This window comes from Dendropsophus ebraccatus, chromosome 3, assembly GCF_027789765.1.
Source record: "Dendropsophus ebraccatus isolate aDenEbr1 chromosome 3, aDenEbr1.pat, whole genome shotgun sequence".
Taxonomy (NCBI): domain Eukaryota; kingdom Metazoa; phylum Chordata; class Amphibia; order Anura; family Hylidae; genus Dendropsophus; species Dendropsophus ebraccatus.
In genome coordinates, this window is record NC_091456.1 from 79982018 (window position 1) to 80126196 (window position 144179).

A 144179-nucleotide genomic window follows, 5' to 3' on the forward strand; every position below is an offset into this window, starting at 1 on the left:
TAGCTCTAGTTCACTACCCCCCCATCCCCAGTGGTGTCCCGGTAGCTGTGGTGACCTGGTAGCTCTAGTTCAGGGAAAAGCTTTTTCATTCAAATCAACTGGTGTCACAAAGTTATATAGATTTGTAATTTACTTCTATTAAAAAATCTCAAGTCTTCCCATGCTTATCAGCTGCTGTATGTCATGCAGGAAATGTTTTATTTTCAGTGTGACACACTGCTCTCTACTGACATCTCTGCCAGAGACAGGAACTTTCCAGAGCAGTAGAGGTCTTCTATGGGGATTCATATAAAACTGAGAGTTCCTGTCTTGGCCAGAGATGTCAGCAGAGAGCAATGTCAGACAGAAAATAAAACAACATTTCCTGCATGACATACAGCAGCTAATAAGTATGGGAAGACTTGAGATCTTTTAATAGAAGTAAATTACAAATTTATACAACAGTTGATTTGAAAGAAAAAGATTTTCCCTGTATAACACAGGTGCGTGAAGCACATTGGTTTCGTTGAGCTAATATTGAATAAAATTTGCTATATTTTAAGAACTTTTGGGGTGCTGGGACCATCACTTACACATTTTACCTATGGACTAAGGACTGGCCATCACAGGACTCATGCAACCTCCCTTATGACCATAAAAATGAAATTAGAAGTGAGCTGATATATATATATATATATATATATATTTTATTTTAATTTTTTTTTTTTAGAAATTATCTCCCTTATGAAGGATGTTAAGGACCTCATCAAAGAAGAGATACAATAATCTTTACTCTCTGAGATGTTGAAGACCCTGAGTACTTCTAGAGCAGATACTAGGAGCAGAACTGAGGCCACATCGGAGAATAAGGGTCCATTTACACAGAAAGATTATCTGACAGAGTATCTGCAAAATATTTAAAAAGAGGAGAAATCTCAGGCTTTCCTTTCTGACCTGATCTCTGCTCCTGGCTTTGGCTTCAAATCTTTGGCAGACAATCTGTCAGATAATCTTTCTTTGTAAATGGACCCTAAGGAAGAGTTAACAGGGTTTGAGGAACTAGGAAAGTTAAGCCCCTATTACACGGGGCTGACAGTGCTCATTTGCTCCTCTTTCCCCGCTCACTGCTGAAGCTATTACACGCATCGGCAGCGAGCAGGTGAGTACAGTAGGGACCGCAGAGAGCTGCAGCGAGGGGCCCCTGCTATCATAGTCGTTTATCTTTCAACATATTGGAAGACAAACAACAGCAACGATCAGCCGACATTGTTCATGTCGGTTGATTGTTGCCTTCTATTACACAAGACGATTTATCGGCCGTAACGGCCAATATCGGCCGAATATGGCCGATAAGCGCTTCGTGTAATAGGGCCATTAGACAATTGTGACTCGTCATATACCGAATAATTGTCAGGTAAACCACTCCTCCCTAAGGAGGACATTGCTTTGGACTATTGTTTAAGCATGTGTGGTCCACTATGAACATTGATTTGTCATTAATAGAGGGGGGAATGAGGTAGGCTGCACAGAACATTTTACATCCCAAGAAGACATACACATTTGAGCAAAAATATACAGCCACCTTGGTTAGAGGCAGAGGGGTTCTATAGAGAAGATGTGTATACACTTCAGATTCCAGTTGTCTCCCTCAGAAAACCTAGTATTTGGTAGAAAGGTCCTACATAATTCCTTTATTTATATAGCGCCAACTTATTCCACAGGGCTGCACAGAGATTGTCATCACTTACATTGATGCCTGTTCCCAGTGGCTCTCACAATCTTAGCTTACTATGTTTTAAAGTATGAAATAAAAATCTATGCACAAGGTAATTATCAACCCCCTGGTCTCTTCCATTCATGTCATGCTGTCCTTACTGCTGCAGTTTCCACAGTTCTCCTATGTTAGCTCTTCCTTCCACGTGGAATTCCACCCAGCCGTAAGATGGATGCATGTGCCCACCCACCAGGGAGAGCAATCGCATGACCCAGCCTGAGAACAATATAAGTACTGGAAATAAAAAAAAAAATTAGACTGAATAAACAACACCAACAAAAGTCAATGCAATGCTAGTTTATTAAAATCCAGGACAGAACCTTTAAAACTAGGGCTCCTGCATAAAACTCAGCCGCTGTGTGATGTATCCACAGCAACCAGATCTTGCAGCCAATGTTCCCTTTAAGATGCACGGTGTGTGGCCGCTCAGCTTAAAGGGAAGCCCCACTCATTGCACCTAGCCGCCCGCTCAGTGGTACAAAATTTTGCCCCTCTAAATGTAAAGTAAATTGCAATGCGCACTGTGTACCCATCACCACTAACTACTGTACAGGAGCAGGAAATCCAGAGGTAAATCTCTGCTCCTGTACGTCCATTTTGTGTACTATGCAATATAGATATAGAAGCAGGGACTGCCTGCTCCTGTACACAAGAGCGGCTTATGTCTTCTCCTTCGTGGCCAGGAGAAGACTTCAACACAGCCCAGCCTGGTTGGAAAGAAAAAATGAACGACTGATCAGAAAAGATGCCCGACGTGAGTAACTGGATGTAACTGCACTGATCTGATGCTGTGTAAATCAATATAACTACATTTCTAACTATTGCATCAAATCTGTTACCAATATACATGTGAATGTACACTAACTGTTCCACTAGAGTTAATTTGCTTTCTTACATTAGACTAAGGTACTGACGTTCCTGTGTTAAATTTTTGGTTTGCCCAACTCTGCTTGAACATTGCTCAGCTCACTTGCCATTCCGCTCAGCAGTGGCTGAAGCTTAGAGGGAACATTGCTTTCAGCAGCAGCTGCATCATCCTGCCATTCGGGAGACATCAGATTTGTAACAGGTACATTATGTGAACCATGTTGAGGCTGCCATTCCACTTCAGTCAGGAAATGTACTTTCACATTCTTGAATAACTGCACTTGAAATGATTAACATGATCAGCGATACTAGATAGAAGGCTTTTGATTATCTCCCATTCCAAATATTATGTCTATAGAGCTCAGTTTCTCTGATACTGAGATCCAATAACCTTAAAGGGGCACTCTGGCAAAAATGTTTTTCTTTTAAATAGACTCGTGTCAGAAAGTTATATAGATTTGTAATTTACTTCTATTTAAAAATCTTAAGTCTTCCAGTACTTATCAGCTAATGTATGTCCTGCAGGAGTTGGTGTATTCTTTCCAGTTTGACACAAAGCTCTCTAGCAGGTCACAACTCTTTGCTATGAGGTGTTGCCCTCTTAGTAAATACGGCGGGTTTAATGGGGGCGTGGCCTAATTTAAAACAGCTGTATGCCCTTGTTTGGACTAGAATACCTAGTGACCCTTGAATATCATTTCATTTTTATTTTAATATGGTCACAAATATATTAATAAAAGTATATGGTTTTTATCAAACATGCATAGAAACAAAAAATTTAAAAGGATAAGATCCTGGCTGTTCCAGCCACCAAGGGAATGGTATATCCAATTTTTTTCTTTTACTCTGGATTAGCCGAGAACGACTCCACTATTTCTTCTGAATTAAAGTCCTTCATTCTAAAGTCTACTTTCACCCACTTCCTGAAGTATTTCTGAGATTTGTCAGCATTCTCTACCACAAACTTTTCAATTTTGATGAGTGGAATGTCTTGAAAACTGAGGTAGTTACCAGAGATCCCCCAGTCCTCTTCACATTTCTTGCAGTATATTTTGTGCGTTTTCTTGTAGTTATCAAATGCCCTTGGACTTGAATGTGGTCTTGTAGTATACTGATTCTTAAATTCTTTATCGATCACTGTGTGGTGTGAAATCTGTTGTGGCAAACACAGTAAATTGTTAGTAAATGGCTATTCATAACCCAGGTCTATAGCATTCTTAGACAGAAATGGGCATAAAATAGAAAAGCTTGACGTGAAAGCATAAAAAAAAAAAAAAAAAAAAAAAAAAAAAGAGTCCAGCAAACACTTACATGCCTCAGTTCTAGCTTTATTGAATATAATGTCTATACAATGTCAAAGTAAAAGTGCAGCATAATAACATTTAAATATATAAGTCGTGAATAAAGTCCTGCTCCCTTTTTCCCAGCCGTATTTACTAAGTGTAAGGCTGGGTTCACACAAAGTATATTTCAGGCAGTATTTGGTCCTCATAGAAACCAAAACCAGGAGTGGATTGAAAACACAGAAAGGATCTGTTCACACAATGGTGAAATTGAGTGGATGGCCGTGATATAACGGTAAATAACTGCCATTATTTCAATATAACAGCCGTTGTTTTAAGATAACAGCAAATATTTGCCATTACATGGCGGCTATCCACTCAATTACAACATTATGTGGACATAGCTTTTCTGTGCTTTCAAGCCACTCCTGGTTTTGGTTGCTATGAGGACCTGACATGAGGACCAAATACTGCCTGAAATATACTGTGTGTGAACCCAGCCTAAAACAAGAGCCCGTGGAGCCTCATTGAAGAGTCTCAAAACACAGGACTAGCCAAATATCCCTCCGGGAAGGACCCAGCCAAGGGGTGGCTCCTGTAGGAAAACCACCATATTAAGTGAGTCAATGTAATGACAAGGGAAAAACCAAGGCCAGGTATCCATCCACAGGCAGCTGTTACATTACATTGACTTATAGCCATAGCGCTTGCATTTTTTCACCTACAGACCCTCATGAGCCCTTATTTTTGCAACACTAATTCTACTTTGCAACAATAGACTTAATTTTCCCCTAAAATATGCAGAAAAAAGGGGGAAAAATATTTGCACAGTGAAATTGAAAAACAAAACAAAACACGGGGGTTTGATCGCCCTGTGGTAAAACTGACATGTTAATTTTTTTTTTTTTTTTAAACTATATGTGGTTAAAATTGCTCTATTACCAGCCTTATAATGCATTTATTTTTTAGTCTATTGAGCTGTATAAGGTGCCATTTTTTGCACCATTATACGTTCTTTTTTTATCTGTACCTTGCTTGTGTATATGTGACTTTTTGATCACTTTTTATTACAATTTTTAAGGATTTTATGTGACCAAAAATGGTAAATTTTGCACCTGACAATCATCAGAATTCTTCTTTTAACTTTTTCATGTGATTCTGAGATTTTTTTTTTATTCATAACACATTATAATTTGTTAGACCTTATTCACATGATCCACGCCGCGATGACTGGAGGAGAAACGCGGCATGGATCCCCTAGCAGTGCAGCCCCCTAGCCGCCTGGCAGCAGAGATGCCAGAATCGTAAAATGTGCTCTCCGCTAATTGCATTTGACTACTCACCTACTCTCACACAAGCATCAGGCCATAGTGGAGTTTCAGCTGCAGAACGTGTGGATGAGTAGCATTGGAGACCAACAGCACTTCACCAACGAGTGGCCTCCATGCAGGATGTGTGTGCGGTAAGGCACTGTGTTAAATACACCACTAGTATGGTCAGCACTGAAGACCTCTTCAATAGCACTTACATCCCCACTTATGCCTGCTCAAGAAAACCTTTTAGACCATAATAAATGATGTGATGGTGGCACAGGAGGAAACAGAATAGGAGGAAGAACGTTCATTCACAGTTCTCCGGCCAGTTGTTCACACATGGCTCGGAGGGGTGGGCTGCTGTACCGACACACCGTATACCACAGTTCAGCCAGGGAACAGTTTTGCAGGATTTTGAGGAATTATAATCACAACAGAGTGGCACCTAAAGCAGGTCACAGGCGTCACTGGGTGGGGGATTCAGGACGCACGCTGGTAGACGCACTAATAGCAGAGTTCCCATCTGTGAGAGCTCAGTGGAAGCAAAAGGCCAAGGAGACGCAAGTTGCCAACGCAGCTAGGGCACTGGCACCAAGTTGGAGTTTGACCCAAATGGTTAATTAGTATGTGTGCACACAAAGGGAGTGTCATCAAATCACTGCAGATCCATCGGCTGGGGCTTGCATCAGGGGACAGGATTGTGGAGGTAATCTCTAGGGATGAGCGAACCTGCCGAGGTTCGGATTCGTATAAACCTGAACTCTCAGCTTCTGACTGCCGCTGTCTGCCCGCTCCGTAGAGAGGGTGGATACAGCCTGAGGACCACCTAAAAAACTTGGATACAGTCTATGGCTATGGCTGTATCCCAGTTTTCCAGGTGGTCCTTAAGGTTGTATCCACCCTCTCCACGGAGCGGGCAGACAGCGGGAATCAGAAGCCGATAGTTCAGGTTCATACGAACCCGAACCTCGGCAGGTTTGCTCATCCCTAGTAATCTCTTCATAGCTATAACCCCTCTCTCCCCGAACAGAGTGTGCTCGGATATAAACCCTGCTCATTCCTTTATGCTCCCTGCAGTCTGTATCAGCCCTTGTATTTCCCATCCTCTCCATTCCTGCTATAATGTGCCTGCACTTACACTCAGCTATACACACTGCTGCTATAATGTGCCTGCACTTACATTCAGCTATAAGCACTGCTGCTATAATGTGCCTGCACTTACACTCAGCTATAAACACTGCTGCTATAATGTGCCTGCACTCACACTCAGCTATTCACACTGTTGTATTGTAAAGTTTCTGTCACTGTCCTCCTGCACAGCTCTGTAATCCCACAGACCTCGGACAGCTGCCCTGCTTCTCTATTCCAGCCGGTTGTACTACAATACTGCATTATGGGGACTGCAGCTCCTTCCTGTATCTACAAACTGCTGCTGTTTTTTAAAGTATTATACAGTTACTATACATTATACTCCACATGCTGATTGCTATACTGTACTGTAACTTATAATATGACATATTCAGCTGTTTCTTAATGTTTGTTTCATTTGTATTAGATGTTATTCGGGATAAAAAAAACACATTATTTTGGGGGGTGGGGTTGAACCAATTGTCTACATTTCAATGGTTGCCAATGGGGAAATTTGCTTTGGTTTAAGAGTGATTTGGATTACAAGCATGGTCCCAAAACGAAAAATGCTCCTAATCCAAGGCACCACTGTATTTCCTTTTTATCGTGTAAACAAAGTGGCAGGCTAGAATAAGAAAAGTGAGTTTAACCTTGCAGTAGCTATCACCACATGCCAAATGTTCAGAATGGGATATGATAGTCATGGATTCTCTTTAAGATTGTTTAAATAGAACTGCAACAAGATCTTGGAATTACACTTGTCTGAAACACGCCTTAGTCTAAGCAAGATACACCAATGAAATGCCATTTACCATCGGCTATCAATCCTCCCCTATCTGATCACTCTGGCTTACCTGTATAATCCTAATGTCATCTGTGTTACATGCAAACATTTTGCATTTTAAACAGAGCAGACGTTTATTTTCCATGCTAAGTTCTCTCGGCTTGACGTTCTTTATTAAATCACGCTGTATCTTTTCATCTCTTTGGGATCGAAGGCTCTTTGACGAACAAACAATATTTAGTATCAAACATCAAGTTTATTAAATTGCATCAGATTGCTTTATACATAGCAGAATGGCCGATACACGTCCGGAAAAGAAACAATATTTAAACAGAGAACCGTGTATTAATATATGCCTGATCTCTCCCATTAATATGTTCTCTATCCTAAAGAACATCTAGGTACAAACACACACACTGTATACGCAGAGTATTAACTGCTGCGATACGCAGCAAATACGCAGCGAATACGCAACAAATACGCAGCAGATTAGATCTGAACTGAACACAGCATCAAATCTTCACCATCAAATCTGCTGCAGATCTGCTGCGTATTTGCTGCTTATCTGCTGCGTATACGGTGTGTGTTTGTGTGTGTGTATGTACCCTTAAAGGGGTATTCTCATCCTATCTAAGGGCGCATTTACATATTCTTGTAAATCACAGAAGCTACTAAGCATGAAGTTACACAGTGGAATAACAGACCTCCTGGAATCATGTATCATCATGATGCTGGGAGCACCAAAAGTGTTTAAATCTTTGTGGGACTGTACTGATATGGCTGCGCCGCTGTGTCAGTACAGTCCTGCAAAGATTTAAACACTTTTGACGATGTATACAGATTATGGGGCCAATTTACTAATGTTCTAAAGTTTGTTAAAGTGTTTACTGCACCAAACTAGTTTATATAAAATCTTTTGCTGACAATACATTTTACTACTACTTTTTTTTTGCCTTCCAAACTACACACAAATTTCAGATTTTTCATGTGACTATTCTGAAAGCAATTATTTGTTTTATCTCTACAAGCTACAGGTGCTACAGTGCTTGAGAGAGTAATGGTGCGTTTACACAGGCAGATTTATCTGACAGATTTTGGAAGCCAAAACCAGGAATGGATTTGAAAAGAGAAGAAATCTCAGGCTTTCCTTTATGACCCGTTCACTGTTTATGGTCTGTGCCTGGCTTTGGCTTAAAAAATCTGTCAGATAAATCTGCCTGTGTAAACGCACCATAACCTGCCAAGATCAGAGTTTTCTTTGATCCAGGCAAGAGGAGTGTGGCTGTGTAATACAACCATCCATCAGTCAGAGATCTCATGGGAAGAGTGACAGTGCACAATCACTCTGAAACAATAGTACATCAAGGTGCGCACACTACTTTAGGTTCTTGATGTATTAAAAAGATTTTCCCAGGAATGCTTCATTGATGGCTCCTTAGTAATTTGAAGTGTGTTCTAAAAACAACTAAATCAGTCTACCCACCACATGGAATCTACATTTCTTTGTATGTAATATATTTTGTTATATAGGACTTGTTACCTTTTTCAGAAATTCCTCCTTGTCTTGTTTCTGCACCTGGGCCACAGCTTCATTCATCATAATCTCACATAACTTGTTTCTATTTTCCCTATCGACTTGTTCTCTCTTACTTGTGATAAGATAGCACTTGCTGTCCTTTGCTCTGCCTCGACCTATATGGCACATAAGAATTAAAATAAACATATGAATGTGTATGCTATATGTGACCACTTCAGCCGTACATTTCCAAGACAGTCCTTTTACAGTTATACAGCACGATCTGCATATTAAAAGGTGATACGTGTATATTCTGTCAATGTGCTACTATTTGTAAGCTGTAGACTGCCCTGCTATACTCCATGTTCTGTAGATTTTTGGCGTTTTTAGGGAAAGAACTATCAACGAAGACAAGCTGGGTAGAGAGAAGGGTGAGAAGAGCCGCCTGGCAGACATTTCCCCCTGTGCCCCGCTGTTCTTATAATAGAGGAACTGCTTCATGCTGCAAGTGGTTAGGGTACCATGAAACTTACAAAGGATTCCCTTTAAAGAGGATGTACCACCACGTACATCCTCTTTAATCTGAACCCACGGATCGAGCAGCGCCATGCAGTGGCGGTCTTTGGCACCAAGCACCCCAAGCAATCGCTTGGGGCCCCCAACATCCAGGGGGACCCCCACGCCCCGCTCTTGTGCTCAAGACTGCTGGACAGGGCCGCTGCCCCGCTCGCTGCTGCCATCTGAACTGTAACTATGAGCACTCGTAATGAGCGCTCATAGGTACAAGCAGCAGCAGCACTGACAGGGCGGGAGACATTGGCTCCCTTCCTGTCAGTCACTCTTGTGGCCGCAGCAAGGGTTTTCCCTGCAGTCACAAGTGGCAGCTTTGTCCTTGTGGTGCCGGCGCTCCAGTGACATCACTGGAGCATCTGCGCCAGGACAAGGGGAGTGCGGCCTCTTGTGATCGTGAAGAGATTGTGAGTGAAGAGAAGAGGAGACGCCTGGACCCAGGTCAGTATAAGTGTTTGTTTTATTGTGTTATACTATATGGGAGGGGGAGCACACAGGGGTCTGTTTAACTGGGGGAGCGCACATAGGGGGTCTATATAAATGGGGGAGCACACAGGGGGGCTATATAACAGGGGGAACACACAGGGGGGCTATAGACTACTGGGGCTTCATAGAGGGGTCTATATACTACTGGGGGCAGCACACAGGGGGTCTATATACTACTTGGGGCAGCAGAATGGGGTCTATATACAACTTGGAGAGCACAAAGGAGGTCTATATCCAAGTGGGGGAGCACACAGGGGGGCTATATACTACTGGGGGAGCACACAGGGGGTCTATATACTACTGGGGGAACATACAGGGGGTCTATATACCACTTGTGAGGCACACAGGTGGTCTATATATAACTGGGGGAGCACACAGGGGTCTGTATACTAATGGGGCAGCACACAAGGGGTCTATATAATACTGATGGGGCACACAGGGGGCCTATATACTACTGGGGAAACCACACAGGGGGTTTATATACTACTGGAGGAGCACACAGGGGTCTATATCCAAGTGGGAGAGCACACAAGAGGTCTATATCCAAGTGGGGGAGCACACAGGGGGGCTTAATACCCCTGAGGGAGCACACAGGGGGCCTATATACTAGTGGGGGAGCACACAGGGGGTATATACAACTGGGGGCAGCACACAGGGGGTCTATATACAACAGGGGCAGCACACAGGAGGTCTATACACTTCTGGGGGAGCACATGGGGGGGCTATATATATATATGGGGGAACACACAGGGGTCAATGTACTACTGGGGGAAGCAAACAAGGAGTATATATTACTGGCGGTAGTGCACAAGGGGTATATACTACTAGGGGCAACACACAGCAGTCTATTGTTTTGGAACGCGTGTCGAGGGGGGGGGGGGCAAGACATAACTTCGCTTGGGGCCCCAGAAATGGCAAGACCGCCCCTGGCGCCATGACGGGGAAGCCAGTGCCGCAGTCTGTTTTTCGATCCGCGGCCTGGTTCCCGTGTACGGCGCCGTTCTATGCACTGGTCCCGGGCCTGTGTGAAGCACTGGAGGCTGGCTGGCCCGCCTCCAGTGTAAGGAAATTCCCTTCCCTGTATGACGCGGCTCCCTTAGAATGAATGGAGCCGCGTCATACAGGGGAGGGAGTTCCCTCCCACTTGGGGCGGGCCGGCCGGCCTCCAGTGCTTGAGCACCCACCGGTTCCGGTGCATAGAACGTCGCCGTGCACAGACCGCGGCACCGCCTTCCCCGTGACGGTGCCGTTCGATCCGTGGGTTCAGATTAAAGAGGATGTACCTGGTGGTACATCCTCTTTAACTACAGAATCTATGTATAGAAATCAATAATGTTCAATCTTTTATTTTCTAAGGCAGACTGGGAAAGAAAAGCTTGAAAAATATGTTGCAGTAACTCCTTTTTATCAATGAAGGAGCATTGTGCTCCAGCACATTAGTTCATACACTTATGTAATGATGCAGTAAAGGGGTATGCCAATCTGAAGCCTTTTAAGATATACTATAAATGCCCGATTGAGTGCTTCCCACTTTTTGGACCCTTACCTAATGAGAAAACATTTGAACTTAAAAGGGATATCCAGGATTAGAAAAAGCACATCCAGGATTAGAAAAAGCACAGGTACTTGTAAAAACTGCGCCACCCCTGTTCTCAGGTTGTGTGTGGTATTACAGTTCAGCTCCATTCACTTCAAGAGGAATAAATGTAAAACCACTTCCTAACTGAGGGCAAGAGTGGTGCTGTTTCTGGAAATAAAAAACAGACATGTTTTTTCTAAGCCAGAATAATCCCTTTCATAGAGCAAGAGGATGTTGTATTTGTGAATGGGGTACACTAGGCAGAAATAAGGGAATGCACCTGTCAGGCATTTATGACATATCCTGTAGATATGGCATAAATATTTACAATGTGAATTCCCCTTTAATAGTTTACCTGATTACATTCTCAATAAAACTAAATTATAGGGCTTTTCCAGGCAAATTTGATTGATGGCCTATCCTCAGGATAAGGGTACGTTATTTAAGGGTATTTTTAATCCACCTGTATGTTTTTGAAAAATATATACACTCATATACACACACTATGGGGGAGATTTATCAAACTTTGTGTAAAGTGAAACTGGCTGAGTTGCCCTTAGCAACCAATCAAATTCCACCTTTCATTTCCCAGAGTCTGTGAGGAATGAAAAGTGTAATCTGATTGGTTGCTAGGGGCAACTGAGACAGTTTCACTTTACACCATGGTTTGATAAATCTCCCCCATTATGTATATTCACTCAATGAAAATAAAAATATTAAATCACCAAGAAGTCACTGGAGTTGAATTAAACTTTATATGTAAGTGATTACATTATTAAAGCAAAATGACAATTTTTTGAGGAAACTGCAGAATCTAGTACCCTTTTGGGCCACATCAAACCTGGATACGGTTGGCCATGGACGCACCCTGTGGCATTTGCCTACAGATGTTGTATCTGGACCTAAGGATCCTGTACAATTGTAGGCTGTCTAAGCTGCTGTCCCACCTGGTCCCATGAATGCTTGATTGGCGATAAATCTGGGCACACCAAACAAGTGTTGCAATCTGGCAGAGACATTACTTGGAAACCCTTGCTGTGTGGGGAGCCATTATCTTAACTAGGGATGGTCCGAACCGAGTTCGGATCGGGTTCGTACGAACCCAAACCCTCGGTAATGATTCCCGCTGTCTGCCCGCCCCGTGCAGCGGGCGGATCCAGCGGGAGGACCGCCTGGAAAAATGGGATACCGCCATAGCCATAGGCTGTATCCCATTTTTCCAGGCGGTCCTCCCGCTGGATCCGCCCGCTGCACGGAGCGGGCAGACAGCAGGAATCCGATGCCGAGCGGTCGGGTTCATCCGAACCCGAACCTCGGCGGGTTCGGACCATCCCTAATCTTAACCATTACCATAATCATTTACATATCTGAGGCATAACTGCATGCCGAGTTTAGCAGCAATGTGACATTTGTAGTTTGGTGCATTTTTGTTGTTGTTGTCAATGATTGTAATAATAACCTGATATATGTAACATAATTTCTACAGGGTAAGGCCTTGACCCACCTGTGTCCAAAGAAACTGGAAAGACAAGATTGACCTATTCCAATTCTATCTTTAAAAAATAATTATTGCAGTATTTCATTTTTTGTACCTCTGACTTGGATCATCTTGGTGACGTTGCCAACATACTCATATAGAAGAACGAGATTACATGCAGGTATATCTATGCCTTCATCAGCCACAGATGTAGCAATCAGTAATTTGCTTTCCGCAGAGCTTCTGAATGTTTCTAGAGCTCCTTTCTGACTGGGAAGGGACATCCCTAGAACAAGAAGACATGACATTCACCAGTGAGCAGCAGCTGTGTCATTGGATGACATTGCATGTTAAACAGTGCAAAATAAAGAATCTGCTAATATTATTGGCCCAAAAAAAAAAAAGTGGCTGATGTGAGAGAATGGGAAATTATTTTCCACTCCTATGCAGTGTTTCTTTAAGGAAGTTCCACACAGAGCTTTCTGTGACCCTTACAAGCTGTGGCCAAAGCTACCATGGAGGCAGACCACGCAACTTCTATATAACCAGTGCTTCAGGAGGGCCCAGCCGATATGTGGTATACCTCCATGGTAGCTACTTCTCACCGCACCAACTCTCTTGTGGCTGGAGGCGCATTGCACCTCCATCCACAAGAGCATCATCCAACCCCCCATGCACATACTTACATCAGTGTTCTGTTCTCCCAGCTCCACGGCATGCCAGTGACCTCACTCATGTGCCAGGGTTCGGGGAGAACGGAACACTGCAGGACTGTGTCAGGTCATGTGAGTATGGTGTGGGGAGGACAGGATTCATGGGGTCCAGCACAGTCTCTTGCTATGGGGCCTCATAAATTCTAGTTTTCCCCTGCTTACATGATAGACTTTAATCACATGTTGCAATTATTCAGACTATGCCTTTTTTTTGTTAGATCACAGTTGTTAGATCACATAATCTAGTTGTGGTGATGTTATAAGGAAGGTTTGTTTTTGTAACAACAATTTTGTTGTATCACTTACATTGTTCTGTGCAGCTGATCCAGAGATATCCCTCTGAATAACATGGACAATAAGTAGTCCTCCCCATTATGGGCATGAGCCAAGTAGTCCTGGATATTTATGAGAAGCAGAAAACTCTGCCCACCAGCTGCTGATTGACAGCTATCCATCCATGCTGTGTATAGGCAGTGAACTGTCAATCAGCAGCTGGAGGGCAGGGAAGGGGTGTCGCAAGAATCCCATTCTCTTATATATTAGGAGAACGACTGAAGTGAATGATGTAAATAATACACCGATCAGTTCAGCATTTATATCACTAGTTTACGCTGCCCTCATTTAAAGAACAACTCCCATGAAAAACTTTTTCCCAGTAATTGAAGCACATTACAAAGTTATATAACACTGTAATATACTTCAATCCCCTGTCTGTCCTCCTTCCCTGTCTTTTCCCCCCTCCACCCCCCACCAGGAAGTGTAAGAAACTCCTTCATACCTAATTACTGTCGTCACCAGGCTGCTCTCTCAGCTCCTTCAGTGACGATGAGTCATCAGCAGGAGGGCTGCTCTAGGTCCTGTTACACCAGCCTCCCCCTCCCCTGCCTGGTCAGGTGACTAGGCTTGCTCAGCTCCCATTGGTTGAGCAACTGTAAGCCATCTGTCATTCTGCAACTCAATAGTGACTGGTGACTGACTCCCGACACATAACCAGCTACAGGACCCCCTCCCCCATACTCCTTCCTGCTGCCGAGTGGACTCAGTGAGTGAGTGATGTCACTTGCTTATCTTTCTCCTCACTCCCGGCATGTCAGCTACACAGACCCCGTCTTATCTCTCCCCTGCTGCCCTGACCTAATCCTGCAGAATGTACACTACAGTGAGGTGACAGTATATGTGTGTGTATATAGCAGCCTGACTGAAGAGAGCCAGAGAGGGGGTCATGTGTAGTGTATGATGGGAGTTGTAGTGAATGGAGGGGCAGGCACTTGCTGTGTCACAGCAGGGGGCTGGCTTGTCACAGCAGCCAAAGTGCATCATGGGAAGCTGAAACCAGGAAGCAAGGAAGAAATGAAGAACAAGACTAGAAATCAGAAGGTACACAGATGGTGGGAAATTCAAACAGTGACAGCTCAGGAGGGATGATATAAAAGATGAAGTATAAAAGCTAGGTTTCTGATTGGTTTTTGTTTTTTTTCCTTAGCGCGGGAGTTGTCCTTTAAGGCAGCATAAACCTAGTGACAGATTCCCTTTAAGTTAAAAAGGCCAAGCAATGTTGTATTCTTAGTAGCTGAGCAGCCTGTACAGTAGCATTCACATATCATACTGCAGTACAAGTGATTGTGAATGACAGATAAACACAAATAAGGTTTGCTTTATGCACCTAATTTATCATTTCTTCTGTTCCTTCCAATCAAGATTTCTGGCTTCAGGAAGCTGAGCTCTGGAGTTTCATTAATCCATTTTTGTAAAGCCTAGAAATGATAAGCGTCAGATAAGCGTTGCAGCAAACCTTTGGTGTTCACATACATAAAAGAAAAGGCTAAAAATCCCCTAGTATATTATCAACAATCTAATTCCCCTTAGTGGGACTGGTCTAATATTGGAGTTGGCTAGCTGAAGAAGTTTTACATTCCCTTTATTTCCTCTTCTTTTGGCCCTTATCTATTGACAAGCCATCAGCATGACAAGGACTATAATTTGTTACACTACAGCTTGCTAACAACGAATATTTAGTCTTCAGCTGAGCTCTGAGTGGATTACACTGCACACTATTGTCCCCCTCTACAATATTTGTACATGTCGAAGAATCTGCAGTGAATGAGAACTTAAAAAGTTAGGGGCAAATCTTTTAAAGGCCCTATTCCACGGAACGATTATCGGCCGTATTTGGCCAATACTCGTCCCGTGGAATAGAAGGCATTGATCAGCCGACATCGTTTATGTCGGCTGATCGTTGCGTCATTTGTCTTTCAAACATGTTGAAAGACAAACAGCTCATACAGTAACGATCTGCGGCCATCGCTCCGTTGAATAGGAGTGGCGGCAGCAGACCGCTGCTGTATGCTATGGGCTGCCCGGATGATCTAGCGATCAACCGGCCAGCCCCCGCTCCCCGCTAGATCGTCCGGGCAGCCCATCGCATACAGCAGCGGTTTGCTGCCGCCACTCCTATTCCACGGAGCGATGGCCGCAGATCGTTACTGTATGAGTCGTTTGTCTTTCAACATGTTTGAAAGACAAATGACGCAACGATCAGCCAACATGAACGTTGTCGGCTGAATGTTGCCTTCTATTCCACGGGACGATTATTGGCCGAATACGGCAGATAATAATTCCGTGGAATAGGGCCTTTAGTCTTGTTTTGTACTTATTATGGGACAATAAAACAATCTTTAGAAAACTTTTGTTTACATTGTGTTCTACAGCCTCCTGCGATGTGCTGTTACCAGTGAAGTCTTTTAGAAAACCTAGTTTAAACAGTCATAATAAAGACCTATGAAGGAAATGAGATTTTGTATCATGGCTGCTGAACTTGGATGAAGCTCTAAGGTTGTCTGGAAAACATGGATACAGCCAATGACTATATCCATGTTTTCCACATAGCCTTAGGGCTTTATCCAAGTTCAGCAGCCACCGCTAATTAAATGCCGAAAGTTCGGGTTCGGATCGACTTGAGCATGCTCCAGGTTCGCTCATCTCTACATAATAGGAAATATAAAGGAAATCAAAGAAAATGGCACTAAAAGGCTTCCATAGCCTTTAAAGAGGTTATCCAGGGTTAGAAAATTATAAAAAGCACAGCAACGTTCTTAAAAAACAGCACCACCCCTGTCCTAGGTTGTTTGTGGTATTACAGTTCAGCTGCATTCACCTCAATGGAACTGAGCTGTAAAACATACACCCAAACTGTGGACAGCAGAAGTGATATTTTTGGGGAAAAAAACAGCCATGTTTTTCCAAGCCTGGAAAACCCCTTTAAAGGACAACTCCGGACAAAATGTATTTTTTAATATGTTATTACTAGAGATGGGCGAACCGGGTTCGGGTTCGAGTCCAGCCGAACCCGAACGATCGGCATTTGATTAGCGGTGGCTGCTGAACTTGGATAAAGCCCTAAGGCTATGTGGAAAACATGGATATAGTCATTGGCTGTATCCATGTTTTCCAGACAACCTTAGAGCTTGATCCAAGTTCAGCAGCCACCGCTAATCAAATGCCGATCGTTTGGACTCGAACCCGAACCCGGTTCGCTCATCTCTAGTTATTACATAAGAAAAGTTAGACAAATTCCTAATATACACGAATTATGGGAAATGCACATAAAGTGCTATTTTCCTCAATTTAGTAGTTAAAGCAGAGTTCAATTTATCTAAAAAAAGTGACGTCACGAATTAGGTGTAATTCATATGGAGTGTCCAGCAGGGAGCGCACTATATGTAGAAGTCAATGTGTAATGTCACCTGGAGGGGGAGGGGGGAACTCTCTGCATGCCCTCCAGCCCGCACAGCGTCTGGGGTAGGAGAGGGGCATCCTATGTCTGGGGTCTGAATGGGGCAGCATGGGGAGATTGCCGCTTGGCCCCTACGGCATCTGGGGTATGTAGGGGGTATGAGGGGGGCATCATATGTCTGGGGTCTGTATGGGGCAGTGTGGGGGCATCTGATGCCACTCTCCCTCTCTTGTAGAACTACAACTCTCAACAGGCGCTCCTGGCTGCTCCTCAGCCTGCACAGGGCAGCACAGGGAGGGAGGGGGGAAGATAGTTAGATGCATCTCTCTCCCCTGCTGCCCATTGCCGTGTGGGCTGAGCAGCAGCCAGGAGTGCCTGCTGAGGGTTGTAGTTCTACAAGAGTGGGAGAGCTCCATTTCCAAGAGATCTGTCGGAGCCTGTGTACATCTTACACTCCTCTCCCTATCTTTAATACATGCAGGCTCAGCTACATAGACTACACTACATAGACACTACATAACACATTGACTTCTACATATAGTGCGCTCCCTGCTGGAAACTTCATTTGAATTACACCTGATTCATGACATCACAGTTATTTAGAGACATTGAACTGCTTTATCTACTAAATTGAGGAAAATAGCACTTTATGTGCATTTCCCATAATTAGTGTATATTAGGAATTTGTCTAACTTTTCTTATGTAATAACATTAAAAAATACATTTTGGCCGGACTTCTCCTTTGAATCTCAATAACTAACATGAATTTGATATACATATTCTCACCACCACTAATGCCCTGGTGTTCACAAACAGGAGGGTGAGTGTCTCTGGATTCTCTTGGTAGGATTCCATTAAGATAAATTGCAGTTGTTCCAGCTTTGGGTTTTCATTGTCGTTTGAAACTTCTATCAACAATGGCAAAACACCTGCAAGAATATATGAGTCTAATGAGTATTGTTATATTAGAATTCCAATCACAGCAAGTCATAGTCAGAGAAACCCAGACAAAAAAATCCCTTAACAACTGTATATCTTGTTTTAACATTAGCTGTAAGGTTTGGTTCACATGTAGTTTTTAGTCAGTATTTCTAGCCAAAACCAGGAGTGAAACCAACAAGGAGAAAAACTACAGTGCACCTTTTTCCGTAATGCTGATAAAAATATTACATGTGAACCCAGCCTTAGGGGGCTTTATTGTGAAAATATGGCACCTCAGAACAGTGGCTGATAGAGAACTGAGAAGGTGCCTGACAGTCAAAGACAAAAGGGTGTCCCAGCAGAGAAGTTTCTGTGTAATTCTAAAAGAAACAAATAGAGTGTGGTGTAAAAACTGTACAATAAAAAAACAAAAGCCTATGTGTCACAAAAAAAAAAAAAAAAAACAGAATAAAATTACTTTACTACCCTAAAAAATAGTGTTTAGCCAGCAGGAGCACATCAGTGTCAGGCTAGGTTCACACTGCGTTTTCAGCATCCGTTTAACGCATCCGTTTTTTGCAAAAAAACGCATGAAAAACGGATTGCAAAAAACGGATTCATTTGTGTGCATCCGTTTTTCCATTGACTTCCATTATAAAAAAAAACCGGATCCGTTTTTTTTTGACGGACCAAAACGGACAAAAAAACGTTGCTGACCCTATTTTTCTGGTCGGTAAAAAAACCGGATCCGTTAAACGGATGCTGAAAACGCAGTGTGAACCTAGCCTCATGAAGTAAATAAATACGTGTTGTATCAAAAAGGGATGCAGCCTGAAATATCTTGAGGGAAAAGGTGTCTGAGAGCAGGGTGTCCGATCTCTGGAACCCCAACTCTCCCTGGTTTATGGAGGCATGTGTCAGCACACATTCAATGGACTATCTGTAGGAGTACTAGAGATACCTAGGTAAAGCAATCGGGTATCCCTGGTGCTCCCTTAGACAATGCACTGACTGCATTCTGACCCACTGCTAAATGCACCAGGGAGAGTTGGGGCATCATACGAGAGATAGAAGGGGGTCCCGAAATCAGACCACCAACATTTGGAAACTTATGCCCTATTTTGTGGATACGTTTATGGGGCTGGAATAACCCTGTTAAGGGGTTAAAGTGACAATGTCACCTCCTTTTTGCATTCTGACATCTTTACACAGGTGTAAAGGGTAAATTTAGCGGTTTTCATACCTTATTTTAGATCATACGTCATGGTGCTTGTTCAAGTAAAAAGTCATCTTTTATCAACTGCAGATTGTGTTAAGTGGGCGGGGCCTTGCGGCATTAGCGCCCCCTTGGTCCCGCCCACAATGTCACAGTTGGCTCCGCCCCCTCACCGCCCATTGGAACAGGCTGGCCGAAAGGTCTAGACCCCAACAGTACAGTCGTGGGTGGGGCTAAGTGGCGCTAATGCAGCGAGGCCACGCCCACTTAATACAATCTGCAGTTGATAAAAGGACACTTTTTACTTGAACAAACACCATGACGTATGATATGAAATAAGGTATGAAAAACGCTAACACCTGTGTAGAGATGTCAAAATGCACAAAGGGGGTGACAGTGTCACTTTAAATGTGATGACAAGTGGTAGATGTGTTGTACTAATGCCAAGCCAATCATAGGGCACCTGAAGCTGTTCCTGAACAACAGGAGCAGCTTCTGGTGTTCTATGGTTGCCTTCGCAGAGGTACCAGCCCATTGTAGGCATTGTAGGTACATTTGAAAGGTGCCTACATCTCAACCATTCTTACTGAGGTGCTGGATAGTAGAGTGTTTTGTGCAGAGCTAGAGCTTAGCAAATAAGATTAAATTAGTTATCTGGCATTAGAAAATGTTTCATATATAGCTGCAATTATAGAAAAAATAATAAAAAGCCAATGTTTATCTCTAGGCTCTCCCCTGGTGTACTCCTGCGGCATCTCCCATATCCCCCACTGACCACAGCCACCACCACCTCTGAGACAAGCTCGTGTGGGGAGTGACAGCCCTATCAGCCAATCACTGACTGAGATGGGACAGCATGGCAGCTAGTGATTGGCTGAGCAGGCTGTCCCCAGACAAATTTGTCTCGAAGCTGGTGGAGGCTGTAGTCAGGGACATGAGAGACGCTGGAGGAGGACGCCAGGGGAATATGCTTTGTTTAATTGGATTTAAAGAGACTCTGTGCCCACAGTCTGACCCCCCAAACCGCTTGTACCTTCGGATAGCTGCTTTTAATCCAAAATCTGTCCTGAGGTCCGTTCGGCAGGTGATGCAGTTATTGCCCTAAAATACTACTTTTAAACTGGCAGCCCTGTGCACAACGGCCATGGCCTAGATTGTGTATGCATTAGGCTGGCACAACCTCTCTGTCCCTCATCATCATTAGGAATGCTCCAGGCAGATTGTCTCCTATTACTCAGCTGTGTAAGCACCGCACATGGGCTGGATCGTTAAGGACCTGTGCAATGTTCAGACAGGAGTAAATGTTCCAGTGGCATTCCTAATGATGAAGAGGGTGGGGAGGAGGGATGGTGCAAAGCTAGGGCACAGACACTCCCGTTGGGCACGGGGCTGCAAGTTTAAAAGTTGTTTTTTAGGACAATAACTGCATCACCTGCCAAACGGACCCCAGGACAGATCTTGGAATAAAAGCAGCTATCCGAAGGTACAAGTGGTTTGGGGGGGGGGGGGGGGGGTCAGATTGTGGGTACAGAGTCGCTTTAACCTTAAAGTGACTATACCACCAGGCCCAGGCTGAAGCACTGGAGGCGGGCCGACCCACCCCCAGTGGGAAGAAACCGCAGCCCGTGACGTGACTCCATTAGAATCAATGGAACCCTATCATAGAGGGGCTAGGGTTTCCTCCCACTAAGGGTGGGTCGGCCCGCCTCCAGTGCTTCAGCCTGGGCCTGGTGGTACAGTCACTTTAAGTGCTGACTTAGAATTGATATTGGATTTTTGTAGACTAAGGATCAGGCCAGTGAGGTGCGCACTATATAATTTTTATAAAACCTGCGCTGCTATAGATTAGCTTTTTTGGAGTCCAGGTCTTGAGGTGTTTTTGCCTTCATATTACGCTAGTATGAAACCAGCCATTTACAGATGATATCGATAGAAAAGTGTGTACAGTTGGGGTGTATTTGCACACTGCAGTTTTCTTGCAGAACATTTTGTGACTGAAAATCTGTTCTGTATATCTATATGAAACATGTGCATAGCTTACTGAAAGCCCCTGTCAGATGGCTGGGAGGTTGCAGAAACATATAAAACAAATCTGTTGTGTGTGAACATAAGTTCATGCCCATTTCTACCAAGGAGGAGGCAAGTCATGGCAGCAAATTTGAAAACAGTTTATAACACAGTCTTCAAACTGTGATATGTTTATTCTTTTTCCTGTACCACATAATGTCATTTAAGTATGTCTGGATTTTGGAGTCTGAAAATAAACCAGACAGAGTTAAGGCTGTATCACATGGCCCAATGTTCTGGGGAGGCGAGTGCCAACCTGCCAGCTCAGTGCTCGCTTCCCCCATGTACCCCGCTCGCTGCACTGTGCTATTACACACAAAGACAGCGAGCAGGGAGCGGCAGAAGTCAGCGATTGCCTGCTGGTGCCTCTCCTGTTACACGGAGTGACGCACAGCACACCAATTGTGATTTTTCAAAATACAATGATTTGCCGACATCTTGCATGTCAGCTGACCATAGCCTTTTAACATGTGCTATTACACTAAACAATTTTCGGCCTGAACCGTCAATAGTCGTCCAAGTAAATTCGATAATCGTTCAGTGTAATAGGGCCTTTACAGTCCAGGTTATCCAAACAATAGTAAAGTATATATCTTTTATGGCAAAAATACTAGGAACCGATGGGTGTCAAATTATGGGACATTCTGAATTATTAGGCAGTCATATGAAGTCCACTGGTAAAGACACAGAAATAATCTTGTAATATTGAAGGCAGTGATTATTACACAAAACAAATTTATTAGTAAATGAAAGTTTAACCTCTTGGTAAATACCTTCGAATTTTTTTGTCAGATCCTGCTCAATTTTAGTAAAAGTCCCATTCTTGATATTAGTAAAGAAGTTTTCTAGGTACTCCAGGGCATCTTTTGTGCGAGCATCATTGTTTATTATAAGAGCGTCATTAAATTTCTGTTAGGATGGAAAAACAATGAATTAAGGCTTCCCTCAAACACAAAACTTCTCTCCTCTAAAAGCAGGAATCTGGCTGGTATATAATGTTCACAGCCAGCAGGCACAGGGGTAAATTGTAGGTATGTGCCACTGACACGGCTACTCTCAGTGCTGTGGTGCTCAAAACAAGTATTACTGAGGGGTAACTCTCATCGTGGTGTTATACAAGTGTGAATGATGGGAGTTTTTTGGGCAGAGCCTAAATACACTACAAGTTTTCCTCCCTATCTGATTTGGAGTACAGGTGGGGATCTTAGCCAGCTGCTGGACTCTCCAGAAGGAATGAAGAAGTCCTGCCAGACAAGTGATGTATCAAGCTCATGCCGGGAGCGGTGAGAGTGTTTGAGTCTTCGCAGCACTGTATTGAATAAGGAACAAAGGTTTAAAGAGTCACTGTCGTATTTTTTTTTATTGCAGAAATCAATAGTCCAGGCAATTTTAAGAAACTTTGTAATTGGGTTTATTAGGCAAATGTGCCATTATCTTCATTCAAAAACTAGATTTTGTGAGTACTCACCGTAAAATCTTTTTCTCGTCGATGTTCATTGGGGGACACAGACACAGTGGGTATAGGCTGGTGTCACTAGGAGGCGACACTAAGCTCTCAAAAGAAAAGAGTGCTAGCTCCTCCTACCAGCCTATACCACCCTACAGGCAGTAAGCTAAGCCAGTTTGTACGAAAGCAGTAGGAGAAGCATGGAACAAAGAAAAAAACAACTGTGAAGAAAAGGAGCTCACATAAAAACAAGAACACGGCTCCATAACAGGAAAAAACCAAGGACAGAGTCCAGAGGTTAACTCCACCGAACACAACAAAAAAACACCAAGTAAAGCAAAAGTAAACACCAAGAAAGCAAAAATCAGGGCGGGTGCTGTGTCCCCCAATGAACATCGATGAGAAAAAGATTTTACGGTGAGTACTCACAAAATCTAGTTTTCTCAGTCGTGTCATTGGGGGACACAGACACAGTGGGACGTCCCAAAGCAGTCCCCAAGGGTGGGAAGCGCAAAGGAACCCCAAGTGTTAAAGAAAAAAGGACAGTCAGAACACCGCGGTCTGTAAGACCCGGCGACCCACTGAGGCATCCTCAGACGCAAACACATGCATCTTGTAAAACCTGGTAAAGGTGTGCAAGGAGGACCAGGTGGCCGCCTTACACACTTGAAGAGCCGAAGCCCTATGTCGGACCGCCCACGAGGCACCCACCGCTCGAGAGGAATGAGCAGTGACTCGGAAGGGGGGCGTCTTACCCTTGGCACGGTAGGCCTCGCCAATCGCCAACCGAATCCAGCGAGCCAGAGTGGTTTTAGAGGCCGCCAGTCCCTTGCGTGGGCCCTGTGGAACGACGAAAAGGGAATCTGAACGTCGGAAAGAGGATGTGATAGAAAGATAAATGCGAAGAGCTCGAACTACATCAAGTCTGTGAAGGGAGCGTTCCCTAGGATGAGAAGGGGACGGGCAAAAGGAAGGCAACACTATGTCTTCATTGAGATGGAACTGAGACACGACTTTGGGGAGAAAAGAAGGAACAGGTCGAAGAACGGCCTTATCTTGATGAAGAATCAAGTACGGAGACCGGCAGGAAAGAGCTGCTAACTCAGATACTCTACGAAGAGAGGTAATGGCCACCAGAAGGACCACCTTCCAAGTCAGAAAATGTAACGGAATCTCTCGCAGAGGCTCAAAAGGAGCCAACTGAAGGGCATCCAGAACGAGATTCAAATCCCAAGGGGGCACAGGGGGCCGATATGGGGGTGCAGCATGCGTCACCCCTTGCAAGAAAGTACGGGCACGATGGAAAAGAACCGACAGTGCCGAAACCTGCCGTTTCAAAGAACTGAGGCTTAGCCGGCGCTCCAAACCCTCTTGAAGGAAGGCCAGAATCCTGCAAAAGAAAAAACGGAGTGGATGGAAATGGCGAGCTTCACACCAAGCAAAATAAGTCATCCACGTATGATGATACAGACGTGAAGTAGATGGCTTCCGGGCCTTCAACATGGTCCGAACCACACACTCCGAAAAACCGTGTTTCCTCAAGACGGCGGCCTCAACAGCCACGCCGCCAAATTTAGCGGCCGTAAATTCGGGTGGCAGACTGGCCCCTGTTGTAACAGGTCGTCTCTCAGAGGAAGGCGCCAAGGAGCGTCGGCCAGCAGAGGTATCAGGTCGGAATACCACGTGCGGCGTGGCCAGTCTGGAGCTATCAGGATGGTTGGAATCCCCTCCGCTCTGAGTCGTTTGAGAAGACGAGGCAGAAGGGGAAGCGGAGGGAACACGTAGAGGAACCTGAAGTCGCCCCAAGTTGCCACAAGAGCGTCCACTGCGTAGGCCGTGGGATCTCGAGACCGGGAGAGGAAGCACTGAACCTTCCTGTTGTACCGTGATGCCATGAGGTCCACGTCCGGGTGCCCCCACCAGGCACACACTTGGTCGAAAACCTCCGGATGGAGGGACCATTCCCCCGGGTCCAGTTGCTCCCGACTGAGGAAGTCTGCAACCCAGTTGTCCACTCCGGGGATGTGGACGGCGAACAGACTCGGCACGTGAGACTCCGCCCAGGAGAGGATCCGGGCCGCTTCTGCCATCACCGCACGGCTGCGGGTCCCGCCCTGGCGATTCAGATACGCCACCGCCGTGGCGTTGTCCGACTGAACTCTGACCGGGTGCCCCGTCAGACGAGGTGTCCAATGCAGGAGACACATGAGAAAAGCCCTCAACTCCAGAATGTTGATGTGGAGGACTTTGCCTGAGACCACTTCCCCTGCGCTGTCAGGTTGAGCAGTGTACCCCCCCCCCCCAACCTCGTAGGCTTGCATCCGTTGTCAGGACCAGCCATCGGAGTGGCAGGAATGAGCGCCCAGAGAGGAGGGTTGGGGGGGACAGCCACCAGTCCAGTGAGCGCCTGACTGAGGAAGGGAGACGGATGCTCCTGTCTAAGGAGTCTGGTGCACGATCCCAACGGGCAAGTATCGCTGCCTGAAGCGGGCGCATGTGGAACTGCGCATAGGGGACCGCCTCGAAGGAAGCCACCATCCGGCCTACAATTCTCATGCAGAACCGCAGGGAACTGGTGGATCTGGTCTGTAAAAGACGGACTCCTGAGAGCAGGGAGGTCTGCTTGTCCTGTGGAAGGAAAACCTTCGCTGCATGAGTGTCTAGGGACATCCCGAGAAAACACAGCCTTTGAGAAGGAACTAGAGAAGACTTTGGGCGATTGATGAGCCACCCAAACCTGGAGAGCGTGTCCAGGAGAATGTCCAAGCTGGCCAGGTTGTCCTTCTGGGAGGGGGCTCGTACCAGAATATCGTCCAGGTACGGGATCACCGAAATGCCCCTGAAGCAAAGTAGGGCCAACACCGCAGCGAGAACCTTGGTGAAGACCCTGGGTGCGGTGGCGAGGCCAAAGTACAGGGCCACGAACTGATAGTGCTTGTCGCGGATGGCAAAACGCAGAAAGCGTTGGTGAGAGGGGTTGATCGGGACGTGCAAATAAGCATCCCCAATGTCCACGGACGAGAGGAACTCTCCCTGTTCCAGTGAGGAAATCACGGACCGTAGAGATTCCATGCGTCGCAGCCGCACGAAACGGTTGAGACGCTTCAGGTCCAAAATTGGGCGGACTGAATCGTTGTTTTTGGGGACAACAAAGAGATTGGAGTAAAAACCCCAAAAACGTTGGTCCTGAGGCACGGGAACAATAACTCCCTGCTGGAGCAGGGAGGCGACCGCCAGAAGAAGGGAGGACTCCTTGGTGGGGTTGCGGGGAAGGGAGGAGGGGAAGAAGCTGTCGGGAGGGAAAGAGAGAGAAACTCGATGGAGTAATCGGTGGTGACCACTTCCCTTACCCAGGAGTCGGACACTTGGGAAAGCCACACGTCCCGGAAAAAGAGAAGTCTGCCCCCCACCCGCGAAGGATTGAGTGGGGGCAGCCCTTCATGCCAAGGAAGTCCGGGAGGGACCCTGCTTGTTTGGATGCTGCTTTGGACGCCATGCTGGACGGGGCTTAAAGGAGGGCTTGTTGCCCAACTGGTTTCGTGAGGAGCGGCGAGAGGCCTGCGGTGGGTTGGACGCGCAAAAAGGCCGAAAGCTGGCTGAGGAACGCCGGGAAGGGCCCGAACGGCGAGGCTTGCTCTGGGGAAGATGGGAGCTTTTGCCTCCCGTAGCATCCTTAATGATCTCGTCTAATTTTGCTCCAAAGAGACGAGACCCGAGAAAAGGCAAGGCAGAGAGAGAACGTTTGGACACAGAGTCCGCTGACCAAGATTTAAGCCAAACAGACCTGCGCACAGCGACAGAGGAGGCAGAGGCACGTGAGACAAGACGTGCAGCGTCCATGGAGGCCTCACAGAGATATTTACCAGCAGAGGAGAGCTGAGAAGCGAGAGAGACCAATTCCTCCGGAGGGGCATCTGACAGGACTAAGGGCGGAGCCAGCTGCCTCAAAAGAGTACCTTGAAAAGTTTTCAATGCTGCGATCCAAGGGATCGCGGAATGAAGCAGCACTGGATGTGGGCAAAATAGTTGTCCGTGATAAACGAGAAATGGGAGGATCCACTAAAGGGGCCTTGGCCCACGTCTCAACAGAATCGGCTGGGAAGGGATACAGGACATCAAGACGCTTATCGACAGAAAGCGTTTTTCGGGGTGTCTCCATTCCTTGAGAATGGCTTTGTCAAACTCCTCATGAGAGGGAAAAACTCTAGGGGCCCGCCTGTGACAGCGAAAAGAGAATGTATCCTGTGAAGGCGCCGGATTGGTGTCAAAGACCTGAAGAGAGGCACAAACTGCTCCAATTAGGTCGTCTACCATAACTGACAGTGGAAGTGGTAGGTCCGAGTCAGGATCAGATTCAGGGTCAGGGGGGTCATCTCCGGAAAGGGATGGTCTGTGAGGGGAGAGAGACTGGGAACGGTTATCCCCATGGGAGGATGCAGGAGATCCAGAGGAAGGAAACCTGTGGGTGGGCAGGCTAGATCATGCCCGTTTCCTGGTCCTGCTGCAGGAACGCAGGGAGCGTTCGGATATCTGGGGGGAAGGCTGGCAAGGAAAGGGTCAGAGAGAGAGAGAGAGAGAGAGCTGAGCCTACCAATAACTGTGTCAGTGTCCCCCTGGGGCCTGCAGCTGAAGAGCCTGGATCCTGATCAAAGCTGACAGGAAACACAGCGACTGTGCAGTTAGTCAGGACCTTGCTGCACCAGAGTAAGCAGAGGGGCCAGGGGAGGGACACAGAGCACAGGAACCAATAAAGGGACAGCAAAAAGCGTGCCCTACTCCTGTTCGGGCAGAAACAGGCGGGAATGATAATGGGAGAAACCACATCGGGCGGCAAGGAAAGAGAGTGAATGATTACATATACACCGGCGGGGGAAAAGCCCGCCCTGTCACTGTATCGGAGCGCACTGTGCTTCAAACCTGGAAGCACATTGCTGTGACGCGGCTGGGAGTGAAAGGGTTAGAGCTGCAGCAGAGAGCCGGTAACTGTGTCCGGCGCGCGCTGCTGCTCATCTGCTCTGAGCAGTGTAAAATGAGCCGGCCGAGACACGCTGCAGAGAGACTGAGGGGAGAGCGGGGAACGGCGCGTGCACGCAGGCTGGAGGCCGCTCAGGTCACTGGGAAGTGTTTGAAATACGATTCCTCCCTTGTCAGCATAAGAGCAGGGAGGGAGGGGGAGCAGCGATGACAGTAAATCACCGGCGTGCAGACAGAGCTGCGGTGTACGGAGAGGAAGGGGGAGCGAAGCATCTGGTGGGAGACAAGGAAAGATAAATAAAAATATACTCATCTGTCGATGTCTCCTGCTCCCCAGGACCAGCAGGGTCACCCCTTCAGCTTGCCACTCGCTCTGAGTGGGCTGCTGGAAAAGGGGGGGAGCACCCAACAGGCTCCGTCCATGAGCCTGGGTGACCCTTAGGCTAGTGGGCATCAGAGGAGTCCGCACCAGACCCATGTAGCCACTTTTCTTCTAAGGTTAGGTTATAGAATCATTGTACCTAGAGGGAAAAAAGTTAAGAAAAGTAAACCTGCAGAGTCCTGCAGGAGTGTCTACCTCCTACAGACACTAAGCTAAAACTGGCTTAGCTTACTGCCTGTAGGGTGGTATAGGCTGGTAGGAGGAGCTAGCACTCTTTTCTTTTGAGAGCTTAGTGTCGCCTCCTAGTGGCATCAGCCTATACCCACTGTGTCTGTGTCCCCCAATGACACGACTGAGAAATGCATTTTTAACATGAAAAAGCAGTATGAAGCTCTCCCCCCTGTCTTCATGGCTTGCTCATGGGGAGGGGTGGAGAGAGATGAGGCACCAAAACAGGACAACAAAGAGTCAATCTACAGTAACATCACCCTCTATCTCCTCTGACAGTCAGTACAGACCTCTCTGACCTGTGAATACAGCTTTCATCCAGCTCCGTGTTCTCTAATCCTTTGTTCTCTGCTCTCTTCTGCCGACTAACTCCCCCTCCCCTCTCTATAGAACAGACAGGGTTGTGTCTGATACAACAAGTCACAATTTCCTGATATTTAGCAGTGAATGGAAAAGAGGAGGGAGGGGGGGGGGGGACCTGGGAAAAGTCTTTTTTTCGGCTAATAAACCCAATTACAAAGTTTCTTAAAATTGCGTGTACTATTGATTTCTGGAAAAAAATTAAACAACAGTGACACTTTAAACACTCTCCCTGCTCCTGGCATCATGTTGATACATCATGCCGGGTGGGGAAAGAGTCCACTGCATGCCTTAACCCTCGGTAGGTTCTGTGTTTTATGGAACATGGGGAAAAGCCCTTGATCTAATGGTTCAAAAGCGCAAAAATAACAGTATAAGGGTAGCTTCACACATACCGACTCGCAGCATTAGTCGGCTGGGTCCTACCAGATCACTTTCACTACATACACACAGCGGTCTGAACGACCGCTGCGTGTATGTAATTCTGTCGGCCGTTAACCCCTTCAGCTGCCGCCCGGCTCCCGCTCTGTATACATTACCTGTCCTTGCTGCACAGGGTCCCGGCGTACTGCTCTCCCGCCCGGCCAATCAGTGGCTGCGGGAGGGCAACACACTGATTGGCCAGGCAGGAGAGCAGTACGCTGGGACCCATGCAGCGAGGACAGGTAATGTATACAGAGAGGGAGCCGGGCGGCAGCTGAAGGGGTTAAGCGGCCGGCAGAATTACATACACGCAGCGGTTGTTCAGACCGCTGTGTGTATGTAGTGAAAGTGATCTGCCAGGACCTAGCCGACTCGCAGCGTTATTAACGCTGCGAGTCAGTACGTGTGAAGCTACCCTAAAAGGGGTTATCTAGCGCTACAAAAACATGGTCACTTTTCCCCCTCTCTTGTCTCCAGTTCAGGTGTGGTTTGCAATGAGTTACATTGAAGTAAATGGAGCTTGAGTTTGAAACCCCACCCAATCTGGAGACAAGAGAGGGGGAAAAGTGGCCATATTTTTGTAGCACTGGATAACCCCTTTTAAAATGTAAAAAGTTACACAACAATGGCATACCCTTAAATGTTCAGTGTATGTAAATAACGCACTACAAATGTGACTCTCCTCCATTTTATCTTCCATTTGCAAGGTGTGGCATCTCTTCTGGGTAGCAACAATCCATTGCTCATACTGCTTAGTTCCATAAGGTCGATTCTGGATATTTGTCATTGCGTCTAAGAGACAAAGATGCAACGATTAGATTAGTGTCTTTAATAGGGTACTGAGCAACAGTGGAACGTGTGTAGGTGAACTTTACAAAATCCCACTCCTTATTACATTGGAACATAAATGGCCCAAAAGAAATCCCTGCCACTTCATTTTATGTCCATAACATTTCCGGGCATAATATCAAACTGAGTGGAAACTAAGGGGTCTTTCCCCATTGAATGCAACAGAAAAAAAATGACTTTTTTTCTGGTAGTTTTTTGAGACATAAAACAGGATCAACAATTACGAACAAACTGCAGTTCTACCGATTCCTATAGGGTCCGTTCACACGTCCGTAATTTTACGGATTTGTGATTTGGCTGCGATTCGTACTGCAAAAAAATACATCCACCAATAGAAGTCAAAGGGAGCATCCATAATTGGCAGGTGTTGCGGAGGTAACATCCGAAACATCTTAAAAAAACGGGTCCACTCCCCGGCTTTTTTCGACTCATCTTTATTTTTCGCAAATCCAAAAAATACAGGTATATTGCAGATAAAAGTTTGTCGATTGTGGACAGCCTGATTATTTGTTCCAAAAAAAGAATTGCGGTGGTGTGAATGAGGCCTATGACTGGGTTTACAACCAGTATCATGGAAAGAGTTGCACCTTTTTTTCTGATTTGTACCCAATCCTGGTTGTGGCTACAAATACTGCCCAAAATACTATGGGTGAACCAAGCCTTAGGGATTGTTATATAGCACTAGCTATATGCACTTCCATATTCACTGGTTATTACCAATTTTTATACACAGATGTATAGAGGTGTTTTTGGATACAAAGTGTCAATAATCATTTACATTATAAGGCTATGTTCACACTACGTAAAAGTACGGCCGTTGTTGCCATAGGCAACAACAGTCGTACTTTGTGCGGAGTGTAACAGTGCCTATTTTGCTATGGGATCCCGGCCGGAGCGTATACACATCGTATACACTCCGGCCGGGATCCCATGCGGACCCGCAAATAACTGACATGTCAGTTTTCTGCGGCCGCAATTCACTGAATTGCGGCCATAGGAAACCCTGTCAGTTCACACAATTAAGCAAGCGGTTCCGGCGGCTTGCTTTATTGTGTGCAGTGGCAAGTTGTGATGCGGGCGCACGCTGATGCGCCCACATCAGAACCCTGCGGCCAGAAAGATCATCCCGGCCAGTACTGCAGATGATCTGTACAGAGACGGGCCGTTCTGTGACCTGGCCAGGGTCACGGAACAGCTGGTCTCTCACGTTGTGTGAACATAGCCTAAGGGTGTGTTCACACGTACAGGATCTGCAGCTGATTTCATGGTCCAGATTGGATTTGCCTTAAATCTGCAACTTCAAATTTGCACCATGAAATCTGCTGCAGATCCTGTACGTGTGAACGCACCCTAAATCTTCGCACAGTCTAAGACTTTTATTGATGCATATTATTACCAAGATGAGGAAAAATCCTTTTTGCCATCAGTTCTATTTCTGCCATGATTTTTCTTATAATTTGAGCAAATGGATCATTCTCACGTTGCCTTGTCTCGTAGATTACTAAAATCAAGAAAGGAAAAAAAAAAGATAACTTGCGAAACGCCTTTAATACAGGTAAGGTTCTGTTAGAAATGAATGTGAATTATCAGTTGTAAAACCATGGGCCCATTCTTACGTTTCTCTGGTTTGTATACAACTCTCTGCAGCTCGTCCACATGTTGTTTGACAGTAGATATTTCTTCAATGTCCAAACTAGCACAAAGCTTACTAATATAGTTCACAGCATCCCCTGTACAGCGGGACTTTCCAGTGCCCACCGAGGCTGTTAATCCGACTATCTACATAAAGAGCAGAAAACAACTGTAAAGTATAAACTGAAGTGTGACCAATACTGTGTATCTATACATAGGAAATCTCGAAAAAGGTGGCACTAAAATCTAAAGAAATTGTGAATACTGAATACTTAGGCAAAAATAACATAATAAAGGGGCACTCCATTTAATATAGTGCTGAGGCTGCATAGAAAATAATACACAGTCTTGGCAGTGACAGCCGCTCAACCTCATCTGTAAATACTATATTTACTCTTACATCATTGCAGGGAAAATGTATGTCTGACTGCAGCTTTCTGGCATAAGCTGTTTGCTAAGGTTCTCTGAGGCTGGACCTGCATCATATAGCTGATCACCAAGGTGGATTTCAGTAATGAGAAAACTGCACTCAGATTCTAAGACTGGTGTTATCACTGTTTGCCATTGATGTTGGTAAATAATTTCTATAAATACCAATAAAATCATACCCCCTCACCAGTATCACCATTCAAAAGGCGTATTTACATGCTTTAATGTGATAGCATATCACTAGGATTTGGCATCACTTAATGATTATGAGGTCCAATCTCTAGGATCCACACCCATCCAAGAAAATGAAGGGTCTTCAGTGCTGATGTAGGATGTAATTTAAGTAAAGGCAACAGGAAACAGCATTACAACAGTACTGTAGCCTCTTAAATGTCAGTATTGGGCTTTGTTCCCACTGAGGAAAACTAGCGGAATGCCGTTAGACTCCCATTATGAGGGGGAGACTATGTGCATAAGTCTTATGCACATGTCATTGTTCTGAATCTGTGTTGTGCAGTTCCATAGCACTGCACCAATAGCCTGGTATGGTCCCAAGCCTGGCAATATTGTCCTGCAGAGCCACAGTATATGGCCCAGATTTATCACGCCTGAAGCTCACACTGTCTAGTTTCCCAACTGCAGCCAATCACAGCTCAGGTTTCATTTTGCCAGAGAGATCATTGAGATATAAAGCCTGACTAGTGATTGGTTGAGGTGGGAAAAAACAAGGTATGTTTTAGGCAGCCGCATAAATCTGGGCCAAAGTCCTAAGCCTTTAGCATGAACTCTGATTTTGAAAATAGAAATCATTTTGTAATGAAACCTCCCATAGACATGGCAAATCACCATTTTCCTAGCAGGAGTTATGTCTGTTCTCAAATAAAATGTAATGCCTTCATATTGAACACTATAAGGAGTCTCTTCGGTTAAAGGATCAGTGTAAAATACACTTTACCTGTGGAAGTTTTGGATCTGGGCAGCCTAGCTTTAGGTCCAAATAGTGAAACATTAATACATTGTAGGGGTGGTGACCTATTGTATTGTGACATTCATCAAAAATCATCAAGGTAAAAATGGAAAGTGAGGGCACATATCCATTAGTGAGACAGTTGACCAGAATCTGAGGAGTCAGAATGATGATGTCACTAGTCTCTATAATCATTCCCACAGGGAGATTTTCAACTTCTTCTCCAGAGATGCCCACCACAGTGTATCTGTTGAGAGAAAGAAATAACTATGACAAACACTCCTCGTTGGTCTTGGCATGACTTGCTAAAGCGCCTTTTACACGAGCCGATTATCGGCCAGGAGCATTGCTAAAAACGTTCCTGTGGCCGATGATCGGCCTGAGCAACAGTGACATTGATCAAATGAGGACGGGAAAAATCTAGTCTTTTTAGAACAAGCTTCCAGATTTATCATTTTTGGAGGCAAAACTCCCTGTGTATATACGATTATAAGGCTGATAACGATAAAGGGAAACTGACAGCACAGATATATACCTATTTGTGCTGTCCGTTTCCAGATCACAAGCAGTCTGTACTTAGTATGCTGTTTATGATACGGCATCTGGCTTCTCCAGTCCTCCGGACGCAGGCTGTAACCTTAGGCAGCCATCTCCTCTGGAATGATTGACAGTCGGAGAGGTCTAAAGATACAGCCAGCGGCCAGGGGACTGGAAAAGCCAGATGCCAGATCACAAGCAGCGTGGTAAGTATGAACTGCTAGTGATCTGGAAACTGACAGTCCAGATATATACAAATCCTATATACATCTGTGCTGTCAGTTTTCCAGGCTTTAGAGATGAGCAAACCGGGTTCGGGACGATCCGAACCCGATCATTCGGCATTTGATTAGCGGTGGCTGCTGAACTTGGATAAAGCTCTAAGGTTGTCTGGAAAACATGGATACAGCCAATGACTATATCCATGATTTCCACATAGCCTTAGGGCTTTATCCAAGTTCAGCAGCCCCTGCTAATCAAATGCCGAAAGTTCGGGTTCAGATCGACTCGAGCATGCTTGAGGTTCGCTCATCTCTACCAGGCTTCATAAATTGATACAAGGATAGTTTGTGCAATCTGGGCACTTGATTTCTCATGCCGTGTAAAGGCACTGCCAACAAGCACTGATCTTGCTGATTGGCACTAGTTTGCAGCCCCTGTGGACGAGAAAATGACATTGAGAAGTTATTTTAGGCTTCTATAACCCTAAATGCTTTCGTTCCTGACACATTGGTACATACCCAGTGTTATCAAAGTATTGGCAGAAAACAGCTTTCTGTTGCTCATACACAGGAACTTTTGTAGCCATAAACACAATCTTCCCTTTCTGTCCTTGCGGCAAAGATTTTAGATGATGGTCACTAATTGATAAGGCAACAAATGTCTTTCCTGACCCTGTGAAAAGACAGAGTGATGAGTTTCATCAAATCTTCACTTGGATGACATCACTATTTTCTCTTATTAGCGTACAACCCTCAAGCTAATTGCAACAACTACATGACTATCAGTTTTACATAAGGGAAGTGGAAAATCAACCTGGCAAAGGGTATTTCCAAGGCTGTAAGAAGTGGTACATTACCACAATATTACCACCCAGACCTTGCAATAATGAGCCTGACATAATTCTCTACATATAAAACTGGTCAGGGTGGGGGAAAAGAAACACGTTACTTACTTGCTATTGATTACCCTCCAATGCCATTTGATAATACTGGCCTCGGCTGTCAGTGCATCAAGTTCTCTGACCCAACATGTAGGAAATGCCCATTCAGCCAATCACTGGATTTGGAGGGTCACTGTTGCAGCCAGTGGTTGACTGAACGGGCACTTCTTATATGTTGGGACAGAAAACAGCAAGAGCTCACAGAGAGACCACCCCCATCAGAATGGCACCAGCAGGTGAGTAAAGGTACCCTCTCACCATCATTAGTTTTAAACCTAAGAAAAAAGTCTTCCCATGGACCAAGTTGTAACATTTAATTTAAATAAGTTTATATTTATTATATGTTATTTATTTTATGTCAAGATTTTCTTCTGGTCCTCTAATGTCTTCAGTGTGGACCGCTGACCAAACTACATTGGGCTCCACTATGGGGATACCTTACAATTTCTCTTAGTCAACAGAAACTGACCTGTTGGAGCACATACGATTGTATTCTTTCCACTGTATGCAGGCTGGGCCAGCTCCTTCTGATAATTTCTCAGCTTTATATCCTTAATAGATTTATAGGTGGAACCTGGTGTAAAATGGTGCACAAAATATCAAGCCGTCACTGAACAAGTATTGCTATACAGAAAACTGGAGAGAAAAAGAAAGTCTTGCCCTTGTATGTATATCATTTAAAGCCTGATACTGCAGATCATTACATACAAGTTCTAGAATTCATTAACTTTACATAATACCTACTTATCAGTTGGGGAGCTGCAGCTTCAGTGCCATTGGCCAGTACTGTATAAGCTAAAAGAAAATAATGAAGATGTTACAAATAACACATTTCAGCAACAGCTTTCGGCTCACCTGCAGTAGTAGGGAGAAATCTTTCAATCAGAAACGGGAGGGCAGGGAAAGCCCAAATCTCATATTGACTATAACACTGCAGAGTCTACAGTAAGTAAAGAAAGGGCATGAAGCAGGGACACAGCCTTAGCACAGGCCTGGCATGACATGGGAGACAGGCATTAAAGTGACACTGTGACCCCCTTTGTGCATTTTGACATCTCTACACCTGTGTAAAGGGTAAATTTAGCGTTTTTCATACCTTATTTCATATCATACGTCATGGTGTTTGTTCAAGTAAAAAGTGTCCTTTTATCAACTGCAGATTGTATTAAGTGGGCGTGGCCTGGCAGCATTAGCGCAACTTAGCCCCGTCCACGGTATCGTTGATCCCGCCCCCTTGACGCCCATTGGTTGGCCGACGTAAATGGGGTGGGGTCTAGACCTCTCGGCCAGCTTGTTCCAATGGCCGACGAGGGGGCGGGGCCAACGGTGCCCACTTAATACAATCTGCAGTTGATAAAAGGACACTTTTTACTTGAACAAACACCATGACATATGATATGAAATAAGGTATGAAAAAACGCTAAATTTACCCTTTACACAGGTGTAGAGATGTCAGAATGCAAAAAGGAGGTGACAGTGTCACTTTAAGGGTTAAAGATGGGTCAGCAAGTCTAGAGCCAGGTTGGTAATGAAGGCAGATGTTATTAGGAGATGGAGCTAATGAACCCATATAAAGAGGTGAACACAACGTGGAGTATTAGTTTCCTGCCGAACCAGCTTCAGCCCGCTCCGTCCTTGTCACAGCATTCTGAATGTGTCCGGGTGTAGGCTTTTGTTTTGTTTTTATTTCCTATCATGACAGCCTGCGGATGGGAGGTCTTATAGGGCATGTCAAAGTGGAATCGGTTAAAGGAGGACCTGATTAAAGTGATGGTACTTCTTATGGTGGTGTAAGACTAGGGAATATGGGCAGGGTCGTATTAACAGTTGCTGCTGCCCTAGACTCTAAACCTGAAGACGCCCCATCTTGGGGAGTGTGGGAGTGTGGGGGGAAAGTGGTTTCGGGATCGCGTTTTTCATGGTTTTTATTACAGAAGCCTGCATATTGTCAGGAATTCTCACCACAGAATTGGTAGATTGGTAGGTAATTTAACACTGCCGAACCAGTACTGCCATACTGTGACTGGATATCACTGCCATACCAGCCCCCCCCCCCCGGGTGCCTAGTGGTAAATATGGCCCTGCATATGGGGGGACATTTATGAAACATACGCCCGAGGCGGACGCAAGAGAGAAGGTGCTTGCAGGCGTAAATCACGATCAAAATCTACCCCTGCTGGAAGCGGATGTAGATTTCATACGCCGAGCGCAGGTTCGGGCGCGCAGTCGGCCTGATTCACTAAGAGGCGTGCTTCGGCACTGATGCTGCTAGATGGCGCCCTGCAAGACCTCCCTTGTTTTTGGATCTGGATATGGTTTTTTATACTGTATTTATATGCCTGTTATGTTACACACTTTATAATAAAGAGGCGGTTATGGCCATTTACTCCAATGTTAACTTAAGTGGCCGTTGTTTCTGTGGGAGCTCTTTGAAATGGGAATAGTTGGGTAAAAAGGGAGAATTTATTGTAAGTGGGGATTAAATGTAGCTGGAAGTAACCCAGCAATACCCATGAATGTGACCATTGCAGTGAATATCACTGCTTACACAGGTTTATATTTCTCTCTTTACTCTTACTGAAATTAAACCCTTAATCATTTACCAGAGAGCAAATTGTCGTCAGATGTGGACTCTTCTGTGAACTGGACTGTGAAAACGCTGCTTTCTTCTCCTGACTCTTCCACTGGTTCATCTGTTTTTATGGAACAGCCTAATAGTAGGAAAAGAAATACAAAGAAATAACAACTTTATTCAGCATTTCAGACAACATTTTCTTTTTGGTCTTTAAAAAATTGTCCTTGTGTAAGTTTAACACCCCTGACAGTTTTGCCTGAGCTATCCTCTGGGCAGGGGGGCATGTATTTCTTTGCTTTTACTCTTTTTCATTAATACATATCCTAAAAAAAACTTATGGTAGTAAAAACCTCTAAAGGGCAACATTCTGTTGCAATAATAAAGGGCAATAATGGCATCATCTGAGGACTCATAATCTGAGGTGACCCAGATTAGTGCCGCATAAAAGCTATCCTGAGTGATCACTAGGACCAACAGAAACAACCAGTTTGCTGCCTATATGTATATATGTTTTCCATGAAAAGTCACACTTATTCACCACCATACGTTGTGAAATGAATAGAAAATAGAGTCAAGACATTGACAAGGTTAGAAATAATGATTTGTATTTGAAATAACATTGTTTTTACATCAAACTTTGCTTTCGTCAAAGAATCCACCTTTTGCAGCAATTACAGCATTGCACACCTTTGGCATTCTAGCTATTAATCTGTTGAGGTAAGCAGGAGAAATTGCACTCCACGCTTCTAGAAGCAGCTCCCACAAGTTGGATTGGTTGGATGGGCACTTCTGGCGTACCATACGGTCAAGCTGCTCCCACAACAGCTCCATGGGGTTCAGATCTGGTGACTGCGCTGGCCACTCCATTACCGATAGAATACCAGCTGCCTGCTTCTGCTGTAAATAGTTCTTGCACAATTTGGAGGTGTGTTTAGGGTCATTGTCCTGTTGTAGGATGAAATTGGCTCCAATCAAGCGCTGTCCACTGGGTATGGCATGGCGTTGCAAAATTGAGTGATAGCCTTCCTTATTCAGAATCCCTTTTACCCTGTACAAATCTCCCACCTTACCAGCACCAAAGCAACCCCAGACCATCACATTACCTCCACCATGCTTAACAGATGGCGTCAGGCATTCTTCCAGCATCTTTTCATTTCTTCTGCGTCTCACAAACGTTCTTCTTTGTGATCCAAACACCTCAAACTTGGATTCATCCGTCCAAAACACTTTTTTCCAGTCTTCCTCTGTCCAATGTCTGTGTTCTTTTGCCCATCTTAATCTTTTTCTTTTATTGGCCAGTCTCAGATATGGCTTTTTCTTTGCCAATCTGCCCTGAAGGCCAAAATCCCGCAGCCGCCTCTTAACTATAGATGTTGACACTGGTGTTTTGCAGGTACTATTTAATGAAGATGCCAGTTGGGGACCTGTGAGGCGTCTGTTTCTCAAACTGGAGACTCTAATGTGCTTATCTTCTTGCTTAGTTGTGCAACGCGGCCTCCCACTTCTTTTTCTACTCTGGTTAGAGCCTGTTTGTGCTGTCCTCTGAAGGGAGTAGTACACACCGTTGTAGGAAATCTTCAATTTCTTAGCAATTTCTTGCATGGAATAGCCTTCATTTCTAAGAACAAGAATAGACTGTCGAGTTTCAGATGAAAGTTCTCTTTTTCTGGCCATTTTTAGCGTTTAATTGACCCCACAAATGTGATGCTCCAGAAACACAATCTGCTCAAAGGAAGGTCAGTTTTGTAGCTTCTGTAACGAGCTAGACTGTTTTTAGATGTGTGAACATGATTGCACAAGGGTTTTCTAATCATCAATTAGCCTTCTGAGCCAATGAGCAAACACATTGTACCATTAGAACACTGGCGTGATAGTTGCTGGAAATGGGCCTCTATACACCTATGTAGATATTGCACTAAAAACCAGACATTTGCAGCTAGAATAGTCATTTACCACATTAGCAATGTATAGAGTGTATTTGTTTAAAGTTAGGACTAGTTTAAAGTTATCTTCATTGAAAAGTACAGTGCTTTTCCTTCAAAAATAAGGACATTTCAATGTGACCCCAAACTTTTGAACGGTAGTGTATATATAGTGATTGAGACAGTAGAAATATAATAATAATACCTTTATTTATATAGCATTAACTTATTCTGCAGCGCTGTATATAACCCTGCCAGGAAGCAGTGCTAATCACCGAGCCACCACGCTGGCCACCATCTCCCCATACTCTTCTAGCGTCATAATAAAACCCTGTTATCTAATGTAATAGAATTTTATTAGCAAATTGAATTTGTCAAAGTGAATTTGTGTAGAGTAATTATAAACAGTTGCATCAACTCAGAATGTTCGTAATGGGCGGATTCATACCAAAAATTTGAGCAACTTATGAATCCACTCCATGCATGCAAACAGAGTTGTTAGGCAGTACATGCATAGATTACTGTAAGCTCCTTTCGTGTGAATTTTTCACGTATGTTGTGGAAATGCTTCTTAATGCTATTGATTCACCTGTTTGACTTGACCAAACATCAAGGACCTCGTTGTGATCTTCTCTTTCCAAAGCTGAAGTGAAAACTTTCGGCCACTGTTTTTTATCAGATCGTAAAAGGCAATCGATGAGCTTTTCGGCACCAGCCATAGAGCCTTTCATCCTAGTTTCCTGAGCAGAAGAAATGACTATGTATGTAAATGTGGATATAAATAATTTCAGGCCTACTTATAGGAAGAAATGGTCACCTAGGATTGTTTGTTCTAGGGCAATTGCAAAGATTATTGTCTTATCTAAGGTATACTCAAAGGATGTGGTCATACCTTGTTTCTTAGTGTGAATTTTACAAAAACACATCAAAATCCATGCGCTAAAGGAAGCTAAATGCCCAATCGGTTTACCCTCAAATTGGGCTTGTGGGTACATTGGTTGCCTAGAAAGGTTTACGTAAAGGTCCTGACCTTGCCAGATGGACACTGAACTCACTGGCTGTGGTCTCTGTTATCACCTCATGTGGTCTATGTTAGGGGCTCATAGTATAGGGGAAATATATCGGGTCAGTAATGTCAGAAATAAAAGCTGAGCTCTGGTTGCTATGGGCAAATAAGAGAATTTTACTATAAGACAGCTTAAAGGGGTTATCCGAGTAACAAAAACAATATTCTAAATAATTCCCCTTCCCAATACCACCCAATGTCTAATACACATGTATAACCTATCTTACACCATTTCCCTGTTTTTTTTTCTCATTCTTATCGGCTCTTGATATATAAAATCCTTTACTTTCAATCCACTCAGACTACTCAGCTCCCTTTTACCCCCTCCCTTTGTAGTTACAGGACATGTGATCTCCTCTCAGGGGGGCTGGTTAGCGGTCTATTGACTTGGTAACCCAACCCCTAGGAGACATCATCTGCATCATCTCCATGCACCTGTGCTGCTTCCATAAACTTACATGTGTCCTTGAGCCTAGGTTTCAGTAATATGAAACATTATAATACTATCTCTGCTTGCTGTCAGTGAATGCAGGCATATAGTGCTATCTCTACTTGCTGTCAGTGAATGCAGGCATATGTAACTGTATTTGTGTCACAGCTCTGTATATTGTAAGTGTTATGGATGTTCTATGGAGTATGGATGGAACTATTTAGTAAATGTGAATTATCATCTCTGCGTCTTCTTCCCCCTGCAGCTTCCTCCACCTGCATCAATTTCCCTCCTGCCCTTGAGCACAGCAGAGCTTCTCCTGATATTAATGTAATATACATTGGTGCTTTACATGCATTCAAGCACTACCAATGTTTATTATGGTGGGCTTGGTCAATTACAAGTCCACTGTGTAAACTATCAAATAATAATAATAATAATAATAATAATTAAATCTAAGGGGGTGGGTACGCAAACTGACCAATCAGGGAAAAGCACTGAATGATAAAAATGTGGTTTTTCTGGCCGGCGCCATCTTGGTTATAGGCCAGCTTTTAGAAAAACTCAAGAACGGCAGCAGCTAGAAAGAAGGGAGACAACTCAAAATACTAAGGGGGGCTTGGTGAGCAAGACCAGCTAAGTTTTTAGGAGCATTACATTTTTAGCTATTGGGCAGAAACCCCCTTTAAGTATCACAAAGTTATTACAACATAAAGTGAGACCAGTCAGATGTGAAAAATATGGCCTGGTCCTTAATGCCAAAAGTGGGGCTAGGGAGGCAAGGGGTTAATAGTGTATGTATTAATTTCTAAAACTGGGTGATAACTGTCCCCAGAATGAATGGTACGCACTGCATGTGCGGCCACAGCTCCTTATTTTCTAAGGGATTTCTGAACTGACAAACTCTGTGCTCGTCAATGTTCAGAGGCCCAATGGAGAATAAAGTGCTGACTGAACATTGGTGGGGCTCTCCATTCATTCGAGGGACCATTTCACCTCCATTCTTGTGATCAGTGATCTACATATAATATAATTTTTTCAGGATTTTCCCTTTTAACCTTTATCAAACAGCTTTTATTGGAGACTAAAGAGAATAGCAAGGCAGTATTTTCCATAGGTAATACACACAATAGGCTGGAAACATTACCTAAAAATCCTATCCTTTTCTGCAGATTATTTAAACAATCACAGTTACTTTTCAACAAGCTCCGTTACCTCTTTAATCTCTTCAACCTCTCGTCGTAGGAGGCAGCCATCGAAGTGAATTATAATCTCATCAGTCCGGATATTACTTTTAACAATGCTGTTGATGATGGATAGACGTTTCCTCGGCTCCTCTAAGCTTTGAATACCAGTAAAGTCTAATTTCTGTAGGGCTTCTGAAAGACCACTATAGCCTTTAATAAAAAAAAACCAAGATGTTTGTTAAGTTCCCTCTTTTACACTGCGACAGCTGAAGTCAGCACATCTAAAGTGTTGTCTTATTAGATTCTACATTGCACAGTATGTTGAATGTGATCCAACGCTGAATTGAGACAGGCTGAGTGAGATGAGCTAAACTGTCAAAGAGATCATGAGTCTTAGCCCAATTACATGGCCTGATCACAAGCGTAAGCATGTGCCCATTTAATAGACTGGCCTTTGATTAACGTGCAGCCCATGCCTTAGTATAAAGTAATAAACTTTAGACTCTAGCACCCCGTGTCCTCTAGCTTCCCGCAGCCGCACTTCTAAGCCAGTCTCTGAAGTGACACGCTGCTCAGCCAATCACTAGCCGAGACAGGAGAGTGCCGCAGTCAGCCCAGAAGTGACGGCGGAAGGTGGGCAGAAGCTTTAATCACACCAAGGGAGTCTGAAAAGGTAAGAATAAAGTTTATGATTTTCTTTTTGCATCCCTCAGCCGTCGCCTGCGCAACTTTTAAACTTGCAGCCCTGTGCCAAATGGCCGTGGCCTAGAGTGTGTATGCATTAGGCTGGCAAAACCTCTCCATCCCTCCTCCCCCCCCTCTTCATCATTAGGAATGCTCCAGGCAGATTGTCTCCTATTGATCAGCTGTGCACTGTTCACTGCAGAGGAATAGGAAAAATCCTGCCAGTGGCATTCCTTATGATGAAAAGGGTGGGGAGGAGGGACGGAGGGGTGGTGCAAAGTAAGTTCCTCAAGTCGTTACGATTACAACGATATGTAACTTTTATTTTATTTGATGGCTTTTAAAAAAATTCAAACCATTTTTAAAAAATATATGTTCCTTAAAATTGCTCTATTCCTATGCTTTTAGCGCTTTTATCCTTTGGTCTATGGGGCTGTGTGAGGTGTCATTTTTTGCGCCATGATGTGTTCTTTCTATCGGTACTTTGATTGCGCATATGCAACTTTTTGATCACTTTTTATTACAATTTTTCTGGATTTGATGCGACCAAAAATGCACAATTTTGCACTTTGGAATTGTTTTGCGCTTACGCCGTTTACCGCGCGAGATCAGGAATTAAATAAATTAATAGTTTGGGCGATTATGCACGCGGCGATACAAAACATGTTTATTTATTTATTTATAAAATGGGAAAAGGGGGGTGCTTCAGACTTTTATTATGGAAGGTTTTTTTTTAATTAATAATACAATATGTATTTTTTTTTTACACATATACTAGAAGCCCCCCTGAGGGACTTCTAGTATAAGTACACTGATCTCTCATTGAGATCTATGCTGTATAGTAATACTGCAGCCAAAAAAATAGAATGCCGAGCCGGGATCAGCGCCATTACGGCGCAGACCCCAGCCGGCTCCAGAAGCGGGGATCGCTCCTCTGCGACCACGTCGCGGGGGACGATCCCCCCCACTAGACACCAGGGAAGGGGAAAGATGCTTTTTAAATGCAGCTGTCAACTATGATAGCTGCATTTAGAAAGCTAATTAGCAGGCACGGCGATTGGACTGTGCCCGCTAATAGCCGCAGCCCCGGGCTGCATAAAGCACCAGGGATTGCAGCAGCCCCTCTCTGAACTCCCCTAGCGACGCCAGGACATACAGGTTAAAAGTTGTTTTTTAGGACAATAACTGCATCACCTGCCGAATGGACCCCAGGACAGATCTTGGATTAAAAATAGCTATCTGAAGGTACAAGTGGTTTGGGGGGGTCAGATTGTGGGTACAGAGTCACTTTAAACTACAAAGATCAGCCAATGGTAGTTTCTTCGGCTGATCGTTGTCTTTACTACACAGGGCGATAATCTGCAGAATCGGTCTGATTACTTCTCCATGTAATAGGGCCCTTAGTATCTGATAAAAGCTTGCACCTAGGGCATGTAGATTCCTAGATTCGCTTTACTAAAACCAGATGCTAAAACATGTTCTTTCAGAAAAAAATCTATTTTTTTCAAACAGAACAGGAAGCCTCAGCTTAGTTTTAAGCCTAATGACCAAAATGGAAACTGCAACATTTGAGGATTATTTATAAAATTGTCAGTAAAATGGGAAATTAGATAATGCCTAGATTATGCAATGCCCGGCCAGCAGTGCAGTCCATCATAAATCCCCATAGACTATGGTAAATTTTGACTCTGAGCTGCCAGCCGGGGAGAGGATCGCACTGCCGCAATTTTTCCTCGGCTGTAACTCTTGATCAGAGTGGGTGTCAGCACTGACACTTGCTGCGATCAATAACTTTTCACACGTTAGTTTTCGTGACAGAGCCCATTTAGGGTAAAAACTTAATTTAAACAATGGGTAATTTTCTGCGTGGGAACTTTACTGCTAAATTGTGAGGGACTGCTAGGCTTGGGGTGTGAATATGAGGCTTAGTGGGCATGAATCATGATGAGGGGCTGTGATTTTAAAGCTCCTAATCCCAGTCCCTTAGCATAGCATTCGCACATTCAATTCAGTGAAACGTAACACCCCTTCATGAGAGCTAGTGGGGGCAGCAAGAAAGTAAAAACACAGTTGTAAAAGCTATAAAATTATATAAAAATTTATTTTATGTACCACAATCAAAATGGCAAAGCAAAAGCAGTTCTAGCATCCACCAACAGGCATTGTGTGTTCCTGCTTGTCAATCTCCCCAACACAGAAAGAGAAAAGTTTTATATTGTTATATGGTGCTGTTTCTTTGGATAAAAACAAGATCTGCATTTATAGGGAGATACCTAATATTATTTTCCATACACCCTGTGTCAAATGAAGGCGTGTTGATTTGTATTAACTGTATAATGTATATCTGTTTAACTGTACAAAACATGGCACATTGAGGCTTCTGCAAACATCACCACTCACAATGTAGGTTAGTCACAATAACACACTGTAGCATTTCCTTCTGTGCCTTTCCATATTAAATTTCAAAACTTTTCCCTTCTATAGGAACCAATCACCTAAAATACTTCTATAACGCTATTGAAATGTGCGGCAGCAGCGCCCAGCACACTTCCCAGACATGCTTTTTTTAACTTTCCTCCCTGTAATGTATATTCCCCAAACTTACTTTATATTCTAGGCGCCCTGTATGCAAATCCACCGCAAATAGTCATCTGGGCGGTGAGCCGTCGGCATCTAGTCACGGATTCAAACGGAATAATTAGCCTGAGGTCATTCAGGGGCATGCCGTACATCACGTTGGTGCGCCCACGTTCTTACTACGCGCAGTACAGCGGTCCCGATCCACGCTGTACTGCGCAGGTGCAAAATAGCCTCTAACTCATTGCCGGAGATCCAGCAATGAGTTCAAGGCTATTCTGCACCTGCGCAGTACAGCGTTGATTGGGACCGCTGTACTGCGTAGTAAGAACGTCGGCGCACCAACGTGATGTACGGCACGCCCCTGAATGACCTCAGGCTAATTATTCCGTTTGAATCACGCCCCACGCCCAGGGGACTGTGACTAGATGCCGACGGCTCACCGCCCAGATGACTACTTGCGCCAGATTTGCATACAGGGCGCCTAGAATATAAAGTAAGTTTGGGGAATATACATTGCAGGGAGGAAAATTGAAGAAGCAAGTCTGGGAAGTGTGCTAGGTGCTGCTGCAGCACATTTAATTAGCGTTATAGCAGTGTTTTAGGTGATTTGTTCCCTTTAACAACAACGGCCATTGTTCGCGATCTTTAGTAAGTAGTGGGAACATAGCCTGTTAATTAAAACCTACCTTCAGAATTCAGCACATCTATAAACCCCTGGTACCAGCCTTCTGTTTCCAGCTGAAGCAATTTCTCCATGAACATCTTGGCAGCAGCAATAGGTCCCTTTGCCTCCTCTGCCTTTATCTCCTCTATGGCACCTTTCAAAAGATAGAAAAAAATATTTGTTATACCATTTCCATTTTTCTATACTGGTGCAATAAATGATAATATGCTTCAGGGAGATACATCACAATACATAGCAAATTAGTTCAATGGATAATCATTTCTTCGGGTACATTGGGTATGTTATGGACAAGCAGTGTGTATGCAAATCCTGTATACACATATACAAACTGTGAAACACTTAGGGAGGCATTTATTAAGTCCGGCGTTTTTTACGCCGGACGTAAAAATGCCCCCGCAGCTCCGGCGCTACGGAGATTTATGTAGAGGCGGACTGCCTCTACATAAATCCCGTGCGCGCCGTTGCGCACCGCCGAAAACCTACGCCAGCTGAGGACTGGAGTAGGTTTTCGGCGTACATTTTGGCGGAACGGATGATAAATCGCGCGGACTCTGAGTCCGCGCCCTCCGTTCCGCCCACTCTCCGCCCCCTGGCGTACTCGGCGGAAAGTGCCGATTTGCGAATATTTTATTCGCAAATCCGCCATTTTTGCTTAAAAAAAGACGCAAATCGGCACTTTCCGCCGAAAATCATCCATTCGCCGGATGATACATGTGGCCCTTACTTTTTAACTCTGCTGCCGCTATTTTTCAGTAAGTGGATGGGGCTTAGCATGCTAGGGCATGTAACCATAGAATTTAACCCATTGCCTCCGCAGCCTGTTTAGGCCTTAATGCCCGGGGCCTATTTTTCAAATCTAACCTTTCTTTCTTTATGTAGTGATAACTCTGCGGTGTATTTAACTATCGCGGTTATTCTGAGATTGTTTTTTTCGTGGCATATTCCTCTTTGTGTTTGTTTATACTTTTGTTTGATAGTTTTTTATAAAAAAACATAACATTTGCGCAAAAATTAGAAAAATTTACAATCCTTTGTATTCAAAATTCTCTTTTTCTGAGAAAAATAGTTATGTCACATAAACTAATTATTACTGCAACATCTAGAACATGTCTACTTTACGGTGACGTCATTTGGTGAAAGTCCTTTGTATTTTTAGGATGTTAGAGGGCTTCGAAATTTTGCAGCAATTTTTCAAATTTTCAGGAAAATTTCAAATTCCGATTTTTTTTAGGGACCAGTTCAGTTCTGAAGTGGATTTGTGAGGCCTGTATGTTAGTTACCCCCATAAATCCCTCCATTGTAAAAACTGCACCCCTCAAAGTATTCAAAGTAACATTTCATAAGTTTATTGACCCTTTAGGTGTTTACAGAAATTTAAGAAAGTTGAGGGGAAATTTAAAATTTTCATTTTTTTTGGCAGATATTCTATTTTAATCCATTTTTTCCTCTAACAAAGCAAATACTAACTGAGAAATGCTACTCAATATTTATTACCTGTGTTTCAATATTTCTAGAAATCCTCCATGTGGCCGCAGTGTGTCACCTGACTCAACCAGAGGCCTCAGACATGACAGAAGCCTTGTGTATTTTTTTTTTAATTTCAGTTTTTTATAGACATTATACCATGTCACAGAGGCCTTGGGGTGCCAAAATATTTTAGCAAGACAAGTTTATGTTTCCATCTGTACCATTCTGGGGGACATGTAACACCCTGATCAATATGTATTTAATTTTTTTTTAACCCTTTAAGGATGGGGCCCATTTTCGTTTTTGCGTTTTCGGTTTTTCCTCCTTGTGGTAAAAGGCCATAGAAACCCATATGAGCCCTTATTTTTTGCGTCACTAATTGTACTTTGCAACTGCAGACTGAATTTTTGCATTAAGTATACTACGAAACCAGAAAAAAATTCAAAGTGTGGTGAAATTGAAAAAAAAAAACGCATTTCTTTTATTTGGGGGAACTGTGTTTTTACGCCATTCGCCCTGGGGTAAAACTGACTTGTTATGCATGTTCCTCAAGTCGTTACGATTAAAACGATATATAACATGTATAACTTATATTGTATCTGATGGCCTATAAAAAATTCAAACCATTGTTAACAAATATACGTTCCTTAAAATCGCTCCATTCCCATGCTTATAACGCTTTTATCCTTCGGTCTATGTAGCTGTGTCAGGTGTCATTTTTTGCGCCATGATGTGTTCTTTCTACCGGTACCTTGATTGCGCATATAAGACTTTTTGATCGCTTTTTATTAAATTTTTTCTGGATTTGATGCGACCAAAAATGCGCAATTTTGCACTTTGGGATTTTTTTGCGCTGACGCCGTTTACCGTACGAGATCAGGAATGTGATTAATTAATAGTTCGGGCGATTACGCACGCGGCGATAGCAAACATGTTTATTTATTTATTTGTTTACTTTTATTTAAAACCTGGGAAAAGGCGGGATTAACAAAAAACATTGTCATTTTGGTTAGTATTTTATTTTTTATGGCATTATTCAAGTGGTATAATTAATGCAAGAGGTTAATAGACAGGGTCATTACAGATGCTGCGATACCAAACATATGTATCTTATTTATATGGGGATTATTTATAAAGGGGGGTGGCAATGTGTATAATTATTTATTTATTTTAGTTATTTATTTTTGTATTTATTTATTTAATTTATTTGTTTTATTAATTATTTATTTGTGTGTGTGTGTGTGTGTTTTTTTTTTTTACTTCAAACTTTTTCAGGTATATATAAAATGCATTACAACACATGATCTGTGCTGTAATGCATTATATAGTGAATGAGCTCTCAGCATTACAGTTGACAGCTCATTGAAACGATCAGGTCCCTGCCTCAGTGCAGGGGCCTGATCGTTATATACCATTGTAACCCACACGCACCGGGAGGTCGGGCCGTGGGGGGAGAAGGAAGGGGAAAGGGGGGCCTGGGGGAGGATCAGGCAGCGGAGGGAGGGATGTGCCGCAGCCTCCTCCTGCTGCCCAATCGGCAGGAAGCAGCGTATCTCCCCATAGATGCTGCAGTAACATCAACCACGGCGTCCAGGGATGTCATGAGGCACTGCTTTTAAAGACGTCTCTGGACGTCATTTTGGGGGAAGGGGTTAATGGGGAAAAAAGGTACAATTTCTACCTCAAAATACTCCCCTAATTTCATGTGTACATAGTCTGGCAATAAAATAATTACATACGTTTATTTATTACAACTGAGAACCCTCCTAAAGTCTTAGACTGGGTTATCACACAGTGGGGGACATAATCAAAATTGTCTGTGCCAAAAATCTGGTGAGTGGATTTGATATCAGGGCTTAAAGGGGTTATCCAGGATTAGAAAAAGCACAACTACTTTCTTGCAAAAACAGCACCACACCTGTGGCTAGGTTGTGTGTGGTATAACAATTCAGCTCCATTCACTTCAATGGAACTGACATGTGAAACCACACCCAAACTGGGAACAGATGTGGTTCTATTTCTAGAAGAAAGTGCCCATGGTTTTCTAAGCCTGGACAACCCCTTTAAATGCTATACAAATGTGGCAATTTGTAGCACACATTTTTGTTGTAAAACTAAGCCAACTAGCAGATGTGCCAGATTTTCGAGAGGCCCGAGTCACTTAAAATTCTGGTGCATTTCTAAGAATGTCTATTCTAAGTTTACACTGTTTAAAGAATTTGAGAGTTTGTCTCTCTCTATACTTTGGTTAGTGTTTTTAGCCAAACCCGGAAGTGGGTCCAAAACAAAGAAAATGTACAAATCTTTTCTTTATGATAGGTTAAAGATGTTGTCCAGCGATCAAGACAGCTTAAACCTTCTGCTTGCTGGCGCTCACTTTCTTAGATCCCACATCTTCGAAGTAAGCCTTTGGAGACATGGAGTGCATGTGGCTAAGTCGTAATCATCATCGTAGTTTTGCCCACACTTAGCTGCACAGTATCTCCGAATATTGAGGAGACACTATGCAGCTATGGGACATTGTGTTTTGCTCACATGTAATGATCATGAATAAGACCCACCCTCTCCCCATGTCTTAGAAGGGAGGGGTGAGAAAAAAAATTCAGCGCTGGCGAGCAGAAGGCTTAAAGCGACTCTGTACCCACAATCTAACCCCCCCAAAACCACTTGTACCTTCGGATAGCTGCATTTAATCCAAGATCTGTCCTGGGGTCCGTTCGGCAGGTGATGCAGTTATTGTCATAAAAAATTAATTTTAAAATTGCAGCCCGTGCCCTACGGGCGTATCTGTGCCCTAACTTTGCACCACCCCCTCCTTCTCTCCTCCCCCCACCCTCTTCATCATTAGGAATGCCACTGGAACATTTACTTCTGTTTGAACATTGCAGAGGTGTCTTAATGATCCAGCTCATATGCTGTGGTAACACAGGTGGGGAATAGGAGACAATCTGCCTGGAGCATTCCTGGTGCAAAGTTAGGGCACAGATACGCCCGTAGGGCACGGAGCTGCAATTTTAAAAGTAATGTTTTATGACAATAACTGCATCACCTGCCAAACGGACCCCAGGACAGATCTTGGATTAAAAGCAGCTATCCGATAGTACAAGCAGTTTGAGGGGTCAGATTGTGGGTACAGGGTCGCTTTAAGCCATCTTCTGCTTGCAGAATGGGGGTGTAATCTGCACCAAAATTGTGTGCAGAATTGGGTTGAATTGTAGTTGTACAACATTGTCTCTGCCACATCCCGTTTGTAGGCGGCAACATTTTGGGGCAGCAGCCCTAGTAAATCTGTGCACAAAATGTAAAGTGTACAAATTCTAAGGCCATGTTCACCCTACGTATATTTCCGGCCGTAGTGCGAACCGCGAATATACGCCCGTAGTTATGAGGTTGATGCGTACGCTGGAAAGTATACGATATACGGCCGCACAATGCACATTACGTATGAGCCTACGGCCGGATCATATACGGCGCCGTGAAAAATGAACAAGACCATTGTTTGAGGACGGAAATGTTCCAACTCATGGCCGTACGGAGTACTTATTTCAGCCAAATTGAACTTGATTTTTCGATCCAAAAGGTTCTTTGTGTTTTATTTGGCTGGGCTAAGATTTCCAAGTAAATGACCTGTTTCAGATCGCTTCGAAACAAGCTAGGGAAGCATAACTGTACTACGGGCGTATGTTCGCGGTTCGCCCGCATGTTCGCAATCCGGCCGCATGTCTATTTTTCCCACGGCCGTAGTTTCAGCCGCACATGTCCGGCCGCGTACGAACTACGGCCGGACATATACGTAGTGTGAACATAGCCTAAAGGTGCTGAATTTCTGAAGTACAACTACCTGCCTGTTTTTCAGGTCCAGCAACACTGCATCCTGTACAAGGTGAGCTGTCACTCAGCTTTAGAGATCATATTGGGACAGGTTCACCCTTGGGTTTGTGCAGGAGGCCTCTCTGTATTTACAGTACAGGGCTATCACATGAGCAGCAAGCTTACACAAGGTTTCTTTATGTTTTACTGTTTTCAGTGTCATACTTTTGAATGGATTAGATGACAGCTTAAGAAAGAAGGAAAACCTTCCAAAAATGGTTGGAAACATAGACTATGGGCTGTATAAAATACAATGTCTTGTTTCATCATGTAACAAAAACTTACACACAGTTGTCACAGGGAAGCTGCAGTTAATGTTTTAGAGAGTAGAGTTTGTGTAAAGGGGGTCTCCCAGCGAGGAGCCATAAGGCACCCACCACCTTCCCCGGTGACCTGTGACCACAACAGGATGGGTTAGAGGCCATTTACTGGGAGGTCAGCTAAGATGGAGCTGGTGAAGGAAAAAGGGGGATAATTTGCAAAATGAATTAGTATGTTGCGGAAATACCTAAAGGAAGGTGGAAGGAGTTTAGACTCTCAGGTGAAGGGTTGCCATTTGCATCATGCCTCCCCATTATACTGTATATTAAATTGTTAATAAAGTGCCGCACTTTGCAAATATGAATTATGGCTGTTTGTTTCTTTTCTTGTGGTTTTTTTTTTGTTTTTTTTTTGGGGGGGGGGGGGGGGGGGGGGGGGGGGTATGTACAATTAGCAGGTTCACCTCTTATGTACAAGATCATATGACCCATCATAAGGCAGCCATGAATAGTGAGCCCACATAGTCATATTCCAACTGATTCACAGCCCTCCACTTTCTTTATCGGTCACAGTAGCCCCCACTTCACAAAAGGACTCCCAAGCCCCTTTTAGTTGCCACAGCAAAAATCCAACTAGCCCTCTTCCTCCAACAGTCACAGCAAGACTTCACCTAACCAGCCCATTCCCTATTCTCCGGCCATCTGCCTGCGTGAAGCTGGTGTTGTCACTTCTGCTAGGAAAGATGAAGCTCATCCAGCTCTAGTTACACGTTTTTGTAGAATAAAGGATTATTGCCACAGTCCTTTTCATTACGATCCTCCTCCAGCTCTGTGCACTCTGGTGACAGGGGCTTTCCAGCTCTGCTCTACAATAGTGATGATGTAATGCACAAATAAAGATCTTTTGCATTTTTTCATCACCCATGCTGATCTCATAAGGAGGAAAAGATAACCGGAAAAGGACATGACCTCTACTGTGGATAAAACTAATACAATATTAAAGGTGTGTATTGCTAAGTCTAAAATTAAAAGGATTTTTTTTTTATAAATTTAATAAATTCTCACTTTCCGACAGCCAGGGGCTCATGTTTCGTAGCACATATGAGGGACGCAGGATATTCACAATGTGTTTGCTGAAGATTTTCAGACTTTCCTTTATCTCGGCACCCATTTTTCCTTACGCCTTTAGATACCTGTGACAGAAAAAGATTTATATCTGAAAATATGCATGACGCAAGCCATCATAACATTGTCCTTGAACATTCTCATAAACCTTAAAGGGGTAGTGCGGCGTTTAAAAATTATTCACTAAATAACACACATTACAAAGTTATACAACTTTGTAATGTGTGTTATGTAAGTGAATGGCCCCCTTCCCTGTGTTCCCCCCACCCCCGGAAGTGTGGTGCAGTATACTCACCAGATGACTGTCGACCCCAGGCCGCCATCTTGGGTCGAATGATGTCACCTTCAGGAGGCTGGCCGGATCGCTCCAGCCGTCCCTCATGCCGGCCCCCCTCTGCCGCGTCATCAGCTGCTCAGCCGGGATTGGCTGAGCATAACTGCCAATCGCGGCTGAGCAGCTGATGACACGGCAGATACATATACTTGAAAACATGTTAATATACCCCCCGCGCCAATTGTTGACAACTCATTATCTATGTCACTGACCACCACTTTGCCCTAAAAGCAGTGGTATGGCTGGTGTACCTGCTATAGTATACGCATTTTTATTGTATATATATATATATATATATATATATATATATATATATATATATATATATATATATAAAATCACTAGGGTCCAAACATATCAACTGCAATCACAGCTAAGCTTTAATATTTAAAGCGACTCCGTACCCACAATCTGTCCCCCCCAAACCACTTGTACCTTCAAATAGCTGCTTTTAATCCAAGATCTGTCCTGGGGTCTGTTTGGCAGGGGATGCAGTTATTCCCCTAAAAACAACTTTTAATCCTGCAGCGCTGTGTCTAACAGCCGGGGATTACATTTGTATATGCATTAGGCTGGCACACCCTCTCTGTCCTTCCTCCCCACCCTCCTCATCATTAGGAATGATCCAGGCAGATTGCTTCCTATTCCCCACCTGTGTGTATAATGAACATGGCCTGGATAGTTAAGACACCTGTGCAAAGCACAAACAGCAGTAAATGTTCCTGGATCATTCCTAATAATGAGGAGGGTGGGGAGGAAGGACATAGAGGGTGTGCCAGCCTAATGCATATACAAATGTAAGCCCCGGCCGTTAGACACAGCGCTGCAGGATTAAAAGTGTTTTTTAGGGGAATAACTGCATCCCCTGCCGAACGGACCCCAGGACAGATTTTGGATTAAAAGCAGCTATCTGAAGGTACAAGTGGTTTGGGGGGGGGTCAGATTGTGGGTACGGAGTCGCTTTAACAAGTTCTGGTTAAGGCAGCTTTTTAGTCTTGTTCTGGTTGAAAAAGAGACTAAACACATGAAGTCCCGGCCAGTACAGAGAGTCACAGTTCAATGTGTCCATCAATCACATGACTGCCTTCTCTCTGTGAGCGCTCAGATGAGCGAAACTTCCTTTGTTTAGTCTCTTTTTTTCAACCAGACTAAAAAACTGCCTTCAGGAGACTGGACCTGGATACAAGTGAGCATAGCTTTGTTTGAGCACCATGTCAAATAACACAATATCTAAACTAGCCTTTACCCTTTTGTGCTGGAACCCCACTCAAAAATGGCTAAAGGACTAAGGTAAGTCATTACGGCCACTAGTGATGGGCTAAGTGGGAAGTTCCTGCATGAATGAGATGTCACAGAAAGCAAGAAGGCGCAGAAAACACTTGTGATCAGGCATTCTGTCAGCAGTATAGGATCAGGGCAGGGGAGTACAGAGTAGTTATTCTTTTGGCAGCACACAGACCCTTGCAAAGGAGTCATCTACTACAACTACTACTACTACTACTAACATGTACCAGTAAAAATATTTCTGATCCTGGCCACTCAGGTGGCACAGTCAATAGCACGTGTGGCATCTTAAAGTATTATTGTCACTTTTAGCATGTCATGGAGACACAAGAAAACGTTAGTCGGTCGGGGTCTTACTTCTGAGACCCCCCACCTATTGCTATACTGTATAGCCAGGAAAGATGAGTTCCATTTAATGAGTCAGGGATGGAGAGGAGCACAGTCACACAATTCCTCCCTCTATATATAAACATCATGGGGGTCCCAGCACTGGCACCTCAGCTGATGATAACCTCTGACCTCTCTGGGTGACATATCAAAGGTTTTGTCATGTGATTACATTTGTTTCCCCAACACCTTCCTTTTGCAGGACACTGGTACACTACACAGAAATATGAGTATGATGACAGAGTATGATGGCTACAGTGCTCACCTACTGTATTGCCTACCATATTTACAGCGCCACAGACCATCTACTACAATCCTATGGCAGCTCCAAGCCTATAGTCTGTGCAACTACAACTCCCACTGGAGGTTGTGGAGGGCCCAGTCATGTAAGAAGCTCACCTCAGTGTACTGGAGATGATGGCGCTCCCGGCAGGACTCCTCCAGCTTCAGACTGACAGCAGAGAAGCCGTCCTGCACCCACACATATACAGTATATATATATATACTGCACAGACACACTGCCGGAGATTCCAGGATGTTCTGCACAGAGAAACGAAACTTATCTCCCGTGGATGCAGCTGGCGCATGCGCAGAGAACTGGTGTCCTGGACGAGCCTGTACCGCCTGCAGCTGAAGTGACCAACTCCGGGAAACCGCAACTACCCGGACAGCTGTGAAACGCAACTACCCGGAGAGGTGTGCGGGGAAACCGCAACTACCCGGAGAGGTGTGCGGGAAAACGCAACTGCTGCGGCATGTCTGCTCACACCCCAAATACACGGCAAACCGGGGGCTTTGCTGAATACAGGCGCCACAAGGAAAGCCTCAAGAGCCTTTAAGGGTAGCTTCACACGGGCGGGCTCGCAGCGAGATTCTCGCTGCGAGCCCGGCAGGTCCTGTCAGTTCCCATAAACTACATACTTGCTGCGGACCGCAGCGAGTATGTAATTGTACCGCGCTTAACCCCTTCTACTCCCGCCGACTCCCCCGCTGTAAGCAGCATACATTACCTGTCCTTGCTGCACGGGTCCGGCGTCCTGCTCTCCCGTCCGGCCAATTATTGTGTTGCCCAGCCGCAGCCACTAATTGGCCGGACGGGAGAGCAGGACGCCGGACCCGTGCAGCAAGGACAGGTAATGTATGCTGCTTACAGCGGGGGAGTCGGCGGGAGTAGAAGGGGTTAAGCGCGGTACAATTACATACTCGCTGCGGTCCGCAGCAAGTATGTAGTTTATGGGAACTGACAGGACCTGCCGGGCTCGCAGCGAGAATCTCGCTGCGAGCCCGCCCGTGTGAAGCTACCCTAAAATGTCTGCTATTCATAGCTAATTTGTTTTAGTTTTAATAGTTTATAGTTGTAGCATGGGATGTCTACAAGTAACATGTGACATGGGGGCCCATTGACGCCTATGGCCTAAATGTAGTCAGCAAGTGAATATACATGTGTTTTGACCCATGTAAGGTCTTGGGCCATTTAACCCCTTGCCGCCGGGAACATACTTTACCTGATCCACGCTCTGGCTGCATCTGAGGCTCCCAGAGGCCCCGCTCAGCCAGTCAGTGACCTGGATGATCAGTAGAGATGATACTGTGGCTTAAAGAGGATGTACCATCCTCTTTACACTGACCCACGGATCGAACGGCACCGTCACCGCGGTCCGTTGTTCGAACCGCGGCCCGGTTCCCGCTTACGGCGCCATTCTATGCACGGGTCCCAGGCCGGTGTGAAGCACTGCAGGCGTGCCGGCCTGCCCCCAGTGGGCGAAATCCCCCACCCCTGTATGACGCGGCTCCTTTAGAATCAATGGAGCTGAATCATAGAGGGGAAGAAATTCCCTCCCACTGGGGGAGGGCTAGCCCGCCTCCAGTGCTTCACATAGAACGGTGCCGTACACGGGAAACGGGCCGTAGTTAGAAAAACAGACCGCGGGAACGGCTTGCCCGTGAAGGCGCCGTTCTATCCGTGGGTCAGGTTAAAGAGGATGTACCTGATCATTATGAAAAAAAATACCCTTTTGACATGTCATAGAGTGTGTTCAGACCAGTACCGCAAGTACAAGCAGGAAGAGGATGGTGCTGCAGCGCGGTCTTCTCTCCATTCTGTCAGTGAAGAGTTGTGTGCTATAGACTTACATTAGGAGACCTACACATCATGTGACAGAGTCGGGAGAGGACCACGCTTAGCACGGTCTTCTGGCTCATTCTGAACACCCAGACCAAGGCATGATTAGTTGATTGATCGATTAATTGAGTGGCCAGGCTGCACAAACAAAACCTGCATTGTTCATCACCCTTCAAATGTATTGCCATTGGCCGCCCATATAATCGGCCTGTGAAAAAAGGGCCTTTAGGTCGAGTTCATATCTGTGGTCGCTAGATCTTTTGCATCCAACCATCCCATCCATTCTCCCATAGGCTAAATCCTATGTGCCATCTGGCATATTTGTCATCAGGAATGGACTCTGGATATAAAAAAAAAAGGTGCATGAAATGTTTTTCTTTCATCCTGAGCCAGCATGGCTGGAGATGTGTGAACAAGGCCCTAGTCTCATTCTCTTAAACAAGGTGACACTGTAGTAAACTGTACTACCACTATTGCCTGTATTAGGAAACTACACCTAAGCAGTCATGGGGACATGGGGTGACCTTCCCCAAACAGCTGCTCATTAGGGGCACCAGAAGTCAGATCTCTATTGATCTGATATTGATGACCTGTCTCTAAGAGTCTATCAGGACTTGTCATACATCTCACCTATATGTCTACATTCTGTTAAATTCAGATTCCAAACTATATGAGCATAGACAGACACAGGCCCCATTGACTTAAGAGGGACGGAATTTACATACTCAGTGGGATGACAATAGTGTTATCTGCAGCAGCTTTCACTGTGAACTCGTGGAGACATTTATACAATTTTTGAAGCCAAAGCCTGGAACAGACTATAAACAGAGAACAGGTAATAAAGGAAACACCAAGATTTCTCCACTTTTCAAAGCCATTCTTGGCTTTGGCTTCAAAAATCTGTCAGATAAATCTGTGTAAAGGCACTCTCAGGGTCCATTTATACAGAAAGATTATCTGCCAAAGATTTGAAGCCAAAGCAATGGATTTGAAAAGAGGGAAAATCTTTCCTTTATGACCTAATCTCTGTTTATAGTCTGTTTCTGGCTTTGGCTTCAAATCTTTGGCAGATTATCTGTCAGATAAACTTTCTGTGTAAATGGGCCCTTAGAATAAGACACCCCCATTGATATGAGGCCGTGCAAGGAATCAAGTGAGTGCTGATCAGCAAGATCGTCACTCGTTTGCAGTGCCTTTAGAAGTGGATGATAGCAATACATTCAAATGGCCGCACAAACCATTTAGTTATTGTTTGTGCGGCCATTTAGATGTATTGCTTTCAGCCGCACGTCCCATTTACACGGAGATGTGCGGCCAATAGTGATAGGTTTTATGCTGCATTTACACGTAACGATTATCGTGCGAATTTGCGCGATAACGGTCGAATTGGAACGATAATCGTACGTGTAAACGCAGCGAACGATCGAACGACGCACGATAAATTTTACATCGTGATCTTTCAGCAGGTCAGCAAATCGTCGTTCATCGTACGCAAAAAATTCGCAAATCGTTCCGTGTGAACAGTCGTTCGCCGATTTAACCAATGTGTGAGATAGGCTTAAACGATCGCAAAACGATCGCAAAACGATCGCAGTGCGAATTTTCGTACGATATATCGTACCGTCTAAACGCTGATCGTTATAAAAAAAAAATCATAAATCCGACATCGCTAATCGTACGATCGGGCCAATAATCGTTACGTGTAAACGCAGCATTACTGTCCGCACAAAAGAGGCGATCAGCTGGCCACTCCTCAGATGATTGCTGATGCCTTTACACAGGCCGTGTATCATTTCTAGCAACGCTCCTTGCCCATAATCAGCCCGTGTAAAAGTTTCATACTAAGAACTAAAGGCCATATAACATGAAGCAAGTATTGGCCATATTCGGCCGATACCAATTGTTACAGCCGATAATCGTTTTGTGTAATATAAGACAACGATCAGCCGACATGCACGATATCAGCTGCTCGTTGTCTTTCAACATGTTGAAAAATCAATGATCACGATAGCAATGATCTGCTGCCGTCGCTCCAAGAAATAGGAGCGGCGGTAGCAGACTGCCGCTATCTTCTATCGGGTGCCTGGACGATCTAGCAATTGCCCGGGCAGCTCCCCCTTTTACCTGCTCGCTGCCGACACGTGTAGGGAAGGGGGAGCAAGCGAATGCTGACCTGACAGGTACTGCTGTGCAATTATTTTTGCACAATAGGGAGCAATCAGCAGGTTAGATTCATCTAAACTGCTGATAGTTCCCCTTTAATTTATTTATTTATTTTTTTCTTAAACCTTACTAACTATATGGCATTGCAGATGAAGAAATCCTAGAAGGCAAGTCAGAAAAAAAAAGTGTTAGACAAGAAAACAGACCATAAAGACCATCTTTAAGCCTTGTTTTACTGAACAAGAAACATATGGTGTCCATTTAAATAATACAGAATGCAGGTAATGTCATTACAGTAGAAAAGTTACAGAAAATTACACTCCATTAAAAAAGAAAAGCCGTATTTAAAATTATATATACAATGGAAGGAGTATACATATTTACATCTAACAAGAATACTGACAGTCAAACAGCTTTATCATCTTAAAAAAAGGACTACCATGAAAACCAAGCCACCTGGCTGCATAAGCAAGCAGATTCCAAATTAGGTTATGTGCACACTACGGAATTGCGACAGAAAATGCATTGCGGATTCCGCAGCTCACACCCGCGGGTGCAAGCTGCGCAATCCACAATGGATTTTCCGCCGCAATACCGTAGTGTGTACATACCCTTAGTAAGCACCAACATTATATTATGTCCCTTAAGTGTATGCTTACCGCTGAACATTTATATAGTTATATATCCTATTGAAAAAGTTCAGTTCAGTATGAAAATACATTGCTTTAACCATATTGTAAGGATTGTTGCATTCAAAACGTTGCAGGATATCTCCCAGCATTTCTTAAGCAACCCGTGGCACATACCGGCCGCGGCAGAAGCTGTATACCAGAGAAAAAGAGGTTTTATTACTTGGGCAAGCGGCAGACAGAGACGGGGAGGTAGTCATCTGGGCGGCTCCCGGCCCATGACAAGTCAAAGAGTAGAGAGCAGTGACTAGACACACTGCTGCGCACCCCGGTAATAAAAAATCTTTTTCTCTGGTATACAGCTTCTGCTGCAGCCACACCCTTACGTGCAGCGGGCTGCTCAGGAGCTGTATACAGTGCTCCAGGGAACCATATCAGCCCAAATGAGCTGATTAGTTCCCTTTAACATCTGCAAAGAGCAGCTCTATTATGGTAACACTAGGTATGAGCAGTGAGAAATCTGACAACACTTGTGGGCCACTACCACCAACAACCCGCAGGATATATTACAAGCAGTAACTCAGCATAGTCCAAGCCTGGCATCACAATGTGTTTACAAATGTAATAAACTTTCTATGTAAATTATACAGATGGACTTTTAAGATGGGGCTGAAAAGCACCAACCCCCTTGTACAGAACCTTATACACTATTTTTTCATGGCGGTACTTTTTGCTTTGAGAGCCCTGAGTATATCAAAATAGACATTCATAAAGAACATAACATATTTTACATTACTGTAAAAGTGGCAGATTAAAAAAAACTCCCAAGTTTCAGATGCAGTTTTCTGTACACCCTCAATCTTTGGAATAGGTTGAGATGCGAAAAAAACAAGCACTTACATTGAGGTCACCTATACAGGGATAATCTTAAGATGTTCAATGTCAAAGAGTTTGTCAAGTCTTATGTAACTACAGGTTAAGCGCTACATTACGGGAAGTTACACAACTTTCTAATATAAGTTAGGATTTAAGTCTTTACTGTTCCATGATTGATGATATATCAGAAGCCTGAAAACCCACCAAAAAGCAGATTGTGAAAATGGTAGGGACTTTTAGATATATCATTCTAATTTAAGAGCATGGAAAAGATCATAGAATATACAGAAAGATAACACTTCCCCAAATCTCAATGCTGTCAAGCATGTGTGTTGCGAAAGCTCGATAACAAATCTGAACCATGGAGGCATTACCTCAAGCTGATATGATTTACAGATATCACAAGACATCTTCAGGGGGCTTGAAGACACCAAGGGATCTTCCCCAATATCTGGAAGGTGGCTTATACGCTATGGCTTATTTGTGTATGCCAAACAAATCGAGAAGCAATGTACCTAGAAATAGCTAATTGTTTTCCTTTATTGGAGTTTTTTTTTTTTGCCCTTCATTAATTCTCAAATATACAGTGTCTCTTCCATCACAATTGTATTGGGCATCAAATTAAAGCTATCTGGATGGATGTGTCCAATGAACTCTTGTAGCACAAGTTACTAAGGGGGCCCGACTCCTATTCTACCCAACTCTCCGATACACATTCAGCTGGGTGTGCTTGCCTTTTTAATGGAGAGAGGGGGTAAGTCGCTGCCTATCTCCTGTAGGAGCAAATAATTTACAGCTCTATAGCATCATTTGGTGCAAAATAATTCTGAGTAAAATTCCATATATGTGAATGGGGTTGTTTCAGCTTGTACATCAATTTCTATAAATCTCTTTAAAGGGATACTGTCAACCCTTAAGTACAACGCTGGATAGATACCAATAAAGGCATTCAGAAAATACCTTTGTTGCCTGTGTCTGTTTATTTTAATAAAAAGTCCTTTATTCGGGCTATGAAGAGTGTGGTTATACAGCACAGTGAGGCGAACCAGTGCTACCCCACCTCCTTGACAGTCTGACTAAAAAGCTTTTTTTTATAAAAATAAAAACAAAGTTAAACTCTGAATGCTTTTCCTGATATCAATCCAGTGGTGCCACCAGCTCAGTAGGCAGTCATGGGGTGTCAGTATCACTTTAAGATGCATGGAGCCCATGCATAAAATTAAAATGATTACTAGCAGTGGGCAAGTTACAGGCAATCCAAACACCCTTCATACAAGCCACTAATCATGTCAGTGCGTATCTATTAGTATTTTCTATACATAGAACATTTATGGAGCATAAAAGGAGTCAAAGTATTTAAAAGTCTGCTCTGCTCATTTATTTAAAAACAGCTGGTATTACTGCTCATCCACATCAAGTGAATAGGTGCCCATACACCTTATACTAAGGTTGGCCAAACCCACCACGAGTATAAGATGTGTAGGGGACTACCAGCTCTCCACTGACAGTAGAGACCCTATTGTACATGACCCTACTGTTCTAGAAGAAAGAGAAAACTGGAAGTGCCGTCTGTGTGCGTTTGGCTGACAGTGATTAAAACTGTATGGGATAAGCTACAATATCAGACACTGCCTGTGATCAGGGGTGCAGTTTCTGGTCAGGAGAACAGCAAAAAGTGTGCTGACATATACCATAGCATGCTGGCGGGCCGAGTCTGCAAGTGAACAGTCAACTATAAAGTCATTAGTTGATTAACATTGGTCCATTAAACTCAGCTGGCCAGCTGCAGGTACACCATAATATAGGTCAGCATAGCTTTTTGTCAGTACCCTAATGTATATTGGCGATGTACTGCAAACTGCAGGGCGTGAACCCAGCCTAAAAGTGTACAGTGCAGCCACAACATGAACTTTATGCACTTTGCTGGAGATAAAAAGAACAGCCAGTAGACCTCTGTAATAAAATCAGGGATTTGCCAAAATTGTTCTGAGGTGAAAGTAAAAGAGCGAAGAAATGCTCATAAAACTGTCGGTGTAACCATACTTTCCAGTAAATCACTGATGGTCTCTGCAAATATTTCTTGAGAATTTTCCAAAAGATTTTCTTGGGAGTCCATTAAAAAAGTAGGTGCTGTGGATGCTGGACCCTCCTGTTCAGATTTTGAGTCTGGCAGAGGCGATTCCACCATGGCTGCTTCCTCACAATGGGGAGGCTCTATTTTTGCAGGACTACTGGAAGATGGAAGCACTGGTTCATCAGAGCTGTCATCAAAATGTAAACCATCTAGTATGCCTGTGGCAGCATCCAAGTGTCCATTGCTTGAAAAGAGGTCATAGTCTTTAGAGGAGAGACCTGCAGGTTTTTCACTGTGTGGCTCTGAGATGTTTGCTGTGGCAGAGGTAGATGGTGACTGGTTGGGTGCTGACTGCATAGAGTCCTGATCATGACTTTTATCAGGCATAGCAGCATTTGTATTACTGGAAGAGGTCCCCTCTACAGTTGGCATATCACTGTCACTGTCTATTGTAATGATAATGGGAGAAGCAGCAGAGGAATTGGAAACATGTTCACGTCTATGCTTTCTCTTGTGCTTCTTCTTCTTTTTCTTTCTGTGGTACTTTGAGCTTTCTGTGGCTTTCCCTTCATATACTATTTCAACACTAGGGCTTCGAGTTTTCTTCCTCCGTTTTGGCTCATTTGAAGAGGTTTCTGTCAAATCATCCTTGTAGCTCTTTACATTTCCTTGTGGAGCCTCTACTTCCCGGTTGCTGTTTCTTTCCTCATGCCTCTCCAAATGACGAGTTTTGTACTTCCTCTTCCCGCTAGGCTTGTCCCGTTGAAGGCTTGGCCTAGATGTATTAGTTCGACTACATGAAGGACTTCTTGAGCGATCCCTGTCCCGACGATGCTGCTTAGAAGTGGTGCTCTTTTTTCTTTTCAAATCTCTTCTTCCAGAGTAAGACTGCACATGGTACTCTGGACTAGAAGAAGGTCTAGAGTAGTGACCTTTACCACGTGCATGTTTCCTAATGGATTGCTCAAAGCCATCTCTGTCTCTGTTTCTGCTGTAATAAGTGTACTCCCACTGATAAGTACTTCGATAGTTGTCTGCAGCATAGTCATTGTCACTATCACGGCTCCGCGATCGTCCTCTGCTAAGGTTTCTACTTGTAGAGCGAGAACCACCTCTTTCTCTAGAGCTTTCACTAGTCAAGGACACAGTCTGACTTCGCCAGGATGAACTCCTATCTCTAGACCTTGATCTCCTTTTATCTCTCCAGCTTCTGTGCCGGCTCTTATCCAAAGACATTTTATTTCTGAGTCTGCTGTGACTCTCATATGCCCGGTTGCGAGATGACTGGGAATAACAGTCTGAGCTTTGCGACCGTGCCCTACGTCTTGAAGAGTCATTGTTGTATGAACGCCTTTTATCTTTTCTAGTTCCATGGGCATTTCTAGAAGAGGCTTCCTTTGGCTTACGCTCCTTTTTTTTGGATTTTGGGGATTTTTCTCTTAATGTATTACTCTTACGGTTAAATTTCCATGTATCTTTGCCACTTGAGTGTGATGACAAAGGAGATGATGATCTACTTGACTCACTACTGTCAATTAAGGTAAATGGCTTGACTTGAGGTTTACTGGCTTGCTCAATCTTTACTTCGCAAAGGGACCCTTCTGAATCTGAAGACAGTTCAACAAGTTCTGGAGTTCTTTCTGCCAGAGGTTTAACAAAGCCCACTATGACACAGTCATCTATACTAGCAGTCTGCTCCTGAACATCCTCAGTGGAAGCTTTTGCATCACCTGTGGTCTGTGCACTACTTGACGGCTGTTCATCTGAGATATTTGCTGTCCAAGAAGCTGGCTGATCCACAGAGGCGTAAGAAGGCCCAGGTGTTTCATCATCCCAAGGAGCTTGCCCAACATCAAGAGAAGATGAAGGCACATCTGGCTCTCTAATATTCACTTCATCAGGCGAAATTGTAATAACAGAAGATTCTGATCTGCTTCCTTCCTCATAGGATGGGGCAGGACAATCATAGTTAGCATGATGATCATAAGCTTCAATGTTGTAAGGACAACGTGCAAAGTTGATGAATTCATGAATGAAGTGATCTGTACGGTGAAGGAGGAAAGGCTGCAAATCCTCTACAAAAGCCTGACTTTCCATGTCATACAATGTCACATTCCTCATAATGATGTGTTGTACAATGTTCACAAGGGAGCCATGGGAGCCAAACAGTACAGTTAATTCCCGTTTCAGCCAGGGCACTAACCGGTGAAGGCATGCAGGATTTCTACGGAAAAATTCTGCAGATATATCACGATAGCGCCCCCCATCCTGGATGTTTCGGACACGTAATCCAGCACGATACAGTGCTCTCCTGAAGTTTATGAGCTCCTGCTCTTGAATTTGTCTCATAGTCCGTCCCTCCGCGCTGGCTTGCCGTCTAGTGGCCAACCTTCGCATCATCTGATGGATGTCACTACCTCTCTGTTGAGATGATACATTTGAAATCCCCTCAAAAAGAACACCATTGTCTGGAGGTGAAAATGTTCTTCGAGAAGAGGACCTTAGGGTTCGCAGGGATAAATAATTGTCTCGTGTCATAGTGGTACGATAACGAAACCTATGTCCATCAGGACTTGCAAATGAGCCATTCAAGGTTGGCCTCAATACATACTCTTTAAAGTCATTTTCAGCACGGACACTATGAAAAATAGAGTTGAATGGCTGCTTGCATAGAGGACACTCAGCTTTGTTCTTTGCCCATTCCTGGATGCAACGAAAGCAAAATCTGTGCAGACATCGGTCAAGATGGGATACATTATCAAAGCGATCCAGGCATATGGGGCACTTTGAGTCCGGAGAAGCGTCAGCCTGAGTTCCTTGGCTTTGTAGTTTACTTGTACCGGCTTTTGGTGAAAGGCTGCTTTCCACTCCAAAGTCATCAGCTGTTGATGAAAGCATCTGAAAATCAAGAAGAATACAGATTAACATATGGACATATCTAACTTCTTGAATGTAATGAATATTAGTAAAAACTTACAAATATTTCAAATTCACCCTCATATAAAGTATATACACAGATACAATGCACCATCTCACCACTAGGTGGTACACGTGCTCTGTCTAACATGACTTCTACAGTGTATGACTCATACCCTCCAAACAAATAATTGACAGGATTTTTCTGCTGAACTCCCCATGACAATGTACTATTCAATAAAGCATCTCATTTATTTTTTAATTATCTAAAATATACTGTATAGTTTTAATCCAATGATTGAAATATTGAATTGTCACCATGACTTCAAACTAAAAATGATAGGACTTGCTGTTTTGGGGGCATGAGCTTTAGTCTAACTAGTCCCAACAAATGCTTACCTACATACCCACCTACCAAGTACAATTGATCTGTGTGTGTGGGGGTGGGGGGGTCCCTCCATAAGTCATTTTAGTAACCTGTTCTATTAAAAAAAATAAATCTAAAATTCTTGGTTGTTACAAGTCTCTAACTTTAAAGTTATTATAACTTTAAAATCTAATAGTAGATGTGATATAAAGCAAGTTTGCAATTTATATTAATTTTTATTTTTTTATTTTTTTTAGTTAGTTATCATGGAAAACAATCATGGAAAATACGTCACTTCCTTTGTTCTGACTTGTTTTTCAAAAAGTCTAAACACAGGAAGTCCCGTGTTTCCCAGGTTATCCCCACACACACAAAGGCGGCAGTCATGTGATTGACGGACACATTAAGCCCTGACTTCATGTGTTTAGTCTTTTTTTTTTTCAATCAGCACAAAATCTGCCTTCAGGAGACTGGATTTGGATTTCTGAGTATAGCTTTGTTTTACAGCATAACAAAAAATAAATAATGAATGTATACTGCAAACTTTCTTTCTATCACATCTACTGTTACACTTTAACTGCATTTTTTGCAGCAGCTTCATTGTATCCATTTTTGAATGTTCCATTTTAATGAACAGAAAAACATGGTCACATTTTTGTGTACACTAAAAAAATAAAAAACTGATCTGTGTCGATCCATTCTCTTCTATGGCACACAACTGCATCCTTTTTTTTTCACATAGAACAGATAAGTTAAACGGACAGCAAAAATGCAGTGTGGCCCGAGCCTTACCACTACTCTCTCCTCCTACCACAAAGACAATGGGGGAGATTTATCATCTGTGACTTTTTCACACTTTTTTTTTTAAGGCAGCACTTTCATTTTTATGCTGTTTTCAATTGAATAACCTTTATCATGTTGTCTCACAATGAATGGTGATTTTGCAAATGTTTTCAATTTTTATTGGTGTGTGATTCATATGCCACCTGGGACGTCTTAAAAAGTGCATCTAACAACTAATAACTACATGAAATTCCCCAGGAGACTGAGGACATAGATCAGTGTTCTACAACCTGTGGCTACCAGGTGTCGCAATATTTCTCGTGGTCAAGCAATACCTGGTGAGCCACAAGTTGGAGAACATTGCGGACATAGATACAGCAGCTTTCTACTCACACAACCAAACACATGGTCTCTGTTCACACTTGTGTAGCAGTCTCTGTTATAAAACAGAAACCTCAACACTGCCAGATTTGATGCTTGAAAGAACCCAATGACTTATGAGATCTGTCAAGTTCCAGAGTCAAAACGCTGCTTGATCAGTAGATGGGAATACTTACGCCCTGCAGTGTACAGCCACTTTACTTTTTGCCTTTTATACTATACCTAAGGCATGGAGGGACGGACACCCTGGCTGCCACCACAACTGATCAGCACCCACAGGCTGCCTAAGGACAGGTACCAACTACAGGTAACAGGCTGGCACCCATGGCATATGGCCCCTGTGCACAGGTAGCATATTCCAGCCAGACAACCCAATAAAATCTGAACAGTTCATAGAAACTTTAGCCTGCCCTACTAGTACCATCAGCCTACCCAACCTACGAGTATGATTAGCCCTGCCGGTACCATCAGCCTACCCGACCTACGAGTATGATTAGCCCTGCCGGTACCATCAGCCTACCCGACCTACGAGTATGATTAGCCCTGCCGGTACCATCAGCCTACCCGACCTACGAGTATGATTAGCCCTGCCGGTACCATCAGCCTACCCGACCTACGAGTATGATTAGCCCTGCCGGTACCATCAGCCTACCCGACCTACGAGTATGATTAGCCCTGCCGGTACCATCAGCCTACCCGACCTACGAGTATGATTAGCCCTGCCGGTACCATTAGCCTGCCCACCCTACAAGTATGATTAGCCCTGCCGGTACCATTAGCCTGCCCACCCTACGAGTATGATTAGCCCTGCCGGTACCATCAGCCTGCCCACCCTACGAGTATGATTAGCCCTGCCGGTACCATCAGCCTACCCGACCTACGAGTATGATTAGCCCTGCCGGTACCATTAGCCTGCCCACCCTACGAGTATGATTAGCCCTGCCGGTACCATTAGCCTGCCCACCCTACGAGTATGATTAGCCCTGCCGGTACCATTAGCCTGCCCACCCTACGAGTATGATTAGCCCTGCCGGTACCATCAGCCTGCCCGACCTACGAGTATGATTAGCCTTGCCGGTACCATTAGCCTGCCCACCCTACGAGTATGATTAGCCCTGCCGGTACCATTAGCCTGCCCACCCTACGAGTATGATTAGCCTTGCCGGTACCATCAGCCTGCCCACCCTACGAGTATGATTAGCCTTGCCGATACCATCAGCCTGCCCTGCCAGTACCATCAGCCTACCCGACCTACGAGTATGATTAGCCCTGCCGGTACCATCAGCCTGCCCGACCTACGAGTATGATTAGCCCTGCCGGTACCATTAGCCTGCCCACCCTACAAGTATGATTAGCCCTGCCGGTACCATTAGCCTGCCCACCCTACGAGTATGATTAGCCCTGCCGGTACCATCAGCCTGCCCACCCTACGAGTATGATTAGCCCTGCCGGTACCATCAGCCTACCCGACCTACGAGTATGATTAGCCCTGCCGGTACCATTAGCCTGCCCACCCTACGAGTATGATTAGCCCTGCCGGTACCATTAGCCTGCCCACCCTACGAGTATGATTAGCCCTGCCGGTACCATTAGCCTGCCCACCCTACGAGTATGATTAGCCCTGCCGGTACCATCAGCCTGCCCGACCTACGAGTATGATTAGCCTTGCCGGTACCATTAGCCTGCCCACCCTACGAGTATGATTAGCCCTGCCGGTACCATTAGCCTGCCCACCCTACGAGTATGATTAGCCTTGCCGGTACCATCAGCCTGCCCACCCTACGAGTATGATTAGCCTTGCCAGTACCATTAGCCCACCCTATGAGTGGATACAGGAGCCCCTGACTAGGTGTATACACGGTTCCAGCCATAGATCACTGAGGGCAGGCACAGATGGCATCAGGCAGGCGGCTGTCGCCCTCCTATACACATACAGAAGCCGGGAGGTGCTGACACTCAGCAGCTGCTGTCAGTGGGGATGGCCGCTCAGGGCTCCCCGGGCCTCCTCACTGTCACCCCCCGGTATGGCAGCGGCTGTAGGTAGCACTGAGCCGCGGACTTACCGTGCTGGACGCATCGTCCTTCCTCCCGGCTCTTCGCCGCTTGCTCCTCTTCTCCCTCATGATGAAGCTCCGCTCTCGCCTCAGATACACAGTCACATAACCGCGACTTCTATTACACAACCTCCCCACAACCGGGAACACCGGGGAATGAGCAACACAGAGCGGAACCACACTGTCGCAAACAGGTATTCACTGCGCTTACTGCCCTCTGCAGGCTGGAGGCCTGATCTACCAGGAGTAAAGATGGCTGACTAAGACTACGTCCAGTACTGTGACGTCGATACGTCACGTGTCGGAGCCGTTACCTGGTCGGGTCTGCGTTGCTATAGCGCGAGAATAAAACAGTACGGAGCGGAGGAGACCGGCCATATGATTGTCGTCAGCCGCAGAACCGTGGACTGGCTCCTGGCCCTGGTGAGAACACGGCTACAGCCTGCCAATGCGGCTTCTACAAGGGGGACTCAGCCTTACAGCCTCCTAGTCATCAACACCAGTGCAAGGGAAACTGGGGGCTGCTTACAGCAAAGCGGGGAGCTGGGGCTCTGTACTGGGCTGTTTATATGGATTATATCTGCCACAGACTGTTCTCATGTAAAGGAGTTGTCCCAAGTTAGTTATCCAGTATACACCATGATAGTGCTAATAGGGTATATACCACAGACTGTGTGTGATAACCTATTCATATAATGTATCATGCATTATACTGGACACATGTCAGAGCTCCATGATACACATATACCACAACCATACTGTTACTGACCGAGCCCGACATTACCAATAATACCAGTGTCCAAGGGGCAGATAGTCTCACCACACCATGACCGCTGCCAGGGGGTGGGACCTAGATGTATCCGCCATCTGTGGCACATCCTGTAAATAAGGAGCCTGTACCACGGAGCGATAATCGGCAGATTATCGCTCCATGGAATAGAGACAACGATCGTGTCATCGGCTGATCGTTTATTTAGGTCCAAACCTAAAGTTATTGGGCACCGACCGCGCATCGCTGCGTGGAATAGCAATGGGCGGCAGGCAACCAACGGTTTCACAAGAACCATGCTTTACCTGAGCATGTTGCAGGTCTTCACCTGCGCTCCTTCTTCCTCCCGGTCCCACGCGCAGCAGCAGCTTCGGTGCAGCCTGTCTTAGCTGACAGACCGCTCAGCCAATCACTAATCACTGCTGCTCGTGGGACTGGGAGGAAGAAGGAGCACAGGAGAAGACCTGCAACTAGGTAAAGTATGGTGTTTAAACAAGGGCTGCAAGGACATTGGAAACAATGTCCCTGCAGCCCTCGCTAAATGATTATCAGGCCGTGTAATAGGCCTAGTAAACGAGCACCGATCTAGCAGATCGGCGCTCGTTTACACTATTGATCGGGCCCGTGGAATAGGACACTAAGCCATGTCTGAGATGGGAATATTAGTAAAAATAAATGAATAAAAATCCCCACTGGTGGGCGCAGTCCCTGATGTCACTGCACATGGAGCTTTATTCACTGTCACTGGTGGATCCTGTGTTACCTGCTTCCAGGGGGTGTCGTTCATTCTAATCCTGCCTGTGATGATGATAGGACTGCTAACAAACATTCCGATAGTAAATATAAATACAAAAAATATATATTTAAAAAAAATGTTTCAAATCTTCCTTAAAATTTTCTTTTTTGTGACAATTTTGTTGTTTCTAGATTCTCCTGTGTATTGTGGTCATCTCGTGGGGATACGTCCTGTACGCAGCAAGGCTGGCAGCACTATGGCAGTTGCAACAGAAGTACCCAAATCAGGTTCTAACCTGACTCCCCACTCGATTTACTATCATATGAACTCCAGCATATCCAAAAGACGACCCATGACACTCACGAGAACTTGTGCAACCACAACAACCATGTTCTTTTATTCAATCAAAACATAGTTATAGTGCAACACAGCAATCTTCATGCAGCATTTCAACACTTTCCCGCCGCCATTATCAAGCTTGAAGTTTCAACTCCAGCATAAGTGTTCATCACCTTCTGTTACAGCAGGATAACAAAGCAGTCTGTAGAAAAATCTGTTTTCTAAATAAATTATTTTTTAATAAATTTGTAAAATGACTGTTTTCTATCAGTAAATACTAGAGATGAGCTAGTGTGGGTGTGGCTCAGTTCAATAACTAAAAAAAGCCCCTATAAAGGAAGCACTTTAACTTCTCCTTCCTGCTGGATCTGGCTTTGGCTCAAAAACTACTGTGTGTTAGGTTATGTGCACACTGAGTAATTTTGACGGAAACTCTATTGCGGATTTCTCAGCTCGCGCCTGCTTGCTGACTGGGGCGCGCACGACTCCGCCTGTGTCATAGACTACATTCTATGCACAGGTGGATTCTTTCATCCGTCCAAAGATTGAGCAGGCGCGAGCTGAGAATTCCGCAACATAGTTTCCGTCAAAATGACTCCGTGTGCACGTACCCGAACAGCCTAATGGCTGATGCAGAAAGAAAGAGGACTAGTCTAGCTACTGAGCTGAGCCACACAGCTTCCCACTTCCGTGTTGAAACAAACCAAGAGATATAGCTTGACTGCTAATAGCAGGACATTGGGGCATCTATTGTACTTAAAGTGTATTAATAAATGTAATCTATTTCAATGTCAATTATCTGTCTGGACAGCCCCTGTTAAAGGTATTCCACTGAATAAATGTTACATTTAAAAGTGGCCAGGGTGGCAGTATAACATAGGTGGGACCTTTACATGGCATGTGTGATCTGAAAATGGACCTGTGTGCAGAATGTATTTATTTCAGAGATGTAAAAAGCAGATAGGGTAGGGCTCTGTAAATTTGGATGTATTTGCTATAACATAGTCTGTGACATGGATGCATTATCACATGCATCCATGTCTGGGAGTTGGCCTTTTTAGCTTTTTGTTATTTCAGGAAGTTTGTGTCACCCCAATCTGTTCCATGGCAGAGTGCTCACTACACAGCTTGATTTGAAGTAAGGGTGAGTTTACATTAAGAAGTAGGCAAGGAATTCACGTAGATAAAATCCGTAGAATTCCGTTGCTCGTACACGCTGACGGCTGCGTGCCTTTCCGCCGGCTCCATAGACACCATTCTATGGGCCGGCCGATTCTGCTATCCGCTGAAAGAATTGACGTGTCAATGCATTCGTCAGAATGTGGAATCCGCCCAAGACACCATTTGCGCGCCCGTGAGCACATACAGGCAATGAAATTCACCAGATTTTATCCACGCGAATTCCGTTGTCTGAACCAGCCCTAAGGGTGGGTTCAGACTATGGAATTCTCGCGGATAAATTCTTTCTGTGGAATGCGGAATCAGCCGGCCCATAGATTGTCTATGGAGCCGGCGTAAAGGCGCATGGCCGTGAGCGCGTACACGCGACTGAATTCCGCTGAATTTATCCGTGAGAATTCCGTAGTCTGAACCAACCCTAAGGGCGGGTTCACACTACGGAATTCTCGCAGACAATGTCCGCGGAATTCCGTCAGCTGTCCGCCCACACGGGCACGCGCTTTTCCGCCGGCTCCATAGACACTATTCTATGGGCCGGCGTATTCCGCGATCCGCTAAAAGAAGTGACATGACACTTCTTTCGGCGTATAGCGGAATACGCCGGCCCATAGAATGGTGTCTATGGGGCCGGCAGAAAGGCGCCCAGATGTGCAGGCGGACAGCTGACGGAATTCCGCGGACATTGTCCGCAAGAATTCCGTAGTGTGAACCCGCCCTAAGAGCAGAATTCAAGTGGAATTCAAGCAGAATTTAAGCCCCCATTGACTTCTATAGGATTCCTCTAAGCCGCCCAAAGAATTAACATGTCGGATCTTTGGCAGAAAATTCTGCTTGGAAATTCTGCAGTGTGAACAACAGAGCGGAAATTCCATTGAACACAATGGGACAGTGCTCTGTACATTTTTTACGGGAGGAATTTCAAGCTGAAATTAAGAGCGGATTCCTCTTCAATTCCTCAGTGTGAATGTACCCTAAAGTGGCAGTCCAGCCCCAGAAAAAAAAGCCTAAGTAAGTTCGGATGCTATGAAAATTAAAAAAGCATTCTTGCCTGCTGTTCCAATGGCTTTAGGTCTCTGCCGCTTAACGCAGTTTCCTGTCCCCACAGGAACTACCTGCTTAACAGATCACTGACTGGTTGAGCAGGCAGTTCCTGGAGGGACAACGCTCCACCATGAGGGCTCATTCACAAGACTTGTTTTTGGACCTTTAAATGGGTAAAAATCACATGTAGTAGAAATATAGATTTTCTGCGTGGGGTTTTCCACATGCTGCAGTTCTGTTCAATTATTCTAGAGGAGGCAGCAACCTGAGGATACAACCAGAGGGCTGGAGAAGCATACATCACAAGCAGTGCGAATGAGAAGTAAACACTGTATATCTGTGCTGTCAGTTTCCCTTTATAGTTATCGGCTGCACAAACTTGTTTTCACAGGAAAATGTGTGGCCGATAAAGATACATTTTAAGGGTCTGTTCACACGTACAGACTCGCAGCTGAAATCTCGCTGAGAGTTTTGCAGCAAGTTCAGCTACGAGTCAAGGTCCTGGCAGGTCCCAGTACTACATACTCGCAGCGGTCTGAAAGAACGCTGCGAGTATGTAATGCAGCCGCCCCCTTAACCCCTTCTGCTCCCACTCGGCTGTCTGTATATACATTAGCTCTCATTGCTGCACGGGATCACGGCGTCCTGCTCTTCCGCCCAGCCAATCAGTGTGTTGCCCAGCCACAGCCACTGATTGGCTGGGCAGGAGAGCAGGACGCTGGGACCCGTGCAGGAGAGAGGTAATGTATACAGACAGCCGAGCGGGAGCAGGTGTTAAGGGGGCGGCTGCATTACATACCCAAGTATGTACCACTGGGACCTGCCAGGACCTTGACTAGTATCTGATCTCACTGCAAAACTCACTGCGAGATTTCAGCATTAAACGGACAGCAAAAAGACAGAGTAAACCTAGCCTTACTTTTGAATTCTGGATTAAACTATTATAAAGATACAAAATAGTAAAGAAAGTTTCTGCAGCATTTTTCACCCATAATGCTGCAGTTCCAAAACATAATGCCCATGTTACGGATATAAAATCTGCCCTTTTCTGAAACATGGTGATATGGGTTTTCTAATCACAATTTACATTAAAAAAAATGTTCTATAGTCAGCATTTTTAGCGGAGCCTGATGATTTATCAGTTCCATTGTAGTGATATAGTAAAATATGTAAACTGTGGGTGTCTTATAAAACATACTTGTGGAATACAATTCTAGTCTTTTATTTTAGGAGAATGTTAAAGGTTTGTGTACATATTTCTCAGAAACAAGATTACTACAACTGACAAAGCGCCTGTTTAGTGGTGATGACCACTGCTTGGTTCTGCAAGAGGTGGGAGGACTTGTCCAGTTTCTTGGATGACATCACCCTAAAACAGACAGAAAAATTGTTACACAAATCAACTATCATTTCTTGGAAACCATCAAGCAAAATAAAAAACAAATATGCTTAAAGCGACTCTGTACCCACAATCTGACCCCCCCAAACCACTTGTACCGTCAGATAGCTTCTTTAAATCCAAGATCTGTCCAGGGCTGTGGAGTCGGTAAGCCGCAGCTCCGACTCCAACTCAGACTCCTGAATTTTATCAGGACCGACTCCAACTCCTGCTCCTTCATAAATGGCCGGTCATATACCAGGGAAGTTATTTATCACACTAGCTCAGCAGCTTCTCCTTAATGTCCTACATGATTCTGGGGCGACTTCTGAGTGGATAAAGGAATACTGTATATAAAGCAGCTTCTCCTGTGTCTGCAGTGGATGCAGCGAGTCTCCAGCCTCCATGTCCTGAACTACTCACAACTAGACTAGATGGAGCAGGTGATCTTTTCCTGCTGACAGTCTTCTATGTTTCTAACTAAATATTCACCATACGTAAAGAAACACTGCTAACAATGCCAGATACCTGTGAAATAGAGGTCAGCCATAGTGATATATAGGGGGTCACACATAGGGGGTCACACAGTGATACAGAGAGGGGTCACACATAGTCATATAGAGAGGGGTCACACATAGTCATATAGAGAGGGGTCACACAGTGATATAGAAGGTCACTGTGGGGGCACGCAATGGCACGCACACACACACACACACACACACACAAACACAGCCTGCTGCCGCCATAGCGTAAACACACACCCACACAGCCTGCTGCAGCTATAGAAAACACACACACACACACACTTGGCTTGCTGTGGCCATAGCACACACATAGCCTGCTGCAGCCATAGTGTGCACACACAGACACACAGCTTGCTGCAGCCATAGCACACATGCACACAGCCTGCTGCAGCCATAGCACACACGCACACACACAACCTACTGCAGCCATAGCACACGCACACACAGCTGCAGCCATAGAACACTGAAGAAAAACACACAATCTTCTCCCAGTGAGAAACACCACACTGAGGACAGAGGTTACTGCTACACTACTTATGTCTTCTCCTCCTCCTCTATATTACACAGGATATCTTCATATTACACTGCTGCTCATATACAGTCATCCAGCATCCAGGAAGAGAACAGCACAGATCTCCCCCACACACAATGGACTCTTCCAGCTGAATAACAAACTGCTGAATAGTGACCGACAACTTTTCCATGACCCCCCTTATGTAATAGGGCCAGTGTCCTATTAGAATGTTGCTCATAATATATATTCATGAGCAAAACTTGTAAAATTCATATCAAAATTCAATTCTACATTTTTTAAAGATTTTTTTTAAAGCTGGAGTCAGAACATTTTTTACCAATTCGACTCCAGCCAAAACTAGCTCAGACTCCACAGCCCTGGATCTGTCCTGGGGTCAGTTCGGCAGGTGATGCAGTTATTGTCCTAAAAAACAACTTTTAAACTGGCAGCCCAAACGGCCGGGGCTTAGAATATCTGTGCCCCGCCCCTCCGTCCCTCCTCCCCACCCTCTTCATCATTAGGAATGCCACTGGAACATTTTATCCTATCTGAACATTGCACAGGTGCCTTAAAGATCCAGCCCATGTTCAGTATTCACACAGGTGATCTGCCTGGAGCATTCCCAATGATGAGGAGGGAGCCCCGGCCGTTGGGCACAGGGCTGCAAGTTTAAAAGTTGGTTTTTAGGACAATAACTGCATCACCTGCCGAACGGACCCCAGGACAGATCTTGGATTAAAAGCAGCTATCTGAAGGTACAAGCTGTTTGGGGGGGCAGGGTCAGATTGTGGGTACAGAGTCGCTTTAAAGTGCGCTTTCTGACTGGTCTGAGCTATCTGCAATATCTGCAGGCAGCTTCCAAGTAATGCCAGACATCAGTTATTGCCTTTTTTGTATGGATTCACTTCTATGGACTGCCCTTATCATTGTCAAAAAATCAGACGTCAATGTGGCCATTGTTTAGAGTTTAGGCCAGCCCCCCTCATAGTCAGCCATTATTGCAGGAGAAACAGCCAGTGAGACTTGAAAGCTATGGGCTTCCTATATCATGTGAGGTAAAAAAAACAAAGAATCTTACACTCCTAAGGGCCTATTACACAGGGCAATGATCAGCTGATATCACCCTTTGTAAAGGGGTTTAGAGATCAGCTAATGAAGATTATGCATCTTTTTCATAGGCTTAAAAATCACTTCTAAACATGGGATGTAAAAGTGTGGCTACATGAAGTGCCCCCCCCCCCCCCCCCGATTGTTGCTAAAATATATTGGAAAATACCTCTATATGTGTGTCCTCTGTGTGTTTGCGTACCAAAAAATCTGTGCCTTTAACCACTGGGGAGTGTCATGAAAGCTGGGCCTTTTGGGCTTTGTGCCCCTACCCCCCCCCCCTCAGCTCGCTCCCCTGCTGATGCAGTAGCTGCAACATCACCAGAACCCGACTGAAATTCTCTTTTCTCTAGTTGCGCAGGTGAGGCAGTGAAGTTGCAGTCTGTCAATTTTCCCTCAGTGCACCTGCATCCACACAAGCACCTGCTTAGGATTCCTATCAGGCCCGGGTAACTACTGTGTCAGCAGGGGGCGTACTTCACAGTGATGGACCGAGGCACAAAGCCAGAAACAACCCTTCTTAGTGACACGCTCCACCGCAGGTAAAGGCACTGATGTTAGTAAAATAAACACACAAAAGTATATGCCAATAAATTTCATTATCTGCAACACAATCTTGCTAAAATCAGATATTGTGCGTCAGATATTATTTGTCAATAGACATTGGCCCAGACTTATTATATTTTTGTCAGACACAGACAGCAACCAATTACAGCTCAGCTTTCATGCTCAGAATGAGCTGTGATTGGTTGTCCACTGTCTGGGACAACAATGCGTCTGATTGATAACTTTAAGAATCAGCGGACTAGATTCCCAGCACCACAACATTGCAAGATGCTGACTTTCAATGCAGATGTATTAATGGAAAAAAAGTATAAAAAAAATGTAAATGCTTAGGAATACTGAGGTAAATAAATACATACTGGTAAAATGAAAGCGGAGTTGTGATTGGTTGCTATAAGCAGTTTACACCAGTTTATGTTGTTACCCTTTCATAAATCTTGGCCTATACGTATATTACAACTATGTATCATTACACTTTGGCTTTGCAGTATATAAAAGTAGAGGCCCCCTTTAATTTATGTACACAGATATACTCGCTTTCTTGAAATTAACATGCCGGCCAGAAGTGATGGAATAAACAGCATGGGATACTCACAGGGTACAGGCGTGGTTTCTGATACACAACAGCATATGGGGTTGTCTAAAACAAAACATACATCGATTAGTTTAATAATCATTTTATTATATTAGGCAAATGGGGCTGCGGCTCTCCGTGCAGGTATATAACGGCAGAGCAGAACCAGTGCACATCATGTGCAGGCATCAATCAGGGGACTAGACTGAATGCGGACAGCCTCCTGAGAGGAAGAAAACCTGGATTACCACAAAATAGCCTCAGCGGGATGTAGAGCCGTCAGATATTTAAGACTCATGTTTGGGTTTCGGAATCAGCAGCACAACTACATTATAATGTGGCGTAACTTTACACATGGGATTTAATGGAAGGCAATCTTACTGTACAAGAGTACCCCTTTAATAGGGGTAAACAATTCGGCTACAGTCATGTATTTTGGAGTCTATGTGCTGAAAAACACATAACACACACATTTACCCAGCAATTAGACAAAATCAAACAGAGGTTAAAATGATACTACTACTGTATGTAAGTCTATCGATATGTTCGTCAAACGGAAATGTAGTGTCAAAACCTCACAAACAGATTTCTCTGCAAGTCTACATATTTTTACTATGGCTACAATAAAAGTGTTGAAAATCCATAACAGGCTGAAACACCACAACATGAGCTTTTTTTCTACATAGAAAACATTTGACAAGTCAATATCATTGCAAACATGTTATCCACTTGTCTGCTGTTCTAATCTGCAGCAAAATGTATTCCCCATTTACATCATGTTTATGCTGTCTGCCACATGTATGTCAGGACACATTGTAACTTATTGGATATAATAATAAGAAAATAATAAAGATGTATTTACCTGTCCATGCTCCCCCAGTGTCTTCCAGCCTTCTGTGTGGGATTCCCCTCTGACTGCAGCTGCCGATGACACTTCCAAAAGCCATCTCTGCAATAGCAATCTGTGGCACTGCCATTGTCTGGCTGAGCGCCCTGCCACTGACTAGAGAGATAGGTTTCAGAAGTGTAATCGTCGGCTGCAGTCAGCGGGGCATCCTACAGACAAGGCTGAAGGAAACCGGAGCAGCGTAGACAGGTAAGTACATCTGTATTATTTTACAACTTTAGGGTAGCTTCATACGTTCTGTTTGTGCTACAGATTTTACGCTGTGTTCAATTATTTATCATGATTTACACAGTATGAACACAGCATAAAATATGAAGCATATACAGTACTATTATAAAGAGTATTCTGAGAATATCATCACACATACTGTACAAACTGCTAATGTAATGCTATGTACATTATTATAAACAAGTAGCTTAAAGGGAACCTGTCACCGGGGACCCGGGCACAGAGCCCGTCTGACTAGGGCTGGGCGGTATACCGCAAAAATACCGATACCGTCACTGGCGTCGGTTAACCGACCTCAACTTTGCCAGGACGGTATCTGCGGTATTTTTCCTCCCCTCACCCAGCGGCCGCATGCTCTGCTCCACTCAGGCTTCCTCGCGTCCCTCTTCCTCCGCTGCCTGGCCTGGGTAAAACTATTCTGCTGTCTGGGGGGGGCGTGCGCCATGTGTGACGCTCGGCTCAGGACACTGATAACAGTGCTGCTGGGGGTAAAGAAGAAGGCTGGAGATCCGACAGGCTGTTTCCAGGTAGCAGCTCCCCCTCCAGTGTGTGCTCATCGCTGCTGCCGGACGGCTCTGGAAGCTGCACTCACAGCGAGCCGTCGCCCCCCCTCTCCCTCACATACAGCGGCTGCAGGGGGTCAGGTATAGGTCAGCACATCCTCCCTCCACCGGGCACCGCACTCTGTCCCGCGCAGGAATCCTCGGCGCCCGTTATCATTTGTCAGTGTTGGAAGCAGCCGTGTGCGACGCTCTGCCCGGGACACTGACAGCAGATATATGTGACAGGGAGGATTCCTGTGCGGGAGAGAGAGAGCGGTGCCCGGGGGAGCAAGGAGGTGCCGACCCCATACCTGACCCCAACTGTATGTGCTGGGGGGGGGGGGGGGTCAGGGCAGAACAGCAGGTAAAATAGATAGATTGATATGAGAGAAATTAGATAGATTATAGATAGATAGATAGATAGATAGATAGATAGATAGATAGATAGATATATGAGACATATCTATCTCCCTATCTCTTATCTATCTATCTCTCCATCCATCCCTCCATCTCCTATCTATCTAGTATCTACTATCTGTATATCATCTATCTCCTATCTATATAAAATCTATCTATCTATATTAGATCGATAGATTATATATAGATAGGAGATAAAGATATGAGAGAGGAGATATATTATAGATAGAAGATATACAGATCGTAGATAGATACAAGATAGACAGATAGGACTTCTATCGATATACTGTATAATCTATCTATAATATATCTCCTCTCTCTAATATCTATCGATCGTTGATCGATAGATAGCTATAGCAAACAATATAGGCAGCACTGTGGGTGCCAGCAGACAAATCCTAGACCTTGGATCAAATCAGCTAGTAAAAAATACTCTGCAGCACTCTGATGGTAGTACAAATGTGGAAATGTGGATTTATTCCATAAAATGATGAGCAGCAAACTTTATAAGTAAACCACAGGGTTCTGGCATCTCCTATGTCTCCTAAGTGCCACTTGAAAATGGCATAGGAGACGCCGAAACGTCGTGTTTCAAATGGGTGTGGTTTTCAAAAGGGGGCGTGTCAATTATCGCTCAATTTATCGTTACCGCGGCAATATGTACGATAAACCGCGATATTAATTTAGGCCATTATCGCCCAGCCCTACGTCTGACCCCCTGGTGCAGCCCCCGGATACTTACCCTTTCCGACGAGTCCCATTCCTGGAGCCGGTCCCGGGACGAAGATATCAGCGCCCCAAGCCGTGCGTGTGCGCCGCTGAGATGAGTCCGACGCCCATAGAGAATGAATGGAACCGTCATTCTCACTAATAATGACAACGACCAGCTGATGGCAACTTAAGGTCCTGACCTAAAATCATCAGCTGCCAGGTCTATACGTGCAATAGTGATGAGTGTCCAGCAGCTGACAATTGTGTTAAAAAAAATAAAGTTCATATATACCTGACCACGCTAACAGGTGCTTCTGTCCACTCCATGGTACCTTCCTGTCTTCTGCCTGCAGCCGGCCTCTGAGGTGACAGGCCACGGCCAGTGATTGGCTGAGCAACCTATCACTTTAGGGACCAGCTCTGCAGTACTCGCGGCATGTCCAGGACCAGGCAGAAGACAAGAAGGTATTAGGAAGCGGGCACAAGCACCAAGGACTGTGGTCAGGTATGTATGAACTTTATTTTACCCTAGACAAAAGCAATTGGTAGCGATGTCTGTGCAGCTCAATAGTCAACCCGTAAAATAGGCTCAGCAAGCGATCACCAATCTATACGAGCGCCAATTCTTCTCCCCCTCCCTTCTGAGACAGCTGATGTAAAAAAGTCCCTGACTGGCTTTATCTGCAATATTGTGGCTTCTTTGTAATGGTCAAGTTGCTAATGAACTCACTGTGATTATTTCTCTAGTCATTACAAAGTTGCTACAATGTTGCAGATAGGGAGTTCGTTACATTAGCCGTCTGGAAAGAAGGGGGGAGAAGGGGGTTGAGAGCTTTAGCAGAAAGCAGCAGGCTCAAAACTGTTAGAAGGAGACAGATAGGGTAATGACATGCATGGAATGAATTGTTAGTCTCCTGTAACGGGGATGATTTAACATATTTTACTGAACCGGATAACCTCTTTAATGCAGCATAAAATCTGTAGTGTATATGCAATGTGTGAACATACCCTGACAGACAGCCATGGCAGAAACCACACAAGTGATGTGAATAGGACCTTACCTGTGCACACTCACTGCAAGTTCAAGAGACAATACAGATCCTCACTAATCAGGTGACAATAATAAAGAACATTACCTCCAGATGGTACTTCACAAAGTAATGGACAATCCAAGCTGGTATCAGAATTTTCGTGACTGCCTGGACCCCAAGATTGTACGTCCTGAATGTCTGTGAGGGAGGTAAAACAAACAACTGTCAATCAGGGCAAAGCCATCACCACTTATGGCTGGGTTCACACTGCACTAAAGCAGTGTCTGGGTTGGCCCTGGCACATGCATTATTAGGATCTATGGAGACCCATTCACTCGAAGGTGTGTCCTATAGGCCTCTGTATGTACATGTTGGGGTTTGTACAGACTACTATTTCATTTGGCTGGATCTATGCAGTATTACTATGGCTTGGTAGGTATAATGGAGGCCACTGTGCGGTACCCAGCATAGGATAGGCATACAATAGAGGCTAATGCAGTGTGCACCTAGCCACATACAACTATGGCAGTACTGGGCCCTACTAGCTGTTATTGTAGAGAGGACATGGCCTCAGTGGGGCATATAACAGGGCGGCACTAAGCTCACGTACGTATCTCCTCCACAGAGCGTTCTTCTGCAGGAAGTTTGCCCAGAACCTGTCTACAGCATTCAGCTTCTTCTCGGGGAGGACGGGCTCCCGCGGGCTCAGCTCCTGGTCCTTCAGCCACTTCCTACGGAGCACTCTCAGCTGCTGCTGCCGGAGCTGTGCGTCCACCGGATTGACCGACATGTCTGCCCCGCCTGACACCGCACAGCCAGTGCCCTCTTCTCCTGTGACACCTCGGTGCCTTCCAGAGGGCACTCAGCGGCTTCAGCGACGCGCAATTATGACGTCACAATCATAAGCGTTGTGCGACAACGCCCTCTGCTGACCGTTAGTGGGTATTACAGCGATAAATAAGCTGTGCTGGAATACTGACACTAGTCCATGACAAGTACTAGGAGGAGGGGAGAATGGGAGAGAGAGGGTAATATATTAGGGGTTATGTATAGGGATGGAGCAATAGCTGGCGCTGGGGTTGTCATATAGTGGGAGTGGATATTAAAGGGGGGACATGCAAGGAATAGGGCTTAAAAGGATATTCAAATCTTAAATAACATAGCTCAGTAAGTTAAATATTTTTGCAAATACCATTATTTAGCAAACATGCCTCCTGATATGCGGCTCTTTTCCTCTCATTGTTGACAGCCAGTTGCAGTGGTCTGGCTGGTGTATATATAACTATAGTGTAGATGTATAGACCCCATTTTGTCACGCTGATCGGCCCAATGCGTGTAAATATATTTGCAACAGCTTGTTTAAGAATATTTTATTTGCATCGGCCCTTCTTCCCCACTTGCGGGGGTGGGGGTGAAGGCAGGGTGGAGCTGCATAAATCCTGAAAGCCTCAGCAGTGCAGGGACATTTTTAAGCCAGGTGCGAAAAAAGCCAGACTTAGGCCCCATTCACACATCAGTTTTTACTGTCAGGAAATCCTGATCAGGAGGCTTCAAATGACATCAGGAAAGCATCAGGATTTCCTGACAGTAATCCTTCAGGAAACCATCAGGAAATGCCTTCAGGATTTCCTGATGAGAAAAAAAAAGAAGTGTTCTCAATATGGTCTAGTATGCAAACATACATAATAATTACCCACATAGCCCCTTGTGTACCATGCCACCATCTCCCCGTTGGGTACAGTGCCACCGTCCCCCCTTGTGTACCGTGATACCATCTCCCCCTCGTACTGTGCCACCATTTTCCCCTTGTGTACTGTGCCCTCTTCCCCCCTTGTGTACCGTGCCACCGTTTCCCCCTTATGCGATGTATCATCTAATCTGTTGCAGAACTACAACTTCCAGTATTAACTGCCAATAGGACATGATGGGAGATGTAGTTCTGCAACATGAATGGCCACAGGATGCAGACCTACAACTCCCATCATGAACTGTCAGCAGGACATGATGGGAGTTGTAGTTCTGCAACCTGAATGGCCACAGGCTGCAGAACTACAACTCCCATCATGACCTGTTAGCAGGACATGATGGGGGTTATAGTTTTAGAGGGTAATCTCACCTGTCCTGGATCCTGCTCTGGACGGTGACCGTGTGGTGATGCTTTGGATCTAGGGGCTGCAGGTGACATGGGGAGCACTGCTAAGGTCCTAATTCAGGTGCTGGCGAGGTTTGGGGGTAGTTGGGAGGGGTTGCAGGGGTTGGGGGTGTCCAACGGATGTCTGGGGGGTGTTGAGTGGCAGGCGAGGCCACACTGCTTGGATCCCAGGGAAGGTCCGTGCTCCGTCGCTGGCAAGGAGAGGGGGAGAAGCGGGTGGGGGGGGGGGGGTTAGGGGGTTAGCAGCGGGTGTCGGGTGGCAGGTCAGGCCACTGCTGAGGTCCCGGCGGAAGGTCCCCTTCGGTGCTGGCAAGGTCCTGCTGGGGGCCAAGGCTGGGGAAAAATCCTGAAGGGTGTCCGTGACAAATGTATTCCTATGCTTCCGGAAAGCCGTCCAGATTTCCTGATAAGAAATCCGGGCAGATTTTCCGGACGTGTGAAGGGGGCCTTAATAAATGTCCCCCATAGAGCAGCCAGACCACTGGTTTTACAGTAGAGAGGTGGTCAGCAACCTAGACAATGAGCTGTCAACAATGAAAGGGAAAGATCAGTATATCAGGAGAGGGAGGCAAGTTTGGTAAATGATTGTATTCGCAAATGGTGAGCTGACTACTGTTGGACTGTGCCACAAAGTACTCCTACAGGTATGCTGTCCTTCTCTAAAGTAGGCGGACAACGGAAGTCCCAAAGAGCCATAGACTGAATTGTAAGTGTAATAGAATGCAGTCTATGGTCCATCTGGCAGTTCCGTACAGCACTCACTTTAGGAGCAGATTAGTTTTGAGAAGGTATCCTGCTGCATGAGTGAAGTGATAGGTACACATTAAAGTGAATTATTACGATTATGATTTTTTTTTTCAATATAGGGATCCTGGTGGTGCAGTCCTTTTTTTCCAGACCCCACTCGATTTCCGCGCTTGGTGCTATTTTCTTCGTGTGGCCTGGCTTTGTGCACTGGAGGTGGGCCCGGCACCCCAACACTGTGACAATATCCCCTCTCTGTGACGTGCCTTGATTAGAATCAAATAACAACAATGTGCTTAGTCCTCAAAGCTGTGAATATGGGATTGGAGGTTACTTTGAGATGTATGAATTGCACAAATATCTTTGTAAAATTTTATTAAATTTGTTTAATTTTAACAAGCAGGAGATTAGGTTGAAACCACATAGTTACAAAGATAAATCACCAAAGGGTCCTTCTGGTAAGAGCAAACAATGTAAAACAATCATATAAACATATCCAATAAATGCAAACATAAATGTAAACGTATACTAGTATAAATCTCCTTGGTTACCTTCGGCCCATTGAGGGAATAGTTGAGCTATGCCACATTTTTGGTGTATATTGATTAGAATCAAGCAGGGCCTTGTCACCTAGGGGAGGGGATATCGTTACACTGGGGTCACTGGGCCCACCTCTAGAGCATAGATCAGTGCACAAGAAGAAATCGGACAGCGCCTTCAAGGTAGTAACAAAAGCAAACCAATAACTGTAATCGGGCCTGTATTTAGAGTTCATGCTGCCCTAGGCACTTTGCATGCTGAGACGCCAACCCCCCCCCCCCCCGACAATGCCAGGTTATATGCATGATATATACCCTGGCACTTGTGTGCCGCTCTGCTTGATGCCCGCTATTCTCATCAAACAGATGTGATGGAGGAAGGAAGGAGGCCGGGGACATCTTAGTTTGGGGACCACTTCTATCCAGTGTCGGACTCGGGTACCTGGGGCCCACCAGAGGAAATGATCCTTGGGGCCCACCAATATAGAACCAGTGAGACACGACATGCTGAGCCGCTTCTCTCCTGGGTTTATCTGTATCTGTGACAAATCCCTACATTTATACAGCTCTCAGGGTATGCTGAGAGTTGTAGTTTCTCAGTGGACAACCCTTTAATAAATCCCTGTGTGCAGAGTCTCCTGGTGTCTGCAATCTGTGGGTGACAACTATCAGCCCTGAAGGTCCAGCAATACATCTGTCTACTATTGTACTACAACTCCCAGCATATCCTGAGGGCTGCAGACTGTCAGTACATGCTGGGAGTTATAGTGCCTGCAGCTGTTGTAGTTGGGTCCTAGGTGCTTTATACACTGGATGCTTTGTGGCATATAAGAATACATAGATCTGAGCCCCCACACAGGGCCAATTCTAGCTTTTCTGCCGCCTGAGGCAAGAACTGACAAAGCGCCTTCCCCCCCTCGATTTTTTTATTTTTTTTATTTTAAGACAATCTCGATTGAAATCTCGATTTTCAATTTTTATGTTAAATAAGCAGAAAAAGTACACCAAGACACAGATGAAGCAGTATTAGCAGCTATAATATAATGTATATACTGTGTGTATATCTTACACGGCGCTGTACTACATAGGCAATTAGTGTGCTGCTTTTGATGCACAGTGGGGATACCCGTAGTTTCCCGTGTGATAATTAATACAAAGAAAAATAAAATAAAGAGATTTGCATCTAGCGCACCTAAATAAAACTCATCAGAAGGTCATTACTCACGATATCTTTTTCATCTGCTTTTACTCTTGGTGATGAGGTGTTTGTAATCCTTCCGATTTGGAGTTCCAACAGGGTGAGTATAGTCCACGCTGGGAGTACGCCCCGGCCGGTGGCGTGTTCTCAACCAGCTAGCTAGTGTTCCGGTAAGGGTTTACTGTGACGTCACAGAGTTTGTTAAGGAGCAAGGTGAGGACCAAACTTTCTCCTACTAGTTTCAGCGTTACCAACGCCTTCCTCAGGGATAGTGAATAGCTCTTCTCCTACTCCTTTTATGTACTCGGAACAGCCTAATTATCCTCCTATTGGTTCCAGGTTGGATTTCTGTTTGTCTTTCTCTTCTTGTGGCTAACAACAGGTGATCCCGTCTGTAATCAGTTATACCTTTCTTTTGTTTTTACTGCTGGGGTTTTGTTACAATTGTGGCGATTTCAATGTCATTCCTTTTTTTTAGTTTTATATTTGCGCTGTTACCATTCAGTTGAAAAAACTTCTCTGACACCTTGTTTTCTTCCAATCTTGTGTCTATATTTATACTGCTGTGGTTTCGTTACAATTGCAGCTCCTCAAATTATTTTTCTGTGCTTTTATTTTTTGTTTTTATTTTTCTGAATGAAGCCTTATATCTTTGCGTGTCTCTGTAGATCTGTTTAGTCCACATCAGTTAGCGCTTACAGTTGGGTTCTACTGAAGTTTTATTACAATTTCATATTCTAGAGTATTATAATTTTGTACTTTAGAGTATAGTAATTTTGTTGTTATAATTTTTCTATAATTTTTCTATATATTTTATGATCTTTCTTTATTAACCTCTCGTAGTTATTTGTAAAAATCAGGTTCCCCTAGGGCATCCGTGTGTGAAGTTCAGTTCAAAAAAGCAAATAATTCCAAATCCATATTCAGACCGTTTGGTGATAATGTGTTTAGTTGGAAGATCATTTTTGTTTCTATCCTAGATAGTTGCTCAATGTAATTTCCTCCTCTCCATTGTTTCTCCACTTTTATTAAAGCTCCAAATTGTGAGAGTTTAAAATTAGCATTATGTTTTAGTTCATAGTGTTTTGATAATGGATGTCCCATGAATTTCCTCTCTATGTTATATATATGTTCACCTATTCTTTTATGTAGTTGTCGTTTTGTACGACCGATGTAATATTTTTGGCAGGGACATTTAATAAAGTATATAACTCCGCTGTCTTTGCATGTGATGTGAGTTTTAATTACATGTTTGTATTCCTCATTTTTGATCTCTGTGATGGGAGTGCATATGGTGCTTTTTCCACTTTTTCCACTGCAGGGGATGTAAAGGATGCCGAAAAAGCACCATATGCACTCCCATCACAGAGATCAAAAATGAGGAATACAAACATATATATAACATATATATAACATTGAGAGGAAATTCATGGGACATCCATTATCAAAACACTATGAACTAAAACATAATGCTAATTTTAAACTCTCACAATTTGGAGCTTTAATAAAAGTGGAGAAACAATGGAGAGGAGGAAATTACATTGAGCAACTATCTAGGATAGAAACAAAAATGATCTTCCAACTAAACACATTATCACCAAACGGTCTGAATATGGATTTGGAATTATTTGCTTTTTTGAACTGAACTTCACACACGGATGCCCTAGGGGAACCTGATTTTTACAAATAACTACGAGAGGTTAATAAAGAAAGATCATAAAATATATAGAAAAATTATAGAAAAATTATAACAACAAAATTACTATACTCTAAAGTACAAAATTATAATACTCTAGAATATGAAATTGTAATAAAACTTCAGTAGAACCCAACTGTAAGCGCTAACTGATGTGGACTAAACAGATCTACAGAGACACGCAAAGATATAAGGCTTCATTCAGAAAAATAAAAACAAAAAATAAAAGCACAGAAAAATAATTTGAGGAGCTGCAATTGTAACGAAACCACAGCAGTATAAATATAGACACAAGATTGGAAGAAAACAAGGTGTCAGAGAAGTTTTTTCAACTGAATGGTAACAGCGCAAATATAAAACTAAAAAAAAGGAATGACATTGAAATCGCCACAATTGTAACAAAACCCCAGCAGTAAAAACAAAAGAAAGGTATACCTGATTACAGACGGGATCACCTGTTGTTAGCCACAAGAAGAGAAAGACAAACAGAAATCCAACCTGGAACCAATAGGAGGATAATTAGGCTGTTCCGAGTACATAAAAGGAGTAGGAGAAGAGCTATTCACTATCCCTGAGGAAGGCGTTGGTAACGCTGAAACTAGTAGGAGAAAGTTTGGTCCTCACCTTGCTCCTTAACAAACTCTGTGACGTCACAGTAAACCCTTACCGGAACACTAGCTAGCTGGTTGAGAACACGCCACCGGCCGGGGCGTACTCCCAGCGTGGACTATACTCACCCTGTTGGAACTCCAAATCGGAAGGATTACAAACACCTCATCACCAAGAGTAAAAGCAGATGAAAAAGATATCGTGAGTAATGACCTTCTGATGAGTTTTATTTAGGTGCGCTAGATGCAAATCTCTTTATTTTATTTTTCTTAGTATTAGCAGCTGTACTTGAATGAGCTGGAAAATTGCATTTCAGCATTATATCCCTGTTCCCCCACATTCCCCCTACAAGATTATCATGCCCCCTGCCCTCCTCACATTCCCTGTAATATTACGATGTGCATAGTACCCCTCACATTCCCTGTAATATCACCATGCCCCTCACATTCCCTGTAATATCACCATGTGCCCATAGTGCCCCTCACATTCCCTGTAATATCACCATGCGCATAGTGCCCCTCACATTCCCTGTAATATCACCATGCCCATAGTGCCCCTCACATTCCCTGTAATATCACCATGCCCATAGTGCCCCTCACATTCCCTCTAATATCACCATGTGCATAGTGCCCCCCACATTCCCTGTAATATCACCATGCCCATAGTGCCCCTCACATTCCCTGTAATATCACCATGCCCATAGTGCCCCTCACATTCCCTGTAATATCACCATGCCCATAGTGCCCCTCACATTCCCTGTAATATCACCATGCCCCCTGCCCTCCTCACATTCCCTGTAATATCACCATGCCCTTAGTGCCCCTCACATTCCCCATACAAGATTATCATGCCCCCTGCCCTCCTCACATTCCCTGTAATATTACCATGCCCATAGTGCCCCTCACATTCCCCATACAAGAACTCCAGCACTCCCAGGTCCCCCCATTCAACATGATTAATGCCTCAGCTGAGTGTCCTATCCTGTGACCTGACAGCAGTCTAAACTGCAGGGACCTCAGAGCAATAGTCAGGGAGAGAAGATCCAGGACAGGCAGAGTGCAGCATCGCAGTGTGTATGGGACACCACTATAGATAACCGTGTGCGGTGACCAGATTTTTTAACTGTTTGAGCCACTATGGGCCCCCTGAGAGCTTCAAAACAAACAACAATCTGCAACTGCTGACCTCTGACCTCAGGAGAAGAGCCATAAAACGGGCTGCTCTGTTAACTCTTTCAGTACTGCAGAATGCAGAGTATTACTGTGCATCACTTACATTCTGCAATACAGAAAGAGTTAACAGCAGAGCAGAACATTACTTTTATGCCTCTTCTCCTGCTCTTGCACTGTGCTGAGGTCAGCTCGGAGGTCGGCAGTGCAGAGAAGACATAATATAGCGTCCCTGCTGCTGTTAACTTTTTCTTTTCTACCGTGTGTAAGTGATGCAGAGTATAATAACTCTGCATTACTGAAAGGGTTAACAGCAGGAGACACTATATCTATGTCTTATGTGATGTGAATACCTGTGAATACGAGGCTTCCAGTGCCTCCTCAGCGCTTCTCATGAGGCAACTGACAGGAAACATGGCTGGGCACTGAGCCGTAACTAGTTGTAATGATAAGGACACAGGACGCTGATGCCGCCCCCCTCAAGGGCTGTGTTATCTGCCGCCTGAGGCGAACACTTCACCTCGCCTCATGGCAGATACGGGCCTGCCCCCACAGATCTATATATTCTTATATGTCACCTAGGGCCCAACTACAACACCTGCTGGCACTACAACTCCCAGCATTTACTGACAGTCTGCAGCCCTCAGGATATGCTGGGAGTTGTAGTGCCTGTAGCTCTTGTAGTTGAGTCCTAGTTTAAAAGTTTGCGCTAGTGTACTGTAGTGTCCGCGGGGCTGTGTCAGTACACTACCGCAAACCATACACTGACCCATTTAGACACCAATGGTACACAGGCTCTGCACACTATAGAGGTGATTACAGTGTAGTTACTAATGACTCACAGGTGACGTCTTCTCCGATTGGCGTTGTTCACTTTTTGCTTTCTTCTCCATCTGGCGCAGCATCATGAAGACTTCTCCGACCACAACTAGTCTGCAGGCGGGCAGCTGGGGGTGACTGGGGAAGGGAGGCAGCTGGGGGGGACTGGGGAAGGGAGGCAGCTGGGGGGAGACTGGGGAAGGGAGGCAGCTGGGGGCAGGGCCGGACTGGGACTTAAAATCAGCCCTGGCACTCAAACCTCAGCAGCCCACATAATATATGCTCCCCAATATATTATAGACAGCAGTGTGCTATACAGGCTGTAGCGAATTCTGCTCATTACTCACTACTTCATTAAATACATGAACCCTACCATCAACACATAAAAAACAACATAATCTGCTGTGGATTTGATGTTGCATATTTATGTGTTTCAGATGCACCAAATCCACAATAAGAGTGGTCCATACCACGTACAGTGTTGTAGATCCCGGCATACAGGTGCGAGGGAGATATAAGTGACAGGACCTTTAGTCCTACATAAACTTTTATAATCATTACCAGCTGAAGTGTGAGAGGTAGAGCAGAGCCCCAGCTGCACCTCCTGCCCCGGCCTGCTCTGACTGATTTACACTTTAGCTGGTAATAAAAAGGAGTAATTATAGTGCAGTTACATCCAGTGACTCACAGGAGGTGTCTTCTGTGCATGAATAGCAAGTGACGTTTTTGCTGAAGTTGTTCTCTTTTTCTTGGTTGGCTATCATGAAGACTTCTCCAGCCATGACACCTCCCTGCAAGATCTACCAGACAAACAATTTAGGATCCTTGCTCCAGCATCATCTTCAAGTGTATTGCCACAGTAACCTTTCTCCCTCTGTGCCCCCTTATAAGCAGTCTGTGCTACTAAATAGTAGTCCAGCCCTTCTGCACCTCTATATAGTATTATAGTATCAGGTCCCCTCTGTATTTCTTACCCGCATCCACACACCACATATGCTATACATACATCACAAACACTCAACACACACTGTGCACACATACATACATACATACTGTGCATACATACATACATAAAGACAAACACACACACACTGTGCATGCATACATACATACACACACACACTGTGCACACATACATACTGTGCATGCACACAAATATACATACAGACACACTGTGCACACATACATACACACTGTGCATACATACATATATGCATAGACGCACACTGTGCACACATACATACGGTGCATGCATACACACATACTGTGCATACATACATGTACACATACATACACACTGTGCATACATACATATATATATATACATAACTACATACATACACACTGTGCATACATACATACATGTATACATACAGACACACATTATGCATACATACATACATAATAAACACACACTGTGCATGCATACATATGTACACATGTAGCCGGCATTAAACAGATTGTGCTGATGCTACAGTTTGTGTATGGTCACATGTCGGCACAATTTGTCTACCACAGGCAGTATACACTTTGTGTCGCGCTGTGTACTGCAGATTCCCTTGGGCTGGGCGCACTACAACCAACCCCTGGCATCCCTCTCACAAAGTAGACTATAAACTAGGACAGCATCTCCTCCATGCAAAACATGTGTTTTCATATTCTACCACATTGCATATACAAAAAATATATAATACTGTAAGAATAAAAAGACACAATTTTTGCATGAAGTAGATGTGGTCCTTTGTATTTTGTTTAATACATGCACATATGAACACAATCTGTACAAATATACATTATAAAGCCATGTTCCCACTGCATAGGTTATGTAACAATCATGGCTGTTGTAACAACGGCCATGATTACTATGGAACTTATGTAATGGTACTTTCTAAGGAATCTTGACTGGAGTGTATACACATAGTATACACTCCGGCCGGGATCCCTAGCAGCGCCGCATGAAACTGACATGTCAGTTTTCTGGGGCCACAGAAAACCGAGTCAGTTTACACAATGGCGCGTGCGACTCTGGACGCACGCTCCATTGTGAGCAGCAGGGAATTCGGCTTCAGACACACACTGATGCGCCTGCATCCGAATTCAGCGGCAGTGAAGATTATCCGTCTGGTACTGCAGTACCGACTGGAATGATCTTCTCTAACACCGTCCACAGAACGGCCGGTATGTTACGCCATGTGAACATGGCCTCTATATGCATGCCTACTGCACATTCATACATGCATTTATCATAAGCATACTACAGAGGAATGCATACACTATATACACACACACATATATATATATATATACTGTAAATACATATATCATATATAAATACACACTATACATACATATAGAAATCCTTTACACACACAATACACATACTGTACACACTACTATATAGATACACACTTTCACTTTGCACTCACAGTATAAGACAAGAAACAATCACTTACTGTTCATAGACAAGCTCATTCGCCCGCTCCGCCAGATTACCAATCCGGGCCTGGCTGGGGGGGACTGGGGAAGGAAGGCAGCTGGGGGGGGACTGGGGAAGGAAGGAGGCTGGGGGGGACTGGGGAAGGAAGGCAGCTGGGGGGGACTGGGGAAGAAAGGCAGCTGGGGGGGACTGGGGAAGGGAGGCAGCTGGGGGGAGACTGGGGAAGGGAGGCAGCTGGGGGGGGGGACCACAACTAGTCTGCAGGCGGGCAGCTGGGGGTGACAGGGGAAGGGAGGCAGCTGGAGGTGACTGGGGAAGGGAGGCAGCTGGGGGGGACTGGGGAAGGGAGGCAGCTGGGGGGAGACTGGGGAAGGGAGGCAGCTGGGGGGGGGACTGGGGAAGGAAGGCAGCTGGGGGGGGACTGGGGAAGGAAGGCAGCTGGGGGTGACAGGGGCAGGCAGCTGGGGGTGACAGGGGAAGGGAGGCAGCTGGAGGTGACTGGGGAAGGGAGGCAGCTGGGGGGGACTGGGGAAGGGAGGCAGCTGGGGGGAGACTGGGGAAGGGAGGCAGCTGGGGGGGGGACTGGGGAAGGAAGGCAGCTGGGGGGGGACTGGGGAAGGAAGGCAGCTGGGGGTGACAGGGGCGGGCAGCTGGGGGTGACAGGGGAAGGGAGGCAGCTGGAGGTGACTGGGGAAGGGAGGCAGCTGGGGGGGGACTGGGGAAGGGAGGCAGCTGGGGGGAGACTGGGGAAGGGAGGCAGCTGGGGGTAAAAGCTGGGGTGAAAGGGTGGGGAGCAGCTGGGGTGACGGAAAGGGGGAGCAGCTGGGGGTGGCAGGGGCAGGGCGAGAATCTGGGAGGCAGGGGGAGCATCTGGGGGGCAGGGGGAGCCGCTGGGGTGGCAGGGAGAGGATGGGGGCAGCTGGGGTGGCAGGGGAGAAGCTGGGGTGGAAGGGGAAGAAGCTGGGGGGGGGGGCAAGGGGAGAAGAGGGAGCAGCTGGGGGGCAGGGGAGCAGCTGGGGGCACAGGCAGGGGGAGCAGATGGGGGCAGAGGGAGCAGATGGGGGCACAGGCAGGGGGAGCAGATGGGGGCAGGGGGAGCAGATGGGGGGCACAGGCAGGGGGAGCAGATGGGGGCAGGGGGAGCAGATGGGGGGCACAGGCAGGGGGAGCAGATGGGGGCAGGGGGAGCAGATGGGGGCAGGGGGAGCAGATGGGGGCAGGGGGAGCAGATGGGGGCACAGGCAGGGGGAGAAGCTGGGGGAAGAGGGAACAGCCGGGGGCAGAGGCAGACTGGGCAGGTCCCCGCAAAGCAGCTTCGGGGCATCTGGGGTGAGCTCCTTCCGGCACACGCTGCCTCTATCTCAGGCCGGCAGCTCACCCCTGCAGCCCCGCGGTGTCCAAATTTCTTCCTGCTGCAGCGCACGTGACGTCATCGCGCCGAGCAGGAAGAAGTTCTGGGCTGCAGGGGTGAGCTGCCGGCCTGAGATAGAGGCAGCGTGTGCCAGAAGGAGCTCACCCCGGACGCCCCGGGGCTGCACAACGTCGTCGGCGCAGAAACCACAACCCCCCCCCGGGCGCGGACTAGGCACCCGTGGTCCGGTACCTAGGGTGGCAGGGGTTAAAAATATTTTTTTTTTTATTAAAAAATATATATTTTGATCCCTGCAGGTGCCGCCCCCCGCAGGGCGCCGCCCTACGAACCGGACCACGGGTGCCTAGTGGCAAATACGGCCCTGACTGTAATGGTACATTTGCTTTAAGGACCAAACTTTAACATACACTAGAAATGACATAATTATACCACTAGAGGGCAGTAGTTCCTTATTAGTACAGTGTTTTCTTTTTTAACTGTAGCACCATGAGAACCGTGTGCGTTATCTGAAAAGTATGGGAACAATGCACAAAAAATATATAGGTCAGTACATCTTAAATATACTATAATAGATTTGGTAACAAGTCATCTTTTTCTTAAAATAAAATATACATTCTCAAGAATACAAGAAAATAGTGGCAGAATTTTTCTTTAGGACTAGATAAAGGAAGATTTATCAGTGACATTTCTCACACTGGTTTTATTTTATGTCTACTTTCATGTCAAGAAGTTGCATCTTAGTGATCATGAAGTCTCATGTGACTTCAAAAGTGAGGCACAAGTCTTCATGTTAGGTCTAGGGATTCGCATTGTCTATGTGTGATCTAGGACGGAGTGATTTTGCGCACACATCAGTCTCAAATCATAAATGAAGTATGGTGTGAAGGATGTGACACCCAAAACAGTTAAAAACCGAGTTTTTGACATGTCAATTATTTCCGCAGCCGTAACAAACAGCGATCGTTGTTCAATACAGTGTGTTAAAAACGCCCACTGTTCCCATAGAGGTCAATACAGTCCTTATTTTAAGACAAAAACGGACGGATCCGCAACAATGGCCGTTCTTGTCTTAAAAAATATACTGTGTAAACATAGCCTAAGGCTGTAGTATTTTGATCAGTATGGTTAGCCAGAACCAGGGGTGGGTCCAAAACAGAAAAAGGTACAAATACTGACCACAATAATATGGTATGTGTGAACCCAGCCTAGTTCTAAGTTCTAGTTCTAGCCTTATTCCCACATTTCCGTGTGTCATGGATGTCACAGACACGGTACGCTTGTAGTAGAATGCCCCCACGGCAACATCTCCAATATGCTCCAAAGGGCCTTGAAGCAGCTTCATTACAGTGCAGCGCATATTCATACACTTTCCTCACTCTCAGCATCATATTGGAGTTGCTGCCGTGGGGGTGGGGGTGGGGGGTGGAATTCCACTACAGGCCCTTCACATCCATGTAGTCTGTGAAACAAGGAACATGGGAATAAGGTCTAAGGCTTTTAAAGGATCCAAGCATTTACCTGCAGGGCTGTTGCCTCCAATAGGTGGCACTGGAGAGCAAGCTCTTTTCCTTCTGGAGGAGAGCTGTTTACATATGTTTTTTTTTCCAGTAGAGGACAAATTCACAAGCCAAACTATTCTCCTTTCACTTTGGACATAGCTCTTACATTCTTTTGGCATATCTTGGCTCCATAGCATGTGGTTACCTTAAATGTGCGTTCACACCTACAGGATCCGCAGCAGATATGCAGCAGACTTGATGGTGCAGATTTGATGCTGTGTTCAGTTATTTAAATGAAATCTGCTGCGGATCTGCTGGTAGTGTTTTCAGCAGTGGTCGTGCTGGTGAGTGACGGGGGTTTGCCAGCGGGTGGTACTGGTGAGCCACGGCCGGGTTTAGGGTGCCGCTGGGGAGTCGGGGGGGGGGGGGGGGCATTGGAGCTGCCGCATCTGCTGTTTGCGGGGGGGGGGGGGGGGGGGGGGGTCTGCTGCGGCCGAGTTTGGGGTGCCGCCGCCGCTGCAGAGTACGGGGGGTAGGGGTGGAAGGTGCTGGTCAGTATCGGGGATGTGTTGGCAGGGAGAAGCCAGCCCATTGAAGAGATGGAGGACACCTGATGCCGTCTCGGGGAGTGGGGGCCAGGAGCATGGAGTGGAGACGGGTTGGACTGAGAGTTGATGATTCTATGCATTTGGTGGGGGGGAATGCAACTAGATAACAGCAAAACTGCAGAATCCATAATAAATTGATATTGGAAAGATGGAAAACTATGGGTGGGCAATGTATTAGTGCAAATAAAAAAATTGGGGGGGAATACCCCTTTAACCTCTTAAGGACATATGACGAACCCCTACGTCATATGTCCTCACTTGCACTTGAAGTGCCGCGATCCCGGGTGCCGCGAGTAGCCCGGGACCACTGCTATTAGCGGGCACGGTCTGATCGCCGTGCCCGCTAATTAGCTAATCGGAGGCAGCTGTCAAAGTTGACAGCTGCCTCCGATTACCGGAGGCAACGTCTCCCTGGGGTCTAGTGGGGGAGATCGCTCCTCCGGGACCTTGTCCCGGAGGAGCGATCTCCGTTACTGATGCCGGCCGGGGACGCGTCCAAGATGGCGCCGTCCTCGGCTCGGCATTCGTTCGTTTTCGGCTGCAGCAGCCGAAAGCAAACGAGTGCCGATCTCATGGATCTCTGCAGCATATCTATGCTGCAGAGATCTCAATGAGAGATCACAGTGTATATACTAGAAGTCCCCCAGGGGGGCTTCTAGTATATGTGTAAAAAAAATAAATAAAGTGTTGTTTATAGTAAAAAGCCCCCTCCCCTAATAAAAGTCTGAATCACCCCCCTTTTCCCAGGTTTTAAATAAAAGTAAACAAATAAATAAATAAATAAACATGTTTGCTATCGCCGCGTGCGTAATCACCCAAACTATTAATTAATCACATTCCTGATTTCGTACGGTAAACGGCGTCAGCACAAAAAAATTCCAAAGTGCAAAATTGCACATTTTTGGTCGCATCAAATCCAGAAAAAATTTAATAAAAAGCTATCAAAAAGACGTATATGGGCAATCAAGGTACCGATAGAAAGATCACATCATGGCGCAAAAAATGACACCTCGCACAGCCCCATAGACCAAAGGATAAAAGCGCTATAAGCCGGGGAATGGAGCGATTTTAAGGAACCTATATTGGTTAACAACGGTTTGAATTTTTTACAGGCCATCACATACAATATAAGTTATACATGTTATATATCGTTTTAATCGTAACAACTTGAGGAACATGCATAACATGTCAGTTTTACCCCAGGGCGAATGGCGTAAAAACACATTTCCCCCAAATAAAAGAAATGCGTTTTTTTTTTCAATTTCACCACACTTTGAATTTTTTTCTGGTTTCGCAGTGTACTTTATGCAAAAATTCAGCCTGTAATTGCAAAGTACAATTAGTGACGCAAAAAATAAGGGGTCATGTGGGTTTCTAGGTGGAAAAATGCAAGTGCTATGACCTTTTAAACACAAGGAGGAAAAAACGAAAACGTAAAAACGAAAATGGGCCCCGTCCTTAAAGGGTTAAGTAGAGAACTGCACTGTTTCTGGGGGAAAATAAAGAAACTTAAAAAAAAAATAGTAAAATTTTTCGATATAAATGATATGGTCATTTTGCATTCATTTATGTTGCCCAGTTTATAGAGGTATCCTCTCAATGACGTGAACCATTTAGTGCGTAGAATACTGTATGGAGTTTATTGTGTACCTTGAAATCACAAGTTTTATATTTTTCCCATATATCATTTATAGTATTTTAACCCCTAGACGACCCAGGACGTAGGGTTACGTCATGGAAGTCTGTCCCCAGACGACCCTGGACGTAACTGTACGTCCAGGAGGTGGGGGCCGGCTGCAGTGAGCAGCCGGGACCTCACCGGTAATAACACGCTGCAGCGATCGCGGCGCGGTGCGACCGCGGCGTTTTAAGTGTAAGTGACAGGGGGAGTCCCCTGTCACTTACCGATCAGGACCCCCGCAGTATGACTGCGCGGGTCCCGATCGTTGAAACGGACCGCCGGAGGTCTCTCACCTGCCTCTGTGCGGTCCGATCGGCGATCTGCTACACTGAGCCTGCACAGGCAGGCTCAATGAGCAGATCGCCGATAACACCGATCAATGCTATGCCTATGGCATAGCAATCATCAGTGTAGAAATCAAACTAGTGAATGTAAAAGTCCCCCAAAGGGACTTCAAATGTGTAAAAAAAAAAGTTCAAAACACTATTACACTACCCCAAAACCCCTTCCCCAATAAAAGTTGAAATCACCCCCCTATCCCATTATATAAATAAAACATATAAAAATAAATAAATAGATAAACATATAATATACCGTAGCTTGCGTAATTGTCCGATCTATTAAAATATAACAAGCGTCATTGTGATCGGTGAACGGCGTACACGAAAAGAGGGAAAAGCGGATTACCGATTTTATGTTACATTATATATTAAAAATAAAACAATAAAAAGTGATCAAAACGTCCGATCTTCACAAATATGGTATTAATAAAAACTAGAGATCATGGCGGAAAAAATGACACCCCATACAGCCCCGTAGGTGTAAAAATAAAACTGTTATAAGTGTCACAATAGGCCCATTTTATTAATATTTAATTGCCAAAAAAAAGGATTTCATAAAAAAAAATATATATAACATTAGAGAATCTGTGTAACCTGCATATGGTTGTGTTCGGACTGACCTATAGAATAATGGTATCATGTCGCTGTTACCATATAGTGTATTACGTAGACACAGAAACCCCCCAAACGTTACCATATTACATTCTTTTTTACAATTTCACCAATTTATATCTTCATAAATAATATATTTGGGATTCCGTCATACATGTTATGGTAAAATGAATGACGCCATTACAAAGTACAACTATTACTGTAAAAAACAAGCACTAACATGGCTTGTAGATAGAAAACTGAGAGTGCTAGAGCTCTTAGAAGGGGAGGAGGGAAAAACAAAAACACTAAGATCAAAATTTGGCGGTCCACTGGGTCATTTTGGACCTGGTCCTCAAAGGGTTAAGATTTGTATCTTGTTCATATACATTTCCTCTGTATTCTTTGTTCCTCAGCATTTGCTTAATCTACAGCTGCGTCCTAGCGTGTGTTCATTGTTCTGCCTTGTGTAGCTACCCATATCATTTGCTTTAATTACCATACAGTAATACTGCACCATCATACAGAAAACAGAAGAAAGACTTCCCCTGATGGAAATGCAGCATACACATGGATGGAAGATTATGATGGGCACAATGTAAAGAGCTTGTGATGCTACCTGTCTTACGCTTAGCATTGCTGCTGTTTATTAAAGTGGTTTGTCCCCCATAGTAAATTATATAATCCCAGCAATATGCCATCAATTTCGAATTGGTGGGTTCCAGTGGGACCCCCACTGATAGATAAATGAGTTTTTCCATGTACAATACTTATCACCTCTTCACAGGCTCCAAGACTGGACCCCCACCAATAATGAGATCAGGGATTCCATATGCCCTGCTTGAAAGGTGCAGTGGTTAGGGATACACACTTCAACTTTATTTTATATATGGAGATAGCATAGTTCTCGGCTACCGTCTATGTTCTATGCTCTCAGTTGACCACTTGTGCCCGAACTCTGTTAACGTTACTGAATAATCCTTAGTGACACCGTTCCGATTACCCTTCTCTATATGTTTCTAGCCGCTTTCTATGTAATACTTACTATAGCTTACTTTGTAATAATATGTATAATAATTATAGCATATCTGGTTCCATTCCGGTTAGATTTTATCATTGGATTGGCCATGGACACCCATGTCTTGGGGACAGCTGAGTACCTAGTGAAAAATGAGGGTGCTATAATTATGTAGCTGTTTTTTTCCTGGGTTGTTGCAGGAACCAGATAATTACAATATGGCTTCTAATTGCCTGAATAAAAGTCACATAGTAGTCAAGCAGCCAGAATATTTACAGTTATAGAGGGAAGGGGGTTTGAGGGCTTCAAACCGAGCTTTTTGTGACAGTTTTTATTCATTTTTTTTTTTAGATAAAGAAAGAAGTGGGAGTGGATTTAGAAAGGATTTAGACATGAAGGTCGTCCACTGATGGCTTTGACTCAAAAGAATGAATGAAAAGTGAATGAAAAACAGCCACAAAACACTGTGTGTAAATATCAAATAGCAAATAGAGTACCATTAAAAATATTCTATAATAATAAATATCATCAGATTCTAATTCATGTTTTAAAAAGGTTAACATGTTTAAACAAACCCTGACAATGCCACAGTTCTGTTTTAAAAGGTACCTACCACTTTGTGCGCACAGCAGGATCCTGGTTCAAAACTCCTGTCCTAAAGCGAGTGTAGTATGGACCTGCGCTTGTACTGTAATACACCTCCAATGTACTACACTCGCTTTAGGACAGAATGCAGAGCCACAAGAGTTTTGAACAAGGATCCTGCTGTGCGCACAAAGTGGTAGGTACCTTTTAAGGGAATTGTCTGATAAATTGCCTGTTGAACCTATTTTCAACTGTCTAATGGATTAATTTACACTGATCGAAAAAATAAAGGGAACGCTCAAATAACACATCCTAGATCTGAATGAATGAAATTTTCTCTTTGAATACTTTTGTTCTGTACAAAGTTGAATGTGCTGACAACAAAATCACACAAAAATCATCACTGGAAATCTAATTATTAACCAATGGAGGCCTGGATTTGGAGTCACACACAAAATTAAAGTGGAAAAACACACTCCAGGCTGATCCAACTTTGATGTAATGTCCTTAAAACAAGTCAAAATGAGGCTGAGTATTGTGTGTGGCCTCCACGTGCCTGTATGACCTCCCTACAATGCCTGGGCATGCTCCTGATGAGGTGGCAGATGGTCTCCTGAGGGATCTCCTCCCAGACCTAGACTAAAGCATCTGCCAACTCCTGGACAGTCTGTGGTGCAACGTGATGAATGGCGTGAGACATGATGTCCCAGATGTGCTAAATCGGATTCAGGTCTGGGGAACAGGCAGGCCAGTCCATAGCTTCGATACCTTCATCTTGCAGGAACTTCTGACACACTCCAGCCACATGAGGTCTAGCATTGTCCTGCATTAGGAGGAACCCAGGGACAACCCCGCCAGCATATGGTCTCACAAGGGGTCTGAGGATCTTATCTCGGTACCTAATGGCAGTCAGGCTACCTCTGGCGAGCACATGGAGGGCTGTACGTCCCTCCAAAGAAATGCCACCCCACACCATTACTGACCCACTGCAAAACCGGTCATGTTGAAGGATGTTGCGGGCAGCAGATGGCTCTCCACGGCGCCTCCACATTCTGTCACGTCTGTCACATGTGCTTAGTGTGAACCTGCTTTCATCTGTGAAGAGCACAGGGCACCAGTGGCGAATTTGCCAATCCTGGTGTTCTCTGGTAAATGCCAAGCGTCCTGCACAGTGTTAGGCTAGGTTCACACTATGTATCTGTGCGGCTGTATTGCGGGCGGTAAATCATCGGCCGGATTTTTCCAGTTCATGCGTACGCTGGAAAGTATACGATATACGGCTGCACAGTGCACACTATGTATGAATCTACGGCCCTATCGTAAAAGGGACCCGTAAAAAATGAACAAGACCATTGTTTGCGGCTGGAAATGCGGCCGTGGATTGACAGGCGGTCCGTATGGAGTACTTCAAAAATAGCCGGCAATGATGCCGAATGCCGATGCCTCTAATAGTTAATATATTAAATTAATAAAACACATTTTCTTTGTAATAAAGTCCCTTTCGTTGTTCAATAATTTAATTCTAACAAATCCATCATTGTGCAATTAAATATACTGTTAAAATAAATAAATATATATATATATATATAAATAAATGTATATTTATATATATATTTATTTTTTGACAGTATATTTAATTGCACAATGATGGATTCGTTTAAATTAAATTATTGAACAACGAAACTGATTTTATTACAACGAAAATGTGTTCTATTAACCCCTTAAGGACAGAGCCTGAAATGGCCTTAAGGACCGGAGCAAATTTTATGAATTTGACCAGTGTCACTTTATTCATTAATAACTTCGGGATGCTTTTACCTATCCGGCTGATTCTGAGATTGTTTTCTCGTGACATATTGTACTTCACATTTCTTGTAAATTGGAGTCGATACTTATAACGAATCTTTATGAAAAAACCCAAAATAGCGTGAAAAATTGTGAAAAAATGCATTTTTCCAACTTTAAAACTTTTCTGCTTATACAGAAAATGGTTATACCACATAAATTATATATTAAATAGCATTAGCAACATGTCTACTTTATGTTGGCGGCATTTATTAAACTATATTTCATTTTTTTTAGACAATAGGAAGCTTAAAACATTAGCAGCAAATTTCCAAATTTTCAGTAAAATTTCAAAATCAGATATTTTTAGGGAACTGTTCAGGTTTAAAGTGTATTTGAGGGGACTGTGTGTTAGAAAGCCTCACGAAGCACCCCATTTCAGAAACTGCACCCCCTAAACTCTGCAAAAGCACATCCAGAAAGTTTTTAACCCTTTAGGGGAGTCACAGAAATAAAAGCTAAGTGTGTAAGAAATTTGAAAATTTTAATTTTCTGTGCAGAGATTTTATTGTAATCCAATATTTTTCATAATTATAAACCTATTACCAGAGAAATGCACCCCAATATTGATTGCCCCATTTCTGCAGTTTATAGAAATACCCCATATGTGGCCCTATTGCGCTATTTGACGCAACCACAAGCCTCAGATATAAGGGAGCGCCTAGTGAATTTCAATGGCTCCGTTATTTTTGGTCATTTTTGACTGTACCACTTCAGGTTGGCAGAGGCTCTGGGGTGCCAAAACCTAAAAAACACCCCTAAAGGGACACCATTTAGAAAACTACACCCCTCAAGGAATGTAACAAGGGGTGCGGTGAGCATCTGGACCCCACAGGTGCTTCACAGATTTTCCAAACAATATGGCTTGAAAAAAGACTAAAGTATTTTTTACACTAAAATGTTGTTCTAGCCTTCAATTTTTCATTTTCACAAAGGGATAAAAGGAAAAAAAAAACACAAAACATGTAGCACAGTTTCTCCCGAGTACGGAAATACCCCACATGTGGACATAAAGTGCCAAGCGGGCGCAGGACGAGCCTCCAAAGGGAAGGAGCGCCAATTGGCTTTTGGAAGCTGGATTTCACTGGAATGGATTTCAAGGGCCATGTCGCATTTACAGAGCCCTCGTGCTGCCAAGACACTGGAAACCCCCCACAAGTGACCCCATTCTGGAAACTACACCCCTCAAGGAATCTAACAAGGGGTGCAGTGAGCATATGGACCCCACTGGTGACGGGCACAAATGTGGAAAAATGTGACGTGAAAGTGAAAATTTTCATTTTTTCACTTTCATGGCACAAATGTGCCCGTCATCCAGGGGTCCATATCCTCACTGCACCCCTTGTTAGATTCCTTGAGGGGTGTAGTTTCCAGAATGGGGTCACTTGTGGGGGGTTTACAGTGTTTTGGCAGCACAAGGGCTCTGTAAATGCGACATGGCGTTCATCATCCATTCTAGCCAAATCCAACCTCTAAAATCCAAATGGCGCTCCTTCCCTTCGGAGGCTTGCCCTGCACCCACATGGCGCTTTATGTCCACATGTGGGGTATTTACGGACTCGGGGGAAATTGCTCTACACATTTTGTGTGTTTTTTTCTCTTTTAACCCCTTGTGAAAATGATAAATTCAAGGCTAGACCAACATTATAGTGTAAAAAATTTAATATTTCATTTTCACGCCACATTGTTCCACATTTGTGCCCGTCACCAGTGGGGTCCATATGCTGACTACACCCCTTGTTACATTCCTTGAGGGGTGTAGTTTCCATAATAGGGTCACTTGTGGGGGGTTTAACTGTCTTGGCAACACAGGGGCCTTTTGAATGCAACATGGCCCCTCGAAATCCATTCCATCCAAATCCAGCCTTCAAAAACCAAATGGCGCTCCTTCCCTTTGGAGGCTTACCCTGCACCCGCATGGCGCTTTATGTCCACATGTGGGGTATTTCCGTACTCAGGGGAAATTGCTCTACACATTGTGTTTTTTTTTATCTTTTAACCCCTTGTGAAAATGAAAAAATCAAGACAAGATCAATGATTTAGAGTAAAAATTTTAAAAAAATTACACTAAATGTTGGTCTAGCCTTGATTTTTTTCCATTTCCACAAGGGGTTAAAAAAGAAAATGAACACAAAACGTGTAGGGTAGTTTCCCCTGAGTACGAAAATACCCCACATGTGGACATAATTTGCCATATGGGCACAGGGCAAGTCACCAAAAGGACAGAGCGCCATTTAGAGGCTGGAATGGGGGATGGAGGCCATGTCGCAATTACAAAGCTCCTGTGCTGCCAGAACAGTAGAAACCCCCGACAAGTGACCCCATTCTGGAAACTACACCCCATAAGGAATCTAACAAGGGGTGCAGTGAGCATATGGACCCCACTAGTGATGGGCACATGTGTAGGACATGTGCCGTGAAAATAAAAAATACCATTTTTTTTCATTTTCACGTCCCAAATGTGGCCGTCACCAGGAGGCCATATCCCCACTGCCCCCCTTGTTAGATTCCTTATGGGGTGTAGTTTCCAGAATGGGGTCACTTGTGGGGGGTTTCTACTGTCCTGGCCGCACAGAGGCTTTGTAATTGCATCATGGCCTCCTCTAATGGGAATGGCAGCCATACCTATTTAGCTGGGGAAAAGGGACAATTCTAATTTATTTGGGGGTATTAGGCCAATTATTAGTTTATAAGGTTGGAAATGACAGGTGTCCATCAAATTCAACCTGTGTTGATCCAGAGGAAGGCAAAAACCCCTCGTGAGGCAGACGACAGTAGCCTCATCACAGGGGAAAAATTCCTTCCCGACTCCATAATGGCGATCAGAATAATCCCTGGATCAACGTGACCCCTGAAATAGGAATAAGGGACAGAATTTAGATAATGTAGAACCCCAATGACGTGTGGTGCGCCTTGGAGCGATCCAGTATGCAGAGGCCGGGGGGATCAGGACAGGTGTCACACTGGTAAATGGTGTCCTTCCTGATCCCCCTGTTACCCCACACTCTGCACTTCTTCTGGGGTCTCCTGTTCTCCAGTGTGGGGGACGTCACCTGGAAAATGTTGTCCTGGTGCGATACGGGGTCCTTCATATCCAGAAGCGCTGGGTCCGCTCCATGGCTGCTAAATATTAGGGCTCTATTACTGCTTCTGATATGTTCGGATCGTGCCGCAAGCTACAGTAACTCGGGCAGCGAGGGACCGGAAGAGGGGGTGCTGGTATAAAGGTTATCCCCGTACTGGTCGTGGTAACCTTTATCCAGCAGTGGGAGGATCAGTTCCCGGACGATGTCCCCACTAACTCCGAGGATGGGGGGGGAAGGGGGCATCTGGGGGCTGCATTCGAGTGTCCCTTCCTTCATACACTCTAAGGGTACGTGCACACTGCGGAATCGCGAAGGATAACCCTTCGTGCATTCCGCAGTTGGCACCCGCCGGCGGACTGATGCAGGCGCACGTCTCCGTCCGTGTCGTAGACTCCATTCTATGCACGGGCGGATTCCGCTCTGCGTCCAACGTGTTGATGGAATGACGGATAATGGAATCCGCCCATGCATAGGATAGAGTCTATGACACAGGCGGAGACGCGCCCCTGCATCAGTCCGCCGGCGGGTGCCAGCTGCGGAATGCACGAAGGGTTATCCTTCGCCATTCCGCAGTGTGCACGTACCCTAAATCTGTAAGTGTACCCTGAGGTACTCTCACAGAGTTTGTAGAATTTCACGCCATACCGTCATCTCTTATTGGGACGGTACTGGCGGAAAAGACGTGTCTGGGGGGCAGCGTACGCTACGCTACTCCCAGACACGTCACTGGATGATGAGGAGGATGAGGATGAATGGAGGAAAGAAGGATCCCCCCAATTTATCCTCACTGTCTGTTTCGGTGTCGGAGGCAATAATAATGTATGCGTCCGACACCGAAAACACCCTGGGGGCCATCTTTATATGGGGATTGGTATATGGGGTATGTAGTGGTGTAGTGTCAAACTTTATTCAATGTAGTGTGGTGTAATGTAGTGTTTTTTTACGTGTTTTTTACAGTAAGTATACAAAAAAAACCTACGCCAAAAATGGTGTTGCTGATGAATGCCGCACTTATGTTCGGCACTTATAAGCAGACCGTGGCAGTAGGATATAAAAAAAAAACACCCTACGCCAAAAAGGAGGAGTTGCTGATTAGCAGCGCACTTTCGTGCGATGCTGATCAACACTCAGCGGCGATAGGGTGCGGAAAATAGAAAAAAAAAAAATTGGGAAAAAAATTTTTTTTTTTACTACATTCTGAACATCCCTGTAGTGGCTGATACGTGTATTACACTTATCAGCCGCTAGGGGGCAGCAGAGCGCAAGATCCGAAAATAGACGACGCTGGAGCCGGAAAAATACGAAAATAGACGACGCTGGAGCCGGAAAGAGACGATCGGGACTCACGGAAGAAGCCGAAGATGAAGAGGACGCCGGGAACCCGGAAGACGCCGATCAGGACCCCGGGACAGGTGAGTAATGTACAAATACCTGCTCCGGACCCCTCAGCTACCTAGCTGAGGGGTCCGGAGCAGGTATTTATTACTTGTGGGGACTTTGATCGCCGTGAACGGCCGGCCGGCTGGCCGGCCGTTCACGGCGATCGGGACGGTGGTACCGTGACCACCATTACTTTTTACAGTAATGGCGGTCGGTGCCGTCCTCGGACAGCACCGACCGCCATTTTTTTCCGGGTCATCGGGCCACCGATGGCCCGGAAAGGTTCCGATCGCCGCTATGGGCTTATCAGCCAATAGCGGCGATCGTCGGCATGGGGGGGGTTAACAACCCTCCATGCCGACAGGGAGAGATGGCCTGCTATGTATTATAGCAGGCTATCTCCCCCGATCGGGACCCGGCCGGCCGCGGCGCCCGTTTAAAGGGATGACGTACCGGCACGTCATGGGTCCTTAAGTGACAGTGATCCATGACGTGCCGGTACGTCATGGGTCCTTAAGAGGTTAAATATTAATTAGTACAGGAAGCTCCAGTAAGCCGTTAATTCATATTGCCGGCAATAGAGCATTCTGTACTAATCATCACTTTACTTTAATTAAAACATCAAATGTTTCTTCTAATTATGTTGTCACAATAGCATTATTAGAAGAAACATTTAGAATTATATGTGCGCTCAGCTGATCGGCTGATCGGCTGAGCGCACATATAATTAGCGGGTCCGCAGCACAGTGACTTCATTGTGCTGCGGACCAGCGAAGAGGCAACATCGGGGTGAGTATAGAGCTCTCCCCACCCCCTCCCCTGCACTGCACCCCTCCCAGCAAGGAAGGGGAGTCACTTAACGCCTTCCTTGCTGGGATGGGTGCAGTCTGACATCAGTCTGGCCCCCAAGGGGTTAAGGGGGATGCAATACATCCTCCCTTAACCCCTTGGGGGCCAGACTGTAAGCAGCGATCTGTAAAGATGCTGCATACTGTAAGGAGCACAACACCGCTCACAATGATGGGTGTTGTGCTCCTGTTTGTGTGTTTTTTGTGTGTTTTTTCCTTTTTGTTTTTCAGATATCGGTATCCTGTGGATTACGTCGGATTACGTGGACTACATCGATGACCAGCGGTTGTTTTTTTTTTTTATAAAATGGTCAATGAGGGGTGTGGGGGTGTTTTTATTTGAATAAAAAATTTTTTTCACTTGTGTGTTGTCTTTATTTCTTTACTTTATAGACTTAGTAGTGTAAGCCGTCTAATAGACGGAATCCATTACTAAGTCGGGGCCTAGTGTTAGCCGGTATAAAATGGCTAACACTAACCCCCCATTATTACCCCAGTACCCAATGCCACCAGAGGTACTGGGAAGAGCCGGGTGCCAGTGGTCCCGGAGCATCAAAATTGGCGCTCCTGGACCGGGCGGCAGCAGGCTGGTAAGATTTAGGCTGGGGAGTGCCTAAAACAATGGCTCTTTCCACCCTGGTGTTACCAGGCTGCTGTCGCTTGGTTTTTAACCCGGCTGGTTATAAAAATAGGGGGGACCCTATGCGTTTTTTTTTTATTATTTATTTATTTAAAAAAAAAACGCATAGGGTCCCCCCTATTCCTACACCCGGCTCTTCCCAGTACCCCTGGTCGCATTGGGTACTGGGGTAATAATGGGGGGTTAGTGTTAGCCATTTTATACCGGCTAACACTAGGCCCCGACTTAGTAATGGATTCCGTCTATTAGACGGCTTACACTACTAAGTCTATAAAGTAAAGAAATAAAGACAACACACAAGTGAAATTTTTTTTTTATTCAAATAAAAACACCCCCACACCCCTCATTGACCATTTTATAAAAAAAAAACCAAAAAAAAAAAACCGCTGGTCATCGACGTAGTCCACGGAATCCAACGTAATCCACAGGATACCGATATCTGAAAAACAAAAAGGGAGAAACACACAAAAAACACACAAACAGGAGCACAACACCCATCATTGTGAGTGGTGTTGTGCTCCTTACAGTATGCAGCATCTTTACAGATCACTGCTTACAGTCTGGCCCCCAAGGGGTTAAGGGAGGATGTATTGCATCCCCCTTAACCCCTTGGGGGCCAGACTGATGTCAGACTGCACCCATCCCAGCAAGGAAGGGGTTAAGTGACTCCCCCTTCCTTGCTGGGAGGGGTGCAGTGCTGGGGAGGGGGTGGGGAGAGCTCTATACTCACCCCGATGTGTCCTCTTCGCTGGTCCGCAGCACAATGAAGTCACTGTGCTGCGGACCCGCTAATTATATGTGCGCTCAGCCGATCAGCCAATCAGCTGAGCGCACATATAATTCTAAATGTTTCTTCTAATAATGCTATTGTGATAACATAATTAGAAGAAACATTTGATGTTTTAATTAAAGTAAAGTGATGATTAGTACAGAATGCTCTATTGCCGGCAATATGAATTAACAGCTTACTGGAGCTTCCTGTACTAATTAATATTTAATTAATAGAACACATTTTCGTTGTAATAAAATCAGTTTTGTTGTTCAATAATTTAATTTAAACGAATCCATCATTGTGCAATTAAATATGCTGTCAAAAAATAAATATATATATATAAATATACATTTATTTATATATATATTTATTTTAACAGTATATTTAATTGCACAATGATGGATTCGTTTAAATTTAATTATTGAACAACGAAAGGGACTTTATTACAACAAAAATGTGTTTTATTAATTAAATATATTAATCATGAGAGGCATCGGCATTACTGCAGAGGATCGCAAACCCCGGTAATAGCAATTTATGTAAACTGTTTCCCTGCTTTCCCAAATGCATCCAGAGGTGTTTGCATCACATACATCAAAGATTTTATTTGTTATTTTTAGTTGAACCAGATTTCCAAGTAAATGACCGTATGTTTTCAGCCGCATGTCTATTTTTTCCCACGGCCGTAGTTTCAGCTGCACATTTCCAGCCGCATAAAAAATACAGCCGCACACATACATAGTGTGAACATAGCCTTAGGCTGTATGCACAACACCAACTTGTGGCCCTCATTGCATCCTCATGGAGTCAGTTTCTGACAGTTTAAAGGGGTTATCCAGTGCTACAAAAACACGACTTTTGTCTCCAGTTCAGGTGCGGTTTGCAAGTAAGCTCCATTCACTTCAATGGAACTGAGCAGCAAAACCCCGCCCAAGCTGGAGACAAGAGTGGGGCTGTCTCTGGGAGAAAGTGGCCATGTTTTTGTAGCGCTGGATAACCCCTTTAAGCAGGCACATGCACATTTGTGGCCTGATGGAGGTAATTTTGCAGGGCTCTGGCAGTGTTCCTCCTTGCACAAAGGAGGAGGTAGCGGTCCTGCTGCTGGGTTTTTGCCTTCCTACAGCCCTCTCCAAGTCTCCTGGTGTACTGGCCTGTCTTCTCATAGCACCTCCAGCCTGTGGACACTACTGAAAGACACAGCAAACCTTCTTGCCACAGCTCACATTGATGTGCCATCCTGTATGAGCTGCACTACCTAGGCACCTTCTGTGGGTTGTTGACACTGCCTCATGCTACCTCTATGGGTGAGAGCAATGACAAAATGCAAATGCGACAAACAAAAACAGCCAGAAGGGGTGAGAACAGAGAAATGGTCTGTGATCACCACCTGCAGAACCACTCCTTTAGGGTGCGTTCACACCTACAGAATCCGCAGCAGATTTGATGCTGTGTTCAGTTATTTAAATGAAATCTGCTGCGGATCTGCTGAGGATCCGCTGCGGATCCACAGCAGAAAATACGCTGCGGATCCGGTAAGTGTGAATGTACCCTTAGAGGGGTTGTCCTGCTATTTGCCGGTCATTTCTACCAGTTAATTGTTCCATTTGCACAAAAGCAAGAGAAATGGATTTACCATCAGTGTTGCTTAATAACTGGACATGGAGATTTCATAAAGGTGCGATTGACTTGGAGTTACAGTTTGTTGTTTAAGCGTTCCCTTAATTTTTTTGAGCAGTATACATTGATAAAGTTTTTTAAAAAATACTTTTCAGTCTTTCCTTCTGCTTTTAATGCAAATTGCCCTCTCTGTTTTGTCTTCATTATCCCAACTTCCTGTCTGGTGCACATCCTGTAACAGGCTTCCTGTTCATGTGTACACTCTAGTCAGGAATTCAGATAACTCTATGTCCCTTCCAGTACACGTTCCTGATTATAGCCCTATCATCCAACAACCCCTTTAACAAGATAGATGGGGACTCTGATGGGATTTTGTTTGTAATTTCTTAGGATGATCTTTGGGCCCTATACTTTACTTTCTATCTAAAGAGGCCAAACATTTACCTAAAACTGATAACATTTTGCACCTGGATCTTGTTTCCATAAAGAACAACTGTGTGCATTTTTAAATTCTTCATTATAAATCATGCCTCAAGTCTACAGTCTTTATAGGCTAGTGAGATCAGGAAGACAGAATGCTTAATCTGTAATTATATGGTTCCTTTCTATCCTAGAAGACCTTTTGTCCTGTCTTGATCTGTGATTGATCGACTACTAAGGTACATTATCATAACTTTTACAAGATATTAATGCAACAACATCACCAAAAACAACAAAGTTGCAGTTCTTTTTGACAATGTCAATGTAATCTAATGTCTTCTCAGCTGTAAACAGAAACCTTTTATCCTTTCATTATAGTTACATTATACTTTGTGCTAATGAAGGTCTCTCTTGTCACTCATAAAGCATAGAGAAAAGTAGTGTTAAATTTATAGAGGTTGAAATATTGCTGCAGTTGTAACTTTTTGCATTGATTACAAAAAGTCCAAAATATACAGTTGTGGATAAAGTATCAGCAACTTGAGGCTATGTTCACACGCTGTACAAACAATGGCCGTGAATGGCCATGCCGTTGTTTGTAAGTAATGGAAACATAGTCCTAATCTGGCTACAACCTGTGGGTCTTAAGGTTTTCAGTTTTGCAAATTATTACCACTAGCTTACCCTAAAAAAGCCCTGACCTGGAAGGAGCTGTTATGATCATGTACTGGAGATGTGGATTCTTTTTAAGCCATGATCTGTTTAATGCTGACTAGACTTGTTTGCAGGGTCTAAAGAATCAGCAGAGAATTCCGTCACGGAATTCCGCCTCTTTTACACCATGTGAACTGGCCCTAAGGAGGTCCTGTAAATAACCCCCTAAAAGCCAGAATCCATACTGGGAACATAGAGGAAACTACACAGGAAGTAAATTTAGACGTATATCCAAAGAAGAGAAGTAGTGGTGGTTCCAGAGCATAACTCCTACAATCAGGTGAAACAACAAAGAGAGAGGCGGCTTATGTGTGAGCAGAAACAAACAGCAACCACAATCAATGGGTACAACTGTGTATTGAGGGAAGACCAGAACCCCGAGACCCGATGCACGTTTCGCTGCCACATGCAGCTTCTTCCGAAAGAAATAGGGGGAGATTTATCAAACATGGTGTAAAGTGAAACTGGCTCAGTTGCCCCTAGCAACCAATCAGATTCCACCTTTCATTCCTCACAGACTCTTTGGAAAATGAAAGGTGGAATCTGATTGGTCGCTAGGGGCAACTGAGAAAGTTTCACTTTACACCATGTTTGATAAATCTCCCCGATAGTGTGGTTGAAAAAAGACACATCTATCAAGTTCAATCAAGAATGGGATGAATGAAGGGAAGGAGGATGGATCATGGGTAGAGTCTATAAATAGACATTAATGTTATTTTTGTTTAAACCTGTTCTTAAGCCCTCCAAGACAATCTTACCAAAGACAATCATACCGACTGCTAGTCATCTGCTAAAACCAAAGCGGAGCCAATTTTTGTTTTTGCGTTTTCGTTTTTTCCTCATTTATGGTGCGTTCACACCTACAGGATCTGCAGCTGATTTTCTGCAGCAGATTTCATTTAAATAACTGAACACAGCATCAAATCTGCTGCAGATCTGCTGCAGATCCTGTAGGTGTGAACGCACCCTTAAAAGGCCATAGCACTTGGAGTTACAGTTTGTTGTTTAAGCGTTCCCTTAATTTTTTTGAGCAATATACATTGATAAAGTTTTTTTTTAAATACTTTTCAGTCTTTCCTTCTGCTTTTAATGCAAATTGCCCTGTCTGTTTTGTCTTCATTATCCCAACTTCCTGTCTGGTGCACATCCTGTAACAGGCTTCCTGTTCATGTGTACACTCTAGTCAGGAATTCAGATAACTCTATGTCCCTTCCAGTACACGTTCCTGATTATAGCCCTATCATCCAACAACCCCTTTAACAAGATAGATGGGGACTCTGATGGGATTTTGTTTGTAATTTCTTAGGATGATCTTTGGGCCCTATACTTTACTTTCTATCTAAAGAGCCCAAACATTTACCTAAAACTGATAAAATTTTGCACCTGGATCTTGTTTCCATAAAGAACAACTGTGTGCATTTTTAAGTTCTTCATTATAAATCATGCCTCAAGTTTACAGTCTTTATAGGCTAGTGAGATCAGGAAGACAGAATGCTTAATCTGTAATTATAAGGTTCCTTTCACTTGCATTTTTTTCACCTAACTCACATGAGCCATAATTTTTTGCGTCACTAATTGTACTTTGCAATGGCAGACTTAATTTTTGCATAAAATATGCTGAAAAACCAGAACAAAATTATATGCGGGGTGAAATTTAAAAAAAAACCTCAATTCTTTTTCTTTGTTTTTTTTTCGTTTTTACACCGTTTGTCCTATGGAAAAACTGACCTGTTATACATGTTTCTCAAATCGGTACGATTAAAAAGATATGCAACTCGCATAAATTTTATATTATTTGATGGCTTTTAGAAAAATAAAACTTTTTACAGAAAAAAACGTTCCTTAAAATTGCTCTATTCCCAGGCTTATAACGCTTTTATCCTTTGGTCTATGGGGCTGTGTGAGGTGTCATTTTTTGCACCATGATGTGTACTTTCTATCAGTACCTTGATTGCACATATGCAACTTTTTAATCGTTTTTTATTACAATTTTTCTGGATTTAAAGTGATTTTTTTGCGCTTGCACCGTTTATCGTGCGAGATTGGGAATGTGAAAAATTAATAGTTCGCGCAATTAAGCACACGGCGATAGCAAACATGTTTATTTATATATTTTTATTTATAAAATGGGAAATGGGGATGATTCAGACTTTTATTAGGGGAGGTTTTTTTTTTAAATTAATGAAGACATTTTTTTTTTACTTTTACATTAATTAGTAGCCCCCCCTGGGGGACTTCTTATACAATTACACTGATCTCCCATAGAGATCAGTAAATGTGACATGGCGTTCATCATCCATTCTGGCCAAATCCAGCCTCTAAAATCCAAATGGCTTCTTCCCTTCGGAGGTTTGCCCTGCTCCCACATTGCGCTTTATGTCCACATGTGGGGTATTTACGGACTCGGGGGAAATTGCTCTACACATATTGTGTGTATTTTTCTCTTTTAACCCCTTGTGAAAATGATAAATTCAAGGCTAGACTGACATTATAGTGTAAAAAATGTAATATTTTTAATTTTCACACCACATTGTTCCACATTTGTGCCCGTCACCAGTGGGGTCCATATGCTCATTACACCCCTTGTTACATTCCTTGAGGGGTGTAGTTTCCATAATGGGGTCACTTGTGGGGGGTTTAAACTGTCTTGGCAACACAGAGGCCTTTTAAATGCAACATGGCCCTCAAAATCCATTACAGCCAAATCCAGCCTCCAAAAGCCAAATGGCACTCCTTCCCTTTGGAGGCTTAACCTGCACCCGTATGGCGCTTTATGTCCACATGTTCCATTTCCACAAGTGGTTAAAAAAGAAAATGAACACAAAACGTGTAGGGTAATTTCCCCTGAGGACGAAAATACCCGACATGTGGACATAATGTGCCATATGGGCACAGGGCAAGCCACCAAAAGGACAGAGCGCCATTTAGAGGACGGTAGAAACCCACCACAAGTGACCCCATTCTGGAAACTACACCCCCTCAAGGAATCTAACAAGGGGTTCAGTGAGCATATGAACTCCACTGGTGATGGGCACATACAGTATGTAGGACATGTGGTGTGAAAATTTAAAAATACAATTTTTTTTCATTTTCTAATGGGAATGGGGTCCATGCCTATTTAGTTGGGGAAAAGGGACAATTTTTAATTTATTTGGGGCTATTAGGCCAATTATTAGTTTATAAGGTTGAAAAGGACAGGAGTCAATCAAATTCAACCTATGTTGATCCAGAGGAAAGCAATAAAACCCTTGTGAGGCAGACAACAGTAGCCTCATCACTGGGAAAAAATTCCTTCCTGACTCCATATTGGCAATCAGAATAATCCCTGGATCAACGTGACCCCTGAAATAGGAATAAGGGACAGAATTTAGAAAATTTAGAACTCCAATGACGTGTGGTACGCCTTGAAGCGATCCTTTATGCAAAGGTCGGGGTGATCAGGACAGGTGGCACACTGGAAAATGGTGTCCTTCCTGATCCTCCTGTTACGCCACATTCTGCCCTTCTTCTGGGGTCTCCTGTTTTCCAGTGTGCGGGACGTCACCTGGAAAATGTTGTCCTGGTACGATACGGGGTCCTTCATATCCAGAAGCGCTGGGTCCGCTCCATGGCTGCTAAATATTAGGGCTCTAATTACTGCTTCTGATATTTTCGGATTGTGCAGCAAGCTACAGGAGCTCGGGCAGCAAGGGACCGGAAGAGGGGGATGCTGGTATAAAAGTTATCCCCGTACAGGTGGTAACCTTTATCCAGCAGTGGGAAGATCAGTTCCCAAACGATCTTCCCACTAACTCCGAGGATGGGGGGCATCTGGGAGCTGGATTCGGGTGTCCCTTCCTTCATACACTCTAAGGGTACGTGCACACTGCGGAATGGCGACGGATAACCCCTTTGCAGCTGGCACCCGCCAGCAGACTGATGCGGGCGTGCACGTCTCCGCCCATGTCATAGACTCCATTCTATGCACGGGCAAATTCTGCCCTCCGTCCAAAGAATGAATGTGTTCATTCTTTGGACGGACGGCGGAATCCTCCTGTATATAGAATGGAGTCTATGACGCGGGCGGAGACGCGCCCGCCCGCATCAGTCTGCTGGCGGGTGCCAGCTGCGAAATGCACAAAGGGTTATCCGTCGCCATTCCGCAGTGTGCACGTACCCTAAATCTGTAAGTGTACCCTGAGGTACTCTTACAGAGTTTGTAGAATTTCACGCCATACCGTGATCTCTTATTGAGAAGCTACTGTCAGAAAAGATAAGACTGGGGGGCAGCATACTTTACGCTACCCCCAGACATGTCACTGGATAATGATGATGAGGATGAATGGAGGAAAAAAGGATCCCCTGTTCATCCTCACTGGCTGCTTCGGTGTCGGAGGCAAAAATAGCGTATGCCTCCTCCACCGAAAACACCCTGGGGGCCATCTTTATACGGGGATTATTATATGGGGTATGTAAATGTGTAATGTAGTGTAGTGTAAAACTTTATTTCATGTAGTGTAGTGTAATGTAGTGTTTTTGCGTTTTTTTTTTTAGCAGTAAGAAAAAAAAAGGAGTTGCTGATAAATGCCGCACTTATGTGTGCAGGGCCGATTCTAGCTTTTCTGCTGCCTGAGGCGAAAATTTAAATGGCGCCCCCCCCCCCCCCCCCCCAAGAACAACAAGTCTTTCTTGTGTCATTGTTGACCGTAGATATGACGTAATAAGCGGAGCTCTTACACCAAAACACTCTTAAAACCAAGTTACTCTTAAACCAAGGTACCACTGTGTATATATATATATATCAGCAGTAAATATACCAAATGCATAACCACACCACAGCAGTGAATATAACCATGTGGTACATGGTTATATTCACCAAGTGCAAATTCGTTGCGCTGGCTACAGGGCACAGCTCTATGAGGTTTGCTGTACTTCTGCTGAATGCCTCAAGCAAAGAGCAAAAGGTGGCACCAGATTTTGACACACAGCCTGGATTGTCTGGCAAAATCTACTGGTGTTGCAAATCGTCACATTTGTCCATTTACACAGAAAGATTATCTGACAGATTATCTGCCAAAGATTTGAAGCCAAAGCCAGGAATGGATTTAAAAAGAGGAGAAATTTCAGGTTTTCCTATATGACCTGACTTCTACTTATAGTCTGTTTCTGGCTTTGGCTTCAAATCTTTGGCAGATAGTCTTTCTGTGTAAATGACCCCTTAGGGTCCATTTACACAGAAAGATTATCTGACAAAGATTTGAAGCCAAAGCCAGAAACAGACTATAAACAGGGAACAGGTAATAAAGGAAAGCTTGCGATTTTTTTCCTCTTTTCAAATCCATTCCTGGCTTTGGCTTCAAATCTTTGGCAGATAATCTGTCAGATAATCTTTCTGTGTAAATGGACCCTTAGGGACTGATAAAGGTGGACCAAGGGCAGGTAAGTATCATTTTATTTTGTTTACATTTTTTAATACTTTCATTCTGCACTACTTCAGATAGAAGATTCTTACTTTTAATGAAAAAGGGTCAACAAGGGTTCTTGGGGGTATTTTATTTCAATAAAGAGCTTTGCTAAATTGTTTTTCTTCTTACTTATGTTTGGCTTAGTAGTGGAAGCCGCCTAATAGATGGCATCCATTAGTAAGCTAGGGCTTTGTGTTGGCTATTATAAGCGCTGACACTAACCCCCATGCTTATTACCTTTAGTACCTACTTACCAGAAGAAGCAAAGAAAGGTATATGCCATATGGTAAGTAAGCACACCACAAGTCATAAAGTAAACTCAAAAATAACAGTACTTTATTCCACAGGTACAAAAAAGAGATATAAATAATACTTATAGATCCAAAAAGATTAAAAACACTTAAAAAGCACACCAAACATGGAGACACCACGTAAGGTGTCATCCACCTTGACACCCCGTACAAGGATTATAATGTGTCCTGTTCAAAATAAAGAAGGTAAATAACCCTTCAAAAGTGAAAAAATATATATATTACCATAAAAAATAGAATATCAAAACTAATACAAGCAACAATAAGATGAATAGGCAGGTAATACAGTGATACCCAAACAATAGATAGTTACCACCTAACCAAGAAATGAACAGTGACACAACGGGGTGTCAATAGGAAGAGCCTACTGTCACCAGGGGTACTTGGAAGAACCAGATACTGTCTGGCCTGGAACGCCAGAAAATGATGATCCAGGACTAGGCAGCAACAGGCTGGCATTATTAGGCTGGCAATGACTAAAATAAATGGTGCTTGTCTCTCTGATAGTGTCAGGCTGCTGCTGCTTGGTTTTGTATCTGTCTGGTTATGGAAAATAGGGGAGACCCTATCCATTAGTTTATTAAATAAATAAAATGTGTGGGGTCCCCCTCATTTTCCATAACCAACCAAGCTGCAGCAGCCTGACACTATCAGGAAGGCAGGGGCCATTTATGTTTGTACACTGCTACCCTGATAGTGTCAGGATGCTGTTGGCTGGTTCTGTATCTGACTGGTTATGGAAACTGAAGGGGCGAAAGCATGCATTAGTTTATCAAATAAGTAAATAAAAATACATAGGGTCCCCTTCATTTTCCATAACCAGCCAGATACAAAATCAAGCAGCAGCAACCTGACGCTATCAGTGTGGCAGGGGCCATTTATTTTGGCCATTGTCACCATGATAGTGTCAGGCTACTGTTGCTTGGTTCTGTATCTGACTGGTTATAGAAAATAAGGGGGCCCATGAATGTTTTATTAAATAAATAAATAAATCGAAAAAAAAAATGCGTGGGGTCCCCCTCATTTTCCATAACCAGCCAGATACAAAACTAAGCAACAGCAGCCGGACGCTATCAGTGTGGAAGGGGCCATTTATTTTGGCCACTGCCAACCTAATAACACCAGCCTGCTGCCGCCCAGTCCAGGAGCGCCATTTTCTGGTGCTCCAGGCCTGACGGTATCTGGCTCTTCCCGGTACCCCTGGTGGTGGTGGGTACCGGGGTAATAAACGTGGGGAGTTAGTGTTAGCCCTTTTACTGGCTAACGCTAAGCCTGGCTTAGTAATGGACGCCATCTATTAGATGGCTTCCACTACCAAGCCAAAAATAAGTAAAAAAAAAAAAATAAAACAATTTCAAAAAGCTCTTTATTGAAATAAAACTCCCCAGAGACACCTCGTTGACCCTTTTATTAAATAAAAAATGTAAAAATCTTCTTTCGAAGTAGTCCAGTCTGTACCTGTTAAAAAAAAAAAAAAAAAAAAAAAAAGTGAAAAAGCAGCAAACAAAGGCCCTGGCAGCATTAAGTCTATTGTCATTATGAGGAGGTCTCTGCAGAGGCCCTGACCACCTCAATGCAGAGACCTCCTCATAATGACAATAGACTGCCAACCCGGAAAAAACTAACAGATCCCCCCACAACCCACCCCCGCACCTCTGCAAGCCGCCCGCCACCCATCCAAACCCCTTCCCACCCCAGGAACTTACCAAGTCGCACGGCAACCTCTCCTCCGCAGACGAAGACCCGAACTGCACTTCTTCTTCCTGGACACGTCTCGTGACCTCAGCTGAGTAGCGCCGCGGCGGACGTCCGTGGCGCAGGCACTTAACCAATCAGAAGGAGGAAGCCGGGTCACGTGACGGGTGACGTCGGAATGGCCGGCCCGACGGTACGACGAGGAGACGCCGGTGGTGACCGTGAGCAGCGCGACTCGCGAGGTCTGGTGAGCCTGTGCTGTGGCTGTCATTTTAGCTAAGTTAAACTTAGCTAAAATGACAGCGGCGGGGAAAATCTTGCCGCCCCCTGCAGGGGCGCAAAATCTGCCGCCTGAGGCGGAATACTCATTCCGCCTCATGGCAGAAGCGGGCCTGTATGTGTGGTACTTATCAGCAGACAGTGGTGTTTAACCACCCCCCGTGCCGACGAGCGGAGATGGCCTGCTGTACATTATAGCAGGCCATCTTTCCCGATCGCTGTGCATGTACACACAGCGATCGGGGAAACCACGGGCGTAAATGTACGCCCGTTTGCGTTAAGGCACGGTTAAGGCTAAGTTAAAGAAGACTCATTGTGATAAACTCTAACAATAAATGGTCAAAAAATCCTTCTGATCTCCAGAGAAATGAGCACAGATGCCATCAGGAAGGAAATTTGACAAATACTGGCAAAGGGTTGTCTAGGGACTGGGACCTCGATCATATAAAGTTGTCACAAAGGATAGAGGAAGACTAAGGATAATTCAGAGATGGATGAGAAAATTTCAAGAAAGATGATTTATGGCCATTTTACCAGTATCCCAACACTCAAGATAATAAAATTGCAAGTGCAAGCAAAGAAACCACAGGGACTCCTGATGTCCAGAGACAAGAAATCTCAAATGTCATACTGCTATAATAATAAGAAGGACAAGATATATCCAGTGAAACATTGTATCGCCTCAGTGATTATATCTAACTATACTTGTAGAAATCATGCAGCAATATGAGATATATATATATATATATATATATATATATATATATATATATTTATACATATACAGTATGTGTGTGTATATATATATATATCACTGAGTTGAGAAGAAAACCCTTTTAAAATTTCACTTTTATTTCATAAATTAAAATAAAAAACCTTAGACACACGTGACTCACCACCTAATCTGTATCGGCCACCATCCTATTTCTATGTGTTCTGACCTTTATACATAATTATCGCAACATGTAAACAGTATTTGTAAATATTGCACCAGTCCTTATACTTTATTGCACTTGTAATTGCACTATTCCACTGGTTCCTTTAGCTTAGTCCTATAGTGCAGGTGTGCTTTTATAAACAGGAGACTTCTTAGTGCAATATAACAGATATGGTAATATAGTTTTTACTTTCCTTTTAGTAGATATAGTCTTTCTCTTGAGGACCCAACGCCGTTTCCATCGCCACTTTTCATCAGGGGTCTTTGTTTAGCATAATTTTTAAGGCACTTGCTGTACATGTGCGTACGGCTCTGATGGCGGCCGCACTCTGAGCTATGAGCTCACGCTATTTATGTGTTAGCTCCTCCTCTATCCGTCACATGACTTGTGGTCCGCCCGCCCTATTGATTTCCCGGCTGGCAGACTGACGTGTTGGAGGGAGGATCTCGGTGATGCCAATTTGTGAGGTCATTGGAGCGCATTCGCTACCAAGCCTCGTTTTCGTTCCTAGTCCGTATTGTGGATAACATCAGATGGTAACAACAGATAGTAACATCTTTTTGTTTCTTTATATCCTTGCCGCGGCTTGAATATTCACCATCTAACTCATTCCTGAGTGCGGTCATTTATCTAGATCTACATTCTTTGATCCCACATATAGCCGCATGTTGTGAATTATTCTCATGCGGTTTTTTGTGGACATGTGCGTTTTTCTGCATATATGTTCCCAGTATTGCGGCTTCCTTTCCTATGTACTTGGATTTTTGTTTATTGTTATTCTTCAATTATTATTTGGATTTTGTTGTTTATTGCATTTTTCCTCTGCTCAATGTGCGTTTTTTTCTACAATATTGCCGCTTCATCCCCTCTGTACATGAATTTCTGTTTATTGTTTTTGTTATTTAGTTATTATTTAGATTTTCTTGTTTGTTATACTTTTCTTCCGCTTCGTGCAGTATTATTTTATTCTATGAAGCAATTATAAGAGATAAAGTCATTAAGTCCCCAGGGCTTGACTGTATGTAGTCTGAATGTCCATTCCGCTTCTTTTTGCAAAAGTTTTTTGTCCCAATCTCCTCTTCTTCTAGTCTGTTTAATTACTTCAATTATATGACATGTTAGACCTCTTGGGTTACTTTCATGTACTTCTCTAAAATGGACAGCCACTGGTGTTTCACGTCTGTTCTTAATGTCTCCAATGTGTTCCCTTAATCTTTCTTTCATGCTTCTAAAAGTTTTCCCCACATAGTTCTTTGGACATGGACAGGTCAACATATATACGACTCCTTTTGTTGAGCAGTTCCCCAGGTCTCTGATGATGTACCTCTCTTTAGTACTGCTGCTTTGGATTTCCTTGCCTGGTAGCATATATGGACACATAGAGCAATGGCCACATCGATACGATCCTGTAGTTCGCATCCAATTCTGGTCGGATATCCCTGGTGGCGTATAGCTATGTGTTAGTCTGTCCTTTAGATTCTTCCCCCTTCTGTACGTAATTAGAGGGTTGTTGGGGATAATGTCTGAAATCATCTGGTCCATTTTAAGTATTTGCCAGTAACGCGACAGTATCTCTCTGACCTCACGTGCTTTTACATCAAAAGTACCAATTATGCGCGAGAATTGCTCCTCCTTTTCTTTCTTTTTTGTGGTCAGCAGATCCTCTCTTTTGCTTATTAGAGCTCTATGGTACGCTTTTCTGAGGACTTTATTTGGGTATCCTCGATCTCTAAGTCTCACTCTTAGTTCCTGTGCTTTCTCTTTGTACTCCTGAAGGGTAGTACAATTCCTCCGGACTCTGAGATACTGTCCTACAGGAATTCCAGATTTTAGTGGAATCGGGTGACAGCTATCCCATTTTAGCAGTGTGTTTGTTGCTGTCTTTTTCCTGTGTATCGTGGTAAACAGTTTGCCCTCAGGTCCAATAATTATTTCAAGATCCAAAAAGACCATCCTCTCCTTGCTTAGGTTCGAGGTAAATTTTAAGCCCAGGTTATTTTTATTTAGAGCCTCCACAAATTGGTTGAATAGGGACACAGACGACGTCCAGATGAGAAGGACGTCGTCTATGTACCTCACCCATAGCGATACATGTCTGGTCCAGCACATCATTTCCTCCCCGAAGACGACCCTATCCTCCCACCAACCGAGGTACAGATTAGTGTAACTGGGGGCACATGGGCTCCCCATAGCTGTACCCCGAAGCTGGTGGAAGAGGTCGCCCCCAAGGAGGAAATAATTGTGAGTGAGAAGAAATTTCAGTAACGACATAACAAATTTGTTATGGGCTGTGTATTGTATGCCCCTTGTGTTTAGATAAGATTCAACCGCCTCACAGCCTGTTTCATGCGGGATTGAAGAATATAGGGCTTCAACGTCCAATGACGCTATATAGGTCCCTTCTTCTACTTGGATGTCTTCCAATCGTTTTAGGACATCTGTCGTATCTTGTACATATGACGGTAACGTTTGTACAAAGGGCCGTAAGATTCTGTCGACGTACTGGCTTATGTTCTGACTCAGATTGTTTACTCCTGAGACTATAGGGTGTCCCTTAAGTGGTGGATACCCTTTATGCACTTTAGGGGTTGTATAAAATGCTGCAACCTGGGGTTTATTCGGTTTGAGATAGTCATACTCTGAGAGATTGATCAATTTGGATTGGATTGGATTGGATTGGAGGAGCTAACACATAAATAGCGTGAGCTCATAGCTCAGAGTGCGGCCGCCATCAGAGCCGTACGCACATGTACAGCAAGTGCCTTAAAAATTATGCTAAACAAAGACCCCTGATGAAAAGTGGCGATGGAAACGGCGTTGGGTCCTCAAGAGAAAGACTATATCTACTAAAAGGAAAGTAAAAACTATATTACCATATCTGTTATATTGCACTAAGAAGTCTCCTGTTTATAAAAGCACACCTGCACTATAGGACTAAGCTAAAGGAACCAGTGGAATAGTGCAATTACAAGTGCAATAAAGTATAAGGACTGGTGCAATATTTACAAATACTGTTTACATGTTGCGATAATTATGTATAAAGGTCAGAACACATAGAAATAGGATGGTGGCCGATACAGATTAGGTGGTGAGTCACGTGTGTCTAAGGTTTTTTATTTTAATTTATGAAATAAAAGTGAAATTTTAAAAGGGTTTTCTTCTCAACTCAGTGATTAATAACATTACAAAACCTATAAATAATTATACATTTCAGTGTATATATATATATATTTGGCCCCAAGGGGTCTTACTGCATGTATGTGTGTACTACACTGATGTTGTAACTTGTTGGTAGCTAGTTGTACCAGAGTAGCCTGAAGTGTGTGCATGTACATGTTCTACAAGCAATTGTACTGACACTGCCAATAGAACATTGTCCACATGTTGTTTCTTTGCACTCTCAGGAGTTTCCTACATGTTGTAGGTATGAAGTACCAAGAGACTGTCATCCTCTAAGCACCTGGTATTAGTGTAATAACCTTTCATATTTCAATGAATGTCATTAAACCACATTACTATGGCAACATGTCTGAGATCAAGGGTTTCCAGCTATCTTCATGAGGGGATTCAAAGGAGGCAGCTGTTTGTTCTTGTTTACACAGCTGAATTAATTAATCATATCATTAAATAAAACCTTGTGTAATATGCTAATGGCATGGCAAAAGGAAGCACTTTGCAAAGAGATAAAAGCCTAAATTCTCTATTTATTGCTAGAGCAAAGGAAGCAGGAAGTATTGTCTGCACTGCATTTTTCAGAACATACGACCTCCACCTTATTTCATTTTAGAGATATTACAAACATCAAAAGCCTAAAAGCATACCTATAACGTGTTTTTTTGTTTGTTTGTTTTTTAAGAAATCTGTAATTTTTTAGGAAATTTGTCTTTCGTTGCCCTGTGGTGAAACTAATAAGTTATCTACGTTCCTTAAGTCAGTACGATTACAACAATTTATATAGCTCTAATTTTACTTTTGCTGCTTTAAAAAAATTAAAAAAAAAACTTTAAAGAAAACTAAATGTGGGTTTTTGCTTTCCACTGGATTAACACAGTAGGTTTTCCCTAGGTTGAACCTGATGGACTCTTGTCTTCTTTCAACCTTGTTAACTATGTTACTATGTGTTTATAATTAGATATTAATGCAGTATTTTGGGAAGGCTTTTTAACAGCATTTAAATGCCACTGTCAGTTTTGACAGCAGCATTCAAATGGTTAATTAGTTGGCATGGCCGATCTGGCCATGCTGGTTAATAACCGTGATCCCCAGTTGCTGATAGCAGCCGGGAGCGGCATGGTACAGAGAAGGCTCACAGAGAGGGTGTCATTAAAGGGTGTCATTAAAGGGGAAGTCCAGTGTTGATCCACCCCATGTTGTTGTATTTTAGAATATTCTTAAAAAATTACAGTTTACACTACTGAGCATAATATAGTGAAAGGTATCGCCTATATAGAGAGGTAACACAGGATCTACAAAACTGTTACCCCCCCTTCCCTGCACAGTAAACTCTTTCCATGACTCCAAGCATACACACACAACTCTACCATAGCTACGTGTATTCCAATACATGTTCCAATACATGGCTTTAATTATAAAATATAAAGAAATGCCAGTGCAGCCAATCACTGGCCACAGAGATGAACTGTTACAGTCAGTCATTGTCTAAGCTAGCATTTTCTATGTGTTGGAATGAAAACTGTGGGAGACAAGCAACAAGTGAGCGCATGTGCATTTACTGTCTACCCCCTGCCTCCACCATGAGCAGTTTAATATAGAAATATTTACTAAGACAAACCCTTTTTAACTGAAGCGAACAAGCAAGAAGGCTGCCAGTTGGTGTTTAATACTGTTTGTTTCCAGAAATTAGATTAATGCAGTATATTATAAGTAAGGATAAGCATTCTAGGCTCACAAAATGGATGCATGGAAACATCTGTTGTGTCTTGAATTGTAATGCTTCATAAAACACCATTCCATAACAATCCATTGTATTTCATTTTTCATTTCTCTTTATTAAAAGAATATTTTAATCTAAGCCTGTGAAATCCTCTGAAATGAATGTGCACAGTATATTAATTAAAATTTACTAATGGAATTTCAGGGAAAATAAAGGAGATTATTAATGAACCCTGGACTTATATTTTAGCATGATTCAAAAAAACTTTAGTTTAAAGTATAGTGCTTGACACACATTATATGAGGAGGACAAAAGAAAAAAGTTTGCCCAATCTTGAAAGGAAATGTAGATTTCTCATAATAAAAATGCTGATTATCTCTTTACGGTTAATTTATTAATGAGAATTAATTATTTATATACGTATATATATATTTTTTTTAACACAATTTCATATGTATTACAATATACCTTCAAATAGTACAGTCATATAGTTACCAAATAATACTATTGTACCAGGAACAAATATTAATTCCCTGAACAAAAACCATCATACCAATATATGGCAATATTACTAATACAACTACTTTACAAGACCACATAATATCTCCACACTATGAGCACATATTACCTCTACATAATAGATGAATAATACTGCCATACTTTTACAAAATGAACCACTATTTAAAGACCAATATTACCACCATATACTGTACTGTTTACTGTCCCTTCTCCCTGGCCTATACTACCATTAAGATTTCATCCTAGCAAAGCTTGGCTGATGTACCCCCTTTGGTGTCCCAATCAGTATGTAATGGATGCAGTACTGTTGGAGTTACAAAGCACCTCATCCAAACTTCTTTCTGTGAAATCATGTGAAACATTCAGCTACTACAGTGTCACAGTGCTGCCACTATACTCTACATCATTACAGGTCATAGAATTGTAGACATAGTCCTATGTAGCCTTAGAATTTCTTAGCAGTTTGATGGTTACAGACAAAGAAATTGTTAAATTGTTTTCCAATGCACAAAAATAAGACCTATATCTTTAGTAAGGATCTAAAGGACACACTATTCCATTAGATCAGAAAAGCTACTGTAGTGTGAGGAGTGTGGCAGGCTCATTTGCATGTCTGCAGAAGCGTGAATGCTGTTGACAGCTCGTATTGCAAAACCTGCACCTAGCAATTTGTTACTAAATTTCACCAGCCAATACAGGACAAATCCACTGAGTCGTAACACAATATGTACCGAGTATAATTCAGTAATACAATTAATTCAGAGAAGAAATGCTTGTTTTCATGTATTTTTTTGCTCTTATGCCTAGGTATTTATACACCTACTGTATGTTTATATCGTTTTATCTATCTATCTATCTATCTATCTCATAATCTATCTATCTCATAATCTAACTGCCCATAAATCAGTTTTTTCTTGCAGGCATTGCTGTATATAATGAGAATGTTTTTATTGTTCCCTTCCTTGTTTCTCCACCCTATTAAGTTAGAGCACATTGCAAGGACTAGCTGTCACTTCCTGATAGTTCGGTAACCAGACCCCTGAATAGATTTTTTTCACTGCACAGCATTAGGCCCCCTTCACACGTCTGGAAAAACTGTCCGGATTTTTCCGGAAGGGTGTCCATTCCAGATTGGCCGGCCACCCGACTCCCTCAAGCCCCCCTACCTGGCTTCAGCGCGCTTCCCCGGACCCTGGCAGCGCTCGATCCTGGGACTTCACCGCTGCCCTGCTGGCCGCCCGACCTCTCCGTTCATCCCCCCAGACCAGGGGCACTGCTGAGGTCTGGAGGGGAGTCATGATCTAGCGCTGCCTGGCCTCCGACCCCTATCCCTCACCCCCTCAGTGGCGCTGCGCTGCAGGCCCCCGGCCCCACCATCACTCCCCTCTCCCCTGCACCTGGATGCCAGCCCCCTCCCCGGCCCCCCATTCCCTCCCCCCCCTCAGCGGCGCTGCCCGTTCATTTTGACCTTACAACATGTTCTTAAATCGTCGTTCATCGTTCGCAAAAAATTAGCAGATTGTTCCGTGTAAACAGTCGTTCACCGATTTAACCTATGTGCGAGATAAGCTTAAAGGGACACTGTCACCCCCTTTGTGCATTCTGACATCTCTACACAGGTGTAAAGGGTAAATTTAGCGTTTTTCATACCTTATTTTATATCATACATCATGGTGCTTGTTCAAGTAAAAAGTCATCTTTTATTAACTGTAGATTGTGTTAAGTGGGCGGGGCCTCACATCATTAGCGCCACTTAGCCCCGCCCACAACACCACAGTTGGCCCGCCCCCTCGTTGGAATAGGCTGGCCGAAAGGTCTAGACCCCACCCCCTTTTCGTTGGCCAACCAATGGGTGCCAAGGGGGCGAGACCAACGGGGCTAAGTGGCGCTAATGGCGCGAGGCCACGCCCACTTAATACAATCTGGAATTGATAAAAGGACACTTTTTACTTGAACAAACACCATGACGTATGATATGAAATAAGGTATGAAAAACGCTAAATTTACCCTTTACACCTGTGTAGAGATGTCAGAATGCACAAAGGGGGTGACAGTGTCACTTTAAGCGATCGCAAAACGTTTGCAAAACAATTTTTCCCTTCGATATATCGTTCTGTCTAAATGCTGATCGTTATAAAAAAAAACACGTTACTTCGAAATCGTTAATTGTACGATCGGGCGAATTATCGCTCAGTGTAAACGCAGCATTAAAGCTGCAGATTTGTAGAGAAAGTAGTTGTGACTCCTTACTTCCCAATCACTCCAGGGCTGTTATTTTTATAGGGCTGACTACTACTTAACATTGGGAGGGATATTTTGTGGGTCTGGAAGGGGGCTTTGTATGCCAGGGTTGTTTTTTTTAGTCTCAGTCCGGCCCTGAACATGAACCTATCGTGGGGATCCTGAAATCCCTGCTGAATGCAACTGCAGGCCATGTATGGGTGCCACTGCTGTATATATTCTCTATGCAGCCACCAAAGAGGGTAGAATTAATGGATGTCATTTATTTGATCTCCCAAACAAAAATGTATGGTCCAGTAAAATGTATAAATAACAGTAAAGGGAGTAAACTCTACGATATGCATAGTCCAATATTTTATCCCATCACTGTTCCTTGACCTATGGCCAACACAAAGAAGAGTTTACCATCATTAACCCTTTCAAGACCAAGCCTATTTGGGCCTTAATGACCAGGCTCATTTTTCAAAATCTGACCTGTCTCACTTTATGCGCTCATAGCTCAGTGATGCTTTAACGTATGCTAGCGATTCTGAGATTGTTTTTTCGACACATATGGCACTTTATATTAGTGGCAAAATTTGGTCACTACTTTGTGTGTTTTTTTGTGAAAAACATCAAAATATCATGAAAAATTAAAAAAATTAGCATTTTATGAACTTTGAAATTCTCTGCGTCTAAATAAAGAAAGTCGTAGCACATAAATTAGTTACTAAGTCACATTACCAATATGTCCTCTTTATTCTGGCTTCATTTCATAAACATATTTTACTTTTTTAGGGTGTTATGGGGCTTAGAAATTTATCAGCAAATTACCACATTTTCGTGAAAGTTTCCAAAACTGATTTTTTTTAGGGACCAGTTCTTTTTTTAAGTTGATTTAGGAGGCTTGTATACTGGAAACCCCCATAAGTGACCCCATTTTAGAAACTACACACCTTAAAGAATTAATCTAGGGGTATAATGTGCATTTTAACCCTACAGGGGCTGGAGCAAAGTATTCACCATGAGGCTGGGTTCACACGCTGTAACTGTGCGGCTGTATTTTTTATGCGGCTGTAAGTGTGCGGGTGAAACTACTGCCGTAGGAAAAAATAGACATGCGGCTCAAAACATACGGTCATTTACTTGGAAATCTGGTTCAACTAAAAATAACAAATAAAATGTTAAGAATGTGATGCAAACACCTCTGGATGCATCTGGGAAAGCAGGGAACACAGTTTACAGGAATCGCTATTACCGGGGTTTGCGATCCTCTGCACTATAGCCGATGTCTCTCATGGTTAATATATTGAATTAATAAAACACATTTTCTTTGTAATAAAGTCCCTTTTATTGTTCAATAATTAAATGTAAACGATTCCATCATTTTGCAATTAAATATACTGTTAAAATAAATATATATATAAATAAATGTATATTTATCTATATATTTATTTTTTGACAGTATATTTAATTGCACAATGATGGATTCGTTAGAATTAAATTATTGAACAAAGAAACTGTATTTATTTAAACGAAAATGTGTTTTCTTAATTAAATATGAATTAGTACAGGAAGCTCTATAAGCCGTTAATTCATATGCCGGCAATAGAGCATTCTGTACTAATCATCACTTAACTTTAATTAAAACATCAAATGTTTCTTCTAATTATGTTATGACAATAGCATTATTAGAAGAAACATTTAGAATTATATGTGCGCTCAGCTGATTGGCTGTTCGGCTGAGCGCACATATAATGAGCCGGTCCGCAGCACAGTCACTTCATTGTGCTGCGGACCAGCGAAGAGGACGCATCGGGGTGAGTATAGAGCTCTCCCCACCCCCTCCCCGGCACTGCACCCCTCCCAGCAAGGAAGGGGGGTCACTTAACCCCTTCCTTGCTGGGATGGGTGCAGTCTGACATCAGTCTGGCCCCCAGGGGGTTAAGGGGGATACGATACATCCTCCCTTAACCCCTTGGGGGCCAGACTGTAAGCAGCGATCTGTAAAGATGCTGCATACTGTAAGGAGCACAACACCGCTCACAATGATGGGTGTTGTGCTCCTGTTTGTGTGTTTTTTGTGTGTTTCTCCCTTTTTGTTTTTCAGATATCGGTATCCTGGGGATTACGTCGGATTCCATGAACTACGTCGATGACCAGCGGTTGTTCTTTGAATTTTTTTTAATAAAATGGTCAATGAGGGGTGTGGGGGTGTTTTTATTTGAATAAAAAAATTTGTAAACTTGTGTCTTGTCTTTATTTCTTTACTTTATAGACTTAGTAGTGGAAGCCGTCTAATAGACGGAATCCATTACTAAGTTGGGGCCTAGTGTTAGCCGGTATAAAATGGCTAACACTAACCCCCTATTATTACCCCAGTACCCAATGCCACCAGGGGTACTGGGAAGAGCCGGGTGCCAGTGGTCCCGGAGCGTCAAAATTGGCGCTCCTGGACCGGGCAGCAGCAGGCTGGTAAGATTTAGGCTGGGGAGGGCCTAAAACAATGGCTCTTCCCACCCTGGTGTTACCAGGCTGCTGTCGTTTGGTTTTTAACCCGGCTGGTTATAAAAATAGGGGGGGACCCTATGCGTTTTTTTTTTAAATAAATTAATTAAAAAAAAACGCATAGGGTCCCCCCTATTTTTATAACCAGCCGGGTTAAAAACCAAACGACAGCAGCCTGGTAACACCAGGGTGGGAAGAGCCATTGTTTTAGGCCCTCCCCAGCCTAAATCTTACCAGCCTGCTGCCGCCCGGTCCAGGAGCGCCAATTTTGACGCTCCGGGACCACTGGCACCCGGCTCTTCCCAGTACCCCTGGTGGCATTGGGTACTGGGGTAATAATAGGGGGTTAGTGTTAGCCATTTTAGATCGGCTAACACTAGGCCCCAACTTAGTAATGGATTCCGTCTATTAGACGGCTTCCACTACTAAGTCTATAAAGTAAAGAAATAAAGACAAGACACAAGTTTACAAATTTTTTTATTCAAATAAAAACACCCCCACACCCCTCATTGACCATTTTATTAAAAAAAATTCAAAGAACAACCACTGGTCATCGACGTAGTCCATGGAATCCGACGTAATCCCCAGGATACCGATATCTGAAAAACAAAAAGGGAGAAACACACAAAAAACACACAAACAGGAGCACAACACCCATCATTGTGAGCGGTGTTGTGCACCTTACAGTATGCAGCATCTTTACAGATCGCTGCTTACAGTCTGGCCCCCAAGGGGTTAAGGGAGGATGTATCGTATCCCCCTTAACCCCCTGGGGGCCAGACTGATGTCAGACTGCACCCATCCCAGCAAGGAAGGGGTTAAGTGACCCCCCTTCCTTGCTGGGAGGGGTGCAGTGCCGGGGAGGGGGTGGGGAGAGCTCTATACTCACCCCGATGCGTCCTCTTCGCTGGTTCGCAGCACAATGAAATGACTGTGCTGCGGACCGGCTCATTATATGTGCGCTCAGCCGAACAGCCAATCAGCTGAGCGCACATATAATTCTAAATGTTTCTTCTAATAATGCTATTGTCATAACATAATTAGAAGAAACATTTGATGTTTTCATTAAAGTAAAGTGATGATTAGTACAGAATGCTCTATTGCCGGCATATGAATTAACGGCTTATGGAGCTTCCTGTACTAATTAATATTTAATGAATAAAACACATTTTCGTTGAAATAAATTCAGTTTCGTTAATCAATAATTTAATTCTAACGAATCCATCATTGTGCAATTCAATATACTGTCAAAAAATAAATATATAGATAAATATACATTTATTTATATATCTATTTTTTTTAACAGTATATTTAATTGCAAAATGATGGATTCGTTAGAAATAAATTATTGATCAACGAAAGTGTCTTGATTACAAAGAAAATGTGTTTGATTAATTTAATATATTAACTATTAGAGGCATCGGCATTCGGCATCATTGCCGGCTATTTTTGAAGTACTCCGTACGGACCGCCTGTCAATCCTCGGCCGCATGTTCAGCCGCAAACAATGGTCTTGTTCATTTTTTACGGGTCCGTTTACGATAGGGCCGTAGATTCAGAGATAGTGTGCACTGTGCAGCCGCATATCCTATACTTTCAAGCATACACACGAACCACCAAAAATACCGCCGCACAATTACAGCCGCAAATACAGCCGCACTCTTACAACGTGTGAACCGAGCCCCCGGCCGTAAAAAAAATGGAAAATTTAAATTTTCCAATAATATATACGTTTAGATTAAAGTTTCTCATTTTAAAAAGGAACATGATAGAAAAAGTACCCCAAAATTTGTAACGCAGGTTCTCATGAGTACAACGGTACCCCATATGTGGGCGTAAACCACTGTATGGGCACACAGCGGGGCTCAGAAGGAAGGGAGCGCCAATTAGCTTTTCCAATGCAGATTTTGCTGAAGAAGTTTCTGAGCACCAGGAGCATTTGCAGAGCCCCTGTAGTGTCAGCAGAATAGAACCCGCCCAAACGTCACCCCATTTTGAAAAGTACACCCCTCAAAGAATTAATCTTGGGGTAGGATGAGCATTTTGACCCCACAGGTATTAGAGGAAAGTATTCAAAATTAGACAGTAAAAATTAAAAACTCGAATTTTTCCAATAATATGTTCGCTTAGTTTGAAATTTCTCAATTTCACAAGGAACAAGAGAAAAAAATTACCACAACATTTATAACGCAGGTTCTCCTGAGTACAATGGTACCATATATGTGGGCATAAACCACTGCATGGGCACACAGCGGGGCTCAGAAGGAAGGGAGCGCCAATTAGCTTTTTCAATGCAGATTTTGCTGTAGAAGTTTCTGAGCGCCAGGTGCGTTTGCAGTGCCCCTGTAGTGCCAGCGGAGTAAAATCTCTCCATAAGTCACCCCATTTTGCAAAGTACACCCCTCAGAGAATTCATCTTGGGGTAGGATGAGCATTTTGACCCCACAGGTATTAGAGGAAAGTATTCAAAATTAGACAGTAAAAATGAAAAACTCGAATTTTTCCAATAATATGTTCGTTTAGTTTGAAATTTCTCAATTTCACAAGGAACAAGAAAAAAAAGTACCCCAAAATCTGTAACACAGGTTCTCCTGAGTAGAACGGTACCCCATATGTGGGCATAAACCACTGTATGGGCACACAGCCGGGCTCAGAAGGAAGGGAGCGCCAATTAGCCTTTTCAATGCAGATTTTGCTAAAGAAGTTTCTGAGCGCCAGGTGCGTTTGCAGAGCCCCTGTAGTGCTAGCGGAGTAAAATCTCCCCATAAGTCACCCCATTTTGGAAAGTGCACCCCTCAGAGAATTTATCTTGGGGTGTAATGACCATTTTGAACCCATAGGTATTAGAGGAAAGTATTCAAAAGTAGACAGTAAAAATGAAAAACTCGAATTTTTCCAATAATATATTCGTTTAGTTTGAAATTTCTCAATTTCACGAGAAACAAGAGAAAAACATTACCCCAAAATTTATAACGCAGGTTCTCCTGAGTAGAACGGTACATCATATGTGGGTATAAACCACTGTATGGGCACACAGTAGGGCTCAGAAGGGAAGGAGCGCCAATTAGCTTTTTCAATGCAGATTTTGCTGCAGAAGTTTCTGAGCGCCAGGTGCGTTTGCAGAACCCCTGTAGTGCCAGTGGAGTAAAATCTCCCCATACGTCACCCCATTTTGGAAAGTGCACCCCTCAGAGAATTCATTTTGGGGTGTGGTGACCATTTTGACCCCACATCTATTAGAGGAAAGTATTCAAAAGTAGACAGTAAAAATAAAAAACACAACTTTTTCCAATAATATATTCCTTTAGTTTGAAATTTCTCAATTTATTGAGAAGCAGGAAAGAAAATTCACCCCAAAATCTGTAACGCAGGTTCTCCTGAGTACAACGGTACCCCATATGTGGGCATAAACCCCTGTATGGGCACACAGCCGGGCTCAGAAGGAAAGGAGCGCCAATTAGCAATTTCAGTGCAGATTTTTCTGAAGAGGTTTCTGAGAGCCAGGTGCGTTTGCAGAGCCCCTGTAGTGCCAGCGGAGTGAACCCCCCCCCATAAGACACCCCATTTTGGAAAGTGCACCCCTCAAAGAATTCATCTTGGGGTAGGATGAGCATTTTGACCCCACAGGTATTGGAGGAAAGTATTCAAAATTGGCCAGTAAAAATGAAAAACTCGAATTTTTCCAATAATATGTTGGTTTAGTTTGAAATTTCTAAATTTCACAAGGAACAGGAGAAAAAATGTACCCCGAAATCTGTAACGCAGGTTCTCCTGAGTAGAACACTACCCCATATGTGGGCATAAACCACTCTATGGGCACACAGCAGGGCTCAGAAGGGAAGGAGCGCCAATTTGCTGGAGCAAAACCGCAGCTAGTAACAGTTATTAGAATAGTGCAGTTACTAAAATACAATAAAGAAAATGAGATTACAGGTAACGTGGGGTGGTTACGGACAGTCTGGGGTGGTTCCGGGTAATCTGGAGGTGGTTATGGGCAACCTGGGGTGGGTACGGGTAATCTGGGGTGGATACGGACAACCTGGGGTGGTTACGGTGAACATGGGGTGGTTAGGGGTAATCTGGGGTGGATACGGACAACCTGGGGTGGTTACGGTGAACATGGCGTGGTCACAGGCAACCTGGGGTGGTTACGGGCAATGTGGCGTGCATACAGACAACCTGCTGTGGTTACAGACAACCTGCTGTAGTTACAGACAATCTGGGGTGGATATGGTCAACATGGGGTGGTCACAGGCAACCTGGGGTGGTTACGGGCAACGTGGGGTGGATACGGACAACCTGCTGTGGTTACAGACAACCTGGGGTGGTTAGGGGCAACGTGGGGTGGATACGGACAACCTGCTGTGGTTACAGACAACCTAGGGTGGTTACAGGCAACCTGGGGTGGTTACAGGCAACCTGGGGTGGTTACAGGCAACGTGGCGTGGATACGGACAACCTGCTGTGGTTACAGACAACCTGGGGTGGTTACAGGCAACCTGGGGTGGTTACAGGCAACCTGACGTGGATACGGACAACCTGGGGTGGTTACAGGCAACCTGGGGTGGTTACAGGCAACCTGACAAGGATACGGACAACCGTCTGTGGTTACAGACAACCTGGGGTGGTTACAGGCAACCTGACGTGGATACGGACAACCTGCTGTGGTTACAGGCAACCTGGGGTGGTTACAGGCAACCTGACAAGGATACGGACAACTGGCTGTGGTTACAGACAACCTGCTGTGGTTACAGGCAATCTAGGGTGGTTACAGGCAACCTGCTGTGGTTACGGTAAACATGAGGTGGTTTCGGGCAACGTGGGGTGGTTACGGACAATCTGGGGTGGTTACGGGCAATCTGGGGTGGTTACGGATAAACTGAAGTGCTCATAGGTAATCTGAGGTGGGTACCTGTAATCTGGCGTGGTTACGGGCAATCTGGAGGGGGTCATTGGCAATTTGGGGTGGTCAGTGGCAAGGTGCGGTGGTCAGAGGCAAGGTGCGGTGGTCAGAGGCAAGGTGCGGTGGTCAGAGGCAAGGTGCGGTGGTCAGAGGCAAGGTGCGGTGGTTGCGTGCAATCTGGGGGGGTTACATGTAATCTGGCATGATTACGGCAACCTGCGGTGGTTAGGACAACCTGGGGGGGTTACAGACAATCTAGATTTGTTATGGATAAACTGAAGTGCTTATAGGTAATCTGGGGTGGGTTTATGTAATTTGGGGTGATTACGGACAATCTGGAGGGGGTCACGGGCAACGTGCGGTGGTTACGGGCAACGTGCGGTGGTTACGGGCAACGTGCGGTGGTTACGTGTAATCTGGGGGGTTACGTGCAATCTGACGTGATTACGGACAACCTGGGGGGGTTACGGGCAACCTGCGGTAGTTACGGGTAATCTGGGGGGGTTAGGGGTAATTTAGGAGTAAACTGCATTTATTACTATAATAAAAAGTGTGTGTTTTATTTGTTTGTGTGTTTGTCACTTTTTGTATTTTACACATTCATTTTCACTGTATTACTATGATTACTGTGATATTTTCTATCACAGTAATCATAGTTCAGTGACAGAGACCAAATTGGTCTCTGTCACTTTAAATTTTCAGAGTTGGCTGGTTATGTAGCGCATGCGCACTTCATAACCAGCCAGGATGTTGAGGAGGAAGGAGCCCCAGGATCAGGTAACGTATAAGGGGTAGGGGGGTGACTGGGGGACGGGGGGTGACTGGGGGGGTGGGTGGCGACTTGGGGGATGGACCCTGACACTTTTTATCCCCTGTCACCAATCATTGATGGTGACAGGGAATAAAAAGTGCATCCCTGCACTGTGAACAGGCGATCGGCGGTATATAGTATATACCGCCGATCGCCTGTTCCGGGACCCCACAGGGGGGTCCCCGATCACTGCCCCAGTAATTCATTTTTACATTTCCATCGCTGTGAACAGATATACTCTGTTCACAGCGATGGCGGCGGCCATCTTGGATCCGATGGCCGCCGGGGGAGGGGGGTTAGTGACTGGCTACTAGGAGGGGGGGCTGATCTGGGGTCTGATTCACTTATTTCATCTCTCCCCACCGTCGATTCATGGTGGGGGGAGATGAAAAGCACTGCAGCGCCGGCCCATTAGTGACCGCCGTATCGGCGATCACTAAGGGGTTAACTGCCGGGATCCGGGCACGGCGCGGATCTCGGCAGTTGCGGCGGGTGCCCGGCTATCACTGACAGCCGGGCCCCGCCAGGGATGACAGGAGTGCAGCTCCTGCGCCCCTGTCATCCCGTGGACGTATCGGCACGTCCATCTGCAGGAACTGTATGCAGATTTGGACGTGCCGGTACGTCCATATGCGGCAAGGGGTTAAATAGCTAAGGATGTCCTGATTACATACCATTTCTTCATATACCCTCTCATACCTCTAATCTGTTGCAGAACTACAACTCCCATTATGAGATGTAGTCCTTTTATGACCACACACCATGTTGGGAGATGACTGCGCCTCATTGGATGGGATGGGGGACCCAAGCTAAAATTTTGCACCAGGGCCCATCAGCCTTTAGCTATGCCCTGGACCTGGTCATACAACCGCTAGTCACATGTATTGGGCTGTAAAAATCTGCAACATATCCTCCATGTCTGAACTCACCCTACATCCTTCTGAGAGGCCATAAAAGCCTATTTCACATCTTCATATTGTACAGTGGGTGACATGGCTAAGACCGCAATGTGCCCCAACCTGCAACAGCAATTTCCATCATGCCCTGGCAACCTGTCAGGACACGCTCATGACATCAGAATACAACAAGCAGTAACATCAAGTAAGTGACATAATTGGTGATGTCATCCCAGGGCCCCAGACTCTGTGTCCTCAGGGGCTCTACACAAGTGACCACACTGTCTGTACTGCCCTTGCATACTGCCAGTTTGTTTCTAGTGCTTCTAATATTTGTCAGAATTTGGTCAGAGAGGAAAGGATTGACAGGGATCTTGCCATTTTTGGCAACCTCCCGTGCTATGCGGTTACAATCCTGGTAGGCTTTCTCTCTACCACCACCAGTAATTTAATTACCTGGATCTGCAGCGCCAGTGACCTGATCATCTGGGGCACCACCCTCATCCTCAGTGGCTTACTGCAGATCTGGACAACCACAACCAGCTGGATCACCACCACTACCACCGGTGAGCTTCTATCATGGATTTCCACCATCACTACCAGCGATCTGCTAGCCATCATGAGCAGAATCAGTGAGAAGTTGGTGTGGATTGCCACAACCATTCAGTTACTCACCTGGGTGACCAGCCTCTGCAACAGGTTCTCACGGCTGATCACAGCGAGTGAGACATTGATCGGGATCAACACCACCAGCAGGATGCTGATCTGCTTCTTACATTCTGCGATGCTTCACCAGCACAGAGGAGCTGAGAACCTGCCTCTCTTCCATCTCCAAGGAAGTGCTTAGTGGCTTCCCCGCCACCAGCACTACGCACCGAGGGGCATCCCTACCGCCGACAGCGAATTATTAAAAAATGTGTACTTCTTGTTATAAGAAAACGGACATGGGGGGGGGGATTTATTATAGACCAGAATTTTATATGTCACTATACATAAGAGTAAGGTGTAAGTGTGTAAAAATGATAATGTGTGAGACTATAAACACCATACAGCACCTCTCTTACTTTGAACCTGTCAGCTCTGCTCCCTGAAAGATGGCCGTTCCACAGTACTCACCATTATTGTGTGAGGTGAGGAGGAAAAGGGAACTCCAACAAACGTTACGGTACACAGGAGCTCCCCCTGCTGGGCACTCTCCTTCTCCAGCTCGTGTCTTGGTAGATTTATCACACAGTGTTCTTGTTTACATATAGCAACCAATCACAGCTTAGCTTTCACATACTATTCTCTCTGGTAAAGTGAAAGGGGAGCTCAAGGTTGCTATAGGCTACTAAGGGGAATTTATTGTGCTGCTTATAGAAAGAGACCCATAGCAACCTATTAACCTATCACAGCTCAGCTTTCATTTCTACCACTGCTTTGGCAACATGAAAGCTGAGCTGTGATTGGTTGCTATGGGCAACAAAGAGGATCTTACCATGAAAAATCTTAGCTAATCAACCCCATTGTTAGTAAAAAAAAAAAAAAAAAATAATAAAAAAAAGGTTGCATTTACATTTGGTGTTTTTGTAGCATTTTTGCCATTTTCTGGCTATTTTGCTGCAAATTTAGCAACTACTAAATATCTACATTTTTTGCCTTGATTTTTGGTGAAATTGGCAGAAAATAGCACAACATTATTGCAAATTGCAGGAAAATTACGGCAAAAATGTGTCACAAACACAACTAAAGGGCATAAAAAACACAACCAAATCTTACATATAGTGGTTCCGACCTGCAGCTGCCTCATATTGTTCCATGACTGCAGATGGCAGGTAGTGCCAAGTTCAGGTGCTGTTCCCAATTAGTGGTCCTATATTATATGTGGCCCTATATAACAAATGTGTGGTGGTGGTCGGGGACGCTAAATTGTAGTGCATATCAGTGCTCATATGTGGTGCCAAATAATGAAAGTTAGGGGGTGGGGGTGTAAGTGCCAATAAATATTTATATGTGGCACTATATTATGAATGGGGAAGGGGGTGCCTATAAATAGTCATATATTTTTCTATATCAGGGCTTGTATACAGCCATGCTGTCTGAGATGGGGCTTGAGACATGACTGCTTTCAGCCATTTAGCAGCAGTAGTGGGGTCCACTTCTTAAAGGGGTTGTCCGGCGATAAAAAATTATTCACAGAATAACACACATTACAAAGTTATACAACTTTGTAATGTATGTTATGTCTGTGAATGGCCCCCTTCCCCGTGTTTCCCCCCACCCACGCTAGACCCGGAAGTGTGGTGCATTATACTTACCGCATCTCGTGTCGTCCACGGTCTCCGATCGTCAGAAGTGACGTCTTCTTCGGGAGGCCGGCGGATCTTCCCGAGTGCCGGCCACCCTCTGCAGCGTCATCCGAAGCTCAGCCGCGATTGGCTGAGCATAACTGTGCTCAGCCAATCGCGGCTGAGCGGCTGATGACGCGGCCACGTCATCAGCTGCACAGGTAATGTATAGCGCACCACACTTCCGGGTACACGGGTGGGGGTGGTGGGACACGGGGAAGGGGGCCATTCACAGACATAACATACATTACAAAGTTGTATAACTTTGTAATGTGTGTTATTCTGTGAATAATTTTTTATCGCCGGACAACCCCTTTAAGCCCTGTCTTAGACCAGGAAGCTGCTGGAGAATGGGAAGCAGAGCAGTTAGTTGTCCTTGTTTTCATTCACCTCCTCCCCAGCAATACTGAGAAAAGGCCTCCCACCCGGAGTACCCCTTTAAATAAGATGATAGATTAAATAAGTGATATCATTTTACACAATACATTTTCTCAGGTTGCAGATGCGATGCTTCACCTTCATGGTCTTCTAAACCACATGTCCAGCAGTGGAGAGACAAGTCTACAGCACAGGAATATCAGCCACAAAACCATTACTGCATCTGCTCCATGCAGTATCCGGAGTATGGCACCAGACGCCGCACACAGGGCTGGAGTAACTTTACTATAGGCCCCTTACTGTTTACTAAGCTTGAGCCCCACACCCCATTGTAACTATGGCAGCACTAGCGTGTTGTTCATAGTACGGGATAGATGTCATATTTACCAAGTACTTGAAAAGTTTTATGAAAATTGATTATTAGGACTGTGCTCACTTTTCATTTTCTAAATTGATAGACTGTTCACCGATGTACCCTCCTGCCCCCACCCTAGACTGGTCCTCCTATATCCTACTGGCCTCACCCCAGACTGGTCCCTCTCTATCCTACTGCCCCCACCTCAGAATGGTAACCCTGTATCCTCCTACCCCTACCCCAAACTGCCCCTTCTGCCCCCACCCTAGACTGGTCACCCTGTATACCTCTGCCCCTACCCCAGACTGGTCATCCTATATATTACTGGCCTCACCCCAAACTGATTACTCTGTATCCTACTGCCCCAACCCCAGACTGGTAACCCTTTATGCTCCTGCCCCCACCCCAGACTGGTAACCCTGTATCCTCCTATCCCTACCCCAGACTGGTAACCCTGTATCCTCCTGCCCCCACCCTAGACTGGTCACCTTGTATCCTCCTGCCCCCACCACAGACTGGTCACCCTGTACCCCTCTGTTCACTGATTGTCCTCCCTGTCCCTTTTCCACATACCTGTAGCTTTAGTCTTCCTCCTCCATAGTGGAGACTGTACACGGAAATGCAGTCCCCACTCCCTGAAATAAAGACTGACACCACTTTGCTAAATATTGGCCGTGGCACTTTAATAAGGGTTAGCATAAAACATAACTATTAAGCAACCATAAATAAATAAATAATTAAAATCTCAATAATAAATAAACCATTAAAAGCCTAACAGTTCCAAGGACCATGCCCGCCCTGCAAAGCAGGGCGACAATACCCCCAACCACCTGGGCTTACTGCCCAGGCCCCACACCCACCAGTGCCACAGCACCCTGTTCAATAATGGTACTGAAATTCGTGTTCAGTATGTTGTTCCCTATGTCTGATAGATGAACAAGATCTCCTCTATACAACCCCGGGAGGAACCCTTCTAGCTCTACATGTCTGTAGGAGAAACCCCCAATAGAAGGAATGAACTTAGCAATAGTATGATTGATCCTCTTTCTAATTTTATCATAGAAAGAGAGCCCTTTATCAATCCACTCTAACCTGGGAACTATCTCAGAAAATACAATACACGTATTAACAAATAAACATTTGAACAGGGCCAAATCCCGCTTGATGTCCCAAAGTAGTTCAAGTGTCTTAATTCTACCTATGTCATTACCTCCTAAATGCAAGATCAGGATATCAGGAGAGGGCAATACAGCAGCCAGCTTTCGCAGGATACTATAAAGCTCCCTCCAGCGCAACCCACTATACCCAAACCTAAGTGCACTGAACTTATTAACATCTAAACCCAGGTTCTCCCCATAAGGCCGGCTATGAGCTCTTTTGGCCGCCCAGGAAATATAAGAGTGGCTAACGATCCATAAAATTTTCTTAGAACCTGCAAAAAAGATAACAATAATTAACTGATTACCAAACCTGGGCGAATATATAGTTCGAACCGATTTGAATCCCATCTACCCAATTTCTTAATCAAAGTATCATCCAAACCCAACGCAGCGGCCTCAGGGGCCGCTCCGATACGGAATGAATGACTGGACAAGCGGAAGTTGGCCAAGCCCAATTTGTTCAAAGATAGTTTCAACACCTTATTAAACTGAAATTTAGTTACAAAGGATAAATCTTGATGAAGGAATAAAACCCCCTCTAATGCAGGCCTGACACTAAGATACGACAACAGCAATGTTACAGGACAAACCGTAGAACCCTAAAAAGCATTAATTCTATCAAAGGAACCATGGCCATATTTATCAGTCTTAGAGAACCTAATTAAAATGACTACTGAACCATCCTTAACCTCTACATCTGAAAATAATAAACCACCAAGACGCACTTTGCTAGGAGCAACTAGTTCGCTTATTCTGAACGCTCCGAAGAAAGCCAATGCAAAAACTGCTTTGAATAGCACCATCTCAAACTCCGAAAAACAGACCTCCAGTAATGGACCACTGCTCCATCTGGCACTCCCTGTTGTACTACCCAATGCATGAATGTGGAAAATGTTTCAAAGTAAATACATGATAACGTAAAGCCCATAGGCAAACATTTGTCAAAGCAAAACAAATCATCAAAACAACACCCTAATGAATTAAAGCCAACTGGGTGCACTGGTAACAGCCGAAAGGCAGATTTAATGTCACTTTTAGCTAATAAGGCACCCACTCCAAAACTCCTCAAAGCAGAAATCGCATCCTCTAGAGAAGCATAACTCACTGAAGCTAGAGACTTATCAGCTTGATTATTCAGCGAATGGTGCAAAGGAAAAGATAAGTGGTGAATAAGTCTATACGACTGAGGTTCCTTTTTGGGGACTAACCCCAAAGGAGAAATTCTAAAATGCTGAAACGGGGGGGGTGTCTCAGGGAACGGTCCCGCCACTCTCCCCTCTGCCACTTCTTTACTTATCTTTTCCCTTACCACCTCAACATTCAACAATACCGATTTCAAATTGTTAACAACAACACAACCTGTACCGGAATATGGAGGGACATAAAAACCAAATTTAAATCCATCAACCAAAAGCTTAGCTTTCAGTCTGTCTGGAAACCGCTCTAGGTGGGGCAGCATGTTTGCTAGCCTCACCAGCGTCAATGCTTTTTCCCAACAGCTCCTTTGTTGAGGGCAGACCATGCCCAGACTGTGCTGCCTTTTTAAAGCAAAGGGACATGGCATGCTGCCCCCCACAAAACGAGCATTCATGTTTATATCGACAGTTTGTATTCCACTTACAGGATCCTTCACTATAGGCGAAACATGTTCCCTTGCGAAAAACACCCTGGCTATTAGTCGCCGGTTTCGGCATTGGATTGCGTTGAGGCAGCATAAGGCTTATCCATAGCCCAACATCTTTATTTCCCCATTTCAGATTAGGGTGTACCGCCAGCTTCTGGCGAAACATCTCGTCGTAATTAAACCACGACATGCCTCCAAAGCTTCTGTAAGCCTCCAGGATATTATCCTGGTGCTGAAACAGCTGTGAACATAGACCAGGGTGTTTCTTGCCTAAAACAGCACAGTATATACCAAAAGCCTGTAACTAATTAAATATTGAACGTAATGGTTTTCTACTTTCTTCACTCAGCTTTCTTTACCACAGTATCTTTATGCAAGGGTAACAATGTTAATATATCTATAAATTCACCTCGCCAAATTTTCTCTTTGGCAGACTGTTGTAAGTGGTAACCTAGTGGTGACACCTCACATGCCAGCTCCTCTTTAACACAGACCTCACTCACACCAGCACCCTTTTCAATCACTGGTGAACTTAATGAAGCAGAGCGCTCTGGCTGAACATTCAATCTAGGCATAGACATCACACTTCCACTCCACACAGATGCTAGGGAAGGGGCAGCAGGTAAACCCTGTGCCACAAGGGCACAAAACTGTCTCACTGAATCATTACATAACAAATCAGCCACTGCACTCATACTGATGTGATTAACACAGAGTGCCTCACCCTCAGCCGCTGCAGCTTCTATCTCCCGATGATGCGATGAATCTTCCAGCCCAGCAGATGGCCTCCTGCTCCTCCTGGACTCCCGAATGCTGCCACGGCCATGTCTGGACCCACAGGTACTGCCGGAGGGGGCCGGTGGGAGGGGAGCTCTAGAAGCTCTTTTACTGCTCCTCCTCCTCTTTACCGGGCGCTCCTCGCGGCTAACTCGGTCCTGCTGGCTGATGATAGGCTGACA

The 144179-nt window shown here is 44.3% G+C and overlaps 4 protein-coding genes across 5 annotated transcripts; 1 reads left to right on the plus strand and 3 right to left on the minus strand.

Annotated features, from left to right (window-relative positions):
- Positions 1-2035: 2035 nt before the first annotated feature.
- Positions 2036-55363, minus strand: RIGI (RNA sensor RIG-I). 2 transcript variants are annotated; one of them, XM_069962083.1, is made up of 20 exons: positions 55052-55363; positions 52588-52715; positions 45927-46058; positions 42005-42186; positions 39883-40033; positions 37400-37507; positions 35541-35591; positions 35266-35373; positions 34375-34528; positions 33086-33344; positions 31686-31848; positions 31466-31570; positions 29855-30012; positions 22180-22315; positions 17989-18131; positions 15133-15223; positions 12872-13042; positions 8669-8820; positions 7199-7345; positions 2036-3773 (listed from the first exon to the last, which is right to left on the minus strand). In XM_069962083.1, exons 2-20 carry the CDS (start codon positions 52691-52693, stop codon positions 3462-3464), a joined length of 2829 nt encoding a protein of 942 aa, XP_069818184.1. In that variant the 5' UTR covers positions 52694-52715; positions 55052-55363; the 3' UTR covers positions 2036-3461. The 2 variants fall into 2 exon arrangements, with proteins under 2 accessions (XP_069818184.1, XP_069818185.1); XM_069962084.1 differs by having other exon boundaries at positions 35266-35370; positions 55052-55362.
- A 3789-nt stretch (positions 55364-59152) lies between these two features.
- Positions 59153-69310, minus strand: TOPORS (TOP1 binding arginine/serine rich protein, E3 ubiquitin ligase). The gene is made up of 2 exons (XM_069962085.1): positions 69027-69310; positions 59153-65414 (listed from the first exon to the last, which is right to left on the minus strand). Exons 1-2 carry the CDS (start codon positions 69084-69086, stop codon positions 62460-62462), a joined length of 3015 nt encoding a protein of 1004 aa, XP_069818186.1. The 5' UTR covers positions 69087-69310; the 3' UTR covers positions 59153-62459.
- Positions 69308-71106, plus strand: SMIM27 (small integral membrane protein 27). Its single transcript, XM_069962086.1, has 2 exons — positions 69308-69440; positions 70714-71106. Exons 1-2 carry the CDS (start codon positions 69396-69398, stop codon positions 70819-70821), a joined length of 153 nt encoding a protein of 50 aa, XP_069818187.1. The 5' UTR covers positions 69308-69395; the 3' UTR covers positions 70822-71106.
- Positions 71107-74287: 3181 nt separating this feature from the next.
- On the minus strand, positions 74288-82480 carry NDUFB6 (NADH:ubiquinone oxidoreductase subunit B6). Its single transcript, XM_069962087.1, has 4 exons — positions 82189-82480; positions 81684-81776; positions 77764-77808; positions 74288-74450 (listed from the first exon to the last, which is right to left on the minus strand). The coding sequence occupies exons 1-4, from the start codon at positions 82366-82368 to the stop codon at positions 74379-74381; spliced, it is 390 nt and encodes a 129-aa protein (XP_069818188.1). The 5' UTR covers positions 82369-82480; the 3' UTR covers positions 74288-74378.
- Positions 82481-144179: the final 61699 nt, after the last annotated feature.

Bases quoted from the DNA above. Each gene is read 5' to 3' on its own strand.
- SMIM27 (XM_069962086.1), top strand. From the start codon at position 69,396: ATGATTGTCGTCAGCCGCAGAACCGTGGACTGGCTCCTGGCCCTG. The intron at 69,441-70,713 runs GTGAGAACACGG...TGTTGTTTCTAG, and splicing joins TGGACTGGCTCCTGGCCCTG to ATTCTCCTGTGTATTGTGGT.
- RIGI (XM_069962083.1), bottom strand. From the start codon at position 52,693: ATGGGTGCCGAGATAAAGGAAAGTCTGAAAATCTTCAGCAAACACATT. The intron at 31,571-31,685 runs GTAAGAATGGGC...TCTTGATTTTAG, and splicing joins TGTATACAAACCAGAGAAAC to TAATCTACGAGACAAGGCAA. The intron at 8,821-12,871 runs GTACAAAAAATG...TGTGCCATATAG, and splicing joins CAAGATGATCCAAGTCAGAG to GTCGAGGCAGAGCAAAGGAC.
- TOPORS (XM_069962085.1), bottom strand. From the start codon at position 69,086: ATGAGGGAGAAGAGGAGCAAGCGGCGAAGAGCCGGGAGGAAGGACGAT. The intron at 65,415-69,026 runs GTAAGTCCGCGG...CTTGATTTTCAG, and splicing joins AGGACGATGCGTCCAGCACG to ATGCTTTCATCAACAGCTGA.
- NDUFB6 (XM_069962087.1), bottom strand. From the start codon at position 82,368: ATGTCGGTCAATCCGGTGGACGCACAGCTCCGGCAGCAGCAGCTGAGA. The intron at 81,777-82,188 runs GTACGTGAGCTT...CCTCCCTCACAG, and splicing joins ACGCTCTGTGGAGGAGATAC to ACATTCAGGACGTACAATCT. The intron at 77,809-81,683 runs GTAATGTTCTTT...GTTTTGTTTTAG, and splicing joins TTGTGAAGTACCATCTGGAG to ACAACCCCATATGCTGTTGT.